The sequence below is a fragment of the Balaenoptera borealis genome (genome assembly GCF_965194805.1).
Source record: "Balaenoptera borealis genome assembly, chromosome: X".
Taxonomy (NCBI): Eukaryota; Metazoa; Chordata; class Mammalia; order Artiodactyla; family Balaenopteridae; genus Balaenoptera; species Balaenoptera borealis.
In genome coordinates, this window is record NC_138881.1 from 39,024,702 (window position 1) to 39,168,880 (window position 144,179).

At 41.7% G+C, this 144,179-nt stretch overlaps 2 protein-coding genes, 1 long non-coding RNA gene and 1 pseudogene across 4 annotated transcripts in view; 3 read left to right on the forward strand and 1 right to left on the reverse strand.

Annotated features, from left to right (window-relative positions):
* The first annotated feature begins 32,834 nt into the window (after window positions 1-32,834).
* On the forward strand, window positions 32,835-33,864 carry LOC309621143 (large ribosomal subunit protein eL14 pseudogene; annotated as a pseudogene). The gene has a single exon. The product of its transcript is annotated as a large ribosomal subunit protein eL14 pseudogene (transcript).
* A 7,820-nt stretch (window positions 33,865-41,684) lies between these two features.
* LOC309621078 (amine oxidase [flavin-containing] A) lies at window positions 41,685-116,940 on the forward strand. The gene is made up of 15 exons (XM_082378109.1): window positions 41,685-43,033; window positions 60,622-60,716; window positions 70,402-70,539; window positions 89,376-89,480; window positions 90,171-90,262; window positions 96,567-96,708; window positions 100,023-100,172; window positions 100,604-100,763; window positions 101,641-101,737; window positions 105,157-105,210; window positions 109,386-109,443; window positions 110,961-111,058; window positions 113,233-113,344; window positions 113,550-113,612; window positions 113,799-116,940. The coding sequence occupies exons 1-15, from the start codon at window positions 41,785-41,787 to the stop codon at window positions 113,943-113,945; spliced, it is 2,760 nt and encodes a 919-aa protein (XP_082234235.1). The 5' UTR covers window positions 41,685-41,784; the 3' UTR covers window positions 113,946-116,940.
* LOC309621218 lies at window positions 75,339-84,486 on the forward strand. Its single transcript, XR_014239832.1, has 2 exons — window positions 75,339-76,804; window positions 76,865-84,486. It is a non-coding gene; the product is annotated as an uncharacterized lncRNA (long non-coding RNA).
* An 18,677-nt stretch (window positions 116,941-135,617) lies between the features above and the next one.
* Window positions 135,618-144,179, reverse strand: part of MAOB (monoamine oxidase B) — a 105,573-nt gene continuing 97,011 nt past the window's right edge. Inside the window, exons 12-15 of the mRNA XM_082378193.1 lie at window positions 143,433-143,530; window positions 138,279-138,390; window positions 137,650-137,712; window positions 135,618-136,613 (exon numbers count right to left, since the gene is read on the reverse strand). Coding sequence (XP_082234319.1) covers window positions 136,461-136,613; window positions 137,650-137,712; window positions 138,279-138,390; window positions 143,433-143,530 — 426 coding nt within the window. The 3' untranslated portion in view covers window positions 135,618-136,460. The remainder of the gene's footprint in view (window positions 136,614-137,649; window positions 137,713-138,278; window positions 138,391-143,432; window positions 143,531-144,179) is intronic.

A 144,179-nucleotide genomic window follows, 5' to 3' on the forward strand; every position in this document is an offset into this window, starting at 1 on the left:
CCAAGCTCTGAGTTTCTCTGGATTTTGTATGAATTCTCCCAAATGCTGTCGTGGCACTACCCTAGAGGGCATCTTCAAAGAAACGGCTTATTCCAGACTTAACACAGGTACCACAGTTACCCCAGCCACGACCACCTTGCTTAGTAAAACTTCACAATGTGTGGACTAAACCACTTGATTTTCAGCCCAAGCCACATTTAGAGGATAAGCTCAAGCCTCGTCAAGCGTGCACCTACAGCTCCTCTCCCATCACTCCCAGTGAATATGCCATTGCATTTCTCACACATAACGTGAATGCTGCACGTCTCCTGCTTCAGCCAGCAATTTCTCGCCCCCAGAACAATTCCACACAAACTACAGCTTCTATCCCTCTGGCACCGATCACTGAATGCTCATCAGATGGACAATACCTGGGGTACATCACTCCTCCCCAGTATCCTAGAAGTCCCCAGCTGCCACCAGTCATTTAGCTTACTCCCATCAATGGGCTCTGTTGCTCAGGACTTCCTGGGTTTTTTTTGGACTAGTTACCCTTTTAAACAGAATGGATTATCCTCTATCTGATTTGGCAACTTGACTTTTTAACTGGCCACTTGCCTTTAAGATTTCTTCCATCCATGTTTGACACAGCCTGCCGCACTGCTGCTTACTAGTCCATGTCCCTCTCTCTGCTTCCAAACGCATGTGGCCCCCTTGTGGGGCCACCCTCAGCTCCATATACAACCAGCCCGTCCACACCCCCAACTGTTATTCTGCCCCATAGGTCTCTTCTCTTCCTAGGGCTCCCCCCAATGGTTTTACTCCCCAAGGGCTATCACAACATGGCCACAGCTCAGCTGAGCCTCTGTCCTGAGGCAAAACTACTGTTAGGTTCAATGTTACCTGTGGGTGCCTGAAAGAGTAGTCTATGTGATGTCTAGAGAGATTCAAAGGCAACTGCAGCCACACAGCGCCCTCACATGGTAAGGAGTAGTGGTGCAGCTGGGCAAACCTCTGCAAAGCAAAACCCGACTCAGAGCCCTAGGGGCTTCTGGCAACCAAACAGGAAATTCTGCAAAATTCTTGAGTCCAACAGAGTTTATGGACATGGACTGAAACCACTTACCCTTTCACAGACTAGGAAACTGAGAAGGAAATAGACATGCGCAAGGTAAACAAAGAAAGTTAGAGGCAGAGTCAAGGTCCTTGCAGGTCAAGTCAAGCCCCTAACACCTTAAAGGATATGACCTGACTTAATGCCTTTAGGCTCAATTTTTCTCCACAGCTAGCTGCTTAGGTATTTTAGAATAACATATCTGAGTTTAAGATGTGGAAGAAGTCACTTGTGGGTAAAAAGTAAAGTCTGAATCAGAGACTTAATGGAGAATAAGAAAAGTAAGTAAATTTTCTAGTTTGTTTCCCTCACTTGCAGACCTAAGATGAGAAAAATAAGGTATAACAGAGATAGAAATCCGAAGGGATTACCAGCCATTAACTTTAGCTTTTTAACATTCACGGGAACAAGATGCAAGTGATGCCTGGCCAAGGAAAGATTGTTTAGTCTCAAGTCAGGCCAGGCTGCTTTTCGTAAGTGAAGTTGTCCCTACGAAGATGAACTCATTTGGTTACTGAAGATTCTCACCAGGTTGTAGCAAAGACTGAGAAGTTTGTTGAAGAATGCCATTCTCCAAGAGAAACTTCTGTCTAGAAGCCAGCATAAAGGTATCTGAATTTCTTCCTTATTCTCAACTGTAAGATCGAGCTGGTCGTGCAAGGGCAATAGGGGAGGGGGATTGGCTGCACACCAGGGGTAAAACTGCTTGCAGATGACACTGAGGCCCTGCTAAGCTACATTTTGGCCAAAATCTTGGCCATAAGCAACTTACAAAACAACCCCGAACAGCCAAAATCTGACAGGCTCAGTTCCCTTTCCTTCAGAAAGAGTCTTGCCCTGGTGCTTTTTGAGCGAACAATTTTTTCCTAGAAAACCAACCACCCACTGGCCATCTGTTTTAGTTCAATCAGCCTCAAAAGACCAGAGACAAACCTGTAGTCTGACAGAGTCAGGTTTGTTGACTCACTGCAATAAGTAAGAATGAACAACAAAGGAGTCATGGGGCATCTCCCACCAAAGGAAATGGTAGTTCTTGCAAGATTGGGGGAGTGGGGGAGTGGAACTTAGGTAAATGATGGGCTCCAAAGGAAAGCAGGGCCGTGTGTAAACACATCAACATCAGGTCTGCACTGCTATGTGGTCCCAAGCTCCTGTGTCCTTAGGGATAACAAAATTAATATAGATGTGGAATGTTGTATCCTGAAACCCCTTATCTGCACCTGGGTTGGAAATCCAGACTGCTTTGCTCTGTCGTAGAGACTCAGACATTCCAGGCAAGAGTGGGGAGTTTCACCTTACTGATCTAATTTCAAAAAGTTAAGTTTCTGATACTCTATGATTTTACAGAACAAAGTTTCTCATTGAGTAAGAAAGAAGTCATCAAAGAAGGAGATTTGGACTATATTTTATCAAATGCCTTTTTAGAACATGTTGTTAAAATCATATGATTATTTTTCCTTTAATTTGCTGCTTTAATAGATTGGGTTGATAGATTTCCTGATCTCAAGCCACACTGGTCCCTTAGTCATACTGTATCTTTCTTTTGATATGTTGCCGGAGCCTATTTTCAGTTGTGATATTGTTCTATAGCTTTATTTCTCCCTCTTTTCTCCCTCCCGCTCTCCCTTCTTTCCTTCCTTCTTTTCATATTATCATCATCAGGTTTTCATATTAATGGTACTGTCATAAAAGAAACTGGAGTAATGTCCATGTTTTGCTTTAAGAAAAAATAGCATGTTCTTATGATACTTTACAGCTCTGATGACCTGGAGAGAAATGTTTCCTGATAACTTACAATTTACTTAATCTGTTATCTCAACTTGATGAATGGCAAGGCAGATTTTTCCCTTCTCAATCTATGCTAATTTTTACTGTATCATATCCAAGCAGGGCCTATCCATCTCCCATGATTTGTCTGCCAAGTGTTTTCATGAAATTAAGTCTTTGTCCAACTCTGATTAGGTCTTAAAAGTTCTAATGGTATTACGAGCAGGAAAAGCTGAGGTCATAGTGCTTTGCAAATGAGGAAACCCAAGATAAAAAAGCTTTCTCTTGAGTCCTAACAATATTAGAAAGGCAAACTCATACATGAACAAAAGTTAGACCAGGGAAGAGTTATCAAGGCAAGAGTCTAGAATAGGCAAGGTCAGTAACACTAGAACAGAACTAGATTTTCTAGTTATTCTATAGCAGCAAAAACTTCCACTGGAAACAGCTAAAGTAATAAAAAGAGATAACCCCTGCTGACAATTTGAGAAAGCCCTTTATTATTGCCTCTCTTACGATTTGATTAAACAAAGAAAGCTCCATGTTATTAGATTAGTTTTGGTCAACTGATTTCAGAGCCAAAGACAAATTACATTTGAAAGTCACTGACATTTGAACATTATTGAAATTTGAGGCCACTTCTACTGTGAGAGAAGAGCAAGCACACAAACACTCCTGCAGCATGGAGGGCAGCACTACAGTGTCTAAGGTTTGTTTGGAGTTAAGACCAAGAATTTGCTTGGCCAGGAAAAAGAAATACACCTAGAGTCTCATCCCAACTCAGTCGCTTACTAACTCTGTATCCTTGGGCAACTACACATCCAAAGCTTCAGTTGTTTGAGTTATGAAGTACAGATGCCACTGAGATGCCTAAAGACAAAATGAGAACAAAAGTAGAAAAGCATTGTGAGCTGCAGAGCACTGCACAGTGTAAAGTTATTACTGCTGATGGGCCAAGACCCTGATTCATTTGAGGCAAGTCTTAATGCCAAGAAGAAAGTCTGGTAGTGCCAATTTCAAGATAAGTCCTACCGTGACAGGGATAATCCACACATAGTAATAAATCGGTTTTAGAATTTGTTGGAGGGTTTTCTGAGAAATCCTCTTGTTTAAACTCACAGCTCCAGCACTGAAAGTTAATTGTATTCAGAAGAGAATTTACATGTGAAGGAACAAAAAAGAGAGATGAACAAGAATCTAAAAGGTGTCTCAAATCACTGATCTATGGTTGTCCCATGCAGTGATGGTCTCTAAAAAACAAATTACCTCGAATCAAATTTTAATGTCTGGTTTCTTATCTGTCCCAAGCAATGAAGTATTAGGCTGAACTTTCTAGTTTAGAACTTAATGGCAGACACCAGATTTAAATGTAGAAACTTAATTTCATTTAAGAATAAGAAGTTTAGAGCTGGAAAAAAAAATCAAAAGTGCCTGGATTAAGTGCTGCCTCTATTAAATCATTCTATTAGCACTTACTTTCAGTTGTTTGCTACAATTCCCACACAGGGCTGCACTTAGAAATTTACATGTTTCATCTTAATCTAGGACAAAGTAAAATTGGCCCTCTGCTCTAATTCATTGTTAACAAACCACTTTGCTACTCACTTGGACCACTAATTCCCAAAGACCAGAGATTGACAGGAGAAGAAAACAGCAGAGAGAGTTAACTAGAGAAAGAGCTATAGTGCCTAAAGAAAAGACCAACATAATTAAGAAGGGAGAAGTATGTATCCTGACAACATTCAGAAAACTTAAATGATGCTTGGCTGCTCTCTTTATCTAGACTGGCTTCCTGACCCGCTAGTTGAATACCAACACCTGAGTCTCATTTTTGACTTTATCAAACATGTACTCCCTTTTATCTTTTTTTTTAATAAATTTATTTATTTTATTTATTTATTTTTGGCTGCATTGGGTCTTCGTTGCTGCATGTGGGCTTTCTCAAGTTGCAGCGAGCCGGGGCTACTCTTCGTTGTGGTGCGCGGGCTTCTCATTGTGGTGGCTTCTCTTGTTGCGGAGCACCGGCTCTAGGCACGCGGGCTTCAGTAGTTGTGGCTCTCAGGCTCTAGAATGCAGGCTCAGCAGTTGTGGTGCACGGGCTCAGTAGTTGCGGCATGTGGGCTTAGTTGCTCCGCGGCATGTGGGATCTTCCCGGACCAGGGCTCGAACCCGTGTCCCCTGCATTAGCAGGTGGATTCTTAACCACTGCGCCACCAGGGAAGCCCCCCTTTTATCTTTTGACTCAAAGGTATTCCTGTTAGGAAATCATAGCCATCAATAGCCTATTGTGGGAAAAACTGATGAAATCCTAATATTAAGTCTTTAGTTACTAGTATTATACCAATGTTGATTTCTTAGTTTTGATAACTATACATGGTTATGTAAGATGTTAACATTAGGGGTAGCGAGGCAAAGAGAATACAGGGACTCTCTGTATTATCTTCCAACTCTTCTCTAAATCTAAAATTATTTCAAAATTTAAAAAAATATTAACCAAAAAAGCCTTCTGTGTGCCAGCACTGTGCTCCACAAGGCTGTGGTGGGCACTGCCAACAGCTGGACATGCCCTTACTCTACAATCCAGGAACATAAGGGAGCATCCAACCCACCCTGCACGTGTGCTCTGGAAACTGACTCCTCTGATGAGGAGGAGGGATATTTCTAGGAGCAGAGTTCTGTCCACAGTGGGAGGCAACAAAGAATTCTGAGAGACTCGTCACTGCCTGTCTCACCCCCGCCCCCCTCCAGCATCAACTGGATTCTGGAGTTATCTAGAGGGTCTCAGAAGGAATGTGACTGCCACAGAAACCTTTACTACGGAACAGACTGTTACCACTTTCTCTCCTCTTACAAATGCTCCTTGAAGGAAAGCTCATCTGCTACTCCACTGGCACGTGGGACACACGCTGCCAGGTTGATCTGCAGGCAGAGCTCTCCACTGACACACGTTGGCAGTCTGTTTTGATGACTGGAGTTTCTGCTCAGGCAGACCTAGGGGATGCTTAGCAATATCCTTAGCACCCTTGTATTGAAACACTCCTGCTAAGGATTCATGATAATAATCTAATGAGACAAACCCTGTAAAAGACCTTAGTGGTGGGACTTCCCTGGCGGTCCAGGAGGCAGGAAAGGCTCCGCGCTTCCACTCCAGGGGGCACAGGTTCGATACCTGGTCGGGGAGCTAAGATCCCGCATGCCGTGCAGTGTGACCAAAAATTTTTTTTAATTTTTTTTAATTTTTAAAAAGACCTTAGTGGGTATTTTACTAGGTAGGGGTATTATGTGCTAGATGATTTTTTAGCTAATTACTTCCTTAAGACAATAGATTATTTACCCTCTCTTTGCCATAGGGTTCTTGACTCAAGTTTGGGATGTATTAAAGCTAACATTCTCTGCTCCCCTTCCTCAATATATCCTGTAGCCTTTCTTAATATTTAAAGGAGTTTTAAAGCCTCTTGGTTAAGCTGTATTTATTTGCAAGCTCCATTACTGAGCGGTCCAGGAGACTCAGTAAAAGCTTTTTACTGAAAAGGCAAATCACGCAGACTAAATCAATCAACTGTTTGTTCTCAATTTATCCAAAACTTTATATCATTCTTTATCCATCAGCTATAGATGGAAGGAAAGTAATATGAAGATTATTGAATAGTAAAAAAGGAGGGACAAGCTAATGTTTTGTATTATTCACCATAAGATGCAAGGAGCACTGGAAAAATAATGATGAATGAGACAAGCACCCTGCCTTCATGCAGCTTACATGCTTGCAGGGGAGAGAGATAAAAATTAATTAAACATAGACATCAGTAAAATAAGTCATCATAGATACTATGCAGGAGAGAAATAAGGGGCTGATATAGAAAAGAAGGTAGAAGGAAAGGGAAATCTACTTTGGAATGGACTGTCAGGGGAGGCTTCTCTGGGAAGATGACATCGGAGCTGAGACCTAAAGTAAGAAGGAAGCAGCTCCACAAAGATCAAAGATCAGAGGGGAAGGGCATGGCAGGAGCTTATGTAAATCCCTGGGGTGGGAAAGCCGGGCGTGTGGGAGCAAGTGAAAATGAGTGGGGCTGCAGCACATCAAGCAGGGGCAAGTGGCCTATGACTGGGTTGGAGAGATGAGCAGAGACAAGTGATGCAGGGCCTTGGAGGTCATGGGATGAAAGTCTGCTTTTGTTCCAGGTACAGAGAGAAGCCAAGGAAGAGCTTTGAGCTATGGGGTGACATGATTGGTTTCAGACTTTAAGATTACTTTTGCTGCTACTTGGAAGGAGGCACTAAAGCAGATCAAGAGTGGAAAAAGAAAGCCAGTTCGAGGCTGCTGCAGCGCTCCATACCTAGGGTGAGTGACTCAAGAGGGCAGATGCAGGATATATCTTGAAGAAAGTACTAGACTCTCCCGTGGATTAGATGTATGGGCTGAGAAAAGGAAGTATTATTGATATTATTAATAAAATAATAATACCTAAATCCATTAAATATCCCCTGAGAAACACTGCAGTAGGCACCATGAAATGTTCTGGAGCATGCATGGGTGGAAGGCATGGGTGATGGATGGCTCAGAGTGACGAATAAAGGTGGAAAAGGAAAGAGTGTCTACCATGTGACACATTGTTAGCATACATTACTTCACTGAGCCCTTACAAGACCACTGTGAGACTAAAATCCTTGTGTTCATTTTAGTGAGGAGGAAACCAAAGCTCAAGGACATTATGTACCGTGCCTGAGTCATGCTGCTAGTAAGCAGTAGAGCCAGAATTTAGGCCCACATCTGTCTGGTTCTAAAGCCTGTCTGTGCTTTCTTCTTTGTTCCACACAGCCCACAAGGAATTTAAAAACCTGTGAGGGCATTTGAAGCTTAGGACAAAAATGTATATGTATACTTATGCCACAAAGTTTTATAAGTACTATAAAATGTAGAAACAAATTTCTAAAACAATTCCAATTGTGTGGGTGTACTGGTACAGAAAATCAAGGCATACAGTTGTCTCTCAAGATTTTCCTGCTAATCCTTGATGGAAAGGTAAGACTGTAAAAGAGTTGCTAAAAGCCAAACTATTTCTGTCTCCCAACATTTTGGACCATTTATCAAGTCCACCAGAAAATAATAGACTTTGGCATGACCACAAGATAGACAGGCCATGGTAACAAGAAGTGCATAAACTCGACTGTGTTGTGAAGTAAATCTGCTGCAGGACTGCAAATCAGTTTTGCTGCAAGTACTGAATCTTCGAGGTTCCCTGCAGTTTGACTTAAGCCTAATACTAAATTAAGTAAACATATTTTTTCCATGGGGTAAGTCTGGGTTTTGACACATTAAATACAACTTTAGGTTAAATACAAATTTGAGGAGCAATGATAAGGCATGAAATCCACATGAGGTTTTTGCCTCTGATGAGGCATTGACTCCCTTAGAGAGGTCATTCATCATTCAAACACAGAAAGGGCAAAGAAAATTATTCCAAGTTTTTTAATATCATGAAGGTGGCACAGACTCATGAAAATTAAACAATTTTAAATGCAGAGTTTCCTGCAATTCTTTCCACAAAACCTTGAGATGTTGTTTTTCATTCTCTATAGATTGCTGGTTTCACTGCTCTCTGTGTGTCACAAGATAAAGTCAAAATTCTGGAAGGAAATAAAAGACACTTTTCCCATGAATATTCATATGTAAGAAGCCCTCACCCTCAGCTACCCATCAGAGTGGATTATTGCATTAGTTACCTATGGCTGAGTAACAACTTACCCCAAAATTTGCCTAAAACAACAAATATTTATCAAACACTTTCTGTGGGTCGAAAATTTGAGTGGCTTAGTGGGTGGTTCTGATTCAGGGTCTGCTGTGAGGTCATAATCAAAATGTTGGCCACGACCGAAGTCATCCTACACTCAAAGAGAAGGAAAGCCTGGGGCTGGGGGGATCCAACTCCAAGCTCACTCATGTGGCTGTTCGCCAGAGGCCTTAGTTCCTCACCAGATTGGTCATACCATAGGGCTGCTTGAGTGTCCTCAAAACATGGCAGTTGGTTTCCCTAAGAGGAAATGATCCAAGACAGAAAAAAGCAAGGAGGAAGCCACAGTGCGATTATGACTTAGTCTTGGAAATTATACAGCATCACTTTTGCCATATGCTATTCATTAGAAGTGAGTCTCTTAAATCTAGTGCACACTTCAAGAGAAGGAAATTAAACTCTACATCTTGTCTTGAAAGGAGAAACATCAAAGAATCTGTGAACTTATTTTAAAACCACCATAATCACTGAAGTAAAAAACTAATGTGCTTCCCCATGAAACAGAAGGAGTGGCTATTAAATATTAGTGGTGCTCTGTTGTGATTGCCTGTTAAGAGCGATGAGTTTCTTAGTAAGAAAACAAAATAATGGTGACCTACTGTATCATGTGGGAAATCCTTTTGATACAATGGTAGCCATCATCGATATCAGGCAAGCTATTCCAGAATCCCAGAGGTTACAGAACAGAAAGGTTCACAGGTCAAATCATGAAGCAAATAATAAACATACAGTTTATTAAATCTATTTGAAACACAATGAGAAGCAAGAAGGAGAAGATGGGATAGTTTAATACACTTAAGGTAAGAGAAGCAGGGTGGAAGAACCACACACCTGAATCTTTAGAATGTCCTCTCTCTCTCTCCTTCTCTGCGCCATCAGCCTTCGCCCACTGATGATGCAGTTAGAAAACTATGTATTGTGGGTTCCAGAGACAGGCACTCCTAGACACAGATGTAGCCTGTCAATAAGCCTGCAGAACAGCTATGAGATTCATTTCTTTTGTTTGGGAAGAGCACGTGTGAAGTCATAATTGTACCCTACAGGATGCCACCAATAGGTGGCCAGTTTAGGGGTGACATAACTGTCAACCAGAAGTAGCATCATCATGATTTGGTCTTGGTTTTTCCATTACTTTCTATCCATAAAAACACTCTTGTCTATTCTATTCTATACTCCATTTATTCTACCTATCTTTTAACATATCTTTTAGGTTACTAGCTTACTGTCTAAATTTAAAACCTCTTATATGTTCTGCCTGTCTCACAAGCTACATGCTTACTCATTATCTATACTTAACAGATCCTGTGAATTTTGCATATATCTTATGAGCTTCTAACATTACTTAACACTTCTCATGGCTTTCATCTGTCCCATTTAATTTTCTTTTCCATAGCAGAATTGAATTATTGAATTATAGCAGAAATATCAATGGTACCAGTTGTATTATTCTCAAAATAATACCAAAAAGAGAGACATATTACACTGTATCTAAAAGCAGAGACAGCTCTTTGCTAATTGAGGGAATATTTTTTCTCAATATGTATTTGGATTATATGATCTCTAAAAGAAATGAGTGATAGCATTTAAAAGACGTGAGTAGGTCACTGAGTTCTGGAGCTGCATAGCTGACAGCTCTCCTGGTCAGTAGTAGATCTCTACCCATACACACACCCTTCCCCCACCACTGCCTGCAGAACAACTGGTGACAAATATCAAGGTCTATCGGGCAAAATGCAGGAGATTTAGTGATGACTTCAGGAACCGGACAGGATCCAGAGAACCTCTTGCAGGTTGAGTTCTCTGGAAGCAGATGCTGTGATGGAGTCTGGGGTACAAGATGTTTATTAGAGATCAATATGTTTAAAAGAAAGGGGAGCAGAGGGAGAAGCTGAACTACAGCGCAGGCCCAATACAGCCTAGTTCAATCCAGTGAGGATCTCTGAAGATAGGATTGTTCATCAGAGTTGCCTCCTATCAGGACAAAACAGCAGGGCCTTTATACCACTGCCGCCCTTAGTCACTGGATATGGGCTGCCCTGGAAGGGCATGAGCTCCCACAAGGCTGCTTTCTGCAGATGAGGCAGACCCTGAAGGCAAATCCTTCCTTGAAGAAAGAGCTGGGTGGTGCAGCTCTGTGTTGAATACAGAGCCACACCAATCTTCTTCTGTGGGATGGGATGTGGTTCTCCTGACAGGGAGGAGAGACTATTCAGATTGAAAGATTTGAAAGATAGTATTCTTGGGAAGCAGAGGCCAAAACTAAGGACAGAAAAGCCAATTAGGAATTAGGGGGAGCTGGCGAAGGGTGGCCTTCTCCAAGGGAAGACCTATGTCTCCGGGTGCATCCCTTGGGAGATGGAAAAGAAACTCAAATGAAACAAGAACTTTGATTTATATCTCTACTCTCTGTTCCTCTTTTCTAAAAACACTTTATCCCTTTAGGGACAGGGTAGCCAGAGGGAATCCTCCATATCTCCGAGAGAACACTGTGGTGATTTCCGGCCCTGGAAAGTTTCCCGCAGTTAAGCCAAAGGTAGCAGAAAGCACCAAGCTCCTAAGAGAAATGTTCTGGAGAGAACATATGCAGAAAATAAGACCAAACCTTTTGGCTACGGTTATAGATAAGCAGATGACACCTCTTAAGAAAGAAGGGAGGGATCCCAGCAAACTCCTAGTTTACTTAGAAACTTCCAACGTTGTGGAGTAAAGTAGCTTTTTCTGAGATGTGTGCCTAGGAACCAGAATATAATTCTAATCTAAATTCTGAATTTTTCAGTTCAGTCACAGGTTCCTATCAAAGGTGGGTAGATTAGTCAGGAAACAATAACAAACCCTAAAAGCTCAGTGGCTTAACCCGACAAAAGATTACTTCTGACTCACATTATACAATCAATACAGTCAATGGGAGACTGTGCTATACACTCAGTCACCCAAGGTATAGAAGCTCCACCATCTTGAAGCTATGCCATTTAGAAAACATGTTCTCCACCCACTTCTACATGCCAACTCATTATCCAGAATCCAGTGTCGCGGCTACAACCTCAAGGCAATGGAATTTGGGAACTGTAACCGTCCTGTGTATCCAGACAGTAGAAAATGAAATGGCATTTGGTGAGCACATAGCATTGCCTCTTACGTAATGAGGAACAGATGGCAGTATGGTTCTGCAGAAAATCCTGATGAACCTTAAAACCCACTTCTCAGTTACTCTTACTTTCATCTGGCCTAAATAATCCCAGATTTGGCACTGCATACCAGCAATGCCAAACAACTGCTTTTGGGAAGAAGACATTAAATTATACTTTTGAAACAAATTGGCATCTAGGGACTATTGCCTTAGCTTATCTATAAACCTTGAAACTGCTGGGGTATAAAAATGATGAGTAGGAAAAACTATATAAATATGCTCAGGTTCAAATAATATTTTAGAAAAAATCTTCACAAACTTAAGAAAACCGGAATCAACAGAGGACTGGTGGTCTGTCAAAAACACCAAGGAGCAAGATAAGCATTCTTCTACACTCTTCCTCAGAAGATAAGATTAAGTAGCTCATTGAGGCTGTTTCTGTGGATCATTTCTTCCAAATATATGAATAAAGAGAATTTTTCCAGAACATTCATGCCATCTAAACTGATAGATAAATATGGCATCTGAATACCTTTTATTCATTCCATCTCTTTCTCAGTTTAATAAAACCATGATAGGTATCGTGGGATGCCTCCTTGAGATGAGTAGATGATTTATTTCCAAACATGTATTCAACATATATTATGTGTGAGGCAGTTTCTTCTGAAGACCTAACAGTGATCATACAGAAGAATTCTCTGCCCATTTAAAGCTTACATTCTAATGGATAAAGACAGACAAACAAATAATTCAGCAAGATAAATCGTGGGTCAAAATGTTGTAAGTGCTAGAGAGAAAAACAAAGCAAGGAAGACAAATGGGAGCTCAGATGGGAGCTGTCATGGGCTTCACGTCACTGTGAGATCATTCCTGGTGCTCTCAAGGCAGAAAGTGAAGGGGGAAGAGGGCTTGGACATGGAGGTTTTGCCAGAAACGTGCAGAGCTCTGGTCTCCTTTTCATTCCTGTCAATGGTGATATGGAGACTGAGGAATAGATTATTGTAACCAGAGAATGCAGAGTTCTGGAACTCCCTCTGAACTCTTGCTCTCCATTGATTTTTCTGTTTTTCCCATTGAACTGTGCATTCCTTAAAAGCAGGGACTGTACCTACTGGGATTCAATAAATATTGGATGACTAAGTAAATCTCTGTGAGATGCATTTTCAAGTGTTGTGGTATAATTGATTAGCTATCAATCTATAGGAATGGCTTGGTAATTGTGGTGGCTTTACAATGTGTCAGCTTGGCTAGGCTGAACTACATTTTCCAGAATTCCCTTTCTTGTATGTTTCCAGTTAGGGTCAGCGACAGGGGAGCGTCTTGGGAAATTTGGAGCACAGAAGGGAAGCAGCAGGCATTTTGTAGCTCATACATACTGTTGCTGATCTGCTGACTCACTCATTGGTGTGAGGCAGCAGCTGGACCTGCAACTGTTCTATCTTTCCCTGGATTCTCCTACAGCATCTCCAATTCCTGAGGCAGGTGTGTGTTTTACTCTTCGAGGAAGCATCACAGCCACACCCACTAAGGTCAGGGGCAACAAAAACTAACATGGATTTCAGTCTGTCCTTGTAGGGTTCTAGCCTGCCTTTTCTCTTCCTCACTTTACAGCCATCTTTCCTTCCTGATTGCCTGCCCTGTGGGCTTCACATTCTAACATCAGACACAAAGATTTACACACACACACACACACACACACACACACACACATCCTTGTGGCTCTGCCTCTCTAGTTGAACAGTAATGGATATAAATTTTTAATTATTAACGTCCCCAGGCAGTTAAGAGAAAATATGGCATCTGTGAAAAAACACTAGGATACTATAACAAAAGAACATTCAGAAAATAATCAGAGAGGAGCTTCAAGATGGCGGAAGAGTAAGACGCAGAGATCACCTTCCCCCCCACAAATACATCAGAAATACATCTACATGTGGAACAACTCCTACAGAACACCTACTGAACGCTGGCAGAAGACCTCAGACTTCCCAAAAGGCAAGAAACTCCCCACGTACCTGGGTAGGGCAAAAGAAAAAAGAGAAAACAGAGACAAAAGAATAGGGACGGGACCTGCACCAGTGGGAGGGAGCTGTGAAGGAGGAAAGGTTTCCACACACTAGGAAGCCCCTTCATGGGCGGAGACGGGGGTGGGCAGTGGGGTGAAGATAAAGCAGACTTTAAAATAAAGAATGTTACAAGAGACAAGGAAGGACACTACATAATGATCAAGGGATCAATCCAAGAAGAAGATATAACAATTGTAAATATTTATGCACCCAACATAGGAGCACCTCAATACATAAGGCAACTGCTAACAGCTTTAAAACAGGAAATCAACAGTAACACAATAACAGTGGGGGACTTTAACACCTCACTTACACCAATGGACAGATCATCCAAAATGAAAATAAATAAGGAAACACAAGCTTTAAATGACACATTAAACAAGATGGACTTAATTGATATTTATAGGACATTCCATCCAAAAACAACAGAAGACACATTCTTCTCAAATACTCATGGAACATTCTCCAGGATAGACCATAGCTTGGGTCACAAATCAAGCCTTGGTAAATTTAAGAAAATTGAAATCGTATCAAGTATCTTTTCCAACCACAACGCTGTGAGACTAGATATCAATTACAGGAAAAAATCTGTAAGAAATACAAACACACAGAGGCTAAACAACACACTACTTAATAACCAAGAGATCACTGAAGAAATCAAAGAGGAAATCAAAAAATACCTAGAAACAAATGACAATGAAAACACGACGACCCAAAACCTATGGGATGCAGCAAAAGCAGTTCTAAGAGGGAAGTTTATAGCAATACAACCCTACCTTAAGAAACAAGAAACATCTCAAATAAACAACCTAACCTTTCAACTAAAGCAATTAGAGAAAGAAAAGCAAAAGAACTCCAAAGTTAGCAGAAGGAAAGAAACCATAAATATCAGATCAGAAATAAATGAAAAAGAAATGAAGGAAACGATAGCACAGATCAATAAAACTAAAAGCTGGTTCTTTGAGAAGATAAACAAAATTGATAAACCACTGGCCAGACTTATCAAGAAAAAAAGGGAGAAGACTCAAATCAATAGAATTAGAAATGAAAAAGGAGAAGTAATAACTGACACTGCAGAAATACAAAGGATCATGAGAGATTACTACAAGCAACTACATGCCAATAAACTGGACAACCTGGAAGAAATGGACAAATTCTTAGAAATGCACAACCTTCCGAGACTGAACCAGGAAGAAATAGAAAATATGAACAGACCAATCACAAGCACTGATATTGAAACTGTGATTAAAAATCTTCCAACAAACAAAAGCCCAGGACCAGATGGCTTCACAGGCGAATTCTATCAAACATTTAGAGAAAAGCTAACACCTATCCTTCTCAAACTCTTCCAAAATATAGCAGAGGAAGGAACACTCCCAAACTCATTCTACAAGGCCACCATCACCCTGATACCAAAACCAGACAAAGATGTCACAAAGAAAGAAAACTACAGGCCAATATCACTGATGAAAATAGATGCAAAAATCCTCAACAAAATACTAGCAAACAGAATCCAACAGCACATTAAAAGGATCATACACTATGATCAAGTGAGGTTTCTCCCAGGAATGCAAGGATTCTTCAATATATGCAAATCAATCAATGTGATACACCATATTAACAAACTGAAGGAGAAATACCATATGATCATCTCAATAGATGCAGAAAAAGCTTTTGAGAAAATTCAACACCCATTTATGATAAAAACCCTCCAGAAAGTGGCATAGAGGGAACTTTCCTCAACATAAAAAAGGCCATATATGACAAATCCACAGCCAACATTGTCCTCAATGGTGAAAAACTGAAACCATTTCCACTAAGATCAGGAACAAGACAAGGTTGCCCACTCTCACCACTATTATTCAACATAGTTTTGGAAGTGTTAGCCACAGCAATCAGAGAAGAAAAAGAAATAAAAGGAATCCAAATCGGAAAAGAAGAAGTAAAGTTGTCACTGTTTGCAGATGACATGATACTATACATAGAGAATCCTAAATATGCTACCAGAAAACTACTAGAGCTAATCAGTGAATTTGGTAAAGTAGCAGGATACAAAATTAATGCACAGACATCTCTTGCATTCCTATACACTAATGATGAAAAATCTGAAAGTGAAATTAAGAAAACACTCCCATTTACCACTGCAACAAAAAGAATAAAATAGGAATAAACCTACCTAAGGAGACAAAAGACCTGTATACAGAAAATTATAAGACACTGATGAAAGAAATTAAAGTTGATACAAATAGATGGAGAGACATACCATGTTCTTGGATTGGAAGAATCAACATTGTGAAAATGACTCTACTACCCAAAGCAATCTACAGATTCAATGCAATCCCTATCAAACTACCACTGGCATTTTTCACAGAACTAGAACAAAAAATTTCACAATTTGTATGGAAACACAAAAGACCCCGAATAGCCAAAGCAATCTTGAGACAGAAAAACGGAGCTGGAGGAATCAGGCTCCCTGACTTCAGACTATACTACAAAGCTACAGTAATCAAGACAGTAAGGTACTGGCACAGAAACAGAAATATAGATCAATGGAACAGGATAGAAAGCCCAGAGATAAACCCACGCACACATGGTCACCTTATCTTTGATAAAGGAGGAAAGAATATACAGTGGAGAAAAGTCAGCCTCTTCAATAAGTGGTGCTGGGAAAACTGGACAGCTACATGTAAAAGAATGAAATTAGAACACTCCCTAACACTATACACAAAAATAAACTCAAAATGGATTAAAGACCTAAATGTAAGGCCGGACACCACCGAACTCTTAGAGGAAAACATAGGCAGAACACTCTATGACATAAATCACAGCAAGATCCTTTTTGACCCACCTCCTAGACAAATGGAAATAAAAACAAAAATAAACAAATGGGACCTAATGAAACTTAAAAGCTTTTGCACAGCAAAGGAAACCATAAACAAGACGAAAAGACAATCCTCAGAATGGGAGAAAATATTTGCAAATGAAGCAAATGACAAAGGGTTCATCTCCAAAATATACAAGCAGCTCATGCAGCTCAATATCAAAAAAACAAACAAACCAATCCAAAAATGGGCAGAAGACCTAAATAGACATTTCTCCAAAGAAGATATACAGATTGCCTACAGACACATGAAAGAATGCTCAACATCATTAATCATTAGAGAAATGTAAATCAAAACTACAATGAGATATCATCTCACACCAGTCAGAATGGCCATCATCAAAAAATCTACAAACAATAAATGCTGGAGAGGGTGTGGAGAAAAGAGAACCCTCTTGCACTGTTGGTGGGAATGTAAATTGATACAGCCACTATGGAGAACAGTATGGAGGTTCCTCAAAAAACTATAAATAGGACTACCATATGACCCAGCAATCCCAGTACTGGGCATATACCCTGAGAAAACCATAATTCAAAAAGAGTCATGTACCAAAATGTTCATTTCAGCTCTATTTACAATCGCCAGGACATGGAAGCAACCTAAGTGTCCATCAACAGATGAATGGATAAAGAAGATGTGGCACATATATACAATGGAATATTACTCAGCCATAAAAAGAAACGAAATTACGTTTTTTGTAGTGAGGTGGATGGACCTAGAGTCTGTCATACAGAGTGAAGTAAGTCAGAAAGAGAAAAACAAATACTGTATGCTAACACATATATATGGAATCTAAAAACAAAAATGGTCATGAAGAACCTAGGGGCAAGAGGGGAATGAAGACGCAGACCTACTAGAGAATGGACTTGAGGACATGGGGCGGGGGAAGGGTAAGGTGGGATGAAGTGAGAGAGTGGCATGGACATATATACACTACCAAATGTAAAATAGATAGCTAGTGGGAAGCAGCCACATAGCACAGGGAGATCAGCTCGGTGCTTTGTGACCACCTAGAGGGGTGGGATAGGGAGGGTGGGGGGGAGGGAGACGCAAGAAGGAAGAGATATGGGGACATATGTATAACTGATTCACTTCGTTATAAAGCAGAAACTAGCACACCATTTTAAAGTAATTATACTCCAATAAAGATGTTTTAAAAAAAAAGAAAACAATCAAAAGAAGTTATTAGAACTCAAAAACAAGATAGCAAAAATTTAAAAATTCAGTAGATGGTTTGGAAAATATAGATGAGGAAATCTCCCAGAAATTAGAGCAAAAAGATTGTGACTTCTGCCTTGCTCACTTTCTCTCTGGCTTTTCTTGCTTGCTTGCCCTGATGAAGCCAGCTGTCATGTTGTGAGCTGCTCTAAGGAGAGGCTCGCGTGACAGGAAACTGAGAATGGCCTCCAGGCAACAGCCAGGGAGGAACTGAGGCCCCCAGTCCAAACAGCCCACAAGGAACTGAATCCTGCCAACAACCACATGAATGAGGTGGGAAGTGGGTCCTCCTGCAGCTGAGCCTTGAGATGACTGTGGCCCCAGCCAAGGCCTTGATTGCAGTCTCGTGAGAGACCCTAAGCCAGAAGACCCAGCTAAGGAGCACCCAGATTCCTGACCCACAGAAACTGGGAGGTAATAAATGTTTGTTGCTTTCAGGTGCTAACTTCTGGGGTGATTTGTAATGCAGCATTACATAACTAATATACTACTGGTAGGTGATCATTAATCTAAAATTAGTTGATCTGTATTCAGATCTGTTGTAAGTAAAGCATAAGCACTTATTACAGACATATCCTAATTCAATCATATTCAGGTTAGGTGGAAAGCATTACAGTTTTGGAGTATAATAAATGGTGTAAACTTTGTTCTAGTCTCTCTCCCTGACTAACAGTACCATGGAGTAAACTTGGCAGTGAACAACACGTTCTCAGAAGAGAAAGACAGGTTTCCATGGGTCTAGGACTAACTCCAGAATTTGGCAAATCTGAGAATCCTGAAGTCAAAGGAAAACAAAAGATGGATTTGTTTGTCAGTGATTAGGCTTTCCTGGGAAGTTTTCATAAGTGAATAACTCATATCCTGATATACCAAGATACCTAACCCTAGATGAAATGTGCAATTATTAACGTTGTGTCATGCATGTGTGTATGCAGAACTGCCTTACTATAAGTTACAAATCACTGAGAAAGGCCAAGGTTATGTAACTTCAGGATTAGTCTTAAACCTGAGATTCTTTTCTTGCTCTATGTTTTTAAGGGACTATGTCGATATGCCAAGTTGCGATATATTTATAATGTCAAATATGTATGTTGGTCTCATTTTCCTCTTCCAGACATTTGCACAGTATGTGCACCCATCATGTGATTAATAATTGTTCTATATTTAGGAAATATATTCCATGAAAGCAGTGACAGCTGTGGTATTTAGATAATGGTGCAAGGATTTCTGTATGAAAAAAATGTGTGTTACATAAGAGCTGCTTTTGTAGCTTTTAAACAGAGATTTCATATTGCAATGAATCTTTCATACATGTTTAAAGATTTTAAAAATATAGAAAATGAAGAAGATGAAATGAAGCCTACATTGCTGAGCTCTAAAGGAATTAGTAGTCTTAGATTACAACGCTCCTCACGTGATAGTCCACCAATATTATGCAATGCTCACTTAGTATTGATTTTTTTAGTATTTATTTTCTCACTTCAACTGTATGACTTGCTAAGTGAGTAGGAAAAACTCACTTGTCTTGTCTCTTCTTTATTACTCACACAGAACACTTCACTTCTAGCCACCAAATGGGGGGGGGGTTTCCCCCACCAAGCAATTCTCTGAGACACTAGCTGGGTGTCCTATAATTCAATCCAATTTAATTTTGACACTATCTACCTAGAGTTAGCATCAGATCCTACAAGGTCAGAGTTCAGTCCCACAAGACTGCCCCACCCCAACTTCAGATGCCAATTACAAGTCCCAGGTTATCACCTATACTTCTGACCAACCGGCTATAAACTGAGTTCCCACAACCCCCTCCTTGGGTTGGATCATCTGCTAGAATGACACAGAACTCAGGGAAACACTACGTACCAGTTTATTATAAAAAGGATAAGATAAAGGGTACAGATGAGCATCCAGATAGAAGAGATGCATAGGGCAAGGTATGTAGGAAAGGGCACAGAGCTTCCAGGACCTCTCCCAGCACCTCCATGTGTTCATCAGCCTAGAAGCTCCCTGAGCCCCATACCACTGGAATTTTTATGGAGGCTTCATCATTTAGGCAAGATTCATCATTAACTCAATTTCCAGTCCACCTCCCCCTCCTGGAAGATGGGGGATGAGCCTGAACGTTCCAAGCTCCTAGTCATAGCTTGGTCTTTCTGGTGACCAGTCCCCATCCAGGAGCCCACCAAGCATTGCTTCATTAGAACAAAAGATGCTCCTAGTACTCTTATCACTTAGGAAATTACAAGGGTTTTACGAGCTCTGTGCCAGGAACTGGGGGCAGAGGCCAATATATATTTTTTCTATTACTTCACACTAAGAGACAGAAGCAAATAAAAATACATGTAAACAACTATAGGAAAATATCGTAATAAAAACTGACTTTAATAACTTAAAACTCTCTAAACACAGGAGGACTGTCAAATTCACTTTTGATTACGAGACTAGGTTTTGAAAATGGAAGAACTGGCTAGAACAATTAGCAGAATTGCTTATTAAAAGAACAGCATATTTTTCCACGAAATTTAGGTTGTCTATTTAATGCTTAACTACTTTGGTAGGCAGTGATGGTTTAAACCAGGATAGCATTTACTTGACTTCAGGCCTGGAACATTTTTTTTAATGAGTATCAGAGAAAGAGTGCTGAAGAAATGTCTAACAATACACAGGAAACATCTATGCCTTTTCTTCACCTTCCCTTTAATCACCTAAAAGAAAGTTCATGCACTAAATCCCATGTAACTTATTCATACTAGACAGCCCCAAACTATCATTCTGAGTTAATTCACCATTCTAACATATTTCATTCATTCATTAAACAAATATTGAACACCTACTATAGGTCAGCTCCTTATGCTAGTTGTTGGGATTATGACAACAAAATAGAAACAGTTCCTGCCCTCATGAATCTTGCATTGTATGGGGGGGGGTATAGATAATGCAACAAATGATTCTAATAAAATATGTAGTATTATAAAACAAATTTTAAAATGTAGTGTCATTATTGGAGGAGAATTAGGGGAACACGTGGCAGGGAGACCTAAACTACTGAAGGCAATCAGGGAAGGCTGACTTTCCAGCCAGGTAAAAGATGATGTCATTCATTAAGATAATAGAGGAGGGAGAGTAGTGATGGCAGGGGAAATGAAGAATTTTATTCTAGGCCTGTTGAGTGAGCTTACGATGCCTACACACAAGTTACGATATTTTGGTGGCAGTTGGATGAATCTTGTCTGGAGCTCACAAGAGACCTCTGACTTGGGAGTCTCCACCGTATGGCTGGTAAAGGAAGCCCCAGGGGTAAATGAGCTCACCCAGTCAGAGGACATGGAATGGAAGAGAGGATGCCTAGGGCAATATAATGAAAGACAAAAACATCCAGAAAGAGGTAGAAGAAAAAGAGTCGGAGAGAGAGCTACCAGAAAAGTAAATAGAAATCCAAGAGTGTACTGCTCCAGAAGGAAAGGGAAAAGAGTGCCTCAGGGAGAGAGGGAACATTGAGTGCCAAATAAAATGACAACTGGGGAATGTTAATTAGATTAGTGACAAAACACTTACTGATAAACTTGGCAAAACCAGTTTGAGCAGAGTGGTAGAGTCGGAATACAGATTGCTAGAGTGGGAGCTGAATTAGGAGAAACATCAAGTATAGACAATTCATTCTAGAAGTTTGGCTGTGCAAGGGAGTTGAGAGAGCTTGGACAGTGAGTGGGCAAGAAAATGAGAATGGATTGAATAAGCAATAGGTGAAGCAGATGAGACAAAAAGAAACTTTTCTGTCTTTCCCCCCCCCTCCCCTTTGGTAACCATAAGTTGTTTTCTATGTCTGTGAAACTAACACAGTATTGTAAATCAACTATACTTCAATTTTTAAAAAGAGAGAGCTTTTTTTCCTTTGTCTTTTGAATGGGAGCTATTTGCAGATTTACATTTTGATGGGAAAGAGTGTAGAAAAGAAAGGGTTAAAAATAAAAGTGGAGGAGGAAGATGGAGATGAAGAGGAAGAGAAGGAATGACAATGGCCAGAAATAATGAGAATACTAAGGAGAGAGAATTCAGAGCACAGTTTCTACTGCAACTGGAAGGAATGAGGAAAAGACTGGTGCGAATGCTGAGAAAGGTTTGTAGATGTAACTGCAGAAAGTTGAGAGGATTTTATTATCGGGTTTCCAGGCCGCCTAAGATTAAAAATAAGAAATTAAAAGATGTGAACTTATTAGGGGCAAGTACATTGACCATTATAAAAGTAACAGTTGATCTTAAAGGCTATTCAATTCATTTATTTAACAAACATTCACCTAGTACTATAATAGGTTTTATGAGAATACTTTGATGAAAAAAACATTGTCTTAATTTTACAAATTGGTGAAAAAAAACAAGCTTCCCCCCTCAGTAAATAGTGACCTCACCATTCCACCACTCATCTAGTTGCTTGGAGGAGAAACCCAGGAGTCAACATGAACTCCTTCCTTTCCTTCACCTACCCTCAGCGCATGCATACACACACACACACACACACACACACACACACACACCCACACACACACCCCCCCCCCCATATCCAACTCACTGGGAAGCCGTGTCAATTCTATTTCCAAAACAGATCTGGAATTTGACTGGTATTTCCATCTCCACTGCCTCAATCTTGATCCAAACCACTAGCATCTTTCAGCTAGACTATTGCAGTAGCCTCTATTAAAGAATAAAACTTTAACTAAATTTTTAAAATCTTATTGGCTTTATTCAGCAATTCATGAATTGGGCAGCATCCAACCCAGCAGGATAGAAAGGAGCTCTGAGGAGTCATACAAGGTAAGAGATTTTATTGACAGAAGGAAGCATAAACCAGGAAGTTGGACTAAGCAAAAAAGCAGATTGACTATTGCAAGATTACTTTCCTTTAGGGGATGGCAGGGGTTTATCAGTCAGATTACCTAACTAGTGCTGATCAGGAGATTCCTGATTGGCTGGTTTAAGATTCTATTACTGGGAGAGCCGAAACTGTAATTAAATTACATTTCAGTTTGGTAATGTGGGGCTTAGCATAAGCGACTCCATTTTGAGCCTTCTGTCTAGTCTTTAACACCTTCTAACTTGTCTCCTCCCGATATCCAGCAGCTAGAACGTAGATCAGATCATTATATTCGCCTGTGTAAAACCTTCTAATGGTTTCCAACTGCTCAGAAAATAAAATCCAAAATTGTCACCACGCCCTGAAAGACCTTACATGTTTTCCTGACCACCTTTCCACACTTCCCTCATTCAAAACACCTCCTCCAAAAAAAAGAAGTTATCAAAACCTTAAAAAAAAAAAAAAACCACCTCCTCCACACAGGGACAGGGACATAGGCCCCATCTTAGTTCCTAGAATATGCTAAATTCTTTTTCAACTTGGGGGCTTTGAACTTGCTGTTCCTCTGCCTAGAGCATGCTTCCCCTGGCTTTTGCATGACTGGCTCTTACTCAACCTCAGCGTCACTCCTGAAAAAGACCTTCCTTGATAATTTCACTAAAAGTGTTTCACTTTACCACCTATCATAGCACTTTAATGATTCCCATCATAACACTAAAGACAATCTGTAGTAATTTTATGTGTTTACTTTTGCTGTTTGTATTTCCCACTAGAATGTAAATTCCATGAGGGCAGGGACTATGTGTGTCTTGTCCCCAATTCCTAGAACAGTGCCTGGCATATAGCAAATATTCAAAAACGTACCTTGAATAAATGAATTGCTCAAAAACTAACCAATAAACAAGGCAGAATGAAAGTATACTGAATTACACATAAGATAAAATTTGTGAGAGCATATAAAGAAGAGATGATAAATTCTCCTTGTTAAATAAATATAATTACAGTGAGATAGTGTTTAAGACAAAACTAATCTATGCTACTAGAAGTCAGGATGATGCTTTCTCTTGGAGGGGTGCAGGTTCTGTTTCTTTATTTGAGTGCTAATTACCCAGTTGTGTTCAGTTTGTGCACTTTTCTGGATGTATACTATATTTCAAAAAAAAGTTAAAATTGAGGAAAAACAGCTTATATGGACCATATGACATCAAGGTACAACTGATGTTCATAATGGTGGCCTAAGTGATCAAAAAGATTAAGTTATGTTTATTGTGAACTACTTTCCAAAACTTCAAGTGTATAACATAGTTTTTAAAAGATTTCCGCTAAAAATAGTTAATATTATGCCACCGAGTTGAATCTATTATCTGAAAAAATTGACTTAAGTGGAACACCTTGTACTTCCATGATGCTCAAGAAATAAAGTATTAATACATTAATGCCATTAGAACAACCGCAAGAACCAGGCCAGGACTACTGCCCCCATTTTACAGAGGAGAACACTGAGGCTCAGGGTAGTTACCTGATTTCTTTATAGGCGCACATGCAGAAAGCCTAGAGTCAAGTTCCTCTGACTCCAGGAGCAGTAAATTATGCTTCTCACTACTCTTTGTATGAGTACATGGTAATCTGGAAGAGAAGAGGCAGAGCCAAAGGGGTTGGGCCATCTCAGGGAGAAGGGTCTGATAAGAAAATGCTCTGAGTGCTGCCAATCTTCAAGACTCCCCTTAACATCTCCCTTGACTCCTCCTCACCTGCTTTGAGTGGCAATGGCATTTTTTTGAGCAATGAAACTATGATTCTTCATTAGGCATTCACCGTGCCTTACCATAGATATAGCTAGGTTCTGAGCACAGCCATCTTTTATTTCTAGGGGCCTCTGCACATCTGTTCCCTAGTTGTAGATAGTAATATATATTTAAAGAGAAATGACCTTGCAAAATGAATATCCTCTTTTGGGGTATACAAATTTCACCTCAAAGCTGATTTAAGCATTCAAGCCAATGCCTGGGTAACCACTCTGTCAACATCTAAGTTCAAGACTGATTGATTTATGAACCAATCAAGGACTATCAAGTCCAGATTGAATGAGAATGTGGGACATTAGAGGAAAAGGAAGAAGTGAGACCCACTTTGGTACATAATGGTCTCAGGAAGTCCAGTTTTCCCAGAATCCTATCAGAGCTGGAGAGCTTGGTGCAGGCCTCTCCTTGGGCCAATAAGGTATGTGTAATTCAGATAAAACCCACATAGCCACACAGAAATGGCAGTTCTATGTCCCAGGAAGAGCATGAACTTGATCCAAAGTTCTAAGATAAAGCACTAGATAAGACCCAGAATTGATTGGACTTGAGACCAGATTAGGTTTAACAAAGCCATACTCAACTTCTCAGGCCTACAGAAGACCAGATATGTCAGAGAAGAAGTCAGTCGACCCAAAGAACTGCAAGTCTTGCCAGTGTTTTCAACCCTGTAGCAGATGCTGTGATCCATCAGCCCAAATTCCACCTTGAGGACTGAGACATTCATTATCCCCGTGGCCAGGAATTGCCAAAAGCCAAAAAAACAAAAAACAAAAAACAGCCAACTGCCACAAGGTCACACTCCCTCTCTAGGAGCAAACTTCATCCAATGACCAGTTAAGGTTGGGGTGGAAAGCCTAGTCCCATTATCTCAGGGCAGGATAACAACTCTGAAGGGCCAGCCCAGCTTCAGAGCTCCCTGGGAAATCAGCTGAGACCTTTGCTGTGTCTGCAGCACAGTATACCCCCACCTGGTCCTGCTTCCTTCACTTCCCCGCAGATTGTGATCACCTGAGAATGATCCTGAATTTACTTCCTATACAATAAGCTATACACTAAGCTCTGGCTCAGTCAGTTTTCTGGGAACAGGGTTCAAACAAACTGTTACAAAACACAGAAGGTATTATAAGTTTGGGAAACAGAAAGACCATGAGTGCAAACAGCTAAAATACGAACGCAGCGGAAAATATCTTCCTTGGAATATTTTTTTGGCAGCGGTAAACTGAGACACTATGAAAGGAGGTCAACGTGAAACCGTCACAAAGCCCATTAACAATGCCGGGGAAATACAAATAGAATCTGGGTAATAAAGTCTAACCTTTTTCTTTTCCTTTGTGCTTTGTCTAGTTCCGCTTGCTCAGACGGTGCCGCGTGCAGAGTCCTTGCACCCAGCACTTAAGACCGGAGCTCCTCGTGCGAAACAGCAACACCGACACGGGGATTCAAGATGGTGGCGGCGGGTCGTGCGCAGAGATGCTGCGCCCCGCCCCGCGATCTGGGCTGTGAGCAACACGCAGGCGCCGCCTCGCGAGAACTCCACCCCGCTCCCGCTATACAGATCTCGACAAAGCAGCCCCGCCCACAGCTTGGCCAGTAGCGGAGCGCATGTGCGAGCAACTCCTGCCCGTCTTTGTTCAAGAATAAAAGCTTCCTTTTGCTTCTGAGCTGAACTCTGTCTCCTTCCATTGGCTCCAAGGACGCCAGGCAGAAGGACCCTTGTTGGGGACCAACTCTGGAGGGTCGGTAACAAAACTGCAATTAAAAAAAAAGATTTAGCTTAGACTTAGTTTTAGTTTTAGGGATGTTTCAACCTACGGCTATTTTAGAACTGGAGACCCAGGCAGAGGTGCTGATTTTTCTTTTGTGGTAAATTGTGCATGGATAGACCAAGGGTTGATATTTTTAATGTCTAAGAAGCTCATATACATCAATAAATAAAAGCATGGACACTTAAAAAGATATAAATGTTTAATGGTATGAGTAGATAACTCAGAAGCAAGTATTAAGAACAAACAATCTCTAGTAATTTAAAATGCAATTAAAACAAAGCAATATTTTCTCTATTAAATTAGAATATATTAAAAAATTATAAAACGCCGAACCCTGGTGAGGTTTCAATGCAACAAGTTCTTACTGCCAGTGGGGTGCAAATTGGCACAATCTTTTTGGGAAGTACTTTAACATTTGATAGTAAAACTAAGAGATTAATATCCTTTGTTAAAGTAATTCCATTTCTTGGACTCTATCCTCAAGAAATATTTCCAAATATGGAAAAAGCTTTGTTCTACATACTTTTTTCATCACAACATTAATTCAATTTGCAAAAACATGAAAACAAATGACATTAAGACATTAAGACATTAAGTCTATATATACATCTGATGGGCTGTTAAGCAATCATAAATGATTACAAAGAGTTCATAAAAATTCGGAAAATGCCCATAACTTAATGCTAAGTGAAATTTAAAAAGATACATGCATTCTGTATTTCCTCTCTGCTCTTGAGTGGAAAATTTCTCTTCCACCTGATATCGCTTTTGAACAATTATATCCCTCATTTAAAATATTTTTTTCTCAACAACTTAAGATACTGAAAAGATATTGTGTATCTCAGTTTTACTTAATTTTAAGGTGATCCCTGTTGTCTTGGACATGGCGTCATTCACATCTGTCATCTCTAACAATCAGACAGAACGGTTCACTGAAACTTCGATTGGAACACAATACAATAGAAGGTTAAAACACTGTACCACTGTGGGATGACTTCAAGAATTTTAGGGTTTTTAAATAGTCCAAACCCTGGATCATTGCCCTAACTGTATTTGCTCTAGCAAATGCAGTGAAAAGATTTTATTTACTGAACTACCAAAGGGAATTTGCCTCAAGGTGACTCAACCCATAAAGCCATCAACAGCAGAGCCCAAGGACTTTCTAGCAGCAAGACTGCATCCTGCTGGTGTTAGCTCTGGCAGGAAGAGTTGCTTCATCATTAACTAGTTAGTCCCTGTGTTATTTGAGTGGTGTACAGCCAGAAGTGATAGTAATGGCTTTATGTTTTGTACAAACATTCCAGAGCAAAATCTACAGTGAGGGACTAGAAACACAGACAAACTTCTATTGCATTTGTCTGCATTTTTCAAACAATAATTCTTGAGGGAGGAAATGCTCATCAGATAGCTTGGTCTGTGACTTAATTCCTTAGCATCACGGCCCTGGATGAGTTTAATACATATAAGTCTATTCCTTTACCAGAGCAGTACTTGGCAAATCACTTATGTATTATCAAAAAAAAAGCGTTCATCATCAAACAATCTGACTGTTTAATTTTACATTTCAAACCCAAAAAATGTGATGAGAAATGTATCATCTATCCTCCTGCCATATAAATTAGCAAAAATTATTCCTAATATGTGTTAAAATACCTTGGCTATGAAATACGAAGTCAACGGTTTTCTTATTTTTTAATACTTGAATTTTATTGTCTTATTTCTTCTCAGTGGGATATGATTTTCTATAAGAAGGTAATAGGAACCTGGATTTTAAGAGCAGATAACATTTGTTATAACAGTATGATTATTTGTCTCAACCACAGATTTACATGCACTCCTATACCAAAAACGAAAACAAAGGGAATTCCCTAGTGGTCCAGTGGTTAGGACTCTGCATTTTCATTGCCAAGGAGGGTCTGGGTTCAGTCCCTGGTCAGGGAGGTGGGATCCCACAAGGTGCGCAGCACATCCAAAAAACAAAAAACAAAAAAAACCCTGACTTTCTCCTTAGGTATAATTAGAGCAAGTCCATTTTGTCAAGACAACACTCAGTATTCAACAGAATATAGCAAAGATGTGGAGGAACTGGAACTCTTGTACATTGCTGGTAGGGATGTAAGATAGTACAACCACTTGGAAAACTGTTTGACAGTTTCTTAAAAAGTTGAACATATTCCCACTGTACAATACAGCCATTCCACCTGAAGGTTTTATCCAAGAGAAATGAAAGTATAAAACTATACAAAGTCTTGCACATGAATGTTCATAGCAGCTCCATCTGTAATAACCAAAAACTAGAATCAACCCAAATGTCCATCAGGAGGTGGGTGGATAAGGAAATTGTGGTACATCTACAATTGTCCAATATCTACAGATACCCCCTATCAGCAATAAAGAATGAACTGTTGATATACATAATAACATGGATGGATTTCAAAATAATATGCTGAATGAAGCCAGATAAAAAAGAATACATTCTATTTTGAGTCCGTGTATCCAACATTCTAGAAAATGCAAACTAATGTACAGTGACAGAAGGCAGATCGATGGCTGCCTAGGAATTAGGAGTTGGCAGGGGCAGGAGAGAAGGATGGCAAAGTGGCTCAAGGAAACTTTGGGGGCTGATGGATATGTTCATTTTCTTAAGTGTGGTGATGGTTTCAGGTGTGTATACATATGTGAAAACGTATGAAATTATACTCTTTAAATCCGTGCAGTTTGTTGTATGTCAATAATACCTCAATAAAGCCCTTAAAAATTGGGAGTTCCCTGGTGGTCCAGTGGTTAGGACTTGGTGCTTCCACTGACGTGGCCCCAGATCCTGCAAGCAGCACAGTGCAGCCAAAAACAAATAAAAATAAATAAATAAATGAATAAATAATAAAAGGAATAATATTCAGTAGAACAAAGGTTGTAAAAAAACAATAAGATATGATGACTGAATTTCTTTAAAAAGGGATATAAAATTTATACATCCTGTCTTTTAAAGAATTGCTTGGAAAGCTACATTAGGACCAGCAGCAGAGCTGGAAGAATCTTCTGGAAGGGACAGTTACTTAGTGACTTTCTAGTCACTGGGTCATCAGCTATGTAATAATACCCCTGGGAGAGATAGAGATATTCTATTAAAATATCAACAATAACAATCTCTCCCTCAGAGGTTTGGGGAGAGCAAAGTAGAATACTGAGCAAATAAAATCCTGGCTCCAATATAATCTAAACTTCCTCCATCCAAGGGAGAGGGATATAAAAAATTAAAAGGCCCCTAGAACACACAGCAGGCACTCACCTAACAAATTGCAGCCTATTCTGTAGGCAAGGAAAGGTGGCTAGGAAGTGAATGTGAGGACACATATCATCCTGCAGAATCTCTTCTTTTCATAAAACTCCACCCATGGCCAATTTCCCCAAGCATCCATTAGTATTTAAAACTTAAACCCAATTGAAAGATTTTACATTTCACTTGGGTAAGAGCCAAGTAGAGAGAGAGAAAGAAAGAGAGAGAGTGATAGCAAAGAAAGGCCAGAAGCCTGGGGGTCTGCTATCCCTGATTGAATGTGCCAGCCAAGGAAGCAGATATCCTAAACAAGTTAGGAATATTGGATCTGTCTTCTTCCTCGAAGCAAGGGATTAATCCTACTGAATATATCTTCCCTCTGAGGCTGCTTTGGAACTGTTGTTTCACCCTAAATATTCTCTGGATCCTTTTGGAAAATGACTTTGAGATAACATGACGAGAATGAGCTTTGGATCTTGTTTATAATGACAAAACAGAAAGAATAGGTTCACAGCTAAAAGTTCTGACATGGACAGTGGCAAGCGTGAAACAGGCAAGAAGATGATGAGAAAGACAAACAATACAAAAAGAAATGAGAGGAAGGGAAGAAAAACCCTAAGTTTGATTATTTGGGGGTAGGGGAAAAGAAAGGAAACTGGATTGCTTAGAAAGGCAGACCCTTGAAGCAAATGGGACTCTACAACATTTATTGATAGATACAGCTTCATAAGGAGATAATGATTAATTCAGCCTAAAAGAACAAATGAGATCATCCAGGCAGAAATTTATACAGAGGGAGAATGGAGCCCAGGTTGCAGCACAAATAAAGGGGTGACATTATGAAACATTTTGCTGCTCTTGCTGGTACATAGAATGTATGTGTAGGAGGTGGAGAGTGGGGCAGGTGAGTGGAGGGCCAAACAGGAAATTGACATTGGCAATATGATTAACTAGACTACTGATCTTGCTTGGAATTCACCAAATACCAGTATTTTAAAAATTGAAGTGTTAACGTTTCAATAGTGATACGTATATAAGTCAAGGATGATTGCTAATGGCTTGCGTGGACTATCATTCAGAAATAACTTCAGTGATGATGGTGAGCATGTGCCAACCTATGTAAGTATAATTACTGGCATGAAACTCAGACAGCTCCTGTCATATGGAAGTATGCAATCCCCTTGGGAAGCTGAACAATGCAAATAGAAATGAATACACAATCTAAGTTGTTGATAAGAGTTCAAGGTGGAAGCAGTCCTGTTGGAACAACTGGAAACTTGCCTGCAGTGGTAACTCCATGTAGCCCAAAGATAATAGGGCAGAAAAAAATTTTAGTCTAAGTGTTCAAAGGGCTGCTTGCTGTTTCTGCTGGGGCATCAGGTATTTATAAGCAAACCATGACTTTGACCTATCAAACGTGGTAGTTTTGTCCTTTGCTCCTCGATTGCAGGCAAGTGAGGTTTCCAAAATGGTGTAGGGAAAGAAAAGACTCTTTTTCCTCTACCCATCTTGGGTTCTCCAGATGAGGCCCTATAAAATAGACTAAGACAGATGAATAAGAAAAAATAAGCAGAATTTATTAACATGTGCATCATGCATGCACATGGGAGCACTCAGCAATGAGAAACTCGAGGAGTGGTTAAAACTTGGGCTTATATAGTCCCTTAAGAACAGAACAATAAATTTGCAGAGATTTGACAAGACAAAGAAACAGGGTTTTAAGCTTCCCAGGGTAGCAAGCTGTTGGAAGGTAAATACAGGGCAGAAACTAATGGAAGGTAAGGGTTATTTGTGGGGGTTCCATTTTGGTGCTGACTTTCCATCTTCTTCATGACCATAAAACTCTCCTGGGAGAGGGGATTTATGGCAGTCCTCATTTCTCAGAAGTGTCTGCTTTTATTTAGATAGGGAAAGCTCTGGAAGGCTTCATTTTGCTTCTGTTGATTCCCATTTGCCTCCGGATCAAAATAATCTTTATGCCAAAGTGACATTTTGGTGTGGCATGTTCTGTTACCCTTTGATGGGAACAGGAAAAGTAATAGAGAATGGATTTCTCTGTCCCCAGGGACAGTGTTCCTGGGAGCATTATCCATGGAATTTACTCCCTCCTAGACTCAGCAGAAGCCAAACATCTGTTCTGATCATTCAAAAAATAATGACTGAGGGGCTTCCCTGGTGGCGTGGTGGTTAAGAATCCACCTGCCAATGCAGGGGACACGGGTTCAATCCCTGGTCTGGGAGGATCCCACATGCCACGGAGCAACTAAGCCCGTGCAGCACAACTACTGAGCCTGCGCAGCACAACTACTGAGCCTGCGCTCTAGAGCCCGTGCTCCGCAACAAGAGAAGCCACCGCAATGAGAAGCCCGCGCACAGCAACAAAGAGTAGCCCCCGCTCGCTGAAACTAGAGAAAGCCCGCGCACAGCAACAAAGACCCAACGCAGCCAAAAATAAATAAATTAACTAAATAAATTATTATAATAATCACCATTTCAGATTTTAGTTACCTCAGGAAATTTTTTTAATTTTTTAAAAATTTAAAATTAAAATTAAATTTTTTTTAAAAATTTATCTTAATGTATCACAGATGTAAACTGAAAGGATTTCCGTGGACACAGGTGCTCTGTACTTGTAGCAAGAGCTGTTAACTCCAGTTTTTTTTTTTAATTTGGAACATGAAGCAATTGAAAATAATGAGGCTGACTCATGCTCATACTTACCAATCCAAACTGTTCTAAAGAACTTTCACCTCCACACATAGGATCGTGGTGACTGATAACAGATATCAGGTCACACCTTCTCTTTTTAAACATTCCTTTCCAGCTCAGCAAATTTAGAATGGTATACTCACCATGCATATACACTGGGATTACAACCTCATTTTTGAAATATTTTAAGGCACTCGTTCACAAATAGAACACAGAAGTAAACATAGCTCCAAAGTCTCGCTTATCAGAGAGTCACTGATGCAGTTGACCATTAATCAGGATCCTGATCAGAAACACATGACAAATTCAGATGGGATTTTTGAATAGACTTTTTAAGAAGGGAGCATTTACAAAAGTATGAGCTGGATTAAGGGAACCAACAAGGAATGCTAAAGCACGCAGGGACTAGCAATGATGGAGAGCCATTACTTGGCTTGAATGGGCATGGGGAAGAAACAGTGTTAAGGGATCCCAGCTGAGAGCTGAAGCTGTGAAAGATGGCAGGACAGCTTTTCGCCGAACGCCGCCAATATGGTGTTCAGGTGCTTCGTGGAGGTTGGCTGGGTGGCCTACGTCTCCTTTGGGCCTCATGCCGGGAGGCTGGTTGCGATTGTAGATGTTATTGATCAGAACAGGGCTTTGGTGGATGGACCTTGCACTCAAGTAAGGAGACAGGCTATGCCTTTCAAATGCATGCAGCTCACTGACTTCATCCTCAGGTTCCCACACGGTGCCCGCCAGAAGTATGTCCGAGAAGCCTGGGAGAAGGCAGATATCAATGCAAAGTGCGCAGCCACAAGGTGGGCCAAGAAGATTGAAGCCAGAGAAAAGAAAGCCAAGATGACAGATTTTGATCGTTATAAAGTCATGAAGGCAAGGAAAATGAGGAACAGACTAATCAAGCTTCAAGTTAAGAAACTTCAAAAGGCAGCTCTCCTGAAGGCTTCTCCCAAGAAAGCACTTGCTGCTAAGGGGGCAGCTACGGCAGCTGCTGCGAAGGTTCCAGCAAAAAAGATGACCGCTACGGGTAAGAAGGCTCCAGCCCAGAAGGTTCCTGCCCAGAAAGCTGCAGGCCAGAAGGCAGCACCTCCTCCAAAGGCTCAGAAGGGTCAGAAAGCTCCAGCCCAGAAAGCACCTGCTCTAAAGGCATCTGGCAAGAAAGCATGAGAGCGTAAGACACTGTTATAAACAGAATAGAGGTTCTTTTTGACACGCTGGCAAATCTGTTTAATGTATGGATTAAAGTCTGTTACTGGGGCCGGGATTATGAGGCAGATTGATGGTAGGGTTGTTAATGTTGTCATTGGAGAATCAGTTCCTTAGTCCCACTCTGCCCAGACTCAAAGTCATCACACAAAGTCATAAGTAATGTTCTCATGGGAAATCATAATAATTAGACGACTGGGTTAATTTTTTTCCCTTGTACAAATATATTTCCCATAAATAAGTAAAATCCCAGCTGCTTTTGATGCTTGAGTTTAGTAAATTTTCTTATAAAAATAAACTAGGAAAACAAATACATTTTAAAAAAAAAGATGGCAGGACAGAAGGAGTTAGAGGGAGGCAACCATGGCCATGACCTCACACAACTTGCGGGGGGGGGGGTGGTGCGGGGGGTACGGGGGGGGGGCAGAGATGTTGATGTTGATGGAATAAACACCCTGAACTTTCTCTCCTGCCCTTCACTCTCTTGGCAACCCCCACTCCTATGGCCCAACCCAACCAGAAGCTAAAAGGCAGGGGTGCCCAGGCCATGTATTCCATGGGAATCAGAGCAGGGCAGAGAAGGGTGGAAAATCACAGTGGAGAAGGGAGAAATGGAGACTAACTAACCAGCACACGGCCTCAGCTTTTTTGAACAGTATTTATACAAAAGAACAAGTTGAGGAAATTGAAAGCAGTTATATGGTTTATAATTCAAGTCCCTCTTAAGATGATGCTTCTAAGGAACGTCTTGTTTGCCTGTCGTTCCACTTCCATATTGATCAAATTGTAGAGATAATTGTTTGTTTACCTTACCATTTTACATTGCCTTCCTGGTCCCAGTCAGTGGAAATGCCTGGAGCTGCATCTCTTAAGTGAGGCTGATTTGAGCTTAATTGTTCATCCGCTCAAAGGAGAGCACTGCCTGTTTGTTTGTTGTTGTTGTTGTTGTTTTAATCATCTTGTTCAAATTCTGTCTTGAAATATTGAAAGTTAAAGGAATGATTTAAAGAGCGTGGACTTCAAATTGCCTAGAGCCACGTGATTCAGAGGGTTCTCTGACTCTTCGTCTATTTAGGTGAAGGGAAGAGTAAACACGTTTATAAATGTCAGACACGGCCCCTCTAGGGGCTATTGATGCAGACAGCCAGAGACGGCATTAAAAAAATTATCCAAAGGGCTTGATTCAATATCATTGCTGACCAGAAGTCTGGGAAAGAACTGATGTTGATGTGCTTGGAAAGACTTACCTTTCCCTGATCTTCTGTCACTGCACACAAGAACCTCTTTAAAGGGGCCAGCAGCTCTTGTGGTCTGAGGATAGAAACTTAACTTCAGCCTTTGACCAGCTGAGATGACATAGTTAGTTCCTATCTCATGGCTCTACATTCAATGCCCCACTCTGAACTTAAGTCACCTGTCACTTATTAAGATACTCAACCACAAACGTTTCTATTTCTTCTTGTATGTGGTACACTCTTCTGAGAATTTCATTCGGTCCACATATGTCCTATCTCAGTGATACCGTCTCTGGTTATTACCATGATAATCAGTGTGGTTCCTTCCCACAGTGGGGCTATATCTCAAAGTATTATTCTGATTGTGTTCTATGATTTTCCCTGCCCCCTCTGCTCTCACTGATACACTCAGGGCCAATTTCACTCCTCCAGTCTACACTGTAGATGAAATAAAGATACATTAAGGGACTTCCCTGGTGGTCCAGTGGTACAGAATCCGCCTACCCATGCAGGGGACACGGGTTCGATTCCTGGTAGGGGAACTAAAATCCCACATGCCACGGGGCAACTAAGCCCACGCACCTCAACAAGAGAGCCCGTGTGCCACAAACTACAGAGCCCATGTGCTCTGGAGCCCGCACACCACAACTAGAGAGAGAAAAATCCACGTGCCACAACTAGAGAGAAGTTCGTGTGCTGCAATGAAAGATGCCTCAACCAAGATCCCCTGTGCCGCAACTAAGACCCGACACAGCCAAATAAATAAACAAAACAAAAAACAAAACAAAACAAAAAAAAGATACACTAAAACTATTCGGAACTTCCCTGGTTGTCCAGTGGTTAAGAATCCGCCTTCCAATGCAGGGGACATGGGTTTGATCCCTGGTCGGGGAACTAAGATCCCACATACCTTGGGGCAACTAAGCCCATGTGCCACAAACTACAGAGCCTATGCGTTCTGGAGCCCGCATGCCGCAACGAAGAGCCCGCCTGCCGAAAGAAGATCCCGAGTGATGCAACTAAGACCTGATGCAGCCAAAAATAAATAAATAAATAAAATATTTTTAAAACAATATTCAGAGAAACTTCTAACTTTTGTGTCAATGAAGAGTCTCAGAAATGTGTGTGCCAGCTTTTCCTCTCCCAGAGATTAGATGAGACAGAGTTTAGGCAAAGTGGAAAGAGATGGCAAAGTAGAGGCTCAAATGGAAGAAGGACTGAAGAATGGGAGGAATGAATTTTCTGCCACTATAACCAGAGTGCTAAGTAAAAGGGATCCTCCTCCCCCTCGCCTTCCAACTGATAACCTCCAGACAAACAACTTTCAACAATATTGGACGTTTATAAGTTTCCTTTTCCACCCCATCCTTGATCAAAAGGTGGGGATGGGAGGCAAGAAAGGAGAATCTTTGCCCCTGGTAAGGTGGACCTAAACAGAAACAGTTGGGAGTATCCTTTTTGAGCGGGGCAACAGTAGACACATATTTACTGTTCCGCATTCATTTAAAGAACTATATCAGAAGGATTAAACTCAGCTGCTTGTGACTGAAAACTCTAAATAATAATGGCTTAAACAAAAAGAAGTGTATCTCTCATGTAAAGAAGTCTGGAAGGGACTTCCCTGGTGGCGCAGTGGTTAAGAATCCTCCTGCCAATGCAGGGGACACGGGTTCAAGCCCTGGTCCAGGAAGATCCTACATGCTGTGGAGCAACTAAGCCCTTGCACCACAACTACTGAGCCTGTGCTCTAGAGCCCACAAGCCACAACTACTGAGCCCGTGTGCCACATCTACTGAAGCCCACACGCCTAGAGCCCATGCTCCGCAACAAGAGAAGCCACTGCCATGAGAAGCCCGTGCACCGCAATGAAGAGTAGCCCCCACTCGCCGCAACTAGAGAAAGCTCACGTGCAGCAACGAAGACCCAATGCAGCCAAAAATAAATAAAGTAAATTTATATTTTAAAAAAGTCTAGAAATGTACATACTCCTTACATCTTACTACTCTGCCAGCCTCCTTTTATCTCATGGTCCCAGATAACAATGTGAATTCCAGCCTTCATGTCTATATTCCAGGTAACAGGAAGGAAAGATGAGGGAACAATCCCTCCCTTTAAGAAAACGTCCTGGGAGTTTCACATGATATTTCCAATTATATCTATTTGCCAGAACTTAGTCACGCTTAGCTATAAGGGAGGCTGGGAAATTATAGTCTTTATTCTGGGCAGCAAAAACTGTGGATTCTATTTCTAAGGAAGAAATGGAAAACGGATATTGGGGGATAACTAACTGTCTCTTCCACAAAGATAATCACAGTGATCTTCTTTCATTTTGTTAAAAACAATACAACAAGTCCCAAATGGGATCACTTATGCTAAGCCCCACGTCATCATACTGAGACTTAATTACAATTTCAGCTCTCCTAGAAATGGAATCTTAAACTAGTCAATCAGAAATTACCTGATAAGGGCTTCCCTGGTGGCGCAGTGCATGAGAATCTGCCTGCCAATGCAGGAGACATGGGTTCGAGCCCTGGTCTGAGAAGATCCCACATCCCACATGCCGCGGAGTGACTAGGCCCGTGAGCCACAATTGCTGAGCCTGCGCGTCTGGAGCCTGTGCTCTGCAACAAGAGAGGCCACGATAGTGAGAGGCCTGCGCACCACGATGAAGAGTGGCCCCCACTTGCCGCAACTAGAGAAAGCCCTCGCACAGAAACGAAGACCCAACACAGCCACAAATAAATAAATAAATAAATAAATAAAATTTAAAAAAAAAAAACCCTGTGCCACCAGGGAAGTCCCACCAAAAGAGTTTTTAATTGATGAAATGATTCTAAAATTCATTTAAATATATAAGAATATATTAATAGAAAGAATATATAAGAATATAGTAAATAATTTGTAAGGAAGAGCATTGGGAAGGGATTAATCCTTCCTTCTGGTAAAACCTACTATAAAGCAACAATAAGTAAATCAATGTGGCATTGATGGCAATGTGGCAAAATAAGCAGGTCAATATAACAAAAGAAAGAGTTCAAAACCAGATCTCAGTATATGTGTTATATGAGGTAAAACAAATCAGTGGAGAAGGCAAGGATTCTTCAACAGATAGTTTTGTTATGATTGATTAACTATTTGTGTGTTTGGGGGAGGGAAGGGGTGTTATTTAGAACCTCACCTTACAGCACATAACAAAATACACACCAATAGATTAGGATTAAATAATTCAGTTTTAAAATATCAAACCGTCAAAAAACCAAAGAAAACATAGATTTTATCCCTTCAGCTCTCTAAGTTTAAAAGCAACAGAAGGGGGCTTCCCTGGTGGCGCAGTGGTTGAGAATCTGCCTGCCAATGCAGGGGACACGGGTTCGAGCCCTGGTCTGGGAAGATCCCACATGCCGCGGAGCAACTGGGCCCGTGAGCCACAACTACTGAGCCTGCGCGTCTGGAGCCTCTGCGCCGCAACAAGAGAGGCCGCGATAGTGAGAGGCCCGCGCACCGCGATGAAGAGTGGCCCCCACTCGCCGCAACTGGAGAAAGCCCTCACACAGAAACGAAGACCCAACACAGCCAAAAATAAAAATAATAAATAAATAATAAATTAAAAAAAAAAAAAGCAACGGAAGGGAGTTCCCTGGTGGTCTAGTGGTTAGCATTCGGCACTTTCCCTGTCATGGCCAGGGTTCAATTCCGGGTTGGGGAACTGAGATCCTGCAAGCCAGTGGTGTAGCCAAAAATAAATAAATAAATATAAATAAATAAATAAAATTTGTTTAAAAGCAATGGAAGAAGTCACTAAAGAATAGATAGACTCACATACATTTAAAATTTTTGCATATGTAAAATGCCATAAACAATACTAAAATATAAGTTGTAAAAGCTAGCTGCAGTGAAAATACCAAGCAAGTGGTTAATACGTTATTATATAAAGCACTTACAGAAATCAACTACAGAAAGACAGGAATTGATCATCTACTACAGAAGAAATTGAAATGGCTATTAAATATGTGAAGAAAGTGTTTTATTAATAACCAAAGAAACACTGATTAGAATAGCAATACCATGTTGACTTTCAGCTTTCAAGTTAGAGGTTAAAAAGTTAACTCGCTTAATGTTGGAGTTGAGGTGGTAAGAAGACAGCCATTCTTTGACATTGCTGATGAGGTATAAATCTGGACGATCTCTTGGGCAAGAAATTTGGTAATTTCAATCAAAGAGCTTTAAAGATGCCACCACTCTCTTACCCGTAATTCTACTTTTAGGATTCTATCTCAAGGAAATTCTAAGAAATATGTACAATATTTTATGCACAAAAATGTTCAACCCCATGTTATGTATTATATAAAAAATGGAAAGTACTAAATGCTTAATGTAAGAGGATAATGGTTAAGTAAATAACAGTCCGTGACATGAATATAGTGTAGTTTTTAGAAATTAAAATGTGGGTAAGTATTGAGTAATTATCCAAGTATTTTATATTCATTTGCTCATTGAAACCTCACTACAGAGATTCTCTTGGCCCTTCCAGGTGTACCCACCACTTTTCTCTAACCTGTTATGTTCCCTGAAGGCTGACCTGTCTGGACTGCATCAACAGGCTTCTTTGCCTTCTAGCTTCTGATTGGCTTGGGTCAATGGCGAGGACTAGCAGGAGATTGTTGGAGGGAGGGAGGAGAGGGAGGTTGGGTGTTATATGTCCTGGTTCCCTCTCTCTGGGTTTCCTGTGGACTGACTGCCTTTCTGAACTAAAGGCCACGGCTAGTGTCAGGTAGCCCTTTCTAAACACCTCTGCCACCAGGTTCTGATTACTGCTCTCTCCCCTTCTTGCTGTCACCAGCCTGCGGGTACTGCACGATTCCTTGTGGTTTCTCTCCATCTTCCCATATCTTTTTATTTTTATTTATTTATTTTTTGGCCACACTGTGCCACTTGTGGGATCTTAGTTCCCCAACCAGGGATTGAACCCGGGCCCTCGGCAGTGAAATCTCGGAGTCCTAACCACTGGACTGCAAGGGAATTCCCTTCCCACATCTTTTAAAATACTTCCTTTGTGCTAGTCTCTTCAAATGAGGTGTGCCATTTTCTGCTGGAACCTTGAATGATACAACAACTTAAGAGATTCTACAGTTGAGGAGATAGGCACAGAGAAGTTAAGTAATTTGCCCAAGGTCTCAAAGGGAGGAAATAATACTTGTAGGATATGTCACAATTATTTATATATCTATCTTAAAGTAACTTGTACTGTTTTTATTACAAAAGATAAAATATACAATACAAACAAGTAAAATGAAGAGAGAAAATACTCACATTTCTGCCCATCTATTCCATCCATTATTTATTTAATAAGAGTCCTACATTTTTATCTCTAGCTGAACTCCTACTGCTTTAGAATACAGACTGAGGATCTCACTTTGGCCCAGCTGATCTCAGCAGCTTTGCCTCCCGCGCTTGTCCCCTTGCCATAGCTCCATGGGTTGCCTTTCAGCTGCTCCAATGAACTATGTTTCTTTCTACCACAGGGCCTCCATCCACATTGTTCTCTCTTTCTAGGACATTTTTACATACCCCCCCTCCCAAAGTTAACTTCCAGAATGGTCTAGACGCCCGAACACTTTATCACTATGGACCTTTCCAAAATAATATTTATCAGAGTTTGAATTGACACACCAAGCAAGTGGTTTATTTCCTCTACAGCTCCTCTAGTAGGCTGTATGTCACTGAAGGTCTCCAGCTGTCTTGTGTCACATGTGTATCCCAAGTACCTTGCCCTGTGCCTAGCACGTAGTATGAAATCAAATATTTGAATGAAAATAAAGCAATGGGACTAATGAAAAAGTTGGACAGAATCACATTAGAAAGGGCTGAATTCTTTATTTCCTCTTTCTTTGCTTCAAAGTCTAAGACAATTTAGTCATAAGTCTCAACTCCTTTGCTAGAAAGTAAAAGCTATTAAAATTGGATAAAGAAAAAACTAAATCTGTATTTCTTTACAGTTTCTTCAACAAGATACTATTTGATACAAATGGAGGGGGGAGGTGGGCAGATGAGCAAGAGAAATGTTTGTAAGTGGGAATGGATACTAGTTAACTTCCTAGAGTTCTCAACACTTACTCTGAATTCATGTCAAAATTACATCTTTTTGAGGGCTCTAGTGATGACAAATTCAGCTCTAGGAGGATAAGGTGGAAATTTAAGGAAGGGATAAAACTAGCAAGACTAGAGGCTGACTGCACAATAAAATACACGCACTAAATAGTCCTCTTTTCAGTAGGATGGGAAAACACGTGTTTATTTGGTTCTGCACCTTAGTCATCCATTGACCTTCGCTTTTAAACTGCAGGTCCCACTTAATCTGTGATAGCTGAGTTCTTAATTTTCTCGCCTACTTGCTTCGATTTTGGTTAAGAACTTCAGCTTGAAAACCCCCATAGAGAACCAATAACTGCAAAGTCTCCCCCTGGGGGCAGTTCCCACCCCAACCCCCTCCCGAGGGAGGGAGTGCGACTGCGCAGACCTCACAGGCTCCTTGTGACGTCACAAAAGAGCCAAACCAGGTGGGGGGGGGAGGCCCTGCGACCACTTTTTCTAGGTCCGCTTCCTTCAGTACCCGCTTCCCTAAGCTCACCCCCCTACCCCCGCTCAGTCCTCCCCTTTTAGTTAAAGCGTAAGAATAAAAGCACCAGGTTGAAACCCCCATGTGGCCACGCCCACGCTCTCGCCAGGCCACACCCCCTATTTCGGTGGCGTCGCCAGGCCGCACCTGGCGGGAGGGTTCCCCGCGCGCGCGCGCGCGCCGCGTACAGGCGGGGAAAGCGGAGCCAGGCCGCTTCAGCGCCTCGTCTTCCCACCCCGCAGTGGGCCCGGCTTTCGGGGCGGGTCTCCGAGGGTGAGGATCCGGGCCAGTTTGGGCGGGAGAGACGCGCGCCCGTGAGGGAGGGGCGGAGGAGAGCAGAACATCGCCCCCCAGGCCCGCCCCCCGCGCGCGCTCCAGAACAATGAGCGCACACAACTCAGCGGCCTCCTTCAGCTGCGGCGGCGGTGGCGGCGGCGGGAGCGGGCGCGAGGCACAGCGCGCTCCCAGAGTCGAGGACCCCGCTGCGCCGATCTCGAACCCGGCCTCCGCCTTGTGCGCGGCCTCGTCCTCTACGCCCATGTGGAGCATCCATTCAGAGTGGCAGACCGTCTCCCGTCAGTTTTCCAACCCCCTGTCGAACGCGTCCGCAGCGGACGCGGGGTGCTCCCGGAGACACAGCGCGCCCTCCCAACTCAGCCACGCTCCTGGCCTAAGAACTGACACAGACACCGAGGTTGGCCTCTGGGGCTTTGGCGCCCGCCTCCAGACCGACCGGATCCCTATGCCTGCAACCCGCTCGACCACCTCGGACGGAGCCGTCCCAGCCTCTAACTCGGACACCAGCAACCCCCGGGCATCTATACAAGGATCTGTCCCGCCCTCAGTATCCCCCCGATTGTCCCGACGTCAGTCCGCCCCACCCTCAGTACCCGACTCCACCCGGGTATCAGTACCAGGAACTTCTACAACCAAGAACTCCCTCCGAGGGTCGGTACAAGAATCCATCTCGCCCTCGATGCCCAGCTTCCTCAAAATACGGGCACCTCCACAACCCAGTAACACTCCCCAAGTGTCACTACTTGGGTTCACCCCGCCCTCAGTATCCGGCTTCCCCTGGGGTTCGGTACAAGGACCTCCTACACCCAGTAGCTCCCCCCAACTGTCAGTACAAGAGTCCAGCCAGGTCTCCATGCCCGACTCCCTCCGGCTATCTGCACCAAGATCTGCCCTGCTCTTGGACTCTTCCCGAGAATCGGTACAAGGGTCTGCCCCGACCTCGGTTCTCAGCACCCCCGAGAGGTCGGTACGAGGATCTACCCCGCTTTCGGACTCCTCCCGAGTGTCGACACAAGAGTCCACCCAGCTCTCAGAGCTAGGTTACCCCCGAACATCGGTGGAAAAATCGGCTCCGCCCCCGGGTTCCCCGGGAGTACCAGTACCAGGGTCCGCTCCGCCCTCAGCGCCCGGCTCCGCCCGGGTATCGGTGGAGGAATCGGCTCCGCCCTCGGGCTCCCCCCTAGAGTCGGTAGAAAAGTCCGCTCCGCCCTTGGCCAGCCCCACTCCTCTACCCACGACCCGGGAGAGCCTCGACCAGAGCATGGAGAGTCAGGAGAAGGCGAATAGAGCGGGACACATGTTCGACGTAGTCGTGATAGGAGGCGGCATCTCAGGTCAGTGTGGACCGTAGCGCTAGCCTGAGGGACCCTGGCCGGCCTGGGGTGAGGGACTTGCAGCCGCAAGGTGGCGTTTGGTGGGGGTCTCCCTTGTGCATGCGAGAGTGCAACGGTGGCCGGGCCCGGGATCCTGCGAGGAGGGGGTGGGGTTGAGCCGGGTTTGCTGGTGGTGTGAACTGGGGGAGGCAGGCACAATAATTTTACTACTACTATGAAATACTAACATTTAATTAGCTCTTGCCGTGCAGTTATATTTAGCAGTTTACGTGGATTTTCTCAATCCTCAGCTGTCCTGTAAGGTGGGTACTTTATTCGTCCCTATTTTACAAAACCTAGAAACGGAGGTAACTCTGCAGATGTCAAATCACCTAACCGGGGAAGTGGCAATGATTTTCTCCCATTTAAGACCCTCACTCCTAATTCCTGAGGTAGCTGCTTTGCCTTACTGATTTCACGCCCTTTGCCCTAAACAGAACATCAGTCTACGGATTTTGGTAGTATTGAGTGTTATTCCCGTCCTGCTCTTCTCAAAGCGCTTTTCCTTAGAAAATTTGGTAACTGGAGAGGAAGGAGGAAGAATCTTTTAGGAAAAGGTTTTTTTAAAAAAAAACAAACAAACGTGGGGGCGGGGGGAGAGGGGTGGGCTCTTAGTTTTCACCTACTCCAGCCTTTTTTTTTTAGAACTTGCAGAAAGTGTAGGGCATTTATTATCCAAAGGGAATCTCTCTGTGAAGCAGGGGCTGAGGGCAGATAAGGGAATGTCCTGTTTGTGTCTTTCCCCACTGTCTGAATCTTGCCCTGTGATGAGCCAGCTGGCAAGCCTGGGTTCCTCTGGTCCTGGCTTGGGTTTGTAGCTGACCAGCTGAGTGATGCATAAGGCTTTCCCAGATCTTCCTGGAAACCTCATCATGACTGATATATTAAATTTGTCACTTATGTTGTCATAATTGGTAAAATGTCTGAAATTTAGGAATTGTGTTTCAGCTCTAGCTAGAGCCCCACACTAGTCTGTCCACAACCTGGGAGAATGTTAACCATTTCTGAAATATACCTGCAGGATCTAATTTAGAAAGAGGGAAAAATAAGGTGGGAGGGAGTAAGTAGAGTGCCCCAAAGTAGCCATTTTTATGTATAATCCTTTTGAGGAGACTCTTTTGGGTGAAGATAGCTTTTGACTTGGCCTGTTTTGGATAACGGTCTTAATCACCAGAGAAGAGATTGGCATGAGCTGTTGCTTTGACAACTCCAGCCAGTGCCAACAAAAACATGCATGTATGTGGGAGCATCAGGAAAGCAGATCCTGGTGGAGAGTACGAAAAAGAAGTATTTCTCTTGTTTCCCTTCATTCATTTATTAGCTTATTTATTCATTCAACAAACACTTGTTGACTGCCTGCAATGAAGTGGACTGGTGTTTCTAAAAGCCTAGTTCTTGTATGCGAACCTCCTAGAAGCAATGTGATTGTTCGTCACTGGAAAATAAACATGATGATAATGTGTTGTGTAAATTGATTAGGAGTTCTGTCTCTATTCCCATCTCTATACCATTCATATTTCACAATTCAAGGTTCTTTCTGGGATTTTATTCTTGTCTTTTTCTTATTCTGTGTTCCAGTATTCCTTAAGGAGCATTTTGTCTGTTACTTTTTCTCTGCCTGATGACTGGCTCTTTCTCCCTTTCCACACTTTCCTCCAAGTAGTTGGTCGTGAGCAGAATTGGATTTACCATGTAGCTGATGATGCTTATGCTATATGGCCTTACAACTGCAGGTCCCTTCTGGTTCTCATTCTAAATAAATAACCAGTTTCATACTGGATCTTGTATTTGTCTTTTTGCATTCTTTTTTTTTTTTTTCTTGAAGAGGGCACCCAAATTATATAAGCTTCAGGTTCCTCAAAACCTGGATCTTTCCACGGTCACTATTAATTATTAATTTGTTCATTTCCCCTTGGGGGAAGAAGAGAGCATTTCTTGCACGGTAGTTCACACTCCTATTCCAGAACCCAACTTCCACTTCATCAGTGGCAGTGGAAAAGGCACTGGGATTCCTTTAATATCATCTCTTATCAGTCAGATTTGATTTTAACACCCAAACTGACCAGAAACGTTGCTCCCTGGCTGTGGTGTCTTGCCAGATGGTTCACAACTAAAATGAAAGTAGATGCAAGTCTGGCTTAGGATAAACCCTGCACACAGACTGGGTGTTTCACGAGCAGGTGAGAGGCATTACTTCCCAAGGGTTCTCGAGCTCAGAAACACCTCATGTTTGTGTGTGCTTAGCGGTATCCCATGAATTACTTAATAGTCCCCATACCAGTTTTAAATGCTTTTGGATATTTCTTCTGTCAGAACTGGCACATTTTAATATGTTACCCACATGCTTATAATATATGGCCAATACTTTGCATCTGCAGTGTTATTCCTATTATATAACAAAATAGCTCCCAGAAGCGTACAAATCCTCAATTCCTCAAAAGCCGTCCATACGAACAGAATTATCTTTCATTTTTTTATAACTATCTCTGCACAAAGAATAGCAGCATCTTAATGTATCTCCCTTTTGTCATTAAAAATCATGGAACAGCATGTCTTACAGCCACGAAATCCCTTTTTCCTCCCACTCACCAATTAAGTAATTTTATGTACTCTATTAGTAATTGAGAAGGGAAGCCCCCACCCCGCACTCATTTGTAAGTAGTATAATGGTGTCTTCAACATGCTCTGGCCCTTATCCATCATCCATCATCTATCACCAAGTCCTTTTTGGAACTTCTTTCATGCCTTCTGTGACACTATTGGATCCTGAATTTTTATCCCACACTGATTGCTCCTTTTCTGTTCCTTTCATTGTGCCCATATTCTTGCGACCTTCTACTTTTGAAACGGCCTCGAGGTTCAGCTATTCATCACTTTGGGTCTCTTATGCACTCTCTCCCTCTCTTTTTCGTTCTAGGGCCTCACCTTTCCCTTTATCTATAGGAAGCTCTTAAATCTCTAGTTTGAATCCTTTACTTTCTCCCAACTCCTGTCCCATAGCTTATCTGCTCTTGGGTATTTCACACTTGACTGTCTTATTCTTACTTCATATTCAACATGTTCAAAAGCCTCCTTGCCCTCCAACCTAGCTTCTCTTCCTCACTTCCTTGACTCTGTTCTTGGTACCACCATCCTTTCCATCATTTTTGACACATCCTTCTGTTTTATCTTCTACATCCAATCAACAGATCCTTCTAACTCCTCCTTTGGGCTGTTTCCTCTCTTGTGTCTCCCCCATCCCCCGGACAGACCCTTAACCCCTTCAACTCACCAGGTTATGACCATCTTCCCAGTGGCCACACTTTGGGCTCTCCCTTCATGTCCATCCCAGACTTGATTTTTTTTAAATACTTCTCTCATCACCTTGTTCTGCTCAGGATGTTCAATAGTCTATTGCCAGCCTCTCAAGCTCCACCCACCCCTCCACATATCTAGTCCCACCTTGTTGGACCAGTAGCATTTCCCACCATCCCTAACATAGCTTTAGTCACACTGCTCTCTTGTCTTCAGTGCTACACCATGTTTATTTTGTCCCTCCATTCCTTCCCTGTTTTTGTTTTTTTCCTAACACAGAAGTGCTTCTCTCTGAACATTTACATCCTATCCATTCTTCAATACCCAGTTAACGCTCTTTTCCTTGATCGTTCTGGTTCTCTTGATTTTTCTCTCCTCTTGTGGAGCTTGTAATCTATATCTGACCATTTGAACTTATTTTATGTCCTGTTTCTTGATGTTATTTTAAATATAGCAGTTGAGTCACTGACTTTACATGCTACTTCTTACTCATAAGCTGATACAGATACAACAAGTGACAGAAACCCAGTGGTATAAGATTTTAAAATCTGCTCCTAACTGAGAATTTCTGAATTAGCTCTCTTTAGGGAGAGAGGATAAAAGGAAAAGAGGGGGGGAAAACGCCCACCTCCGGGGGACAGTGCATACTTCAGAGTCTTTGGGCAAAAGGAGTTTTTAAAAGACAGTCTAGTCCAATCACGTAAGATTTTAGTCCTCTCGACGGCATCTCCTTAGTAATTATCTGGCTGTAGCTTTGAACACATCTAGGGAAAGGGAATTCTGTACCCCTCAAAGCAGCTCATTATGGGTAGGGGTGGCCCTGGGGCCTGGACTCGTTCAAGCATTTTGGGAGCCTCTACCGTATGCCAGGCAGTAGCTAGATCACGGGGCAAGAGGTATATAATGAGGAGTAAGAAGTGTCCTTGCCCACAAGGTGCCCCATCCTCTTGCAAGAAGTAATCAAGTGAGAAAATAATTGACATGCATAGAATGAGAGAAATATTAATATTATGAATCTGAAGAAAATGCCAGGACCTTGAGAGATAAGTATGATTTTAACAGGTAGAGATAAGAGAGTGGAAAAAAGACACACCGAACAAGAGAGTATGGAGGAGCACAGATACGGAGTCAGGAGGCCCTAAGCCATACATGAGTAGTGTTTAATTTAAACCCATGACAAGAGTTCTACTGGAGGAAAACAGTTGCCTACTGTGCCTCTAGCGATGTGATCCTGGTAGTTAACTGAGATTACCCCAGTGTGCCACATCTGCCCCACAGTTAGCCAGGGCACAGTGAAAACACTTTCATCATAACACTGGATAGTCCTGGGTGATTAGAATTTTTCCACGTTTTTTTGAAATTAAATTCCAAGTGTCTTGGAGAGAGAGCTTTTTCCAAATAGTGACTAAGCAATAGAACCTCCCTATATTTGTATCCACGAGCTGAGCTCCACTAAAAGAACTGAGAGCATAGCCGCCCAGAACACTGTGCTGTGTAAGAGCAGCTGGGATGGAATCTTTCTCATCATCGGAGACAGAAAAGTCATTTCGCAAGAAGATTGACTAATGTTCTGAATCCTGCCAGCGAGTCCACAACATACCACAGTTTCCCTTTTTGCTGAAATACATCACCCTGAAGAATCATTTCTGCTAGGAGTGTTTTAGGCATTTTAACTCAGAACTTGGCAACACATACTGTACAGTTTTGTAGTGATTAAGGAAAGCTTACATTAAAAAATATGCCACTTAGTTTCAGTGCCTTGGTTATTTAGGTACTCTGAGGTTCACTGCCAGCTAAGCATGAATTTTCTGTCTTTCAGAACACTTCTTGGCCCTAATTTTGTTTTCTCAAAAATAAGCGAGGATTCTTTTACTTTATTAACTTTTAATGTTGAAGAAAGAATACAAGAATTACATTTATTTGGGTTCTGATTCTTTGATGTCTTCATAGTTGAATGAGCTTTGGGGTTTATCTGACATTTAATGGGCAGTTTTAACATTTGGCCAATACTAATTGATATGAATCTATCTATACATAATACTCAGCTAATGTGAAAAATATATTTAACAATAGATCTAGGGACTTCTCTGGCAGTCCAGTGGTTAAGACTCCGTGCTTCCGCTGCAGGAGGCATGGGTTCTATCCCTGGTCAGGGAACTAAGATCCCGCAGGCCACGTGGTGCAGCCAAAAAAGGAAAAAAAACAAAACCCAATAGATCTAAGTATAGTATAATTATGTAAGTATAATATAACTATAGTATAATTGGATCATAGAGACCAATAATTAAGAAAAGGAAATGTGGAAGTCTGTTATTGGCAAATATTGGGTCATACGATCTTTGTACATGTGTGACATACACATATTTTACATATGATAAATCTTGCCAGTATTTGGATGCAGGTATACCCAAAAAGACTGAGGTGATATTGTAGTTTCATGTCACATACAGGGGTTTGCAAGAGTGTAGACATCCAATGAGCACTGGTTTGAAGACTACATTTGCATGTATGAGATAGATTTCATAATGACAGTTACTTTTCATCTTAAATTTGAGTGATTAGAACTGCACAAAATAAATCAAAAGAAGTCATTATATTTTTAAATGTTGTAAGTGTTTGAGACAAGTTGATTGTTAGGACTGCTTTCTCCTTTTATTTGAAAAATGTTTTACAGTTTACCAGCAATTTGTGTTTTCCTTTGGATAATCTGTTCTTTATTATGTTGTCATCTAGTCTTATGAATTAAGGCAGCTTCAAATCTTTGGACCACAGTTCTGTCATCTGTAAAATTAGAGGTTGGATTAAGTTATGTATGATATATCGTCCAGTATCTTTTTCAGTATAGTTGGCTTCCTAAAGGTCTATCTCTTCAGCTTTCTCTTTTGGACCCTCTCCCCAACACTTTTTCCTTCCATGTTGTATTCTGGAAATGGTTTTCGTCATCCATCATACTGACATCCTACACTAACTTAAATCAGAATCTGGGTCTGCCTTACAGGTGCTCATTCACACCTTTTCCATGGCTCCTCTGAGCCTTAGTTTAAAAGCCCTTTTCTAGTTGTTGCCAGGCCAAAGGAAAGAAATCCCACTTTACAGCAATATTCAGTTGATTTATTAGGTAAGACTGTCAATAAGAACATAAAAACCAGGTGATAAGCTTTGAGAGTTGAGTTAATTACATATTCACCATGTTCAAGGGTCACAGAATTGCAGCTTATAATAGCTCAAAGGAACCAAAACGGAGGCTCAGGAGGGTCAAATGCAAATGCCACAAAATTCTTAGTGGCAGAACTTGACCTTGGAATATACCCCGCCTCACTTAGGCTTGCTTTATAGGCTCATTCATAGAACTGCAGTAAACTTTTATTATTGTTTTACTTTGAGGCTTGATGCTCTAAAAACTAGTGGCTGTTGTTTCACAGTAATTCATATTTTAGACTATATTACATCGCATGTTACTGCTTCATGAACATTTTTTTTTTTTTTTTTTGGCCGCCCGGCTTGCAGAACCTTAGTTCCCCGACCAGGGATAGAACCTGTGACCCTGCAGTGGAAGCTCAGAGTCCTAACCACTGGACCACCAGGAAATTCCCCTGCTTCATGAACATTTAAATTTAAAAATATTAGGCACCCTATTAGGATGGATGACTTTTATATGAAGGATTTATTTCCTTTTAGAAAAGTCCATTCCTGGTGTTTTTAGGACAATGTATAGCAATTATTTGAATAGTTTAGATCAGTGGTTCTTAACCTTTTGGAGCAAATGTCCCTTTGAATATCTGATGAAAGCTATTGGACCTTTTCACCAAAAATCAAAGCATATTTTTATGCATAGACTTTTTTTTCCCTGCACCAGGCCAACATCTGATATTATGGAAATCTCTTAATTGTCACTGTTCCTATAATATAAAGATTTAGGGCTGATACTGAGACTCACAGAAGTGGTGAAAAATAAGAATTCAAAGGATTTATTAGGTCATTAGACAGTTACCAGTAATGAATATGTAAATAGACAATAATAAAAACAGTCAAGACATCTAGGCTGAAAAATAAGGCACCTGCATTTCCTACCTTAAGACCATGATAAATATAACAGTGAACCTGCCATATTTTGAAAAGAAAGAATTTGGGGAGACAATATTGGTGAAGAAAACGGAAGGCTGTGGTGGTTGACGTGAGTTTTAAATAGTTTTCTAAGATTGGTGTTTACAGATTTTACGTATTGAATTGAAGCCATCGATATTAAATACACATTTCAATTTAATATGCATTTGTAATTACTTTATAAAGGTCATTGGTCATTGAAGGCATCTGACAAAGTTCAGACCCAAATGGAGGAGTTAAGTTCTCTTAATTTATGTTAGTCCATTTGTCTCTCCAGTGACCGTGTGAGGCATAGGACCCCTCTATGTAGCAGGGGTTACAACCATGAACCTGAAGTGCCCTTGGTGTTTGAGGTTGGTTCAGGGCTTCAGTGGTGGCACAAAAAGGGAGAAGGAAATGACAGACAGGAAAGGGTTTCATGGAGGAAATAATGCTTGAATCCACAGAAGTGGATTCCACAGAAGTGCTGTGGATTTTGGATAAATTCTGAAATGTAACAAGGATGACCTTTCAGGTGACTTTTTTTTTTTCAGATTAAATGAGTTAGCTGTGAGCTGTGGCTTAAGTGAAAGACTTTTTTCTTGCATGTCTGCATGTATTCTTCATTCATTCATTTATTTATTCATTCAATAAATATTGATCGAGCACTCATTATGTGATTTGAGCAAAATTTATGGGTTTTGCTTTTTCCCTTCTTTGGGAACATTGCTTCTAAAACTTTAGTATGAACCGTTGTTTGACTGTACTTTTTATTTTCCTTGGAGTATTCAGTCCAATAGTCCAAATGTGCAGTTATGTAAGAATTCTGTTGGTCAGAGATCACTTCACTGAATAATAGAAAATTAACTTAAAATATTTAATATGTGATGTACAGTATACACATTCATAGGTGGTGATGAACGTCAAAGTTGAAGAAAAATACCACTTTAAGAAATAAACAGGAAGAACTAGGAGAGCCAGCAGAACATAAGCCATAGCTACACTAAAGCTTTGCTTCAACACTTAGCTTGTGCTCTAGGCATTGTTCACTTGGGACCCTGCCCAGGTGAGTTTATTACTGTAAATATTTGACAGTATTTTAAGGGCTGAAACAAGCTTTCCCAAAGTGTATTTTTTGAGATGTAATTTTTTTTAAGGCAAAAGGTGGAGAAGTGCTAAGTTAAACGAATCTCTTCACTGCAGGACTTATCAGAGCCTTTAATATGCCAGTGTGCACCATAAACGTCCCAGAAGGGGAAACAGCATATGTCCCAACTTCCATGAACATTGATACTTTTCCCCAGAGCATCTTGAGGACTAGTATTCCATAAAACATTTTGGAAATTGCTTCCTAACCACAGTGCATCCTAGTGTGCAGCACCTGAGGATAGCAGTGTGGAGTGCCCTTGGTGTATTTTCAGTTTCAGTGAAAGAATGGGGCAAATAATGAATTAAGGAGTAATTGCATTCCCTAAGTTGTGTGAGATCCATTTATCTAAAGTGAAGATGAATGCTGAACAATAATCAAATAAATTAGGACTGTCTAGACAACGAGTCTGTTGAATTCAGGGCAAATTGAAGTTAATTGTTAGCTTTTATCTATTTATCATTTGAGACAGTTCTGTCTTTTTAGCTTATCAAAGGGATCAGAAGATTTGGCATTTTCAAAAGCAGGTAATTATTTCTCTGAAAGGAAGCACAAAATACAGATGGATATAGATATAGGTAGGTAGATAGACAGATGATAGATAATAAGAATGGCTGTATTGTATGTATGTATGTATCGGGGACAAGTTTGTGTGCACATTGATATTCTCCATTCTCTTTTGCTAAAAAAGCGTAATACTGGTTCAAAGACCAGAAAATGTACTAGTAGTATTAAGAATCTGCGAATTTACTTGGGCATAAAGGTTTAAATGACCAGGCACCCTGTCCTTGTCAGTCTTTCTTAGTTGCTTGAGATAAATATAATCTAAGTAGCATTAGAAACTTCCCCGTTGCCCTCATCCAGGTGAGCATGGTTTTCTTTTCTTGGTATGTGGTTCCTCTGTTCATTGCAATGAGTGAGCACCTGCAGCACGGTAGGCTCTATTCTAAGGATGCAAAGGTGTCTAACACATATAACACACTAGTTAAGAGGCAGATCTCTGGGCAAGCGGTCATGTTGCCTTGGACAAGGGCAAAAGGCCACAATGGTTTGGACAAGAGTGGCTAAGATTGCAGTGGTTGGAAGGAGCAGATGTATATAGAGTGCCAGGTGGTGATGTGTGCTAAGAAGAAAAATACAGCAGCTTGTGACAGATGATTATATCACTTGTCTGTATTGAAAGTGGGGTCACTGGACATTTCTCATGAGGAATATGCTACATTTCAAGGTTTGTTCTAATCATTTGTTGTAGAAGGAAAATCAATAATTGAACTGGAAAGGGTAGCACGAGTCAAGTGGACAAATTTCTCTTTTTTCATAATGTGAATGTACTTGAAGAAGTAAGGTAAAGGAAAGAGCCCTTGGTGAGGTAGAGAAGGCAGGGGTACAGATTTATAGCCCAGGAAGCAAAGCACCATTTCGTCAAAGCCTTCGTTGCTGATATTAATTCCTTCTCCAGGTGTGCTGTGTGGCTTAAATCATTTCCTATCCCATTTCTGTGGGGTTGTAACCATCTCAGGACATTGGAAGCACTGCAGAATCTGTGGAAACACAGTTTCCATGGGCAGTGGCTTTAAGAAGCTGGAGCTTGGTTTGAGGTTGCCGTGGCAACAGCACTGCTGGCTGGATACATCATCTCACCCAGGCTCTCCTGATCTAATAACCAGGATTAACAATTGCCTGAACTCTCATATGAGGTGTGCTTTTAGCAGACTTGGTTTTTTTTTTTTTAAGCCTCTCTAATAAATCCATTAACCTATTTTATGTTGGTTTCTCTAAAACCCAAATGGCTGAAGAGAGAGAAACCAGAAGAGGAATTATATTGTTGTTTTTTTTTAATAAATTTATTTATTTTATTTATTTATTTTTGGCTGCATTGGGTCTTTGTTGCTGGGTGTGGGCTTTCTCTAGTTGCAGAGAGCGGGGGCTACTCTTTGTTGCGGTGTGCGGGCTTCTCATTCTGTTGGCTTCTCTTGTTGCAGAGCACAGGCTCTAGGCACGGGCTTCAGTAGTTGTGGCTCGCAGGATCTCGAGTGCAGGCTCAGTAGTTGTGGCGCACAGGATTAGTGGCTCCGCGGCATGTGGGATCTTCCCAGACCAGGGCTTGAACCCGTGTCCCCTGCACTGACAGGCGGATTCTTAACCACTGCGCCACCAGGGAAGCCCATATTGTTTTAAACTCATCATCCCTATTTAAAATACTTAATTGCAAAGCGATTAAAGTTTCTCTTGTGCCATAATCTGCTATTTTCCCTTTTTCAGGTTTTTGCATTTTGAAAGTGATCAGATCCTTATATACATAATAGGGCTTTAACAAACTCTGTGCATTTAGCTTCTCCAGGCTCTCTACTGTCACAGAAAACCACAGGACATTTGGGAATTCGGGGCTCTTTTCCTCCTAATGGGCTCAGTTTGCCATGATTTGGGAGAGGAAGAGCTCTTGGTGCAGGTGCAGGGATATTTTGCCAGTGCCCGCTTAGACCTCTTCCTTCAAACACACCCATGGGAGATTCACAGGCTAGACACTAGGACACTTGAGAGTCTAGGACACCAATGAATCTCATACACTTGCTGATCTAATAGACTCTCTCCCAGACTTGTTTACCCTTCCCCTCTCTGACCTGAGGCCAGGAGTCTATAGGTCTGACAGTGTGTGTTGGAGCCAGCTTCTACTGTCATGAAAGGACTGATCCTGACTGAACACTTCTCTTCCCAGTTTTGCGGTCAATGATATCACATTGGTAGTAATCACACTGGTGATTTTGAATCAGCCAAATGCTGCAAATCGGGAGTCCCCTCGATCCCCTGAGGCCAGGGATGGTTGTCAACCACTTACCTGTGCTAAACCCTTTCCCTGTCTTGGAGGTGGGGAGGGGTGCCAAGAGAGGTGGGTGGGAAGCAGGCTTCATCTATTGTCCTAGATTCTATGTGGCCATTAAATGATAGAAAATGAATGACAGGAAGAGCTATAATGCACAATGCTCTCAGCTTTGGCTAACCTATATTTCTTTGGAACAAGATGAAATAGGTTTAATATGAGATTTTCTCTTTTCATAACAAATATTTGATTTGAAAGTAAAAAAATATTTGATTATAAAATCTGTTTTTTAGTAGCTACATTGTATTTGGTGACTTACCTTCAGACTTAAAAACCTTTTCTTTTCTAACAATTTTATCCCATTTACCAAAAAAAAAAAAAAGACAGGCTTTTATTTATTTATTTTGAAATTTATGTCAAAAGCCCTTAAACTAATCTGTGGAGTTGACATACGATTTTTTTTCTATAAGTGATTACTGAATTTTGTAGTGAGGGGAGGGTAGAATGCATAGTGATACACAGAATAATAACAAAAAAGAATTGAGGAATATAATTCAAGATGCCTGCTTCAAGATGTAAGCAGACATTATCTTAGTTTTTTTTTTTCCTTTCGAATCAACAGACAGCCACAGTCGATATATTAGAAAAAGCCATTCTGGACTGCAAGTGTTTGCCTGTGCTTTATTTATGACTTACTGAGTTATTTATTCAAAATTAGTTATTAGTTATTATTCAAAAATAACTTTTTCTAATGGCATCTTGATTGTATTTCCATATTCTGTATTTTCTAGCTTTAAGTTATCATGGAAGTTCCTTATCAGTCTTCTTCACAATAAACATGCAAACTGAAACATTAGCCCCCCCCAATTTATTCAGCATCTTAGAAAAAGTATTTTTCTAAATGACTTAAACCTTCCCCCTTCAAATTCCAAGACCATTTGGAAACCATTTTTCTGGAATCCCTTTTAAATGTTTTAAACATGTTCCTTATTTCTCAAACTAAGAGCTTAAACTTTCCTTGCCAAGATAGGGCCAATCATTTTCCTGTAATGCAGAGACAACCATTTTTTTCAGCTTTTTTTGTTTGTTTGTTATTTTGGGAAATTTTTTTTTAATGGGAATTATTTATTTATTTATTTATTTATTTATTTTTGGCTGTGTTGGGTCTTCGTTTCCGTGCAAGGACTTACTCTAGTTGCGGCAAGCGGGGGCCACTCTTCATCGCGGTGCGCGGGCCTCTCACTATCGCGGCCTCTCTTGTTGCGGAGCACAGGCTCCAGACGCGCAGGCTCAGTAATTGTGGCTCATGGGCCTAGTTGCTCCGCGACATGTGGGATCTTCCCAGACCAGGGCTCGAACCCGTGTCCCCTGCATTGACAGGCAGATTCTCAACCACTGCGCCACCAGGGAAGCCCCTATTTTGGGAATTTTTTTTTCAACATCTTTATTGGAGTGTAATTGCTTTACAATGGTGTGTTAGTTTCTGCTGTATAACAAAGTGAATCAGTTATACATATACATATATCCCCATATCCCCTCACTCTTGCGTCTCCCTCCCACCCTCCCTCTCCCACCCCTCTAGGTGGTCACAAAGCACCGAGCTGATCTCCCTGTGCTATGCGGCTGCTTCCCACTAGCTATCTATTTTACATTTGGTAGTGTATATATGTCCATGCCACTCTCTCACTTTGTCCCAGCTTACCCTTCCCCCTCCCCGTGTCCTCAAGTCCATTCTCTAGTAGGTCTGTGTCTTTATTCCTGTCCTGCCCCTAGGTTCTTCAGAACCTTTTTTTTTTTTTTAGATTCCATATATATGTGTTAGCATACAGTATTTGTTTTTCTCTTTCTGACTTACTTCACTCTGTATGACAGACTCTAGGTCCACCCACCTTTTTAATTTTGTTTATATCCTTAAATGCCAAAGTGTGAAATGACCTTTGTCACTGGTGTGCTCATTTGTCCTGGCTCAGCTAGCCCTGCTTCCCTCCCCTCCTTTAGCCTCTGGAGTAGTGTTGATTTACTATTGGCACTGAACCCCACTCACCAAACTTGTTTAGAATTACACATTAGATTCAATTTTATTAAGGCTGCAGCCTTATAAGCGAAGGTGTAAGAAGTAAAAATGTTCACTTTTCAGGAGACTTTGTTGTGGGCATATCAGGCACTTGGTATCCTTATCTGGAATATGGGGTAATGAAATCTGTTCTGAAGAATGGTTGTGAGAGGCAACAGGAAAGACACCTGAAATTGATCTGTAGGATGTAAAGTGCTAAACCAACTGCCAGGCTGCCTCCGGGGGCTGGACAGCTGCAGGTCCCACTGCTGCTGGAATTCAGAGCCACCTCTGCTTCTCTTTAGAAGAGGAGCTACTCGAGTAATTCTAGCAAACCCAAGGGTGTTTTTATCTATCTGATTGGTTTATGGTTAGATTGAGTAAGGGGAACTGGGAAGAAATTCAACTTTTTGCATCTTGAGTTTCTCTGCTTTTATATATAGAGTGGTGCTTTGAGCCTAAAAATTATTCATATCTTTTGACCTAGTAATCTCCGTTCTAAGACTTAATCCTACAGAAATAGTCAGACATAACAACAAAGATTTATGCATAAACATGTTTTTCATCACACCTTCATCCTTTTTTTTTATGATGGTCAGCAGAATAAGCCTTTGGCTCTGTCCCAGAAAACACATTGCACCAAGGTTTGCAGACATTAGTTTGCATTTATTTAAACTGTCACGGGATGCCTTTCTTTGTAAGCAAATTCCAAATATTCGTTGCACACCTAAATCTTGGGTGGATGTCAGCAATGTAAGGGTACACTGTACTTGAAGGAGTCAAAAATGCATACAAACGTTAGCAGACAGCAGTGCTGGATATTATGGTTTAGCCTCCCTGCATTTTAGATCTTACAGACCCAAACTCACCCTTGACTCTGGCTACGTATATTTCATACCATTCTGTGTATGAACAAAATACTGTTGTCAGTCTGGCTCCTCTGAGAGCAGACATCAAGACATAACTAGCCATGTAAGAGGTTTATTGTAGGAAAAGCTGGTGAAGGATAAAGGGGAGAGAGAGCAGGAGGAGGCAAGTTGTTTTTAAAAAACAAACAAACAGAAAAACCCAGGGTACTCCTGTATAATTTCCTATAATCTAGATTTTGTTGATTGCATCCCAGTGGTATTATTTAACATGTTTTTCTGGCCCCTAAGTATCAGATCTAGAGGCTGGATCACATTAGAATTTAGTTTGTTTGTTCCTTCCCTTTCTCCCCACCCTCCCTCCCTTCCTTCCTTCCTTCCTCCTTTCTAACTACTTCATACATGGTGGTATGTGCTTCCATTAAGAGGCAGGTAACATCTGGTTATCTCTTTTTTTTTTTTTTTGGTCATGTTAGCAGCTGTTGACAATCATTGCACCAGATCTATTAATTCATTAGGGGTTGCAAAATGCTGATGTTCTAATTATTCCTGTCTTCACTTATTAGCTAGCATACTTTTATACAGCGAAACCTCCCTTTGTTAGCTATTTGGTTGCTTCAAGGTTTGGTGCAAATAAGGAGGGTAGGATGAATGCCAAATTCTTTTTTGTTTTTTTAATGATAAGTTGGTTCCTTAGCATTCTCCAAAGGTGACCAATGAGAGGTTTTGTTTGTTTGTTTAGTATTATTATGAGTGGATTTAAGCCATTGCCTTTGTTATTTTTTATTTATTTATTTATTTATTTTTGGCTGCGTTTGGTCTTCCTTGCTGCGCGCGGGCTTTCTCTAGTTGCAGCCAGTGGGGGCTACTCTTTGTTGCGGTGCACGGGCTTCTCATTGCGGTGGCTTCTCTTGCTGCGGAGCACGGACTCTAGGCACATGGGCTTCAGTAGCTGTGGCACGCGGGCTCAGTAGTTGTGGCTCGTGGGCTCTAGAGTGCAGGCTCAGGAGTTGTGGCACACAGGCTTAGTTGCTTGGCGGCATGTGGGATCTTCCCGGACCAGGGCTCAAACCCGAGTCCCCTGCATTGGTAGGCGGATTCTTAACCACTGTGCCAACAGGGAAGCCCCTGTTATTTTTACTTGATACTCAAATTGTTCCATCTCTAGCCAGTGGGAGTTCACCTAGGTAGGTTTCTGAGGCTTTTTGTCACACTCCTCGTGGTCTCTGTTAGCCTCCTTGCTTTCTGGTGACTTGAGGTTCCAGACCCATCTTGTACATTTCCTGCCCTAAATTTGCACTTTATTTCATTGTTCTTTCATCTAAATTTCCTGATCTCCAGGCCCAAAACCCTGGATCTCAGTGACAGCAGCCTGATTACTCATTTGCTTTATTCCGCATTACATACATAATGGCCTCAAAATAATAGTTCTAATCCTAGCACCCACAAAATGATTACTGAACAAAATGTTTGCAGCTCTTTTTTGTATTTAGGATATATACCATTAGAACTGTCAAGTTACTGAGTTTTAAAATCACTAAGAATAGTTCCTCTCCTCAACCACTGGTATACATATTTAGGTATCATTTGTATCACTTTACTAATCTTATCCCTGGTGTCATTCTTCTTTCTCTTTCACCCTAATATTCTAACATTTTTTTTTCTCCTTGAAGTATGTTTATCTGTGTAGTCTGCTTCGTATTTTTTGTAATAGGAGGATAAAGATAACTAGGTATAAGATAGCATTTGAAGTGCAAAAATGTATTGATAGATTTAAAAATGTGTATACAGACATTTATTTCCTTACTCTGTGAGCTGAGCAGTCCCAGAAGCAATGATAGCCCAGCAGTGATGGGCACACCTAGAGCCCAGATCTTGATTTCTAATACTGTCTCCAATAAGAGGAACCAAGGCTCACTGAAGAAATAGCTGATTGTAGGGCTGGGCAGAAAAAGACAAGATGAGCCTGGAACATCTCTTAATGCCAGAAAGTAAGGAAGTGCTCAAACACACGCATACACACAAAATGATGAAGGCACGTTAAAGGGACACAAGAGCCTCCCAGTGACCAAAGCTGAAACAATTTGAGCAACAAAATAAATAACATAGTATTGAACTATAACCCAAAGTATAAAACAACTATGTATGACTCCATAGGGATATAAGTCAGTGGTTAAGTAAATAAATAAATGGGAGAGAAGAGGCAAATCTCCTGTGCAGGTGAATTTCAAATCATTTATGTCAATACTCCACCCTCAAGGAAGTAGGACATACCTCCCTACTTCTTAAGTGCAGGCTGTACATAGACTTCCTTCCAAAGAGTATAGCATGGAAGGGGAAACAAAGAATAACTTTACAGTGGAGAAACCTGGCCAAGATTACCTCAGCCAGGTGAACAAGATTAACATCAGTGATAAGTCATGTTGATAGCAGGCACCCTTGATATAATGTTAATCCACAACATTTTCCTCTACTTTTCTGGTATTACTATACTTTTTTTTGTTTGTTTTTTGCTTTTTTGGGGGCTGTACCGTGTGGCTTGCGGGATCTTAGTTCCCTGACCAGGGATTGAACCAGGGCCACGGCAGTGAAAGAACCAAGTCCTAACCACTGGACTGCCAGGGGATTCCCTTACTATACTGGGTTTAAAAGTCTATCTTTTATGAAGGTTTTTGTTGATGAGTGAAAGCCTGTACTCAGCTTTGAGCCAATAAATAAAGTATGAAACATGGTTCCTGCCTTTGGTAACTTTTAATCTAGTGGGGAAAACATGATCTAGCAAGCATGTAATCCAGGTATAAATGATAGGAGGTCATTATAGGGGGGTTTTAAATTGAGAAAAGCACAGAGATACTGGGGGCTGGTGTAAGCCAGGGGGAATTTCCAGGAAAACATACTTCTGTTTATACAATCAGGATTTCTAGAAGAGTGATGTGATAAGGGTTGATTTAGGGGTTCAACAAATTCCCTTACATATGATTATCACCAAAACCCCCAAAATATATTTTTTAAATTATTACATTTTTTCAGCCAACCTTATGATAGATAATAAAATTAACTTATGATAGATAATGTAATATATGCTAGATTATAAAATTGGTGGCTCAGTTCATCACAGTGTGCTCAGAATTTATTAGATAGCACAGTCAATGAATTGTGTCTGATACCTTGTGTCTGATAATTGTGTCTGATGCATTTATATTATATGTAGACCTGTTTAAATGTTGAATGTTTCACATGTAGGTATTAATATGTTCCTTGACTTTGTTTTCCTTTTTTTCCTTTTAGGATTATCTGCCGCCAAACTCTTAGCAGAACATGAAGTTAATGTTTTGGTTTTAGAAGCCCGGGACAGAGTTGGAGGAAGAACATACACAGTGAGGGTAAATGATTTTAATACTTACATATAAAATCTCACACAAACTAGAGATGGGGGTCACTGGAAGTCACAGAGCTGGAGGAAATCTCAAGAGTTTCTGCAGTTAAGCCATTGGTCTTCCATAACCCTAAACTACTGCATTAAATAAGTATCTGTTCTTTTCAACAAGCACCCACCAAAGAGTGACAGCTTCTGACCTTCAGTAGCTTACATTCTAGTGAAGAAAACAAACGTGAACAAATAACTTCAATACAGCGTCATCATTTCCATACTAGAGACCTAAATAGAGTAGATAGCGTCTCAGGTGAGGTTACGGTTTGGCTGAACTTGAAGTGACTGTACATTCACCACACACACACACACACACACACACACACAGAGAGAGACATTCACACACAGTATAGGTTCCTTATTTATTTATCCAAGAATACACAACTTAAAAGAAGTGTGACCACAGTAAGCAGAGGCAAATGTAGCATATTTCTGTGTAGCTTTTTCCTTAGTCCTTGTTCCCTAAGAGGTGTGCTTCTCAGGTGGGGTCAGCTAGACATGAGAAGGAAGCCCAGTTTTTGCTACATCACTGCCTTTTTGTGCTTGGGCTTACATCACCATTTTGGAAAAATGCATGCTAACTGGTGTTTACTACTATTTGAAGAAATGGTTGCAGGATGTTGAAATCTGGAACTGATACACAGGGAAGGATGTAAGGTAGAAAGGAAATACGGACAAAGATGGAAGTTTGGGGAACATGCAGATTTAAAGGGAGTGCAGAGGCAGAGGAGCCAGAGAGAAGCAGTGGAGGCTGGGGAGGAAGACCAGATTAGGACAGTGCCATGAAAATCAGCAGAGGAAAGAGAAGGGATGATAAATGGAATCAGATGCCAGGGGCATTTGACACAGGATGAAGGCTGAGTAGGGGCCCTTGTGTTTGGCATTTAGAAGGTCACTAATGAGCCCCTTTGCTAGAGCACAGAAACAGAGCGTTAAAGGCTGGGGATTGGCAGTAAGGACAAAACCAGACTGTTGAAGTGACTGGAAGGAGAGGAAGCATCTATCTAATTAGAAGATGTGTCAGATTTATAACAGAATGGCTTATGCAGTGATAATAACAATGGGTTAAGCAATACAAACATTCAGTTATTTTACATAAGAAGAAGTCTGGTGGTAGGTAGTCCAGGCTGGTGCAGGGGTTCAGCTTTGTCATCGAATCTTTAGGCTCTTTCTGTCTTTCTGCTCAGCCATTCTTTTCCTGTTGGCTTATTGCCTAATGGTAACCAGATGGCTGCAGCATCTGTCAGCATCAAGTCCTCATTCAAGGCAGGAAAGAGCGTGAAGAGGCGGCCCCAGTCTTATCTGCAACAAAGCCTTTGTTTTACCAGAAGACCCCAGCAGACATTTGCTTTAGTCTCATTGGCTAGGTTTGGGACACACAGCTACCCTGAGCTGCTAGGGAACCTGGGAAAGCAAGTCTTTAACATTTCCGGGCTGCATAATAGAAGCAGGCATGGGAAAGGGGGAATATAAATGGATATGAAATAGCCAACCAACATCTGAACTAAGATATTGTACCAGCCGTTTCAGTCACACCAAGCCAAGCTCCCCTTCTGTCATTCACTTTCTGCCTTTTTAGATGTACAGGGATGTATCATAAGCCTATTTTTACCTTACTCAGCTCTAAGAGTACCCTACGGCCTTGCTACTCAAAGTAACCTGTGGGCCAGCAGCCTCGGAATCACCCTGGAACTTGATAGAAATGCAGAATCTCAGGCCCTGCCCCAGACCTGCTGGATCTGACTCTGCATTTTGATAAGATCCGTAGGGGATGCTACAGAAGTGCTGCTCTTTGGTGGATGCTCGCTTGCTTTAAATTAATGTGAATCCAGATTAATTGCATTTGGAGAATTTGAGTACCTCCTCAGATGTAGTCCTCTGGGAGGCTATTGGTCTGGGAGTGAGGAGACTGGGATTCTGGCCCCTGTACTGGCCCGACATGCTGTCATACCTTGGGTAAGTACTCTTAGCACTTTACATGTCACTTTTCTCATCTGGGCAGTGAGATATAATCTAAATGTACTTGAAGCTCCCCCCAACTTCAAGTTCTAATGGAAGGCAATGCGTTGTAGTGCAAAAGAAAGATTGCATATTCTGCCTGTACCAGCTTGTTAGATATGATTCTCCTGTCATTTTCTGAAAAACATTCCTTATGTTGGAGATAGGTATTAAGTTGTCCCTTTGCCCTACTTTTCTTATCTCTAAAACCTTTTGGTTATTAAATAGGAGCATCTGTCGTGTTGCGGATTTTTCAGTTAAGAACAAGTCTCTTTGTACAAGGGAAATGAGAATTCCAACATGCTTATCCCCATCTATGCTATTGTCCCAGGCTGCTTTTTCATGCTACATCATTTATATATGTCAGCACCATACAGGAACTATTGCGTATTAGGCATCATATTAAAATTCCCTTTAGGTATGTGAGAGAGGAACTCTGAAATGCTTAGAAAGTAGGACTTGACATCTATAAGATTTCAAATAAATAGAAGGGAAAAAGCGGGGAGTGCTTTACAAAGCAGGGACAGAAATGGTATTTAATCAGAAACTGAATTTAATATTGTTACAGTTGCTTCTACTAGCATAATCAATTAGGATTTGGGGAGGAGATGCCATAAAAATTACTCTGGATCTTTAAATATCGAAATGTCAAATTTGATATTGTCACTTGGCAACTGTTCAAATAGATCTTCTATTTGTTCAGAACTTCCCAATTTTTTCCTAGTGTGATTCCCCCATAATTCTTCAGGACCAAATTAATTAAGTTGAAATGCCTGCAGGGCTACCACAGGGTTGGTGTATTTGTTTCCTAATATAGTTGCGTGTTTGTGGCCTCTTCAAAGGCTGAATAATGAGATCAAACGCAAGATCCTAAAGTCTGAGGGGCAACATAGCAGAATATGGTATTACAGTTCCAGTATCTTCATGCTGAATCTGGGGCACCTCCTTTCAAATGTTTCGACTTTGTAAAGAAGCATTCTGTAAAATGCCTCACGCTTTTTACTACTTCACTTAGGATTATTTACTTTAAATAGTGTCTGTGTTCTAAAGACATCTTTTTTGGAAACTTCCAAGAATTCTATTACTGTCTTTGTTAAATTTTATTGGAATACTGACTTCAGTTTTGTGCTTCCTGTCTTGAAAAGGATGTTGGAGGCTAGAGAAGGTTTGGAGCACAACACCAATAGTTAGTAAAAGGGAAAGTTAGGATTATATGAGGGACAGATGAAAGAAGTCAAAGGAACACATCACTTCTGGTATCATGGCAGAGTGGAAGCCTGATTGACTCTCCCTCTTAAAATAAAATGCTGAATAAAATATACTGTGCTGCCCTGAAGTTGGAAGTTTGCAGATCTCCTGGATGTTGAACAGACATCTGAGACTTCACACATCCAAACTGAATTTCTTTTCTTCTTCATCAAGAACACTATTCTAGGGACTTCCCTGGTGGTCCAGTGGTTAAGACTCTGCACTTCCACTGCAGGGGGCACGGGTTCGATCCCTGGTTGGGGAACTAAGATCCCGCATGTCGTGTGGCATGGCCTAAATAAATAAATAAATAAATAAATAAAATAAAAATTAAAAGCTTATCCCCAGCACAAGAAACCATGAACAAAATGAAAGGCAGCCAACCAGTATGGTAGATAATATTTGGAAACCATCTATCTGATAAGGGGTTAATAACAAATTATAAGGAACTCATACAACTCAATAGCAAAATAAAACAAAAGAAACAGGGGCTTCCCTGGTGGCGCAGTGGTTAAGAATCTGCCTGCCAATGTAGGGAACATGGGTTTGAGCCCTGGCCCGGGAAGATCCCACATGCCGCGCAGAGCAACTATGCCTGTGTGCCACAACTACTGAGCCTGCGCTCTAGAGCTTGCGAGCCACAACTACTGAGCCTGCATGCCTAGAGCCCGTGTTCTGCAACAAGAGAAGCCACCGCAATGAGAAGCCTGCGCACTACAACGAAGAGTAGCCCCCACTCTCCACAACTAGAGAAAGCCCGCGTGCAGCAACGAAGACCCAACACAGCCAAAACTAAACAAACAAATAAATAAATAAATTTATATTTAAAAAAAGAAACAAACAAAACCAATAAACTGATTAAAAAAAAAAAAAGAACACTGTTCCAGCAGCCTTCCCCATAAAGGAGGATGGCAACTCCCAAAAAAACTGGGAGTCATGTTCAACACTGTGAGACCCCACATTCATTATGTCAGGAAATTCTTTTGGCTCTGCCTTCAAAATATACCCAGAATTCAACCCTTCCCTCCGCTTCCGTGGTGCCCACCTGTGGGAGCCACCATGACCTCTAGGGCAGATTATTGCAATAGCCTGTTAAGTAATTTCCCTGCTTTTTACCCTTGCCCCTTATAATCTAAGTGTGACAGCCAGAATGAGCCTTTCAAAACTAAGTCAGATCTTGGCATTTCTGTGCTCAAAACCTTCTAAAGGCTGCCCTTCTCGCTCAGAGTAAAAGCCAGTGTCCTTTCAATGTCTTGTGACACGTACCATGATCTGCCCCCTTCCCCCCCACCCCCGCCCTGCAACTTCTCTACTCTCATCTCCAGTTCTCTTTTCCTTGCTCACTCTGTTCCAGACACATTGGCCTGTGTTTTTTGAACACACCAGGCAGATTTCTCCCTTAGAATCTTTGCAGTGGCTCTTTCTTCTGCCAGGAATGCTCTTGTCCCAAATATGCACATGGATAACTCCCACACCTCCTTCAAGCCTTTTACGCAAATATCACCTTTTCTCAGAGGCCTATATGTCCCTTGTATTTGAAGCTGAAATCTTTCCTTCTTTCCTCTGCAGTTTCAATCTGCCTTGTCCTTCTCTAGTTGTTTTTTTTTCCTTTTTCACTGTCGTTATCAACTTCTAAGATATTTATTATGTTTGTGGTTCATTTTCTGTCTCTTCCTACTAAATGAAAGCCCCTTGAGAGCAGGGATTTTTATTTTGTTCACTGATGTAACAGAAGTTTCTTGAACAGTACCTGGCACCTTGTAGGCACTCAAGATATAGTTGTTGAATGAACTAACGAATCCCCAAAGCAAAGTAAAAACATGAAGCCTAGGGATTAAATGAGCTCAAAATTTGACTTTCACCTTGGATGTCTACTGAACCCTGAAGACTCTGCAATTCCACTGTGATGGCTGTATGGCAAGGAACAGGAAATAAAATCCAGAACCTGTTGAAGGTAGGGAATTTAATAGGAAATACTCCAAACTGGAATCCCGTGTGCTATACTCTGTACATGAAAGTGAAAGAGAAATAAACCTTACCATTCTAAAAGGGAGAAAAATAAAGCTTGCCTTCATCCATGGCTTCAATCTAAATTTACACTACCTATATGGTGTGAAAAACCTTGGACAGAACATTTAAAGTGCCAAGGTGGCTGGCAGAAATAGACTCAAATCGTTTCCACCCAGGCCTCAAATAACTTACACAGAAAAAGTTCTAAGGAAAATCAGCAACTCATAGTCAAAAGTGACAGCATACAAGGAAACAAGGCACTGGAGGAAAATAAATAGAAAAAATGATCCAGAAAGATTTTGCAATAGTTGAAGTATACACAGAAAAAAAAATTACCGTAGCATGTTTTAAAGAAAAGACATGCTTAAAATTAGCAACAGGGAAAAGAAACTTGAAAAAAAATGATCAAGTAGTTTAAAAATAATTTCTAGAAATGAAAATGTACTGATTAAAATGAAAAAACTCGGACAGATTAAACAGTGTATTAGACACAGCTGAAGTGAATGAGTGAACTAGATCAGAAGGAATTATCTATAATGCAGTTCAGAGATAAAGATTGGAAAATACGTTATGTGGGGCAATGGCAGGAGCAGCTAACACATGAAAGATAGTGTTATGATGGTATGAAAAAATAATGGCTGAAGATTTTCCAGCATTGTTGGAAGATACCAGGAAACCTAACAGGTCCACAGCATGAAAAAGGAAAAGAAATTCTCACCCGGACACAGAAGCTGCAGTATACCAAAGAAAAGAGATCTTAAAAAAATTATTTTAAGTCTAAAAGTAATTTTTTTTAGAAAAGAGAAAGACAAATTATGCATACTCTGAAAAAAATCAATAATTAGACTTATGAGTGACCCTTCAACAGCAAAAATAGATGCCAGAAGATAAACAATATCTTCACTGTTCTGAGAGAGAGAGAAAGAGAAAATAACCAGAATTTGTTGCTTGCTAGAACTATCTTTTTATCAGACTGACAAAAATAGAGAACTTAGGACCCAGATTAGAGGAAATTATAAAGGCTGTGTTTTAAGAAGAAGGAAAATGATAACAAATAAAAGGTCTGAAATTTAAGAGGAGACAATGAGCAAAGATACTGGTAAATATTTAAATAAAATTCAGCAACATCAACAGAATAAAACAAAATATTGTCAAATTTGTTGGGAGACAAATAAACCTGAAGCAAGGTACTTTTATGGTTTACAGATTAGAAGAAGGGTGATCACAGTTGATGCATGAAGGTTTTGTATTTTTCAGTAGAAAGATAATATATTGATAAGCTTTAGAATATATTAAGTATGCATGTTAATATAGCTAGAAAAAAAATAGGCCTGACAGTATAACTTCCAAACAAGTAAAAGAAAAACTTAAAACAAAAGGAAGAAAACCCTTAACCCAAAAGAAGAAAAGAAATCAGGCAGGAAACTGTTAAAGTGGGACAAATGGAAAGCCATAATAAAATAAGTAAAGTTAAGACATTTTAAAAGAAATAATAATATAAATGGGCTAAACTTCTCAGTTAAAAGGGGGGAAATGTCAGAATAAAGAAAGCTCTAACTGAAAGATGGAGAAAGAGATAGTATACAAATACTAATCTAAGCTATTTTAACTATATTAATGTCAGACAAAATAAGGTTTAAACAAAAAAATGTTTCATTGGATTAAGTTTCAATACATAGTGATAAAAGACCCAGAAGACCGAACAATTCTGAACTTGTGTATACTGAATAATGTAGCCTCAAAATATAAAGCAAAAATTGACAGGAATCAAAGCTAAATGCCCAATAGTGTAGGGGGGGTTTAACATACTTTTCTAAGTTAATAATAAATGAAGCAAACAAAGGCTGAGCACAATTAATCTTTTTCTAATGGACATGTATAAAACATGCATATTACTTAACAGAAGACTATGTTCTTTTCATGCAGAAATGGAAAATCTTTGAAAATCAACCATGTGCTAGGTCTTAAAGTAAGCCTCAAGGATTGATATCATATAATCCATATTCTTTGACCACAATGCAGTTATGACAGAAAGATAACTAAAAAAATTCCAGTTGTAGAAATTAAAACATGACAAAACTTTTAGAAACATAGATCTAGACAGAAATTGTAATGGAAATTTGAAAATACTTAAAACCGCACAATAATGGAAATACTAAAATAAAGTTGTGGGTGTAGCTAAAAACCATATTAGAGGAAGATTCATAGCCTAAATTTTTCCATTAGAAAAGAACAAAAGGCTCAATATGAATAAGCTAAGCATGCAAGGAATTAGAAAATTAAGAGTATAAAAAATCCAAAAAAGAGGAAAAAAGAGCATAAATCAATGGTATAGAAAATACTCAATGAAGATGATCAATGAAACAAAGGTTGATTCTTTAAAGAGTCCTATTAAAACTAGACAAGTGTCTGATAAGATTTTTCAAGGAAAAGGAAAAAGAGACATCTCTAAACAATAAAAGGGATGAAAATGAAGATATAACTACTGATACAATAAACAATAAATAAGTGAAAAGAAGAGGTCATGAACTTTAAAGCAATAGTTTTGAAACATATGCAATGTACATATGATGAGAAAATATAATTTATAAAAAATAACACTGATTTAAGAAATAGAAAATGTGAGTAGTGCTTTAACCGCAAAATAAATTGAATCTGTAATTTAAAATTTTCCCACAATGAAAACACTAAGCCTAGATAGCTCTACAGGTGTGTTCTACCTAATGTTCAAAGAAGAGATTATTCTATTTATATACAAATGCCTTCTAGAGAATAGAAGAAAGTATGATTTCTAACTCATGAGACTAACAGTACTGTAATACAAGAAAACAGACAAGGGCTGGAGAAGGAAGGAGAATCATGGGGCAATCTCAGTCTCACTTATAAACACAGATATAAAAATTCTAAACAAAATGTTAGCAAAGCATATCTTGCAATGGAAAGATAATATCAGGTTATATTACCCCAGGAAGGGCAAGGTTGCATAATTGTAGACAATCGATTTTTTGGAAATAACAGATTAGGTAAATTATCCCAACCCTCCCACTACATATAAGGAGACTAGACAAATTGCACTGTGTATACACGCACACACACACACACACACACACACACACCTTCAAAGCATCAAGAGAGCTAACAAGATAGTGAAGAATCACTAGACCAACATCCAGAAAACACTGACCTGCTTTTTCCCCTGGGGGTGGAGAGGTGGGAGTTTGCTGACCACTGAAGAAGCAAGTGAGGGACTGAGAAGTACTTTTCAAAAGTCTTACAAAGCTAGGGCAACTGAAGGTCAGGTCCAGAGCCCACCAAAGTGTGTGTATATGGAGGGATGTGTTGGTAAACTTGTGCTTCGGGTTGGACTGCATCCTAGCGCTAAGGGTGAACAGCAAAGGGACTAGGTCACGTTGCATTTCAACCTGCCTTCAAATTGTCTCAGGCACACAAAATGCAATAAAGTTATCTAGTATTGTTAGCGTCCCCAGGTGCTGGGCAGAAGGAGACATAAATCCTCTCTGAGAAAGATATAATCCTCTCAGGATTCAGATAATTTCTATATTTTCTCAAATTCAATCAGTGGGACGCAATAAAAAATAATCAGGCAAACAAGGAGAAACGGCAACGCGAATTAGAACTGGTATAAACAACAAAATAGAAACAGACCCATAAGAAGTTATTACAAACACATGGAGGAATTATTACTCATCAATGCACAATTTTATTTTATTTTATTTTATTTTTTTTTTTACAATTTATTGATTAAATCATGGGGAAATGTGTTACTAAAAAAGCTGGGGAAAATGGAAAAGTGCATTTAAGAAGAGGAAAGTAAATTTCGGTTTATGGAGGAAGGTTTGCATATTTATAAAATATTTTTTAGGTATATGAATCTTTTCATACCTTTTGGTACTCTTTTCCTATGATGCATTCTTCCCTGCAAGTGTTTTAAAATAGGATCAGGAGCCCACCAGTGTGGGCTGATTGAAGATTTCATCTGCTGGAAATCAGAGAATTAGGCCTAATAAAACTCTGGGTGACCCCTCCAGCAACAACCCCAAAGAAAAGCATAGATAATAAAGCTAAATGCTTTGAAAAGGATCTAGATCGGCAGGGCGTACTACAGTGTTCTTTATTCTTTATGCGTGTTATTGCTGAATCAGCCTCACCAATAACTCGACAAATGGGATTGCTTAATGATGAGTGTACTATAGGGTTGGAGTAGAGGAGAAAGATTTGCTATTTTCAGTGGCACTTTATAAGAGAGATGTAAGGCACATTTAAATTGTAAAAAATAAACAGGGTTATTTTTTATAAGACATAGAAACATTTGTTTTAGAGTTCTAACTAAAGTCTTCTGGACACTTTTTCTGTTTCTACAGAACCAACATGTTGATTACGTAGACGTTGGCGGGGCTTATGTGGGACCAACGCAGAACAGGATCTTACGGTTATCTAAGGAACTGGGTTTAGAAACTTACAAAGTGAACGTAAATGAGCGTCTTGTTCAATATGTCAAGGTAAGCCTGATGTTTTACTCAACTGACCAATAGGGGAGCATTTTATTTGGGAAAGCATTTGGTTTTGTTTTTAAGAACAAGAAGAAAAGAAAGGCAGAGTACTGGGGGAGGCACCAGAAATAGACACACACACACACACACACACACACACACACACACACACACACACACACACACACACACACACAGAGCCCAGGCAGCCCCTGAGGCACCTATGAGGCAGTTCTAAGGCCCCAAGGAACACAGCAGTTTGAGGCCACTTCTTAAGACTTTGAATGGGTCATTCATCCTCATCCTTTGCATCCATTTCTTTGCACACTTTGGTAATTTTCTCTGCACCTAGCCATGACTCTTGGGAAGTCTAGCTCAGTTGTGCAGTTTCCTACTATTTAAACAAGAGATTGTTTAAACTCTAAGTTCTGATATCCACTCAAGAAACAGCAGCTGTTGCCCGTGTTATTCTTTCTTACTGAAGCCAAACGTGGAGCAGCTGGAGTCTGGAAATGTGCCTTGAGAAATCAAGTTTCCGATCTGACATTGTAGCCCATTTCCTGGAACTAGAGTCGTCAGGACTGGGGTTATTTACTCATTCTAATGCCAGGATTCCCACACCAGTAACCACATCACTTCTCAACAGACACATTTAAGCCTCCACTCCACCCCAGCAATCATGTGGGTCTGGCATCTTCAGGGCCTTTCAGAGCAGGGAATGAAGGATACTTGAAGTATATGCACACCGATGTGCAATCAGGGAGGTCAGGAATCTTGGGAAACTCTGATAGCTGGTCTGGGTTGGATTGGGATGCTTGGGAGAGTCTGGCAGTGAGATACGTGAAAAAACAAACCAGCAGCCTTTAGAAAAACGAGGTCCAGAGGTCAAGGGAGAAATGAAGAAACTACAAAAGAATTATACAAAGTGTTTATGAATGCTGGCTTCAATAGGCCATGATCGAGAAGGAAAAACTCCTTTGCTTCCCCACTTTGTCATCTCTGCACGGCATGTTGTTTACCCGGACTAGTAAGTGATAACAAAGGTAAGAGTAATAGCAACTAACCTTTATGGAGCACTTTTACCTGTATTATCATATTTAATGTAGGGAGAGAAACCAAATCCTTTGCACTCAACTGCTAATTAAACAGTCGTATAAATTCACTGTCTAGTCCAACTGGGAAGCATATGAGTCTGATGATTATCCTGGAATCTGAGCAAACTTATGCTCTACTTTACAGAGGAGAAAACTGAGGTTCAGTGAGGTAAAGTGACTTGAACAAAGGTATAAAACTAGTAATGGTCTGCCTACCCCCCCTGAGCATATGCTCTTCATGAATTTTAGGATTTACTTACAAATAAGCACATATTTAAGATGCTAAACACTGTTCTTTTCATTTAAGACAATCTCAGCTAATAAAAAGATGGAGAATAGAAATACTATTAGGGAATTCCCTGGCGGTCCAGTGGTTAGGACTTGGTGGTTTCACTGCCGTGGCCCAGGTTGGATCCCTGGTTGCAGAACTAAAATCCCGCAAGCCGCGCAGCACAGCAAATAAATAAATACTTACCATTAAACCGTCCTCTCACATACTTTACCCTGCCAAGGAACACATATTTTCACCCAAGGTAGATAGCAAAGTTAAGGTAAAAAACTAGTGCATCAGTTAGAGGTTAATTTATTTTATCTGAATAAGTGCCTTTCTGCTAGTGTTTCTAATAAATCATATCATTTCTGCAATGAGAAATACTCAGGGTAGTGGATGTTTTTATAATGACCAGGAAACTAGAAAGTGAGGAGGCCAGATTAGGGAAAAAGCAGAAAGATATTCATCTAACTATTCCAGGTAAGACTGATAATAAACTGTATAGCAAAAAATAATTCCACTTATTTAAGAATATATCAACTCTCACTGTTCTGTTCGCTTCTAGGGAAAAAATGGACTTTTCCCCCCCGACATGATAGTAGATCGGGTTAATAATGCAAATTGTCTTTGTGACACTTTCTGCATCAGCTCTCGTGACAACCCCAGCTTCTGTAATCTAATACAGTGTATTCTTTTCTGTAAATAACACTGAAATGAAGTGGGTGAATCACTGGAAGATTGCCACTGTCTAGTTACACCAAGCCATATTCTTTATGATCCAGATTGCTTCAGCTCTTAAATTTTCCTGATGTACAGCCTTAAAGAATGCCTCCATTGTTTCTTCTGTCAGCAGACTGTAGTGCATCCAGTTTCAACCTACTCTAGGATGACTTTTAGTGTTCACCAGAGAACTATTCTTGACCTTTGCTAGATTGTGTTTACAGTGCAAGTTTTGACATGACTATGTGGAGTTCCAAGCCTGAGCCTCAGAAGCACTGGGGACAGATGTTAGGTGGTAGTTTCCAACCTGTCCCTTCCCCCAGAGACTAAGTCTATCTGCTTTATTTTTAGAAGGTTCATATGGTTATGCTAAATTCATTCACTGTTTCAGTAAGTCGTTACTGGACAATCAACTCTGTACCAGATATTGTTGTAGGCTGGAAATACAGTGGTGGATACATGATCCAAGTTTCTGCTCACATGGAGCTTGCCATCTCAAGGGAGGAGATAAGTAAATAAATAATATTCGCTAACATTTCTGCCTTTAACCTTCATGGATCTTGTGAATAGAATCTCTATTCTAATTCTGGTTTAGTAGATCCTGATTCTCATGTAATAGGGTTCTTGACTGGTTCCTACGGTGAGCAGGTTTTATGAATGTTGTGAATTCAATACAGCTTTATTTCGGAGACTACATCTGATTTGTGAAATTAATATAAATTAATCATATCTTTAACCTAAAAGGTGGCTTTGAAGTGGTGTCAGCTAGATATGTTTAAAATGTTCTCTATGGATTCTTTTCTTTTGGAAGGTGTAAAGGAAGCAGGTGGACTTGAATGCCTCTTGGATCGATTGATTGATTACTTGCATTAGTAAAGAAGATGCACCATCATTACGATCGTTTTATGAGTTAGTTTCATTGAGTTGTGGAGACTGTTAAATTTAGCAGTGCCAGGTCTTGGAGAAGAAGAAAGAAACACTTGATTCCGCTTTTTTTTTTTTTTCTTTCCATGGGTTCCTCCAGATCATAATAATGCAAGTAGGGTGTCAAGAGGGAGAACACTGCCAGAGATGGAGCAAGGCATTTTGCAGGAACTACTTTAAAGGAGATACTGACATTTTCATGCATTCTCACTTTCTCCCTGCTTTTCACATCCTCTCTAAATAAAAATCAAGACTATAAATATAGACCACACATTTGTTTTTAGAGAACGGTGTGATAAAGATTTATTTAAAACAACATAGGCTTTCCTGATAGTAACAGCTTAGCAAGCAATTTTTCCGAGTATTGGTTCTGTTCTTCCCACAGCCATTTACTCCATGTTTCTATGCCAACGACTGAAACCACAGGCTTTTCAGAACGTGTGTGTTCTGGAATACTAAGTAATTTTTTTTGTTGTTGCTAAGAGGTGAACTTTGTTTTAGCCAGTAGGCTGTATTGAAAGCAGAGGATGTATTTTTTATCAGTTTGTCTTAATGCTTGCCAGATATAACTGCGTCTTTGACCTCTTGCTTCTAATCGGGTGTTTCCTTTGGATTGGGGACAATATATTTTTAAGCTGCTTTTAACACCTTTCCATACCAACTCATAGAACTCTTTTCTTTTGTCAAAGAAAATTATACTTTCACTTTCAACCCGTCTCAGTAGGAAACTCAAGAAGCCAAAGGTGTTAGGCTCTTGTAGGGATGTTGATTGTCGTGTCTTTCTTTTAATCACCTAAATTCATCCCTCCTCGCTCTATGCATTGGTGTTGTCTTCCATCTGTAATGTGCCTATACCTGTGTTACCTCATTTGAGCTTCCCAATGATCCTTTGAGGTAATAAGCATTATTTCTCCCATCTTACAAATGAGAAAACTGAGTCTCAGAGAGATCAGGAGCCAACGTGAGGCTTTCCATCTCTTGAGCCCAGGTTCTGTGAGTTACATCACATTGTTCCTTATTCTGTGAGCAGAGTTAACTTGTGAACCCCTTTAATAAACTGCTCCAAGATATGACAAAAATCACCTTACCCCAACAGGCTTTGGAGTCCTAAGATGCCACTTTGGCTGTAAGGGCTCCTGTGGACTCCAGCGGTTGGAGGGGAGTGGGTGTGCCTAGGAGTCATATGTGGTACTGTTCACCAGAGTGGCCTCTTCTCTTGTATCCTGAGCCATAGATCTGGTCCCCCTCTGGGCTTCAGTGAGCACTTGACTCCTGAGAAACCCCGAGGCCAGCCCAGTTAGGCTCAGCAGGCTGAAGAAGACGGATTCTATTACTGTGTTAAAATACTAAGGCTAGAGGTCTGGGGCATGGCTTGGAATTGTTGGCTGTATATTCTTTTTCATAAGTGACTTATGTAAACTTAATAATCAAAGTATGATCTAGATAAGAGTATTTTATTTTATGCCATTATATTCTGCCTGGTTTAAAAAAGAAAAAAGAGGATTTAAAGTAATTTGTGTAAGTCAGAGTAGAAGATGAAGAAAGACAATTAGGTAAGGACAGCCAAGTGGTAATGGGCCTGTGTTCATGATAAAAAATTCTTTGTTGATCATAGAAATGAAGTAATACAAAAGGGATTTTTTTCCTCTAAACTATAATTATACCTAGGATTTTAAAAGCAGAGAGACTCAAAATGTTTACATATTTTCACTCTAATCTATCAAGTATTCAGTATAAAGATATATAGACATAGCTTGTAAAAAACAGTTGCTAGTAACTTCCATTCTTTTTTTCCTCTCCATTTTTAAAAGACTTCATTTACTTCCTGTGGATCATAGGAAAGCTTAATGACGAATTACTCTTAAAGCCTTGTACTGTTTAGAAAGCTAGGTCAGCATTAGCCATTTTCTCTCAAAGGCTCCTTTCTTTTTCCTATAAACTTTCAGGAGTAAATCTCAGATTTAGTTTCTAGAGAATGAAGTTTCTACTCAGTTGAAGTGACAGCCCTATATATAGCAAAGTCAGGTTAATGATTCAATTTTCCCCTTTCATTTGTTTTTTTTTTTAAATTGTGATAAAATAGACATAAAAGTTACCATCTTAACCATACTTAGTGGACAATTCAGCGACATTAAGTACATTCATATTGTTGTGCTACCATCCACAGAATGCTTTTCATCTTCCTTTCATTCATTTTTAATAGGAAGTAATTTACTACAGAAGGCATTTTCTAGCCATTCATTGAGAAGTAGTCTAAAGTCACCCTCCTGCCTTGGACTGGCCATCACTGGCAGCATAGAAAGGGGATTAGGTCAGACACAAAGCATTTCTCTCACTGAGGCTGTGGAACTTTTCGATCACCTCCTCAAGTGGGGCCCTAGCATTTTGGTTAATGGCTAAAAGAACCTTGTGAATAGAATGAAACATAAAAGCAGCTTCCTCAAGAGAAACTGCTCTAGTCTCTGTGATTACACAACTCCTAGAGGTTCTGACCTTTCAGGTTAGAATGTAGTTGCCAGTTTGAGGTTCATATCTCCCCCAGCCTCCCCCGTCCTTGCTTTCTACTTCCTCCCTCTGTAGCCCCTACTCCCACCTCAGAGCACACACCCAAATACCCCAACCAAAAGGCTTAATCATAAACTTTTGCAGAGTAGCCTTCTAATAGTTGAAACCTTTAAAAACGCCCTAATGTCCTATGAATCTGTTACCAAACACAAGTTCCAGGGCCCAATGCACGGTGAGGCCAAACAAACTGAAACGTCGGAGTTTGGGGCAGAGAAAGGTTGATGGCAGGGCCAAACAAGGAGAACGGTGGCTCATGCTCAAAAATCCCGAACTCCCCAATGGTTTTCGGGTAGAAGCTTTTATAGGCAAAGTTTAGAGTGAGGGCTGCAGGGTGTGTGACTTCCTCCTGATTGGTGGGTGGTGAGGTAACAGGGCGGTGCTCCAGGAATCTTGTGCTCAGCCTGAAACTACCATCCTCCACCTGGGTGGGGACCTTAGTTCCTGCAGAAGCACTCAAAGATATTGTTATGTATATTCCTTGAGCAGGAACCAGGACCCTGCTTTCATCGCTGCACTATTGTTTCTTTTTTTTTTAACATATATATAATTTATTTATTCATTTATTTTATTTTTGGCTGCGTTGGGTCTTTGTTGCTGCATGCGGGCTTTCTCTAGTTGCAGCATGCGGGGGCTACTCTTCGTTGTGGTGCGCAGTCTTCTCATTGCGGTGGCTTCTCTTGTTGTGGAGCACGGGCTCTAGGTGCACAGGCTTCAGTAGTTGTGGCACACAGGCTCAGTAGTTGTGGCTCGCGGGCTCTAGAGCACAGGCTCAGTATGCACTATTGTTTCTTGACTGCTCCTCCTTTGTTTCTGCATCCCCCTTCCTTCCCTCATTAGCAACTGTTTGAATCTGCCCTTTGGAACTTAGGGAAGGTCTAGGAGGCTGAATGAAGCCTATTTCCTATGAAGTAGAAATGGGTCCATGGAAAGGATCTGTTACAGGGAGGACCCCCACAGGGTCCTGCTCAGTTTCAAATCCCATATCTTGTCCATTCTGGGCCTCCTGAAGAAGGAAAGTCCTCTTGTCCCACTGACCCTGCCAGAAAGTCTTTCCTGTCATTGCCCTGTCCTGCCACTTAACAAGATCGATGCTACTATATAGCCTTCTGTCTCAGGTGTGGACGCCAAGCTTTTTCACTTGTGTATCAAACTCAATGAACGAATACCTTTTGAAAACCTAGTGGATCTCAGAGTTTTAGTAAGTGACAGTTATTCTTACTTTAGAGATAGGAGAAAGTTGTAAGAATGCAAGTATTTTGTTCAAGGCCCTACAGAAGTGAGTGAGAAAAGAGAGACAGACAGACAGACGACAGACAGATGTGAAAGCCTAGTTGATAATTAACCTTAGCAGACACAGAACTTGGAACTGAAAAGAGACAAATAATGGAAATAATGTTGATACTTTATATCTGAACAGCCCAGTATTGTTTTCATAGCACTTCATTTTATTTTTTGCCTTGTGCTTGGGTTTAGTGCAACTAGAAGAAGAAAATTCTAGGTGGAATCACAGAAAATTTGAGTGTTAATTATAGTTAAATGTAATCAACACTTTGATCCCAAAAGCTGTTGAACTGGGTCCTTTTCATTTAAAAGACTTTGCTCATATCAGGTTTTTCACACAAAGAAAATAATTACCGAACTATTAGTCCATTTGCTTTCATTCCCATAGCTCTCATGTAATTTGTCAGACTCAAACGATACACAGTGAACCTCAGGCTGAGATTTAATTTTGTGTGTTTGCCAAAGTACCCAGTGGCCTAGTTTCCACAGCCATATCCAACAGATAAATGTCTCTGAAAAAAACATCAGGCTTTAGACACATGGGAGGAAATCACTACTGGCTCGTACTTCCTGACCAGCAGCGGGTGATAAAAGGAAACCCTGAGACACAGACATGGGTGCAGTCACTCGCTAATCTACATAATTATTTGGGCACCCACCCAAGAAGTCCTGAGTATCTGTGACTTTCCCCCAATCTGTAGCGTATTAAAAAATACTTTTCTGATGTCCAAATGTTGGGAAGATTGTGCTAAGAATCTTATGGTCCACCCTCCCTCCCAGCGCAAGCCCTTATCACATCTCTACCATCGTGATCGCATGAGCCATCACTGAGGTAACTCCATCCAGTAGAGGGGCAGGGCTGCATCTACCCGGTCACTGGGATACACAAAGTGAATGCTCTCAGTTAACAGCCTCTCTGGCAAGAATTTCTGCTTTGCCCTGGACCCTCTCCACCTGCTCTGATGTACTTTTCCTCTGTACTGCCCTGTTCCAAGGGGGCAGAGCCCAGACCTGAGACTCAGCACAAAGCACTTGCAGTTTTAGCTAGATGTACAAGTGATTTTGTTGCAGGAAGGGGGACCCCTTCCAGGGCCCGAGAGTGAGCTCTTGTCTAACACTCGGAAATGAATTGTCCAAGGAGACACACGTGCTGACAAAGCAAGAGACTTTATTGGGAAGGGGCTCCTGGAAGGAGAGCAGCAGGGTAAGGGAACCCAGGAGAACTGCTCTGCCACGTGGCTCGCAGTCTCGGGTTTTATGGTAATGGGGTTAGCTTCCGGTTGTCTCTGGCTAATCATTCTGACTCAGGGTCCTTCCTGGTGGCGCGTGCATCGCTCAGCCAAGATGGATTCCAGCGAGAAGGATTCTGGGAAGATGGTAGACCATGCGGACTGGCATTTCCTCTCTCCTTTTGACCTTTCCCGAATTCTTCTAGTTGGTGGTAGCTTGTTAGTTCTGCATTCCTTACCAGGACCTCCTGCTGTAAGATAACTCATGCAAGTGGTTACTATGGTGCCTGGCCAGGGCGGGCGGTTTCGGTCAGTGGTTCCCCTAACAACTTCATTTGATTTCTGCTATTTGACTCAGTATTGTGGGATGGTGTACCCTTTTGTGCAGGAGAGGTATGTGTGAGAATTTACTCCTATTTGTAGCATTTGGAAAATATTCTGGTTATTGTAGGTCTTCTTTCTAACCCATGTTTTCCTGTGTTCTCTCAGGCCCCTACCAGTGCTAGCCAGAATATGAAGAAAGCATGCCTAAGGGAATATTTTCCAAGCAATATTAATCCCAAAAGTGCTTTGCAAAAGAGGAGGTTTGTTGGTCAGATAAATTTTGGAAGTGCTCCATATTCTAACCCTATCTTTGAGAGCCAAGATGTCCATTAGCAAATTAGGAGTCTTATGAGGACCAGCAATTAAAAAAAAAAGCTGTTTAACTATAAACCAGGATTCCCCAGATTTATGACCATGGAACTCATTTTCATATAGCACCCAGAAAGATCAGAGTGAGAAATGCAAACATAGAAAATGGTTTTAGGGATTTAGGTTCCCTAAGAAAGTGAGTCTCCCATCTTTCTCTTCCCTTCACACCTTACACATAGTGCATTCTAGTAAATTTGATGGTAATATTGATTATGGCTATTTTAGAAAAGGTATGCCTGTGAATTGATAAGGAAAAATCAGTGCAAAATTGGCATTCATTCGAAGGTCTTGTCTGAGGCGGGAAAAGAGGGGGTCATTTGTGTAGAAAGAGAGTGGACTCTTTCTGGGGCCTGGGGGAACTAGATGTGATACGAGATGGGCTATAAAAAAGCAAGAATTCCACTCTTCTTCTTATTCCTTCATTTAATAAGCATTTCTTAGAACCTTGGTATTTACAAGGCAGTGTAGGAAATGAGGCGTAGTCCTTCTCAGGTGTGTTGAGACTAGTCCAGAAGGCAAGACATGTACTTAATTCCGTTTAATACATTGTAGAAAACGGCAAAGTGCCATGAGCAATGAACAAAGTGCTCTAGTGCATCAGAGGAAGCTGAAGTGGTTTCCGACGTAGGCAGCGAGGTGAGATCTTTGGGACCATGTCTCTCTCAGATCAATATTCACTCATGCCTACAACCTCCAGGCCTAGAAGCACATCCTAATAGGCTCTCGATGGAGGATCCAGCTCAGTGGCACTGCAGGTCCAATCTTTCTAACATGGAGACTGAGGCACAGAGGTAGGGGCCGGGGGAGCCTGAACCAAAAGCATGGAGACATGAACTCTGCCTCTGCCAGGTACCAGCTGGGTTTAAACAAATTATACACACACACACACACACACAGGCATACCTCAGAGATATTGCGGGTTCGGTTCTAGACCACCTCAACAAAGTGAATATCACAATAAAGTGAGCCACACAAATTTGCTTCCCAGTGCATATAAGAGTTATGTTTACACTATACTGTAGTCTATTAAGTGTGCAAGAACATTATGTATAAAAAAAAGTACGTACTTTAATTTAAAAATATTTTTTTGCTAAAAAGTGCTAACCATCATCTGACAACACAGGATTGCCATAAACCTTCAATTTGTAAAAAACAAAACAAAAAAAAAAACACACAGCATCTGTGAAGTGCAGTAAAGTGAAGCATAATAAAACAAAGGTATGCCTACTGTACACCTACATATATATTAAAAACTTAATACATATATAATGTGGACCTCTGAATATCTTCAAAGACATAGTGAACTTGCTAAATTTATCAAAAGCTGTCCAAATGTACCACCCTGTGATGCATCTCACTTATTATGATCACAAGATTTTACCTTGGAGCAGTAAAAAGCAAGAGAAATCAGACATGGAATCCAGGCATAGTAAAATCAAAAATGTAAGGAAGAAGAGTAAATGATTTTTTAAGAAAAAGATTCAAGAGGAAATAAATATTAATGAAGAAAATGGACAACCATAACAGAAATATCATTTCCTTTAGTCTTTTTTTTTTAAGTTTTTAAAAAAAATTTATTTATTTATTTGGCTGCGCTGTGTCTTAGTTGCGGCATGTGGGCTCCTTTAGTTGCGGCATGTGGGCTCCGTTAGTTGCGGCATGTGGGCTCTGTTAGTTGCAGCATGCAGGCTGTAGTCCCCTGACCAGGGACTGAACCCGGGCCCCCTGCATTGGGAGTGCGGTGTCTTAACCACTGGACCATCAGGGAAGTCCCCATTTCCTTTAGTCTTTTTTGAAGTTTAATAAAGATAAGGATTAAAAAGAAATGGCGTAGGTATTTTTATTTTTACTTTTCTTCATTCAAATAATTTGACAACATGCATAGCTAAATGAATAAGAGGAATTCTATACAAACACTATAACGTGATAAGACCCAAGCTTTAGTGAACATTAGGATTACCTGGGATTTGTTAAAAACAGAGATTGCCTGGCCACACACCCCTAATTTAGTAGGCCTGGCGGCAGGATCCCTATACCCTGCACCCTGAGTTATTCCGAGGCAACTTCTGCTACAAATCCAGGAATCTTGCAAATGGAAAGGGTTGGATTCCAGAAAAGTTAGTGATACTCACTCACATTTATATGTTACTCTACAGCAGGGTTTCTCAACCAGGGCACTATTGACTTTTGGAACTGGATAATTCTTTGTCGTAATGGGGCCGTCCTGTGCATTGTAGGATATCTAGCAGCATCCCCCATCCAGTTGTGACAACCCAAACTTTCTCCAGGCATTGCCAAATGGGAGCAAAATCACTCCTGGTTGAGAACCACTACTCTACTGGGACCAAAGCCCCTTCATTCTCACTAGAGATAGTGATACTGATCTTTCTAGATCAAATCTGGTAACAGTGAAGAGTACCTTTCCCTAAAAACTCTAGGTCCCCAAAGAAAAAGCTCTCAAAAGGGTCTGTCCACCTATCCTCTAATGTCTCAGCTATTCCACTCAAGTACTAGACACATCAAACACCAATATCAACTTATGTAGACTTCGGTATAAGACACATTTCCCCCCAGACTCTCTATAGGAGTGTATATCACTCAGAATATCCGAGGGATCTCAATATAGCACTTTACCAACCTCCAGATATAGCGCCTGAAGACAGTGTTATAGGAGGGAAGGGAATAAATGCCAATAAAGGGTTAATGAGTTGTTAGAGCTGTGGGCAACTGAGGCTCGATTCCCCCTAGTTCTCCCTGAGGAACTGTGTGGAATGTGCCAAAGAATTGCCCCATGAAGAACAGAGAAGCTGAGATAATTTATCCATGTCCCTCACTGGCTGGGGTTGCCCTTGTGTCCCATGTTGAATGCTGACCATTGGGCATCTGCTGCAGAGTAAGCTTTAGTAATCAGGTGCAAGATGATCCATCCTTAGGATAATCAGTCAAAGTTCAGTGAGATAAGCAAAACTATTAAAGGATTTATTATGGGGATTTGGCCTTACCTAATTGTGGGAGTCTTTGTAAGGCTCTTGTCTTTGCATCTGATGCTGGAGCTTGAAGGGCAGGCAGTCAGGAAGGGAAGATAGATGTATGATGGAGGAAAGCAAGAACAAGCTGGAACCCACAAGCATGAGCTGGAGTCCAGATCAGTCTTTGTTGCCTCTGATCTTGACACTGTGATGTCTTGCAGAAGCCAGGACCCTTCATCATAGAGCTAAATACATATACCAGGCCTAGGAGTTGTAGAAGCTGAAGGAAGATCCCAGAAGGGTGGAGTAGTTGCAGGCCCAGACGCTATCTCATGCCATGAAAATCAGCAATAATGTGTGTGAACTACAAAATGAGTGGCTGCTTCACTTTTACTCTCTAAATTTCCCATAAGAATCTCTCTTGTGACCCTAACCGGAAATATATAGGAAAGAAAACTCTGGGAAATCCAGTTCAGCCTGAACAAGTTGACACAGTACAAAGCCATCACACCATCTCTTTCCACTATCACTTGCTCAGTGGGCCCACATACAAAGTGGCCATGGTATCAAGGTCGGAGACAATGTATGGGCTCAACAATATGACCTTCCACTCACCAAGCTAGGTTTGACTTTTGGCTATCATTAGTCATCAGGGAAATGCAAGTCCAAACCACAATGAGATACCACTTTGCGTCCACCAGGATGACTGGAATCAGAAAGACAGACAATAACAAGTGTCGACAAGGATATGGAGAGATTGGAACCTTCATGCATTGCTGGTGGGAATGTAAAAGGGTGGCAGCTGCTTTGCAAAATAGTTTGGCAGTTCTTCAAAATGGGGTAGGAGAGAATGGAGAGTGACTTTTAACGAGTAGGGGTTCCTTCTTGGGGTGATGAAAATGTTCTAAAATTAGCTGTGGTGATGGTTTCACAACTCTGTGAATATACTAAAAAGCATTGCATTGTACACTTCAAATGGATGGATTATAGAGTATGTGAATGATATCTTAATAAAGCTGTTAAAGAAAAACAGCCGCTCATCCTCACAGTGTAATATTTTCATCTTTTTTCTAACTGCCTAGTTCTGAGTTAATGGCATTTGTGAAAGAGGAAAAATATTTTTTTCAATGCCCTCTTTACTTACCCAAGAGCATCCAGAAGAACTCATATTATTTCTATATTAAATGGTTTGTTTGTAATGTCTGTATATACCTAGAGTCCCTTGGGAAAGATGGCATAACAATGCATTTGAAACCTTTTATTCTTGATGTTATGGCATTATTTATACCTGAGTGTAATGGTTCTCTTTTTCCAGGGATGAGATTGCACAACTCAAGTGCCCGTTGTTTTAGCTGTACAAGTCCTAAGAGAGGGGACTGAGCGTAAGATGAAAATCAGGTCATGAACTTAGGAATGTGCTGCTAGACCTTGAAGTTGTGTGAGAGGTAGAGGGAGCAGAGGCATGAAAAATGCAAACCATGAGACTGTGCAAATATAATAATAATAAATCCAGACGATGGATGAGTTCCCCAGGGAAATGGGTGGGCCAAGGGAGGCTGAGGATCAGACCCCGGGAGAGTCAGTAGATGAGAGAAGAAAGGGTCTTGCAAAGAAGAACAGAGGAACCAGATGGCCGCTTGGGAGAACCAATACATTAAGATAGGATACGGGAATTCCCTGGCAGTCCAGTGGTTAGGACTCTGGCACTCTCACTGCAGAGGGCCCAGGTTCAATCCCTGGTCCCTGGGGAACTAAGATCCCACAAGCCTCGTGACATGGCCAAAAAAAAAAGAAAAAAAGATAGGATAGATGTTTCCATGTCGATTATGATGGCTTTTTCTGGGTAAAGTAGCACTATGTATAATGTTTGAAAAGAGTTTGTCTACCTGCATATGGAAGGAGGAAGAAGATGATTTTTTTAACTACTGATACAACACGATCTTATTTAATGGGTCTCTTTTTAGATGATTCCTTTATTTAAAGCATTGTTATGAACTATAGAAAATAAACCACCAAAAGATTTCTCTTACAGGCCTGTCACAAAACAGTGGGACGAGAATGGTGCCAAGGAATTCATATGGGTTGGGCAGACATGTTCCTAAATCAATGCAGAACATATCTGTTTATTTTCAAGATGATTAAAGAAAAATATTTGGCAGCTTTCCTCCCTGGCCTATGATATTCTTTAATACCACTCATTTCCTTTTTTTTTAATGAATTTATTTATTTATTTATTTATTTTTGGCTGCGTTGTGTCTTCGTTGCTGCGCGTGGGCTTTCTCTAGTTGCGGCGAGCGGGGGCTACTTTTCGTTGCGGTGCTCGGGCTTCTCATTGCGGTGGCTTCTCTTGTTGCAGAGCACGGTCTCTAGGCCCACGGGCTTCAGTAGTTGTGGCACGCGGGCTCTAGAGTGCAGGCTCAGTAGTTGTGGCACGTGGGCTTCGTTGCTCCACGGCATGTGGGATCTTCCCGGACCAGGGCTTGAACCTGTGTCCCCTGCATTGGCAGGCGGATTCTTAACCACTGCGCCACCAGGGAAGCCCCAATGCTCATTTCCTTTTGTTTAACTAAACTATAAAAGTACAGAGAGCTGAAATTCTCCAACATGCCAATCGGTAAATGCTACTTGCTGGCTTATCTTATAGGACCAACAATAAAGGATGATGTGGGAGCCACAAACTGTCCTCTATTTTTGAGCTTTATATAAATGGACTCATACTATATGTATTCTTTGACTTGCTTCTTTCACCAACATTTTTTTTTTTTTTGCCACGCTGCTCGCCTTGTGGGATCTTAGTCCCCAACCAGGGATTGAACCTGGGGCCCCGGCAGTGACAGCGCCGAGTCCTAACCACTGGACCACCAGGGAATTCCCGCACCAACATATTTTAAAGATATCAATACATCCATGTTGATTGGTGTTGTTCACAGTTCATTCATTTTCACTGCTCCACAATGGACATTAGTGTGTGTCTTAGTCCGTTTATATAAAGCTCAAAAATAGGCAAAACAAAACAGTGTATCATCTATGTATGTATACAGGGCAGATGGAAGAAAAGAAAAGGAATGGTAAACACAAAATTCACTACAGTGGCTCTGTCTTGGGCAGAGGGAGCTGGACGTGATGGGGAGAAGCACATGGTGTACTTCTAAACTTCTGGTGATATCACGCTTCTCAAATTGGATGGTGTGCACATGGTTGTTCATTTCTATTATTCCTCTTTAAGCTATCTATTTTTATCATATATGGCATATTTCTTAATAAAATGTTAATAACATAAAATAGCTTGCTCAGTACCATCAGTGTGTTAAGAACGCCCTCCCCCGCCCTAATTGGGCGAGCATCCAAGAAATAAAAAAAATTAAATTAAAAAAAAAAACTGTCCTCTCCTGGCAATAGTCTCCCTTTATTATGAACACTGGTAGATTGAAGGTGTGGTTTCTCAAAGGAACTTAAGTATTTGGGGCACAATTCCAGGGACACTGTATTCTACTCGACATCAACTTCTGCTGTGTCAGAGACATTTTAGAGATTAAAGGCCACTTAGTAAGGGTAGGAAGGTTTCATAGTATAGGCACAAAATGGAACTTGACTTTTACCCAAGATTTTTTTTAATTTTAATTTTTCAAGAGCAGTAGCCATGTAGAAGTATTCCAGGAGATCCTGCCTCACACTCTTAGGTCTTAAAGGCATTTCTTGCTGAGAAGTGGTTTAGGATTGCGAAACAGCTGACACTTTTGTGGGGAAACTATAGAATCACATTTAAGATACTGAGAAGGTCTGTTTGCAAGCAGTTCTCACCCAACCAAGAGCCGTCTCCAGGCCCTCCCATTGCCCTACTTTAGAGATTTACACATGCAAAAAGTAGTCTTGAGTTGTTTAGTTTAGACGCAGGCCATGGAGGAAATAAGCCTTCCAGGGGCTTGTGAGAAAGGAAGAGGTACGTGCCTGTTCCCACATACATGCATTTCTTTAGCAAATTTAGATTTTTCTGTGGATTAAGAGTAGAGAAGCCAGGGCTTCCCTGGTGGTGCAGTGGTTAAGAATCCGCCTGCCAATGCAGGGAACACGGGCTTGAGCCCTGGTCCGGGAAGATCCCACATGCCGCGGAGCAACTAAGCCCGTGCTCCACAACTACTGAGCCTGCGCTCTAGAGCCTGCGAGCCACAACTACTGAGCCCATGCGCCTAGAGCCCGTGCTCCTCAACAAGAGAAGCCACCGCAGTGAGAAGCCCGTGCACCTCAACGAAGAGTAGCCCCCGCTCGCCGCAACTAGAGAAAGCCCGCACGCAGCAACAAAGACCCAAAGTAGCCCCCCCCCAAAAAAGAGAAAAGCCAAAAACTGCTAAGAGTGAAACACTCATGAAATCCTTCTATCAACTTGGTGCCTCTGTCAACAGGATAAAAATTAATGTCATGGTGGGCCTTTATGATCTTCTTTTAAAATATTCCATGGCTCCCATTTCTAAAAATGATTGCCAGGCTAGACCCTTCTCTTTCCCTGAACTCTTCACCTCTCCTGCCACCTCCCTTTGTTTATCAAAGCTCAGATCATGGGGTCTTTAGGACCTTGTGTGAAATCATATTCTGGTTGGTATCATCCCGTGAAGAAGTTCATTGGGAATGTGGGACACATTTTGTTGAATTTTATTTATAGTACTTAATGTCCCCAGATGATTAAGCATATTGAAGGTTTTTTTAAGACAATTTTTTTTCAAAGTGAAGATCAGTTTGGTATGAGACTATTACTTGAACATAAGGAACATATAGATTTTTCCCGATTTCAATTAAGGGAAGAATTATAACAAGAACCAACTGTTCTGAAAGCTGCCCGTGATCTATTACTTAACCCAGTCTCTCTCCTCTCCATAGTTATTTTTGTGTCTGCCTGTTTCTCTCAGAACATGCTTCTGCATTTTCCAAAGTTGACCCTGTTACCCCAGAGCTTCTTAGTTTCCTTGTTTATTCCTTAGAAACATAAAAGATGTGTGGAAGATTTATAAGTTTCACATTTCAAAGTTCTCTTTCTTTTAAACAGGAAGTTTAAGATGTCTCTAGGACAAAACTATCTCAACATTCCATCAACCATATAGGAAGCTGGAAATCTCAAGGTTTATAAACAAGGGTTTTGGGAGCAGGAAATTTCTGTCCCACTGTTTTCTAGCTAATATCCCTGGGCTTTAGTTTCCTCATTTATAAAATGGGAATATTAATAGTTCTTGCCTCCAGAGAGTTGGGGTGAGCATTACATGAGATAACGCACATGAAGAGCTTAGGCCAGTACCAGGCATGGAAAAAGATCTCAATAAATGTTAGTAATAATGGCGGTGATGGTGGTAGTGATGATGATAAAGGATTTGGAGTCTTAAAAAGTTATATTGGAGCACTGCAGCATAGCATTTTCAGATAAGAAATCAGGTCACATAATCTGCCAAGGTTATTTGAATTTGCTACTGTGGAAGGGAAAATTACTTCTTTGTCACTTAGTATCTGCCATATATTCTTACTCAGTTGGAGTGTGTGTGTATGAGTGTGCACACATGAATGCAAATGCTCTGATGTCTCATGTCTCTGCCTTGATGGTCAGGAGTTTTGCTTTAGCCCTTTGTAAAAAATCCAGCTCTTAATATTGTTCAGTGCACACAGTAGGCTTTCTACAAATATTGAATATGTTTCTATTTGATACAATCAAAATCTTGTGCAAAATTGTATTAATAGACAATGTTTTCACCTTATGAAGGTTTACAAGATGTTTTAAAGAAAAAGGAATTAAATTAGGAAATAAAGGGAATTCCCTAGCGGTCCAGTGGTTAGGACTCTGTGCTTCCATTGCAGAGGGCACAGGTTCAATCCCTGGTCGGAGAGCTAAGATCCTGCAAGCTGTGCAGTGCGACCAAAAAAAAAAAAAAAAGGAAATAAAGTCTCAGAAACTATCTAGACATGCTCTGTTTTCCTAAGGATTCACCCTCCCCTCACAGTAGCACAGTGCCTGTCACACAACTGAAATGAAGTAAATGGCGGCTAATAATTAGCTGTCTTTGTGTTGGAGGTTTTGGTACCAAGCAATAGAAACCAACTCAGGCTCACAAGAGAGGATTTACTGAAAGGATATCAGAGGGCCCACAAAATCAATGGGAGGCTAAAGGGCCACACTTAAGAATGGGCAGAGACCAAGGAAACTCTAGCAATTTGGGGGCAGGAACCACAACCATGGTCTTTATAGCAGGAAGCATCTGCTCAGCATGCTGCCATGGGGAAGGAGAACCCAGAGTCAACTTTCCTCTGTCCTTGGGTGACCCATTGCAGGGTCAGAGTCCTCTGAGAGTGTGTGATTGGCCAAACTCATATCACAGACTCACAGCCTGGCCGAGGCAGGAGAAAGAATCTAAACCATCACCTTCTGTAATGGGAGATGGTACCCAGGACTGTCCTTTCTACACATCTACTCACAGAGGAGAAGATGCAGTTTCCCAAGAAGAAACCAAAGTGCTTACTAGGAAAGGGGAACAGACGCTGGACAACCCAAAATGGCAAATGCCCATTATTCCATATTTCTAATATTTTGATTCTTGACTTTGGGCATGGTCCATAGTCTAGTCAGTCTTTATTTAGCCTGTGTGAACCTTAAGGCATAGTTTGAGATATTCCACTTCGTTATTCCAGTCCTGTATGTGGTCCAGAGACAGTCCTCCATGTGGTCCAAAGACAGTCCTCCATGTGATCATCCTGCTCTCATCTGAGTGGGAACATCCTTTCAAAGAGATTAGATAGGAACTCAGGAGCTGAGGATATTGTGGCATCAATATGAGCTACCTTTATTTATTTGTTTGTTTGTTTATTCTATGTAAGTAGAAACAAGTTCAAGGCTATTATTTCCTGTAAATTAAAAATGGGTAATATAACACCGGGGAAATCTTGCTAATCTAGTTGAAATTTGGGGCCTGTATAGGTCAAATATATTTACTGTCCATCAAAGGTGATGTTTCTGACACAGTAGAGGATCCTGTTTCCTTGAAAATGGCTCTTAGGCTGGTTGGTTTGGGATTTTTTGAATGTCATCCTAATTTAAGGTATTATCCTTTGCTTTTAAATGTTACAGGGGAGAACTTATCCATTTCGGGGTGCCTTCCCTCCAGTGTGGAATCCCATTGCCTATCTGGATTACAACAATCTGTGGCGGACAATGGATAACATGGGAAAGGAGGTAAAGTGTGTGTGCAGCTTGCACGTGGCCTGTTACTGAAATATCAATAGCAAATGTTTAGTATCCATCCTTCCACAGTGCAGGGAACATTGCTCTGGACGTTGATGCATATCATTTCCAGTGTACCCAACAACTCTGCCAAGCTGGTAGTATTTCTACTTTACAAATGAAGAAAATCAGTGCCAAGGGGTTACATAATTTCCCCAAGACCACACAACAAGGGACAGGATTCGAACCCACATGTCTCTGATACTAATGTGTGTGCCTGTGTTTTCAACCTATGCCACTGAGAATTTATGTGACATATTTTTGCCAGGAGTCCTACTTATAGTGATCTTATCCATATGTCATGCCACTTGAGATAGTAAAGGAGAGAAAGATTTGTTTCCCCAAAGTTTTAAAATGGGTGTTAGCTTTCAATAATAATTATGATGTTGACCATCATAATTACATATTAATTTATACATATATTTATGTATTATTATTATTATTTTGGCAACAGCATTAAGGCATAGAATCCAAAGAGCTATCCATCCCAAACCCACCACTATCTATACATAGAATTCTATGCCAATCACACAGTCCAACATAGACAGAGAAACCAGTTTTCAGAGGTTCTCCTGAGGGCCTCTTGGCAGGGCAGTGGGCAGTAACCATCAGACCTAAATGTGGGCCCTTCTTTCTCTGCAGATTCCAGCTGATGCACCGTGGGAGGCACCACATGCGGAGGAATGGGATAAGATGACCATGAAAGATCTCATCGAAAAAATCTGCTGGACAAAGTAACCTTGACTATTTAAAACATTTTCTTTTATCTTCCCTTCAGATCGTTCCTATCCTATCTTGAACTGCAGTGTTTTTCTTCATAAGTTATAGGAAAAAAGTTAAGAGGAAACTTAATGACCTTTCCATCAGTAGCAACTTTGGGGGCCCTTTAGACACTCAGAGCAGGACTGAACATAAAATGAATCTAAAACGTAAGAAGAAAAGTAGGTGAAGGAAGCTGAACTTTTTTTTAATGAAACGGTTGTGTGCTTTGCAATAAAAGAAGTAATTGTGTTTTCAGATAATATAGAGGTCAGCTACAGAAGCAATTTGGAAAGATATTAAAGTAATTTCATATAAATATAGAAGAACTGGAGGGAAGCTAGTCTATATTAATGAAAGATATAAACTATATGTTTTCACTGAGAATCTGTGTTATTAGCTGAGTTACTTACAGATCATTCAGCCAGCATTTTGGGGCTGCTATGTGAAGGCACAGTATGAAGCACTGAGGAATGGTGGTGAACTTGTTAGGCATGGCCCCTAACCTCATGGAGTTGATATATTTTTAGCAGGAGAGACTGTCATTATACACATATTATATAATTCTAGGAGAGACTGAAACTGGGAACCTGACCTGTCTGATGGCAAAGGACAGATTCCTTGTTGAAGCAATCTTTAAACAGAAACCAAGGAGTTAGTACATCAACTAAGAATGAACCACAGAGGATGGGAAGGGACAGGGAAAGATGGATGGTGTCGGGGCAAGGAATCTTCCAGGAATGCGCCCTAATGGATGTGGAAAACAGGAAAGATAGATGGTGTGAGAGGATGGTATCTTCCATGAATGAGCCATAACAGATGGGGGGAGACAGGAAGGGTGGATGCTGTGGGAATTAAGAATCTTCATGGAAGGTGCCATAGTGGATGGGGGAAGACAGGAAGGGTGTTTAGTGTGGGGAAGTGTTATCTTGCAGGATGAGTAACAGTGGATGGGGGAGTTGGATGGTGTGCAGAGTGGTATATTCCAGGAATGATCTAGTAGATGAGGGAAACAAGAAAATGGATGTTGTGAGGGGATGGTATCTTTCAGGAATGAGCCACAGTGGATGGAAGGAGACAAGAAAGATGGGTGGTGTGTGCAGATGGTATCTTCCAAGAATGAGCCAGCTGATGGGAAAGAAAGGAAGAGTGGATGGTGTGAGGTGATGGTATCTTCAGGAATGAGCAACAGTGGATGGGGAGATAGGAGGGTGGACGGGTCGGATTGTATCTTCCAGGAATGAGCTATAGTGCATGAGGGAAGACAGAAAGGATGTATAGTGCAGTAGGATGATATCTTCCAGGAGTGAGCCATTAACCATGGAGGGGGACAGGAAGGGTGGATAGTGTGTGGGGTTGGTACATTCAGGAATAAACCATATTGTATGCAGGGGACAGGAACGGTGGATGGTGTGGCAGAATGGTTTCTTCTGAGAGTGAGCCACTGTTGACAGGGGAAACAGGAAAGATGGATGGTGTGGGAAGATGGTATGTGCCAGGAATGAGCCATAGTGCGTGGGTAGAGACAGGAGGATAGATGGTGTGGTGGGATGGTGTCTTCCAGGATAAGCCACAGTAGATGGGGGGAGGGTGTGTGGTGTGGGGATAGTATCTTTGGGGAATGCACCAGTTGGTGGAGGATATAAGAGATATATTATGTGAGATGATGGTATCTTTCAGGAATGAGTCACAGAGAATGGGGGGAGAGAGGAAAGAGGGATGGTATGTGTAGATGGTAACTTCCAAGAATAAGTCGGTTGATGGAGGACACAGGAAGAGTGGATGCTGTGGGGAGATGATATCTTCCACGAATAAAGTCAGCTGATGGGTGAGACAGGAAGAGTATGGTGTGAGGAGATGGTATCATCAAGGAATGAGCAACAGTGGATGGTGGAGAAAGTAAGGATGGATGATGTGAATGATGATATCTTTCTGGAATAAGCCACAGTGGATGGGCATAGATGGAGAAAGGTGGATGATGTGACAGGATGGTATCTTCCAGAAATAAGCCATAGTACATAAGGGAGACAGTAAGGATGGTTTGTTTGGTGGGATGGTGTCACCAGGAATGAACCACAGTGCATGGGGGAAAGGGAAAGGATGGACAGTGTGGTGTTATGGTATCTTCCAGGAATGAGCCAGTTGATGGGAGAGAAAGGAGGAGTGGGTGGTGTGAGAGGATGGTGTCTTCCAGGAATAAGCCACAGTGCATGGAGGGAGACATGAAAGATGGATGGTTTGGTGGAATGATATCTTCCAGGAAAGAGCCATAGTGCAAGGGGAGAGACAGGAAGGATGGATCCTGTGGGGGATGTTATTGTTACCAAGTCCAAGCTCTCTTTGCTCGCCACACGACAGGCCAGTGAATCGGAGACAAGATGTTGAGGCAAGGAATATGACTTTATTCAGAAAGCCGGCAGACAGAGAAGATGACAGACTAGTGTCTCTGAAAAACCATCTTCTCGGAGTCTGGATGCCAGTTTCTTTTATAGAATCCGAGAGGGAGAGGCGGTGAGGAAGTAAAGTAAAAGGGCCATCAGTCTTGCAAAACATCTCCTGGAATGACCAGCCTCTGTGAGGGGATGCGTTAGTTTCTTCTTTCTTGCAGCCCTTCACAGGTGGGCGGGGTCAGATTGTCTCCCTGTGAGCTGAACAGCAGAGGGGCAAGGTTCCCTGAGGCAGGCCATTATGTATGATTAGAATAACAAAAGCAACGAAAAGCAAAGGTTAAAGTCAAAGAAACAGGTCCAACGTGGAGTCCGATTTAGCTCTTCCCTGTTACATTATGTTCCAGGATTAACCCATAGTTGATGGTGGGGACAGGATGAGTGTATGGTATCTATCAAGAATGAGCCACTGTGGATGTGGGAGACAGAAAAGATGGATGGTGTGGGAGGATGGTTGTTCTAGGAGTGAGACATAGAGGATGGGGGTTGGGGAGGAAGGGTGCATGGTGTGGAGGAATGGTATATTCCAGGAATGAGCCACAGAGCATAGGGGGAGATGGTAAGGATGGATGAGATAGGGGGATTTATGTTCCTGGAATGAGATGCAATTAATGGGGGCAGACAGCAAGGGTAGATGGTGTGGGAAGATGTTGTCTTCCAGTAATGAGTCAGTTTTGGGGAGAGACTAGAAGTTTCCATGGTATCTTCTAGCAATGAAGGAGAGTGAGTTTGGGGGGGGGGGCAGGGGCCAACAGGAAAGCTAGATGGTTTGAGGGGAGAGTATCTTTCAGGAATGAGCTACAGTGACTGTAGGGGGAAACAGGAAGGGTGGATGAGGTGGGGGCAAGGTATCTTCTAGAACTGAGACAAGTGTTGGGGGAGATAGGAATGATGCGTGGTGTGAGAGACTCCATCTTCCAAGAATGAGCCACAGTGGATTGTGGTTATATGGGAAAATATATGGTGTGGGAGGATGGTATCTTCCAGGAATGAACCACAGTGGATAGGGGAAGACAGTAAGGGGGTAGATGGTGTGAGGGGATGGTATATGCCAGGATTAAACCATAGTGGATGGTGGGTTACAGGAAGGATGGATGGTGTGGGAAGATGGTATCTACCAGGAATGTCTGACTGTGGATGTGGGAAACAGAAAAGATGGATGGTGTGGGAGGATGGTATGTTCCAGGAGTCAGCCATAGTTGATGGCGGTGGGGGGCGGGCAAAAAGGTGGATGGTGTGAGAACATGGTATCTTCCAGGTATGAGCCATTGTGAATGGGAAAGACAGGAAAAGTGAATGCTGTAAGTGGATGGTGTCATCCAGGAATGAGTGACAATGACTGAGGTGGGGGGAGAGGAAGGGTGGATGATGTGGGAGCATGATATCTTCCAGGAATGAGACAAGTGATGGGGGAAGACAGGAATGATGGATGGTGTGAGATGCCATCTTCCAAGAATGAGTCACAGTAGATGGCAGTAGACAGGAAAAAGTGCATGGTGTGGGAGGATGGTATCTTCCACGAATGAACCACAGTGAGTGGGGGAGATAGGATGTGTGTGGTTGGATGGGAATTTCCAGGAATGAGCCATAGTGGATTGGGGGGGAGGGATACAGGAAGGGTGCACGGTATAGGGGAATGGTATGTTCCAGGAACTGTAGATGGGGAAGACAGGAAAGATGGATGATGTTTGGATGGTATGTGCCTGGAATGAGCCATAGCATGTGGGGGGGAGACTGGAAGAGTGATGGTGTGAGGAGATGGTGTGGTCCAGGAATAAACCATAATAAAATGGGGGGAAACAGAAGGGTTGATTATATGTTGAGATGATATCTTTCAAGAATGGGCCAGTTGATGGGAGAGACAGGAATAGTGGATGGAGTGAGGATATGGTATCTCCCAGGAATGAACCACAGTGCATGAGGGGAGACAAGAATGATGAATGGTGTGTGTTTGGGGGGGAAGGGTGGCATCTTCCAGGAATGCACCAGTTATGTCGGGGGGGGTTGTCTACAGGAAGATTAGATGGTATGGTTGTGTGAGGAGATGGTATCTTCCAGGAATGAGCCACAATGATGGGGGATATAGCAGGAGTAATATAGTGAGGGAACTGGTATCTTCCAAGATAAGATACAGTGGTTAGGAGGAGACAGGAAGCCATTGGAGTGATGGCATCTTCCAGGAAGGAACCACAGTGCTTGTTGGGAGAATGCTACAGGAAGAGTGGATGGTGTGAAAGGGTGGTATCATGAGGCATGAACCACAGTGATTTTAAGGGGAGACAGGTAGGGTGAATGTTCTGGGTGCAAGGTATCAGGAAGGGATGAGCCATACTGGATGGGCTGTACACACGATAGATGAGTGATGTGGGGGATGGTATCTTTCAGGAATGAGCCACTGTGGATGGGGGTGGGGGACAGGTTGGTGCATGCTGGGTGTGAAGAATGGTATCTTCCAGGAATGAATCACAGTGTATGGGGGATACAGGAAAGATGGATGATGTAGGAGGATGGTATCTTCCAGGAATGACCTGCAATTAATGGTGGGGGACTGTCAGGAAGGATAGATGGTGAGGGGGATGCTTTCCTCCAATGATGTATCAGTTATTGAGAGAGACAGGAAGAGTGAATGGTATCTTAAAGGAATGAGCCAATTGATGGGGGATACAGGACTGAAGGATGGATGGTGTTGGGGGTTGATATATCTTCCACAAATGAGCACAGTGGATGAGTGGAGATCAGACATGTGGGTATGGGGAGGATATATGTTCCAGAAATGAGTCACAATGAATTGGATAAAACAGGACCAATAGATGGTGTGGGGTGTTGGTATCTCACAGGAGTGAGCCACAGTGATGGGGGAAGACAGGAAAGATGGATGATGTAGTGAATGGTATCTTTCAGGAATAAGCCATAGTGGATGGAGGAGACAGGAGATATGGTTAGTGAGGGGGATGATGTTCCAGTAGCAAGCCTTAGTAGATGGGGAAAAATAATGAAGGGGAGAGATGGTTTCTTTCAGGAATGAATCATAGTGGATGGGATGGATGGAAGGATAAATGGTTGAGGCATGGTATTTTCCAGTTATTAGCCATAAATAATGGCGGGAAATGTGAAGGTTGGATAGTGTAGGAAATGCTCCCCCCCCCCCAGTATAGGGAACAGGGAACAGCTTATGAAGGCCCTGAGATGGGGAGATTGACATGTTTTAGCAACGAGTGGACAGTATACCTGGACCATAAAGATGCCATGAGGAAATGATGGAATGAGAGTTTGGAGAAGTTGTTGACAGGCTGATGGTGCAAGATATATTGGCCATATTCAAGACTTTTGCCTTTTGCTGTGAATGTCATTGAAGGATTTTAAGCAGAGTGGGGTTTTTTGTTTGTTTGTTTTTTTAAGTTTTGGACTGTTAAAAGACTTAATTGGCTGTAATGTAGAGAAGGATCATGAGGGGCTGTAGTCATATGACTAGGTAGGGACAGTGGTAGCCTGGACCAGGGTGGGGGCAGGGGGGGTGTTAAGGAGAGAAAGTTTGTTCAAATAAATGCAAACAATATCCTTAATGAACTCTGACAAGCATATTAACCCTTTAGATTGCATTGGGATTAGCATGTTTGGACTAACCCATAATTTCCTAAAAGTAAGGGAAAAGTTTATTTTCCCCAAGGGTTAAAATCTGCATTCCTTCAGAAATTGAGTCCATGAGGTTTTTTTTTTTTTTCAAAAGCAATAGAACTGTTTTCTAGCCATGCTAAATTGTGTTTTAAAAAGATAATGTCCTGTGAAGCATGTACGTATTTACTCCTGACTTCCGCTCTTGTTCTGTGACCAGGACTGCTAGGCAGTTTGCATCTCTCTTTGTGAATATCAATGTGACCTCTGAACCCCACGAGGTGTCTGCCCTGTGGTTCTTGTGGTATGTGAAGCAGTGTGGAGGCACCACTCGGATATTCTCCATTACCAATGGGGGCCAGGTATGGAGTGTCCATTCTCACACTAAACTTCATTTGTGATTTTGCCCTCATCGAGTGCAGTAGCTTAATACTTGCTTCTATATTTTGAAACATGAGTGAATTTGAAACATGGATTTTTGAAACGATCTCCAAAAAACTTTTCTGAAAACAAAATTTCTCATTTCCTTTTCTCGTTCCTGAAAATAAGTTCACAACTAAAGCATGTTTCATTTTGAATTAATTAGGTTTGAGGAATTCAGTTTCTTCCTTTTGGAAGTAGGTAAAATTAGACTATTTATGTAGGAGGAGCTAAATTACTAAAATCAACTAATTAACAAAAATTTCTAGTACTTGTAAAATTGTACTTAAAGTCATCTCTGTTCCAGACATGAGGCTTTTTTGTCCCATTCTGTGTCTCGGAGTTATTATTTTATGTTAACTGTTATAGAATGGAAGTGATTTACTGGTCACTCTTTCAATAGTAGATTCTACATTTTGGCTTCTAAATTTTTGCTGCCCACTAGCATTTGCCCAGCTTCCATACTACTTCCATTACTGATGAATGAACTCATTTGACTCATTGGCTGGACACACAGCAAACCAGTGGTGAAACCAGAATCTTAATTCCCTGATTTTCCAGATTCTGAGATTCTTTGTTTCAAGGCTATCCTTTATCGGAAGAAAACGGATATCTCTTTTCTAGGAATGTTATGCCTCGATGGGATAAGGTTTAATTAGGATCAGTTTACTTCTAACTTATGTTCTGTTTCATAGTGTGAGGTGTAGAGTCCTTGTCAACTGAGTGAAATGTTCCTCTCCTTGGGAGATCTCCAGAAGTCCCCAAGTTGTTCTTGTGGTCCCAAGAGTTATTGCCCATTTGACCCTTAGCTTTAGCAAACTTAAGGCAGTTGCATTTTTTAAGTGTCTTTACACAGAAATCCCACATTACTCTTTTTAACCTATATCTTACTTTCGGAGATATCGTGACTCGTATTTTATATTTATATCCCTCATTCAGAGGAGCCAAGATACTTCTAGGCAAACTCCACATGACCTTTTGGAGGGCACAGTTCACATGATGAATCTCAGACCATTATCCCAGTATCTTTACAAAGAACTTAGACTTATCCTTTAATAGCTTAGTTCAAGAAATACTAGACGTGAAGGAGTGGGTAGTGAACACAAATGGAAATAGTTCATGGTCTTTCCACTATACTAACATTCAAAGTAACTCTTGGAAAACAGAAGTCAAATTATAAATTAAATGGTCCCAGTTTTGTGAGGAAGGACGGATCATGAATTTAGGGCTAAACTGCTGTGGGAATATTTTTATAAAGAACTGTGGTTGTGTCATTAGAACAACAACCAGTTATTCAAGTGTAAGAATCATTCTGTGGCTGCTGACACAGGCTTTCTGGAAGAAGGTGATTGTCAAATGTTGGGCTGTTCTTCAGTCTACCTACATGTATTTCTAACCATTCAATGAATCTTCTACAGCAGGCTAAAAACATTCCCCCTGCTTCTTACAAAATGCACTGTATTAAGGACTGACCTTAGATTAAGCTGGAAGCATGACCATGGTGAGTGTAGCAGATGGCGGTAGGGCAGAGCACCTGTGGTCTTACAGAGCTGCTCAGGGGAACTATTTCACAGTGTCTGGAGGAATAGGCAGATGCTTAGCCTTCACCCTTCGGCCCCCGCAGTGAAACTTCCAGGCATTTTGGCAAAAAGTTCTCAAGAGCTGAGGTTTGGATTCTTAGAACATCATTTGGTGATGACCAGGTGATCCTTGTGAGCACCAGAGCCTGTTCTGCCTAGAGAACCCTGGGCTGGGACTTTAAGAAACCGAGGGGAGTTAGAAACCGCATCCCCATCTCAGTGAAACTAGAAAAAAATAATTAATTTAAAAAAAAAAGAAACCTGGGACTTCCCTGGTGGCGCAGTGGTTAAGAATCCACCTGCCAACGCAGGGAACACGGGTTCGAGCCCTGGTCCGGGAAGATCCCACATGCCGCGGAGCAACTAAGCCCGTGCGCCACAACTACTGAGCCTGTGCTCTAGAGCCCACGAGCCACAACTACTGAGCCTGCATGCCACAGTTACTGAAGCCCGCGCGCCTAGAGCCCGTGCTCTGCAACAACAGAAGCCACCGCAATGAGAAGCCCGTGCGCAACGAAGAGTAGCCCCCGCTCGCCACAACTAGAGAAAAACCCGCTCACAGCAACAAAGACCCAACGCAGCCAAAAGTAAATAAATAAAATAAATTAAAAAAAAAAAAGAAACCTTCTGAAAGTTTAGATTCCCATACAGACTATGAAGCCAAGGCCCCCCTACCCATCGGCTGCTGGGTCACATGTGGGCCTTTTTGGTTCCAAAATCACGCAACTTCATGTCTGCTGTATTGTTTGTGTCTTCTAATGAGCCTAATGCCAGGGCCTTGCCCATTGAAGGAGATCAATCAAGTGTTGTTGTCTTGAGTTGAACAGTTTTTAGCAAAGAGAAGGTCATTATCGTTTGTGTTTATACTTGGAACATAAAGAATAAAGACAAAAGCTTCACACATAATCTCACCCCGTCTACTGTTAACATTTTAATGTATTTCCTCATTAAGATTATACCATATAAGTGGTTTATATATTTTACTTTTCCACTATTAAGTGATTAAAAATATCAAAAAAAGAAAGAAAGAAAGACAGAAACCGCATCCCCTGGGAGAAGCACAGCACCCTCCCCGTCCCAGGGTTCCCTCCATGCACTGCACTCCTGGGCCCTTGAAGCCCACGGAGTTGCTGTTATTTGCATTCGGTCAAGGTGCCAGTGGTATAGGGGAACCTTCCTTCTGATTCTGTGATTTTATTTTAAATTTTTATTGGGGTATAGTTGACTTGCAATGTTGTGTTAGTTTCCGGTGTACAGCAAAGTGAATCAGTTATACATATGCATATGTCCACTCTTTTTTAGGTTCTTTTCCCACATAGGCCATTGCAGAGTATTGAGTAGAGTTCCCTGTGCTATACAGTAGGTCCTTATTAGTTATCTATTTTATATATAGTAGTGTGTATGTGTCAATCCCAATCTCCCAATTTATCCCTCCCCCGCCATTCTGTGATTTTATAAGCTGGTAACAGCTTTTCGTCACCAGACGCTGTGTAGAGCATGATGATTGAGGTATCTTGGTAGACTGCCTCTGTCCTAATGAGTTCTTCCAATAGTTAAGGGTGCAGAGGGTGGGGATATGGCCTGTGACTTTCTGGAGGTTTCTGATCAGTGGTAAATATGATCTTCCTTCCTTGGGATTTTATAACATTTCATTTCCTGCCTGCCTTCTCCTGTAGGAACGGAAGTTTGTAGGTGGATCTGGTCAAGTAAGCGAGCGGATAATGCACCTCCTCGGGGACAGAGTGAAGCTGAGGTGTCCTGTCACCTATGTTGACCAGTCAGGTGACAACATCATGATAGAGACGTTGAATCATCAACTTTATGAGGTAATCCAGTTTCGTCAAAAAAGAGCGTATATTATGGGACTTCCCTGGTGGTCCATTGGTTAGGACTACCCGCTTGCACAGCAGGGCGCACAGGTTCGATCCCTGGTGGGGGAACTAAGATCCTACATGCCGCACATCAAGGCCAAAAAAAAAAAAGAGACGCTTATATTAAATAGGTCTCCTGTCTTCTGCAGCTTCTAACCAAATATAATCCAAGCAGTGGCGTAATTAATGCTGGTGTATTTCTGACTCAGTCTTCCAAATTACCAGCCTTGGTTGACTGCCTTATTCTGTTTTGTTGCCTCACAGTGGCCTCATACTGTACACTGTTACCGCTCACTGTCATTCAAAATGGTAAATGTGATGTTTCACGCTCCCTGCAAAGATTGCGACTCACGTTTGAGATGGTATCTTGTGTCTGTGTGTTTTAGTGCCGATACGTAATTAGTGCCGTCCCTCCAACTTTGACTGCCAAGATACACTTCAGACCAGAGCTTCCTTCAGAGAGAAACCAGTTAATTCAGCGTCTTCCAATGGGGGCTATCATTAAGTGCATGATGTATTACAAGGAGGCCTTTTGGAAGAAAAAGGGTAGGTTGCACTTATTCATGTTTAAATTGTATTAAGCGAAGACCATGTTCTTTTAGGAACATTTTATACTACACACTGAACAGAAAAAACGATAAGTGTTTCCAGTTGGTAGAGAAAGGATCAGAAATCTCAGTCTGTCCACTCCTCATAGCCCCGGGCAACACAAAATGACCCCAAGAGCGCTTGCTGGCAGTGAGGGGGAAGGAAGAGGTCCCTCTGGTCGCAGGGCCACATTGCCCAGACCCCTGGCATATGTCTCGCCACTTACTCTTCATGAGCAGAGACAAAGGAGCACCATGGAAAGAGCACTCCTTTGAAGTTACACATCCCTGGGCTCCACTTGCTTACTAGCTGTGTGGCCTCAAGTGACACTTCGCCTCTCTCAGCCTCAGCCTCTGTGTAAAATGGTAACAATGAGACCTGCTGTTGGGGTGTTGTGAGGATAAAATGAGGCAGAGTCTGGGCAGATATGGTGCCTGTTGTTGCTAAGCCTTCAGCTCATACTCAGGAAGGAAAGGATTCCTTCCTGCCACTTCTTCCATGGTTTCACAGGGGTGATTCCCTCTAACACACCCCCCTCCTTCCCATGTGTTCCAGGACTCCAGGGCCATCTCCATTTTACTCATGCACTGATCATACCTGACCTTTATGTAAAGGTCATTGAGATGGGTCATTTTCTAATGTGCCTGGGTAACCGACCAAACATCCTTGTATAGTCAGTGTGCGTGTTTAATAGGAAATAACTTCTAGAGTTGGGGCAAAGACCAATAGTTTAAGATTTGCCTTCCTCTTAGCAAAAGAGTTATATATATATAAATATCCCTCTTAAATCTCTGGTGAGGTTACTCAATCTCCTATTGATTTTCTTCTGGTTAAGATTACTGTGGCTGTATGATCATCGAAGATGAGGAAGCTCCCATTTCAATAACCCTGGATGACACCAAGCCAGATGGATCGCTGCCCGCCATCATGGGGTAAGTTAGAGCTGGGTGTTCTGCATTTTTCAAACTCTGTTGGTGTATTGGTGTGTGTGCTGGCAGAACATGTTGTTTTGGACCAGAGCTCAAGCAATGCTAAATAACCCTACAGACAATTTATGTCATGTTTCCATGTATGAAAATATTAGAGTAATAGAGTATGTGGCACAAGAACACTGAGAAACTGTACTAAAATTAACAGCACTTTGAACTTGTGCCCGTATGTTTCTTTCCCCCGTAAACTTACATGTGGAGGACAGAGTGAAAAACGCAGCTAGACAGGCGGGATGGTAGACCACCTTGCCTACAGGATGTTGACAACCATTCTGGAATGAGAACTGTTTTATCCTGTAAAACCTTCCAAAGTTATGTTTTCTGGGCTTTATTCCTTTCTCCATTCTAGACATCACTACATAGCAAATGTCAATATGTTAATTGTTGGAATTCCCTGGTGGTCCAGTGGTTAGGACTCCGCACTTTCGCCGCCGAGGGCCCAGATTCGATCCTTGGTCGAGGAACTAAGATCCCACAAGCTGTGTGGCACAGCCAAAAAAAAAAAAAAGAAAGTGAAGAAAAATATGTTAATTGTTACCCTGGGAGATAAGATGGATGACTAATGAGGAAGTGCAGTTCAAAGGAGAGCCGGGCCTTGAGTGTAGGGCACTTTATCCAGTAGGTCACTCCATGGCTACTTCACCACAGATGGTCCAGGGCAAGGTTCTGTGTCTGGAAGAGGAGAGCTCTTTTTCTCTCCTACCATCCCCTCACACAGCTGCTCTGCCCTCTGGAGACTACGGTTCCAGAGAGGGAATCGGAGCTCCCACAAAGAAATTTCTAAGGAGTGCCGTAGCCTCCCAGTTGCCATGTCTTTTAGTCCTCCTCAAAGCAATATGAACAAAAGGGCTATTTATTCTACCACATTGCAATAAAAGAGCACAGCTTCTATAGCAGTCAGTGACTTTTAGAAACCAGTGGTTTTCCCCTTCACCCCGAGGAGAGTTAGCTCATGTGCATTGCATCACTGAAGGGAAATTACAAAATCAAAAGGAGCAGACCCATGACCCTAGGGACTTAGAAAAAGGCTATGCTACTGGACTGCTAACAAGACATTTTATAACCACTTCTCTGGCTGTAAAATATAAGAAATAGCACCAGCCTCCCTGGTAAAGGCAGGTGCTCACAATGTAAAGACTATAGGAACATTGCACCCTGTTCACCTCTGACCCCCCTGGGCAAGAAAACACATAGATTGTTTGGGCAGTTTGCCATCGCCTTCTATGTGCCAAAGAAATGCAGGAGGTTGAGGTAGAGGTTTCAGGAGACTTGTCGGTCAAGATCAATCCAACTGTAGATGAAAGAATATTGATGTTCTTCTTGCCCTGGGTATTAAATGTTGCAGCATCTGCTCTTCTGGGGTTTCTTTACGTTTATTAACAAGGACATGTATTGCAGAAGCCTTCTAGATGGTAATGGGCTTATTTAGGCAGTTCCTAGAAAGTGATACTCTGATCTGTTTTATCTGGACAATTGCTTCCACCCTGTTCTTGCCTTGAAGCTATATTGCCTCTACCCTGCTCTTTGCTCTAGGCAATGAAAGCCTTGAAGACAGGGGTGGTATAATTGCCCAGCACTGTTTGTGATAACTAGTGCCTTTTGGAAACTAGAAAGGACCTTGTACTTTAGAGCTGTGAAATGTTCCCAGCCCAAAGCCAGGATGTTTAATTTCCCCAATAAAACACCAAAGAAAGTTCAATGATAATTGTCCATTGTTACAATTAGATCAAAGAGGTTATTTCATTCATGACTTGAGATTTGACAGATATAGCCAACCCTAACTGCCCTTTAGAAAAGAAACTGTAAAAAGCACCCAAGATCTAAAAGGGTTTTCAGATAAATCATTTAATCTTTTATCAGATGTTGGTGATTTTCATTGAAATACTGCATAAGTCTAAAATGACTGATTCTTGCAGAAACCTAAAATTTAACTAAAATCATTACCAGCAAGCCACAACATAAAGTGTTAGTTAAATCAACCAAAATCATGACTATGTCCCCAGAAGTTCAATGGTTCAAATTTCTTAAACAGTCCACAGCTTTGTATCTTTGCTTCCCAGAATGATCTCGATAACAACTCTAAACGAATTGCCAATCAAATTGAGGAACAGTTTAATTGGGAGGGGGGCTTGAGGGAGAGGATGAAATACCTGTTTTCAGCCCTCGCATTTTCAGTCTTGATCTACTTGTCTTTTCGGTCTAGGACAAAAAAATACAATTTTAAAACTTTTTTTAAATGGAGAAATAATTTCATTGTCCTTTAGCTCATTTGGATTTTTTGAAAGCTTTCTAATAATAGTATAACTAAGGATTTCTTGTCACAATTCAATTCTTTAAAATATACATGCAATTAGTAATATCAGTATAATAAATAGAATCTATTTGATTAAAGGGAAGCAGAGAGATTATAACTGAGTTTTACTGAGTCACTGAATTTGAGGACTGTGCTAGGCCAATTTTCCAGGAAGCCAACTCGGAGATGGAGATTTGGGTGCAGGAGGTTCTTCAGGAACTGCTATGGGGAGCGCTACCTGGGGGGAAGGGAAGGAATCGGGATTGCGCAGAGGGAGAGGCTGGGCTCCAGTGTTGCCCCAACAGAGGCCAAAGCCATCCCTTGGGAAGCTCTGGAGCGGGGATGGCCCTTCAGAGGTGTCTGCACTGAGGCGAAGGGCTGGGTTTTGGTACCCACCGCACTCCGGAGCCAGTCATTCTGGGAAGGGATGGGACCTTGCGCCAGGCAGTTCTCTGCTACAGAGTGCAATTGCTAGGGAGGGGTTGGTTGTAAGCTGAGGGTAATGAGCATTTGGTCCTGAAGAGGGATCTGGGTGGCCCACCATGGCAGCCACTACAGGCACTTTTTTTGGGGGGGCCACGCCTCACGGCATACGGGGTCTTATTGCTCCCCGACCAAGGATCGAACCCATGCCCCCTGCAGTGGAGGCACAGAGTCCTAACCACTGGACCGCCAGGGAAGTCCCAACAAGCACTTATTGATATTTGTTTTTCCAGCTTTTATCAAGTACTTGGCAGACAGCAACAGTCATTGCCAGGATAATCATTTAACGCAACATTAATTCATCTAACAGTCGATTTCCTACTGTATGCCAAGGACTGTGCTAAACTTTAGGGGTAAAATACTGAGTAGGAGGTGACCTGTCGTTTAGGATCCCACAGCCTAGCAGGGGTTTTGGACAGAGAGGCAGATGAAGACAGTCTGGCATTTGCTCTAGTAGAGGGAAATAATGGGAGGGTGTGGGAGAGTTTATTAATGCTGAGTAGGTGGAGGCAAGAACACTTTCAAGAGACAACTCTTAAGATAAACCACTGTCGCCTAATCGTTCAAATGTAACCTCTCTCTCCAGCTTCATCCTTGCTCGAAAAGCTGACCGCCTTGCTAAAGTCCATAAAGAACTAAGGTAAGAATTTACACCTGAAACGTATAAAAGGTTAGCTTTATATTGTGCTTGTTGCACTAACAACAGGATAACAGCATTATGAAAAATGCAATAATTCATTCATCTCAAAATCCCAACAAATCAACCTTTTTGTATTTCGCTACGCCCCCTTGACTCAGTCCTTGCCCATATGTGTATATCAATTTAGTTTCACATCTTTGTGTTCATTTTACAGTGGTTGAGAGGTAGGCTTTCCCAGTAAATGGATGGAGAAAAATCATAAAAAAGTTAGCTGTGAATAAAGCTTAAGAGGCCAAGTCCCAATCACCTTGCCAGACCATTAGCCCTTCTCCAAGTTTCTCTGACAGGTACTTTTTCTGAAAAGCAAATCCATACATAGGTCTTCCAACCTATTCCAACTTGTATACATAAAAGTATGCTCCTTTGATTATCTGGGATACAGCTCTGATGTTCCCTTCTCCCAAGAGCTTCCTAGTAGAAAACAATTATTTTAGGACAATGGCTTTTTTCTTTTTTTCTCCCTTTCTCTCTTTCTGTTTTGTTGTATTTGTTTTGCTTTGTTTTACACTGGAATCCTTTGTTCAAGTAAAATCTTACCTGGAACTCTTACCTGGAAACACTCATTAGGCTGTTGGGGGGCTGCCTCTGGACATTTCTGGGCTTCCCTTCTTTAGGGTAACCCTAAATCCTTTGTTAGCTTTTGAAGAGGGCCAATACGCATGCAAATGTATACTTCTCTCTGCATTTGATTTAAAAATTAAGCAGCAAATCCACTAGCGGCCCTTGCTTTGAGAGTTACTTTGATGACTTTGCAAGTCAGGGAAAGGCCGCAGAAGTTCCCGTATTTGCACACGGATTTGTTTATTTGAGCAGCCATGAGATTTGATGTCAGGAAGGGAACTATTTTATTGTTCACCTACTCACTCAATAGAAGAAGAATTTGGGGGTCCAGTGATGGGGAATGATTTGTTCTAGGCTCCACAGCTAGCTTCTGACAAAGTCAGAAATAGCATCTAATATGTACTTTTTTTCATTACGTCACACTAAGCTTGACATTTTCTTTTGGATTTCCTGCTTTCCCTCCTTATTAATAGTAAAATAAATACCAGCCTGGATGTAGACATTTGGTTATGATTCCACATAGTGGCTAAACTTCTCAAAATTTTTATAAGGCAAAAACCCTTAGAACTTCGAGTGTCATTGACTAAAGTAATGGTTCTCAGGACCAACTGCATCAACATTTCCCAAAGAATGTTTGGAAAATTTTTCTGAGGCTGATAGATTATGATTTGGTAGGTTAGGGGTGGGGCCCGAGTACTTGTATTTTTTAACAAGCCTTTTGAGTGATTATGATGAGCAGCCAGATTTAGAAACCAGTGGGTAAATTCAACTTGCACAGTGACCTCTTTTGGCCATCATTTAAAGTACGTTCTGTTGGGACTTCCCTGGTGGCGCGGTGCTTAAGAATCTGCCTGCCAATGCAGGGGACACGGGTTCAAGCCCTGGTCTGGGAAGATCCCACATGCCGCAGAGCAACTAAGCCCGTGCGCCACAACTACTGAGCCTGCGCTCTAGAGCCCACAAGTCACAACTACTGAGCCCATGCGCCACAACTACTGAAGCCCGTGCGCCTGGAGCCTGTGCTCTACAACAAGAGAAGCCACCGCAATGAGAAGCCCGTGCACTGCAACGAAGAGTAGCCCCTGCTCGCTGCACCTAGAGAAAGCCCACGCGCAGCAACGAAGACCCAGTGCAGCCAAAAATTAATTAATTAATTAATTTCAAAAAAATAGTAAAGTATGTTGTGTTATTTTTAGAGTCCAGCTAATCAATCAATGCATTGCTCCAACATCCTTACCTTATATAACTTTTCTAAAAAATGTTTATATTAATGAGAGGAAGGGATGGAGAAGATAATTTCCTGATGTGTTTGTATGAACTAATCCTTGACTCATTTAATAATGTGAAGTATAGTAAATAATGACTTATATTTCTATTATTACTAGTTTATTGTTCATGAATGAAAAATTGCCTACGAAGTAGGTTGATTAGATTTTAAGGTTCACTCTGTTGTAACAAAGATTTTATTATTTTTTATGTACTGAAAATAAGTTAAGCATTATTAAGTTTTTCAGAATGATTGTCAATACTTTTGTTTTCTAATTGACTCAAAATGTCAGAATTATTTCTTGTAACACTCATGTGAAGTAGGTAAGAATCAGTCACCTACCTTATCATAGCATAGGAAAGAGGGTACCGTACTTGGCTGAGGATGGATTTTGATTCAGTAAATTTTTATTGAGCACTCACTATAGGAGGGATGCTCAGGAGAGTAGACCCTCGACCCTGCCATTAATTGGCTGAGTGATGTTGAGCCAGTCTCTTCAGTGCACTGAGCCTCAGCCTCCTCACGTCCGAAATGAGGGGCTTGGGTTAGACAGAGAGAGACGGTCAGGTGGACAGTAGTCTTGAGACTTCTTCCAGTTCTGCCTTTCCTTTATCATTATTGATCTGTAGTATGAACAGCTCCTTGAAGGAGCTGTGTAAATGGTGTAAGTGTGAGCATTTGGATAAATCTATAAAGTTACATTTTGTCCCACATTATTCAGAGAGATTGGGGACACATATAAAAAATATTTTCTAATGTAACTTGGCAACATTAAATTGGCGTCTTTTTTTTTTTTTTTTTGGCTGTGCTGCATGGCTTGCGGGATCTTAGTTCCCCGACCAGGGATCAAACCCGGGCCACCTGCAGTGAAAGTGCAGAGTCCTAACCACTGGACCGCCAGGGAATTCCGAAATTGGCGTCTTTTAAAATCTGTTTATTACTAATAACTATAACCTTCCCTTCCCCCCTTTCTTCCCGGCTCAACATTGTTTTACCGTTTGTCTCTTTGGCTTATAATGCTTGTCTTACAGATTTGAATTAAACCCTTTGCCATATTTTTTTACAGTTGCTTATTAGCCTGTAAAAAATATTTTGGAGCACTTTTAAAAATGTTTTATTGGGGTATAGTTGATTTACAATGTTGTGTTAGTTTCAGGTGTATATCCACTCTTTTTTAGATTCTTTTCCCATATAGGTCATTACAGACTTTTGGGTAGAGTTCCCTGTGCTATACAGTAGCTCCTTATTATGTTGGAGTACTTTCAGTATTTAAACTATATAAAGACTAAAGAAGGTAAACACCTAAAGTATATAACTGGGTCAGTGGGAACCTGTTCAAACAATTCCCGAAATAGAACCATTCATTTCTAAAATGGGTGATTTTAGTAAATTAGAACTTTTTAATTTCACCAAGAGTGGTTGTGAGTTTAAAATGTATCTGTTTCAAGAAGTGCTTAGATAAATTAAGCTACTGATTTTTAATATATAAGATGTGCCTTGTTCTGTGCTGGTCATTTACATAATGAATTATGCGGGTGACCAAAGACTGTTTGAGGTAACATCACATAGCGCATCATGCCCAACCCCCGCCCCAGATGCCCTTTGGACCCAGTACTGTGTCCACAGACCATTCTGTCAAGTGACAGGTTATTAGCTTGGAATAACCGTAGGCCTTTCCTGATATAGTATATTTTATGTTATGTTTAAAAGATTAAATGGGGACTTCCCTGGCGGTCCAGTGGTTAAGACTCTGCGCTTCCACTGCAGGGGGTGCGGTTCGATCCCTGGTTGGGGAACTAAGATCCCACGTGCCATGCGGTGCCGCAAAAAAAAAAAAAAAAAGATTAAATGAGCTTTATATGTTCATAGATCTTTAAAACATAAATATAGGATAGTTAAAAGACACCATCATACTTACTATAGACTTGTAAAAGAGATTATTTTAGAATTTTACATATTCCAGAAAAGTGACTTAGAATCAATTCCTAAAACTGAATTTAATCTCATTTTCCCCATTTTAACTGAATAGATATGGTATTAGGTAGTGAAAGAGGCAAAAATGTAAAAGAGAAGAAAAATTCTGTTGCATCTTCAAAGCACATGACTCTATTCAGGAAAAGAGTTAATCTGAGTGCAGAGATTCATGGAACTGTTCATACAGAAGGCCATTGATTTTAATTTTTCCCTTAATAAATCTAGTTCATTGGCAAGAGCCCTAGAACACATTGTGTTTATTCTATACTCATCAGTCATTACTTCCTTAACATTTTTTGGTTCTTTTTTATAGGAAGAGGAAAATCTGTGAGCTGTACGCCAAAGTGCTAGGATCCCAAGAAGCTTTACAAGTAAGAAATCCCCAGCTTTAATCCCTAGCAGGTTCTGCTCTGTTTGCTCTAAGTGGTAAAGCAAAGCAGATTCTGGTTTCCTGACAGTCTTATGAAGAGAAGGAATATGCTTACTGGAGGTTTAACTTCAGCAATCACAAAACACCATTAAAAGCTGCTGTCAGTGTATGCAATTTCTGATGCAGCAGTTTCCTGGGCTGTTTAAATGTTCACTGGATAACTGGCAGCCAGTTGTAATGAGAGGCAGGAGCTATAGGTATTATCTCCAGGGTGATTGAGATCAGTTCCAAGAACAGAGGTCCTGCCCTCTTGTCAATGTCAAATGACTGCTGCAAAATAAAATCCCAGCTGTATCGTCATTTGTTGGTGAAGACACAGTAGTATATACTTGATAAGATAGACTGAATCTGGACTCTCTGCCCAGGTCAAAGTCATACTAATTTGTTTTTCTATCTGCAGACTCAATTCACACTTCATTTAGAAATTTCAGTGCTTTCAATCCACCATTGAAAGCAATTATGAGAATGAAATTCTTTTTAAAGGCCCTACCAGATAGCTGGGGGCTCTTTCAGGGGATTATCTCTGAACTGTTCAAAGAATAAACTTGCAAAATGTGTTAGGGAAATCAGAGAAGGTTCTCTCATGTCCCTTGGGAAACATTTTTCATCTTTAATTGTTCCCTTTTTAGCAGGATTCCCATCATTCACGTTTCCAGCTGAGAGAAGGGGTTCTGAAAAAAGCCTTTTTCTTAGGCACTGTGCTTTTCTTCTACCTTCTCCCTCCCACCCTTTTTTTTTCGGCAGTAATGCCTTGGTAGATGGGGAAGTAAAGTCTGTTATTTAGAGAATGCGGAGATTGGAGCAGACCTTTCCAGAACCTGATTGTTGATGGGGTCCTAAAGACTTCAGAATGTGCATGGAGATGCCCTGTCTTCCAGATACTGGAATACTTCACGTCCCTCCTGGGCAAGAGGTTGAGAAAGTCAGAGTATACACGTTTTGTCAGTTGGTACCTCACAAAAGGCCATTACTTGGTACTGTCATGTTTCCCCTTAAGTTAGAAAAACAGCGCTGCTTTTTTTTTTTTTTTTTTGGTACAGACTATAATTTTATTTCTAACGGAACACTTAAAATCTTCATCCTCATGGATTTTAATCATCTGTAGCTATCCAACATCTTTGAATACTTTCCTTATATTTTATTAACTTCCCACATTTAAAGTCCCTCTTTCTTGACGTAGAGAAGATTCATCTCTCAAGATTCCTAAGCAGTGCAGATTCTAACAAGGAGACATACACACGCCTTGAATCTGTAAATGAGAGACAGGAAGAGGTGGCTGTGAGAAGGGGACTAAATATTCTAACACACGTGGTCGCAGAGCCCAGGAGCAGAAACAGTGCTGCTTTTTTTTTTCATGTAAACTTTTTGTTAAAGTAAAGCACATAAGAGCCTTTATTGTTGACTGGTAGCATTTCAGCTTTGTCTTCCCTTTGAAATTTTCTCCCCATTTAACTGCAGCCGGTGCACTATGAAGAGAAGAACTGGTGCGAGGAGCAGTACTCCGGGGGCTGCTACACGGCCTACTTCCCCCCTGGGATCATGACTCAGTACGGAAGGTACTACCCAGACCCTATACCACTTGATACAAGGCGTGAGCCAAACGTAAAGATAGACAAGCAAAGCTCAATGGGAATTTAAAAAAATAGGAATCAGCATTCTTATTTCTAATGTCCCAGATAGTTTGTATATTTCTGGATGTCCATAGGAAAAGAAGTATGTCCGTACATAGGACAGTAGCCGACAGCACATAAAATAATCGCAGGACACTGGTGAGGATTTCAGATGTCAGCGCTACGTGTGAGAATTCTGCAAGCTGCAGTGTCCTCCAAGGGGCCTTCTTGAGCTCAACTAAACATTTAGTCTCGCACAGCTACTCTAGGCTCCTGGACACCAGTCTACATAGAAGGACATGGGCTACACATGTCTTGCCGGCAGAGCAGCATCAGACATTCCTCTTCACAGGGAAGCATGCTCACTCACGGGGAGTTGACATGTGTGCAAGATGGGAGAGTTCACCTTAGCTTAGAAGCCCCATGCATCACAGGAGCCATGGTCTCTTATAACAGCCTCGTAGGCAGTGTCCAGGGTCCCCGCAAGGGACATGCCCAGTTACAAGATGTACCACACTCAAGAGAGCCCAAAGTTATAGACTCTTCCCAGATATTTACAATTCATGACAGTTTTCCCATCCCAGATACAATTTACCAATGTGGGGATGCAAGAGGGCCATTTTTACCACAAGCAGTGCTGCCTGGCAACATATATGGCATTATACCTTCATCAGGTTTCTAGAGGAACAGAACTAGAAAGTTAACTCAAGGTCACGTGTGTCCACAGAGGAGGAAGAAGGGTTTGTTAACCCTTACCTTACATGAGCTTTTTGTTTGTTTTTTCTTGATTGAATTATTAAATAAGCAATGATTTTAGTTCAATTTTAGGTTTGTGCCAGAATCAATCATTTTAGACTTGTGCAGTATTTCAGTGAAAGTCATCAATATCTGATAAAAGATTAAATGATTCATGGGAAAATCTACTTAGGTCTTGGGTGCTTTTTACAATTCCTTTTCCAAAGGGCAGTTAGTGTTGGCTATTTGTGTCAAATCTCAAGCTGAGAATGAATAGCCTTTGTTAGTGATAACTGTACTGATGAACTGGAGTGCTTCTGGAGTCTAGAAGGTGGGACTAGGATCAGGAATAGATGAAGCTAGGAATTCCTGAGTTGGAAAAAGGCGTGACAGTGGGTTGAGGTGAAGGCCTTTGGGGTGGAGGTAGCGGTTTAGGAGATTTCATGAAAGTGGCTGCAGACGTGGCAGGAGTCAAAGCTGACAAGGTAGGAGGGGACAGTTGCTCATTCAGCCCAACCTTTCCGTGGGTCTCTTCACTAGGACCTCTTCATAAGAGAAGGTCCATTTTGCTACCCTCAGGCAGTCTCTAGATAAATCCATAGAAACTAACTGTACAGAAGGGTTTTTTTAAATTGAAGTATAATTGATTTACAATGTTGTGTTAATTTCTGCTGTACAGCAAAGTGACTCAGTTATGCACTTATACACATTCTTTTTTATATTCTTTTCCATTATGGTTTATCCCAGGACATTGAATATACTGTAGTTCCCTGTGCTCTACAGTAGGACCTTGTCGTCCATCCATTCTATATGTAATAGTTTGCATCTACTAACCCCAAACTCCCAGAGGTTGTTTTTTAAGGAGATAGACATATAATCCTTCGGACATATAATCCTTCGGGTCTCTCCTTTGCTACAAATCAGTTTCTCTCCCTGTCTTCCCACTCGCCACCATGGTTCCTCCCGGCACCCTGGGAGTATCTGCATGGCTGGGGTCTGCAGTCAGATGTGATCTCATGAAGAACTCACCCCTTACTGTAGGTAGCAGAATGGACTGCAAACAGGAAACATGCAGCACATCGATCTGAGTGTGGTCTTAATGCACATTCTTATATTTCTAATTCTGGCTGGCTAGAAAAAGGTCATCATCACCTTTAGTGATTGATGAACTGACAGCCTGATTCTCCCTGGCTTGAAAGCTCAGATCCTTCGGTGCAGGCCCAGGAAACAAGGAGGAACCTTTCACCTTTGGCTGAGTTGCATGGGAGTTTTGGAAACAATCTGAGTCTCCTTGTCTTCTGCGGGGTAGATGAGGGCAGTGATTGGCTCATTGATCCTCAGCACCTTCGCAGGTAACTCTGTGTGACCTCTCTGTTCCCTTGAAGGGTGATCCGCCAGCCCGTGGGCAGGATTTACTTTGCTGGCACGGAGACGGCCACACAGTGGAGCGGTTACATGGAAGGGGCAGTAGAGGCCGGAGAACGGGCAGCTAGAGAGGTAAGACAGGAAGCCGAGTCGCTCTCCTTCCCGAGTCCAGCAACATAGCTGGCATCTGGTCTTTCCAGATCTTACCACTGATGGTCTATATGTCCACTTCCCTGCCCCTCACTCCACACACGAGGCTCAGCTGTGGCCAGCAGGGCCTTGAATCTGTCGAAGCTACAGAACCTCACTTCATAATACCATGGCCACTTTCTTTCAGGTCTTGAATGCTTTGGGGAAGGTGGCAAAGAATGACATATGGGTCCAAGAACCTGAATCAGAGGTAAGTTTGGCAGCTCCGTCTCCATAGACCAGGAATTGCATGTAAAAATCTCTCATCTTCTAGCCTCTGATGTCATTGTAGATGCCACTCTCCAGGGCAGATCCACGCCCTGATTTTACTGATATGTTTTGCCCCTCCTTGTCCGTGTAAGAGTTTTCTGCTAAAGATCTATGTTCATTCATCCAGGATGTTCCAGCTGTAGAAATCACCCACACCTTCTGGGAGAGGAACCTGCCTTCCGTGACAGGCCTGCTGAAGATCATCGGATTTTCCACATCGATAAGTGCCCTGTGGTTTGCGGTGTGCAAATTCAGGCTGCTGACCCGATGCTGAAGTTTCAGCTTCATGCTTTCTGCTTACTCTTTCCCAGCATCATCTAAAGCAAAATGTTGACAAATTGAAAGGCTGTGTCATCGGATCATCTTTAAGTGCACTGATTTAACCCCTCAGTTTAATCTCAGTGTATCACCTCCTTAATTTCCGTAAGATCAAACTCCATCTTGTGATTTGTCTGTAGACCAGCTCGTATTGATTGGTAGAAAATAACCTTGTGATCAATTTCTTAATTTCAAGAAGTTAAAGTTGACATGCTCATAAGAAACAGTTTCTGTGTCCTGTTTTTCTCCCCTTTAACACAAAACGTCTGATGAACGCAGAAATGAAGCATTTAACTTTCTCTCTGTAGAGGCCGAGTAGGTTAAGGCCCAGCCTGTGACTGTCCTTTGAAGTCCTTAGCAAAGGGTGAAGCGTAGGCCTAAAGCCCAGAGACTCACAGCTTCCTGGGGTGAGCAGCTCCCACTTTGGATGAGGGAAAGCAGTGGAGGTAGGATTCAGGCCCTCAGACCAGTGAGGGGACAACATTTTGTGGGCGGCTGCCTCAGGAATCTTCTAATTTCTGTGAAGTTTCTAGACATCTAGCCTTCGTGCTGGTTTGTTTGTATTTTTCCTCTTTTTCTTCTTAAAAAGGACAGTGTTTACCAAGGTAGAATGCATAAACTGACTTGCTGTGACTTGTCTGTAGCTCCCCAGGTGAGCAGAGTCAAATAGTGGCAAGAGTGTCCCCCAGGAGGCCTCCCTGATTCGCTCTGCGTGAAACTGACTGCAATAGGCTCCTTCTCGTCCTCCTGGAAGGTGGCTAGACGTCACTTGGCTTGTTGTCGATAACATTCTCTGCCAATTCCAGGGAAGCAGTAGTTTCCTTTTTTCAGGTACACCCTGGCCTTCTGAAGGCCCCTAGTGGCATATATCTTTTCTTTTTTCCTACAGCCATAGTAAAATTAGGCAGATCTGTTAACTTAAATATATCTTTGACATGGTTACCTTTGAGTAAATACCATCATGCCAATTTCTCTCAAATAAGTACTGAAATACAAATTTCTGATTGTTATTTCTTTCTTTTTTTTTTTTCGGGCCTGCTTTGAACACTCTAATTTTTTCAAAGTAAACGCTTTGGGCTCCGCGGGACACTCAGCTAAGAGCATCGAGGGGGCGCCGAGAGTGATTGTTATTTCTCGAGACTATCAAATACAGAAAGGAAATGAGGGCTCTTACTATAACCCCACTTGCCTTAGTTATTAAGATTTATAAAAGACATGAAATTGAGTGATTTTATATATGAAGACTAAGTTCTCTGTCTTAGGAGAAATGTGGGCTCAGAACAGTGCTCACCTCTTGTCTTTCCCATTTTAAAAACTGTCAGGGGAGTTCCCTGGCAGTCCCGTGCTTAGGACTCGGTGCTTTCACTGCCGGGGGCCCTGGGTTCGATCCCTGGTCGGGGAACTAAGATCCCGCAAGTCCTGAGGTGCAGCCAAAAAAAAAAAAGACTGTCAGATTTTTAAAAACCCCTTCCAAAGGTTTCAGCCATAAAGTATCTTTTTTTTAATATAAATATCTGAGAAAAATCAACACAGATGTGATCAAATAAAGCCGTTGAGAAGATTCTGTGGACTCAGCTACCCAGGTGGTAGATACCCAGTAATACCTTATCCTGCATCTTTGATGAATGAGGCCTTTCATTTTAAATGAAGTTTCTAGCTAGCTGAAGCTTATTCTTTATGTGCCAAAATTTTTAAATCAATTAAAATTTTGATGGACCTGCTTCCACACATTTATTATATAAGCTAGATTCAAATTCCTTTTTTAAAATTAATCAGGTCAATTATTCTGCATCTTGATTATTTTATACTTTTATAATAGAGTATACCGTTTATAGTAGAATGATACCATTTTTAATAGTGATACCCTTGTCTTTGCCCCTGTACTAAATGTCACACAGTTGTTTTATAGCTGGTGAGTCTACTGCTTCTATCTTCTCCCATATTCAGTATTTTGTTTCATATCCTTTTTATCTCCATTATCTCCCCATAATGCAATCTAATCCGCTGGCTATTTTTTATTGACTGGGAATTAAACATTGCCAGAGGAACCAACCCAAGTTTATTACATAATTAACCTTATTGTAAATCCAAAATTACGTCCTCAAAGCAAAGTGGAGGATTTTTCTGCCACTCTTTACCTTGCAATTGAAAAGTGTTTTAGCTAACTTGGGAGTTATGGTATTGTCTTGGATATGCTCCAATACATAAGGACTTGCTGCATTTTATACCAAACTGCTTTGAGAAATCACATCCCTGATCTATTTCAGTTGTTTCTGTTTGCTTACTGATTAACTCGGTTCTGACACACCTTTTGGGAAATGCTGACTTCAACTTAACTGGCAATTGTTTTAACAGTCATCAGCTTGTTAACATATCTAAGTCTCGAATGTTGAAGGACTCCAGAGTATGTGATTTACCCTCTTCTCAAACTTTTTAGCAAACCAATTAATTCCTCCTAATTAGATCAGCGCCATTAAGCTACAGATTATCAAAAATAAATGCCAGCCCAGGTGTGCCTAGGCATGAAATTGGAGCTGAGAACTCCCAACATACATGAGGTGGTCCAGCACCAAGATGCCATAGGTCTTCTCTTCCACCCAGAGATACTCAAGTCAGTTTAGGCAGCTGATCGAGCCTGGCCCTGTTAAGTCAGCTGCTTCACAGTTCTGAAGGCTGAGTCAGCCTCACTCCATAGTAAGGTTGAGAATGAGATTTGAAAAGTTAACCTTTTTGTCACAGCTGTTAAATAAGGACTTATATTAGCCTGAAGACAAAATATCGAAGGATTGTGAACTGTGTTTAGTTTGTGAACTTGGCGCCTAATGTTCTGTCTGAAACGTGCCCCAGTGCTACACGTGGGAGTACACATGTGTGTATGTGTTGCCACTGAAGTACGATTTCGCCTGTGTGGTACTGTTTTGTTTGTTAATAAAGCGCACTATCACCTCTGATTCAGACCTGGCTCCTCTATTTGGGTGATGATTTGAAGGTTAAATGGCTTCATATAGCAGGAGGTCACAATGAGACGTTGTCCATGGAGGATGGGCTTAAAAAGCCACCTGGTAGTGACTCCAAATTCTCAAAGTTCAGTTTGACTTGTATTTTTTTCAAGGTTTCCTGGGAGCTGATTAAATGCTAGAATATTGTCTGCCCGACTAGGCCACAGAAAGTGTGGAGTTTGATCAGAGCTTTCTCACCTAATTAGCTTATGATTCCTTGAACAAATGCTTTGGTTCTCTGCCTCAGTCTCCCTGTCTGGAAAAGGGTGGGCTGCCTTTGATAGCTTCCAAGGATTCTTTTCACGACAACGTTATGTGATTTATGCATTTGTTGCCAGAATTCTATCTATGTTTGCCTATCAGTATGGCAGGGGCAAGTCACTCAGCCTTTCTGTATCTCGGTTCACTGCTTGTCTTAGGTTGGGTTTTCTAGAAACAGACTCTGACATGCAGTCAGGTTAGAAAGTTTATTGGGGATGGCTCTCAGGAAATACACATAAGGGGGTGAGGAAGGCAGGATTGGGCAGGAGTTGACCTACAAAGCAGTTGCAGCCGGGGCCTCAGCAGATCCTAAAGGGGAGCTGGGGAGGCCCTTCAGAATCGTCTCCCATTGAGGCAAAGGGGTCTGGCCTCTGTATCTCTTCATTAGCCACCCTCTAGGAAGGGGTGTTACCTTGGGTGAGGAACTGCAGCTGTGAACTGAGCTCCGCCTGGAATCCCTGCAGCTGGGGAATCCAGAGAGGGGCACCCACAGTATCCACTTTACACCCTCCAAAAATATAGAGAGTTGCCCTTTGTCAGGTAAGAGATATTGTGGACTTGAGCTTTGATTTTACAGATAGAATGGAGCTCTCTCTGTGAACCTACCCCTATTAGGTAAGAGAGTTGCATTTAGAAGATTGTATTTCTGCACTATTTTTGTACTTTAGGAGATTGTATTCTGCACTATTTATGTGGAAGAAAAATCAAAAATCAAAATTGGAAGGTAGGGGCTTCCCTGGTGGCACAGTGGTTGAGAGTCTGCCTGCCAATGCAGGGGACACGGGTTCGAGCCCTGGTCTGGGAGGATCCCACATGCCGCGGAGCGACTGGGCCCGTGAGCCACAGCTACTGAGCCTGCGCGTCTGGAGCCTGTGCTCCGCAACAAGCGAGGCCGCAATAGTGAGAGGCCCGCGCACCGCGATGAAGAGTGGCCCCCACTCGCCGCAACTAGAGAAAGCCCTCGCACAGAGACGAAGACCCAACACAGCCATAAATTAATTAATTAATTAATTAAAATAAATTGGAATGTACTCTGGAAATGATTCAAACTCTGTCTCAACGAAGGAGCCCCCTCTACAGGTTACTAATAGAAAGATTAAAGGTGGAGGTGTGGGGAATGTGCATTTATAAGCAGGAGTCCAAAATCCAATGTCTTCAGGAGTCAGGCAGCTAACAATGAACAGCAGCAGGCATGAGACATTAGGGAGTAGTAGGGACTGTGGTTGACCTGGGAAGTATCTGCCCCTCAGAAGAACGCTTATACTCAAATTCCTTTAAAAGATTCCTAACCGAGCAAAACATATGAAGGCTTTACTCAGAGGTCCAAATTGTTCTCAGGTCTCTAATAAAAAAATGCAAGGTTTGGTTTTTACATCATGTGAATGACAAATTCTTTTTGGATGCCTTTGATTTTCTGAAAAATGAGTACCAAGACCAGCAACCATTTTGTAAAACTACTGGGAATGGGTAAGAAAGGCCTGGTTAAGGGCAAAAAGATAGGGGCGAAAAAGTTAGAAAAAAGCCCTCTTAGACCAGAAATTCCCCTCAAGAAATAATCCTTCCAGCAGCCCATCCCAAGACAATTCTTATCTTCTGCTGTGTCAATGCCATGATGATAAGAGCAGTGCCAAAGTTTATTAGAAAAACTGCACCCTCACTATATAAGATAGAAATCGTAGCTCTTTTGTCAGCATTTAATGTCTGCTGACTATGATATCATTCTAGTAAGCAGCACATCAATATTGAATGGATTAACTTTTTAAAACCACACTGTCTGCTTTACACCGAGATTGTGGTAAAAATGCAAGACATAGCCCTTAGCCAGGAGAAGCTGGCTGAGACATTGGAGGACCAGGATTGAAACAAAGGAAGGTGTTGGGTAACAGTAAGAATTTCTTCTCCTCTATCAGAACTTAGGGCTCTGTTCCCTGACTCAGCAGTGAACAAGACAGATAGAGCCTACCTCATGGAGAACATAGCCTACTGTAGACACCAACACATTCACTGTGGCTATGGCAGGAAAGCCTGAGATACTCTGAATGCAGGGGGAGTTTCCAGAAGGACATGAGATTTCAGGGGAGGTTTTGAGGATCTGTCCTCAAACCTCTATAAGCATCACTGTGGAGGAAGTCAGTAAGAACACTACATAGGGCAGAGAAAGGAAATAAAAAATAATGAGATGGTATCTTAGTCTGTTGGGGCTGCTATAACAAAAATGTCATAAACTGGGTGGCTTTTAAACAGCAATAATTTATTTCTCACAGTTCTGGAGGCTGGGAAGTCCAAGATCAAGGCACTGGCAGATTCGACGTCTGAGAAGGGCCTGCTTTCTGGTTCATAGACTTCTAGCTGTGTCCTCACATGGTGGAAGGGGCAAAGGATCTCTGCTGGGCCTCTTTGTAAGAGCACTAATCCCGTTCATGAAGGTTCTACCCTCATGACCTAATCACCTCCCAAAGGCCCCAGCTCCGAATACCATCGACTTCGGGGTTAGAATTTCAACATGAATTTTGGGAGGATACAAACATTCAGACCACAGCAGATGGCACGGCTAAATGTTAAAGAAAACCACAACAAGCATCAGTAAGTGCTGAATGTTAAATCCCTTTTGCTCCACTGACTATTTTTCACCCCTACAGTCATCTGTTCCTTTCTACCTGGCCCTTCTCTGCACTCTGAGATCTTTATCAACTATGACTCACTGTCTCCCAACCCCCTGTGCTAAAGGGCTGCCTAAATTTGTTTTAAAAGAGTGCCATCTTCTGGCCAAACACTGCTGTTTCCTTCCAACGGAAAACCTAAAGTGTTCAAGACAATTTCATCCTTCGCTAAACTAAAGAGGTGTCACCTCCAGAATTTCCTCCAAACACATCTACCTGTGGTTCTCTTACTTTCCGGTTGCGACATGGATCAAAGATATTAATGTCTAGTATCTACAGCCTTTCCACTGCCCTAATCTCCCAGTAAGATTTTTTTGTTAGAACTGCTTGGTTCTTCAGCCTCTGTTGTGTCCATCTCAGTAATGGGTAAGGAAGAACATTGGTGTGAGCTGAGAGAGGTGGAATGGCTTTTACCTTAAATCGGGTAGGGAACTAATCTGGAAAAAGCAAGAGAAGGGAAGTGGGGAGAAGAAGAGAAATTTTCAGAAAATCAACTTGGGGCTATGGAGTGCAGGTGGAGAGAAGGAGGGGTTTTCAAAAGCTGCCTTGACAGCCTAGCGAGACAGAATGTAAGGAGGGTTTTCAGGAAGTTTGACTTGGAGTCGTTTGGTGCAATAAACGTCTGCAACTACGCTTTAAGCACTGGGAGTCAAAATTGTGATTACACATTATATTGTACTGGGATTAACTTGGAGGTCCCCCAAACAGCCTATATTATTCTGGGCTATATGAATTCAAAAAATATATGGTTAATAGTGCCTGACATGTTGAATGATGCCTAAGAGTTCTGTAGGTTCCGTTTATGGGATCTCAGTGGAGCTAAACATAAAGCACCTCAGCCACTCTACCCTGAAAAGACCGACATCTAAGCTGGTAAACCGTGCACCCCAGACTAAATAGACACCAAATAGGTCTAGCAGTGAATTCGATTTTATTAAGAAAATGAGTAAAGGAGTTCTGCTTGCCCTGTAAGTGTCTTCAGCCAGCTCCCGTGGGTCAATGTGTCAGCATCAACCAGGGAACACAGGAGATGCACGCAGATGGGGGCCCATCTGCTGGTGTTGAACTGTGCAGAGCAGGCCATAATGTGCATCCTGAAGTCAAGTTCACTGGGAAGTGGGCCAAAGGGAGTGAGAGCAGATCAGCTTCTCTCACAATCATCATGAATACCTTTGCTATGTCAGCCATTCAATTTTATGGGCTGCATTAGTTTCCTATTGCTCTTGCAGCAAATTACCACAAACTTAGTGGCTTAAAACAACACAAATGTATTATCTTACAGTTCTAGAGGTCAAACGTTTGAAATGGGTCTTGCAGGGCTAAAATCAAGGTGTCAACAAAGCTGGTTCCTTCTGGAGGCTCCAGAGGAGAATCCAATCCTTGCCTCTTCCAGCTTCTAGAGGTTGCCAGCATTCCTTAGCTCATGGCCACATCACCCCAATCTCTTGCTACCATGAACGCATCACCTCCTCTTCACTTTGACCCTCCTGCCTCCCTCTTATGGGACACTTATGACTACACTGGGCCCACTTGGATAACCCAGAATAATCTCCCTATTTTACTATCCTTAACTTACCACATCTGCAAAATCCCTTTTCCCACATAAGGTTCTGGGGTTAGGGTGTGAACATCTTTGTCAGGGCCATTATTCAGCCTACCACGTGGGCCTTGATGTTCTTGAAAACGGAGAGTTAAATGCCAGTATTGGCCTGTCCTCAAATTCCTGCTATTTCAGGCACCTGAATTTGGAGCATTAAGTAGAACTTTGAATGATTTAAAACCACATGGGCTGTCCTCTGCTCCCACCAATGCCCCATCCCCTGCCCCACCACACTCCTGAATATAGCCATTTCCCAGTTTTGCTTTTTAGATACAAAAAGATCGGAATCTGTGGTCCTGAGAAGTGTATTTGTCTTACATAAGCACGAAACTAGACTCCAATTTTGCACCTTTAATAAACTAGAGAACAGAAATTTCTATTCTCCAATCCAAATAAATTTCTGTTCTCTAATCCAAATTCTTTCAGATTCTGCACACAACTGAATACTGTGCTCTTATGAGAACCTTCTTCTCAGGTCTCCCTTTAGGTAACAGAGCTTCCTACCAGACACTTGTCAACCGTTGACCTCCCAAAAGACCACCAGGAAACATGTCGATCAAGCAAAGCTAAGTTTATTCGACTCACTGCTGTAAGGGCGAATATCACATTGACAGGGTCTTAGCAGTGTCTCAAAGTGGAGTAATTAGGGCAGGGTTTATAGGTTTATAGAGTTTATAGGTTTATAGGGTTTATAAGTTTCAGTTTGGGGTGGGTGATTTTTAAGGCCAGTCTTGAAAGGCAGAAAACTGGTTTGGATTGGCAGAGTCTATGACATAATAGCTTAGGATTGGTAGGCATACTGAAGCGGGGGTCTTGAAGTGAGTCTTGGTGAACAAGCTGTTCATCTCAATAAATAGTCTATTTTTGTTGGTTCAAAGTTTTGTATACAAGGAGCAAGTACTTCCTGGGACAAGTAGCCAAGTTATTTTTGATTAGTTCTCATATTGTTTAGCTCAGGGACAGGAAAGTATGTTGGTTTCAGTTCTTAGATTTGACACAGAACTGAGAATACTTATTATTCTTACATGTACATTTTGATTTGTTGGCCCTAAGAATTTTCTTTGGAAACAGATTCTTGGTTAAATCCTTGGTAGGAGAGCATAAGTGTGAGGAGCTCAGGTTTCTGGAGCCAGCTAGGCCTGGGTTTGAATCTTGGTATTGAGTGTAGATTTTCTCACCTGTTACGTGGAGCTCTTCACTTGTTCTGAGCATTGAATAGGATAAGGCAGGTGAAGCTGTTAGTAAGAGTATATGATAGCCTCAAAAACAAAAATGAATGGGTGGGAGGAATAAATTAGGAGTTTGGGATGAACATATACACACCACTATATATAAAGTAGATAACCAACAAGGACCTACTGTATAGCACAGGGAACCCTACTCAATACTCTGTAATAACCTATATGGGAAAAGAATCTGAAAAAGAATGGATATATGTATATGTATAACTGAATCACTTAGCTGTACACATGAAACTAACACAACATTGTAAATCAACTATTCTCCAATATAAAATAAAAATTAATTTAAAAAAATGAAGATGCAATAGCAGTTTGTGGTCTGTTATTACTACTACTTCTAAAAATACATCTTGAAGTACTTCTCTCCTCTACTATCATGTCTCCCGTTAGTCTTCTATCAAAATGCCCTGGTTTCCTTCTTTTCTTTTTTTTTTTTTTAAACCACACCACTCAGTAGCCTGAGTGATCTCTTTAAAAGTGCAAATCTGATCCTCAGTCAGAGACGATATCCCTTCAATAGCTGTTGTTGCACTTTGGATGTGACGGATCATGGTTCCCAAGGCCTCGCCTGCTCTATCCCCTGCCTGCTTCCCTGTCCTCACCTATCCTTCCTCTCTCCCTCAGAACCTTCTAGCCATCTAGTTCTGCTTATAAATCCTCAGACATAGCCAGTCCTTTTCTGTCTCAGTTGCCTCTCTCTGGAAGGTTCTTTTCTCCATTCTTCACTTGGCTAAATCCTTCAGGTCACCGATGACATATCACTTCCTCAGAGATGCCTTTCCTGACAATCCCTTCCTCACAATTAATTCACCATCATAATTCCTTATCTTTACTTTCCCTCCATAAAGATTTTAAATTACATATTTGTTTAAATGATGTTTGATGTCTCCCCAGATGATAAGTCCCACCCCAAATGGGTTATACGTGTGCAGAGATCTGGAGGCCATCAGCCCTCTGGGCACAGGGATGTTGTCTCGCGAGCCTGGAGCCCTCAAGCTCCTCACTTCCAGGCATGGAGTAACCTTATCCATTTACAAAATATGCCATACAAATACAGTCATTTTTTTTCCTATGTGATTTGATGTGAAAAAGTTTGGAAAGCACTGCCTTAAAGCTAGTATTTTGGGTACACATAGAGATATAAGCAAGTAAGAATCAAGGATCACCGTTAATATTCAGATTTTACTATGAAACATCATTTGCAGGAGAAAAATTAAAACTGACTGTTGTTTCCCTGGACCACAATTTCATATGGTGCCCAGTATCAGAATGGTAATGACAGAGCTTCAAACGTATCCAACCACAAATTCAAGTTTGCTGCTCTTTAATTATTTTACTTCCATTGTAACATGTCCTCAAAAGAAGGAATTTAAATGAGCCAATTAGTAACCGGAGGTTAGTCTGGAAGAAATAATTGACAAGACCAGTCCTCAGATCTCACCAGGGCTCCCTGGATTTAAATTGGAATCCAAGAGAGAAGCATTTATTCATTATTTATTTCACTCAATCATTTATGACATGCCCAGTCTTGAGGGGAAGCTGGGGATCTGGCTGAAATACAAAATTAACAAATTAAAATTAACACGCACAGAAAGGAACAAATCCAGTCTCACCTCAGCTCACTTCAAGGGCTAGGACTGACAAAGGGCACACCCGGGAAGGGCAGCCCCTGGCTTCTCAAAGTCAGGCCAACCTTCTTTTCCACCATCTGCACCCCCAGACCCAGGCACACACATGAATTTGTCCGAAGTAGATATTCCTAGTTAGGTAAAGCGAGAAGACAGTACTGGGACAATATGAGGGTTGTTTAGCATCAGGTGGGTGCTTTCAAGCGCTTGGCAGATAACATCCTTCATGGATCAATGTCTAGGAAAACTGGATCTGCATGGCCAGTCCCCCTGAGACAGAAAGAAGGATCCTGTGCCTGGCACAATTCCATCTCCTGAGGCAGAGGCAACATAGGGGCATGGCCAGGGTAAGCAAAGGGAAACGACAGTCTTGGTGGTCAGGGACCGTTCAGGGGAAAAGATGGGCTTGCCATGCAAGTGTCCAGCCATCCTCAGTCTAGGTTTCTCGGGAGGTTGGCAGAGAATAACAGCAGCAAATCTTAATCCAGGGCAAGGCACACTTTCAAGTTCAGGCAGGAGGACCCCCCCCCCCCCCACACACACACAAGAAGCAGAGGCTGGGCCTCCCACAGAATTCCCAGGGGACTGCTGATGGCTACTGGGCATGGATCCTCTGTCTTGTCCCCTCAGGCAGACCCTTTGTGAGAATATGGGGCCTGAGAGCCAGTCCTAGGCCAGTGGTCTGCACTGTGCACCTTAACTACCATGTCCTCACCATGTCTCCCTAGGAAGCAGGGATAAAGCTGGAACCCAGGCACCGCCCATCTCCTACCCTCCCCACCCCCCTGCTGAATATGACTTTTCATACCCCTGCTGAGGTCTGGGCCCCTGAATCCACCTGCACTAGTCTCCATGGAACCTCGACTAAATCACCTGCCTGCCCGACCTGGGATCCTGCGCTCTGTCCCGCTCACCTGTCTGGGTCACCCTACCAAGCCAGGTGTTCTGGTGTGATTGGCACTGAGAGCCTTGATGGGTTGCCTCTGGGGGGAAAACCCTCACTGGACCCAGATGACTCTCCTCTCCTTGGCTTCCTGAAGAAAGATATTCTGGAGCTGAGTGGCTGAAGACAAAATGTAGAATTTCTCCAGGCTGACAATAGGGAAGGATGTCCAAGGGAAAGGAAATAGTACTGCCCACAGGTACAAGTCCCAGGGGAAGGTTCTCAGGTCACAGTCAGCTGGGTAGACAAAAAGCCAATCAAACTCATTGCAGCCCTCCCCCCCCCTCACCTATCTTTATTTTAGTTCTCTTACCCATCCACTTTTTCATGTAACTCTTTCAAATAGGGAACCCATCTTTCTTTCTTTTTTTTTTTGGGGGGAACCCATCTCTCTGAGGCCGAGCCATGAAGTATCTTTTAGCGTCCCCCTGCTGGCCCCTGGGAAGCACCAGACGCACATGGGACCCTCTTCCCTCCATCAGCAGGATCTTGGTGCAATTTATGTCAAAGCGTGTCCTTCCTATGTTTTCCTCTAGGAGTTTTATAGTATCCGGTCTTACATCTAGGTCTTTAATCCATTTGGAGTTTATTTTTGTGTATGGCATTAGAGAATGTTCTAATTTCATTCTTTTACATGGAGTTGTCCAGTTTTCCCAGCACCACTTACTGAAGAGACGGTCTTTTCTCCATCGTATATTCTTGCCAACCTTGCTGTAGATTAGTTGACCATGGGTGCGTGGGCTTATTTCTGGGCATCAGCAGGATCTTGGGAAAGGAGGAGGTCACCAACTGAAAGGGCTCCAGGAGGAGGCCAAGGAGAGACACGAGGAAAAGCTGACATGGAGGAGAAGGGCAGAAAGAGGAGCCCAGGAAGTCATGGGGAAGGAGGAATCATTGGGTCTCCCAACATCCTGCAGTCACCTTGGGCTGACGTTGCCCAGAAATTCATTTTCAGAGTAGATTTTATTCCTGGCTGACTACAATTTGAGGAAGCTTATTCACACTAGGGTGAGATGTGCCAGGAATCCACTTGGTGAGTTGAATGTGCATTTTGAGAAACCCCAATCCAACAGGATTTCTGATGTAATATTTCACCAGTGCGACAAAATGAAATAGTTACATTTCAGGCCTGGGTCAACGTGTCCCTGCTAAGTTCCTCAGATTCCCCACCTACGTAGCAGTTGGCCTTCCCCGTGTCCAGTTGTTCATCCACATTCTCCTCATCCATTTACTGCCCACCTACCATCTCCTTTTGGCATGAGCTTTGATTTTCTGTTTTTGTTTTATTAACTTTATATTTACATGTACTGGATGTTGTCTCAAATTCTTTGGGAGGCAGCAGGCAATAAATACCTAAATATAGCAGCAGATTGTTTAACCAGGTGTGTGAACTCCAGAAATATATAACAGAGATGCTGAAAGGAGACATTTCTCTATACTCAATCCCATGGCTCCCCAAATTATATCACCAGCCCCAACCTCTCCCCTAAACTGTAACAGATATAGTGAACAGACTACCCAACATTGCCACTTGGATGTCCACGGATATCTAATAGATATCTTCAGTCTACTACACTAGACCAAGCCACCAGAGTCTCTGGCTTGGACAACTGCCCTGGCCTCTGAACTAGCCTCCTGCTTCCCCTCTTCCTGTACATTACTCCACATTGCAAAGTGTGTCACAGACCGGATTCCCCAAGAAGCCAACACTGAGATGGAGATTTGCATGCACGAAGTTTATTGGAGGGTGCCCTTGGGATCAACACCTGGGAGGGAGTGAAGGAAGCAAAACGGGGCAGAAAGTGAAGTTGAACTCTGATGCATTTGCAACAGAGGCGTCAGCTGATCCCATGGAAGCTGTGAAGCTGGGATGGTCCTTTGTACTCATGGGCCAGTCATTGGATGTGGGCCCCCCCTAGGAAGGGGCATATCTTTGGGCCTGGGGGCTTTCTTCAGCCCACAGAAAGGGACACAGCCATGAGCTGTCAGCCTCCCAGCTTCCAGCAGCTGGGAGAATGAGGGCGGCAGCAGTCCTGAAGGTAGGATGTGGGCAGTGCACCACAGTATCCACGACAGAGTGATTCTAGTAAACATCTGTCAGACCCACTCCCCTACTAGAAATCCCCCAGTGGATTGTCTTCACAGTTAGAATAAAAGCCAAAGCCTTTACTGTGTATAGCCTAAGACTCCCTACCTGATCTGGCCCCTATCTAACTCTCCAACCTCACTTCCTGCCACTAGTTTTCTGCTACTGTTCCTCCTGTCACCCTGGCCCCTTTTCTCTTCCTTTATTACTCCAACCATCCCCTCTCCCTTCTGGGCCTTGTGCTTCCTGTTTCTCCTGCCTGGAATGCTCTTCTTCCAAACAGCACCATGCTTCATTCCCTTCATTTAGATCACCGTTTAAAAGTCACTTTCTCAGTGAAGCCTAAGCTGACCACCAAACTTCCTATAGCCATCCCTCACTGCCACATCACTCTCTGCCCACCCCCTCACCTTGCTTACATTTTCTTGCTAACACGTCTCTCCACTGACAATATATGACAGCATTTATTTATTTACTTACTTACTTATTTACTGTCTACCTATTAGATTTTACATTCCATGAGGAAAGAGTCTTTCCCACTTTGGTTCACGACTCTATTCCCAGCACCTAGAAAAATACCTGGAATAGAGAGAGTATTCAGTATATATTTGCTGAGTTATTGTTGAATGATTTTCATTCTTTGATCCACATCGTGGAAAAGGCAAAAGAACATTATCAAGAAGATGTTGGGACTAGATTGGGTGGTAAGAGAGCAAGAAAAAGCTCTTTCGAAAATAAAAATGTCTAAGCTTTGGAAATACTAGTGATTCAAAAAGGTCAGGTCCTCTAACACATATATATGGAATCTAAAAAAAAAAAAAAGGTTCTGAAGAACCTAGGGGCAGGACAGGCATAAAGACGCAGATGTAGAGAATGGACTTGAGGACACGGGGAGGGGGAAGGGTAAGCTGGGACGAGTGAGAGAGTGACATGGACATATATACACTACCAAACGTAAAATAGATAGCTAGTGGGAAGCAGCCGCATAGCACAGGGAGATCAGCTCGGTGCTTTGTCACCACCTAGAGGGGTGGGATAGGGAGGGTGGGAGGGAGATGCAAGAGGGAGGAGATATGGGGATATATGTATACGTATAGCTGATTCACTTTGTTGTACAGCAGAAACTGACACACCATTGTAAAGCAATTATACTCCAATAAAGATATTTTTTTAAAAAGATATATGCAAAAAAAAAAAAAAAAAGCTCAGGCCCTAAGTATTCCGGATAAGTGATCCTATAAGGCTGGCTCAGGGAGTGTAGACAGGGAAGAAAACACTCATAGGTTAAGAACAATTCCCAGGTAGGTTTGAAGCCACGTCCACTACTTACTGATTATGAGACCTTAGCCTCATAGGATCTCTCAGACTCAGACTCCTCATCTGTCAAATGTAGGTGGGGGTGATTTCATGATAAAATGAGATAATATACAGTGTCTTGTATATAATACATGTTTAATGAAAGGAGCTGTTATTATAATTAACAATAAGCATGATTATTATCCAAAGATAGCCTTAGAAGAAGGTATTAATTTTTGTCAAGTCAGGTGTATCTTTTAGGATGCTTCGGACTGTAAGTACCAGAAAATCTGTATGCAAACTTGTTGAATTTATTTCTCATATGACCAGCACTCCCGAGACAGGGTAGGCTGTAAGCAGGGTGCATCAGGGCTACAACTCGGTTTTTTTGTGACTCTTTTGGCCCTGACCTTTTCTGTGTGTGGGCCTCATCCTTAGCTTGAAAGTTAGATGGCTGCAGCCGTTACAAGTGTCACATCCAGACACTTATGATGTCCAGAGAAAGGATGGGATGGGACTTTTTCTTTCATGGGTCTGTTTTTAAGAGTGACGGACTCTTTTCCAGAAGCTCCAGCCCACTCCCCCCAACACCCCCCAAGAAGACTTCTTTTTTGCCCTTAGCCAGAATTACATAACATACCCAGGCTTAAGGTAACCATTGACAAAGGAAACAGGCCCACCACGATCAGCTTAGACTAACCAATGCCCATCTTTTGGGACTGAGGATGTGGCCAGCCTGCTTACCCTGAGGCATAGTGGTGGGTGAATAGCTAAGCAAAATCAAGATTCTATTAGGAAGGAAGTGGAAGGATGAATATTGAGTAAGTCTATACCCAACCTTCTGTCCTAACTTGTGGCTCAAAAAGAGATGGCCATTGGGGAATGACCAGTAATGCCTAGAGCTCCCTCTGTGAACCTTGCCCTTATACTGCTCCTTTCTATGCCGGGTTTCATCGCCTACATTGTCCTTTGCTTAAGTAGCGCCTGTGGCATTGGGCACCTAAAACAAAGGAAGCTCAAGGATGCAGGGAGTTGGCAGGGAGGCTCTTTAATTTCTGAAAGACACATAACGTATTTCCTGGTTTTAACATTCCAAGCAGTTCTTAATTTATTTATGTATTCATTTATTTATTTAATTTTATTTTGGCCATGCCACACGGCTTGCAGGATCTCAGTTCCCCAACCAGGGATTGAACCTGGGCCATGGCAGTGAAAGCACCGAATCCTAACCACTAGACCACCAGGGAACTCCCTCCAAGCAACTTTTAGAGGACGTTATTTTGAAGATAAATTCTGTCCTTGGAGTGCTCCCAAAATATAGGGATGCATAGTCCAAAGGGCCAACATCATCACTGAGTTTCGAGCTCCAGAAGGAGTTATATTTATCCAAACCCAGGCTTGACCAGTGGACTAAGGGCCTGAGCGTTTGACAGCACGGGAGCTCAAACAGCAGAAGAGGAGAAGGGCAGGTAGAGGACAACACGAGACCAGAAAGGAGGGATCGACCATGGGAATGAGGGGCTTAGGGCCCAGGCCAGCTCTAAGTCTTTTCTGAAACAGCTGGTGGTCTCCTTCTCACTGCTCCCACATAACTCCAGAACCTTCTGCTTGATTTTCTAAAACCCAGGGAAGATTCCGGTATTAAAAAGATTTTGACAGCAGGTTAGGGAAAAGAAACTATAATACAGTGAAATGGCCTAGAGGTAAAACAGATATGTCAAACTCAAGAACAAAAGCTCAGTGCCACTCAGCGTTTTGCCTTGCAGGGAAATGGATTTTCAAGGAGAATAAACTGAGCCAGAATGCTTACGGAAGAAATGGTGGAGGATTAGAGATGTAAAGAAAGGTGAAAGAAGTGGTCAAAGTGATCATGGATGGAGGCCAGAGGCTGGAATGTCTTTCTGCCGGAGTGGTGTATGACTTGTCAGTGACTCATTGCGTGATCTCAGCAGAAATGCCAAGAACAATCACATCAGAAAGTAGCAGCCCAGGCTAAGTGCAGGGTCTGATTAGATCAGCTATTTCTAATACAGGAGCTCGGTTTCTAGTGTCCACAGGCTGAGATGTCATTAAGATCACTCCCCAGGAGAATTTTCAACTCAGATGAGTCTTCCTCAGCACTTAAAAGACAAACTAACAGGAAACAAACAACAAACCCACCACCACATCACACCAAGTTGCCTGTACATTCTCCTAGAGTACACAGCATTCTAGACTATTCTCTTTGGTTACAAGATGTAATTTATTGTGGAAATGAGAACTTGTCCTTCTTAGTTTGGAGCCGAGGTTAAGATGGAAGTTAAGGGATCCTAACAGATGGTCCAGGAGACAAGATCCTAAAAGGTGTACAGTGACAGAGGACCAGGTCGCAGGGGACAAGCAGAAGTTGAAGTTCGAGAGGAAGCAGATAGGAGGGAGGTGAATGTTGGCAGAGGTAAGACATCTCTGTTAAATACACTCAGTTTCCAGAGAAAAACTAGAGGAAGTGAAGAAGTAGGGGAGATCAGGCCACTGGGGCTCAGTCAAGTCTTCTGATGTCCTGGAACATCGGTCATTGCTGTTGAGATGCATCGATAGGTCAGGTGACACAACGGCCACTCTACTGTCACTCCCTCAGGATCGGCCATCATTACCCCATTCCTGTGCCTTAGTCTGCCCCCTCCTTGTGTCCACTTCATCTTCACCACTGCCACAGAAAGACTTTGGGCCAGGCCAATTCATGGGCCACTGGCTACTCATAGAGTTCTGTCTTTGACTCAGGAAATCAACCCTAGTCCAATCGGTTGCGGCCAGAGTAGTAGGATCACAAAAGCAGGTGACTGGTATGCAAAGATCCACTTCTGACCACTTTTTTAAAAGGAGACCACAGGCATGGCAAACAGTGTTTCGTCGATCTCTTTCTTGCATGGGATCTTATCAGTAGATGGGATTGACCCCCAGTCGTGCAGCCTTGAAGATCTCAAATTGGGATGTATTCTTTTAAAACTAAAATATCCATAAGAGTGTCACATAAACAGATGTTTTTTTCCCCCAAGATTCAGAATCTCTCCCTTGGACAAAACCAAAACAAACAAACAAACAAAAACATACTGGGCTTCTTTTAACTTGTCTTTTAAGTTGTATACTGGGCCCTATATATAGGACATCTCTTGGGCATCACCACATACTCTCAGCCTATTTTTTCACTCCAGCCATTGCTGCAGCAGCAACCAGATGTGCAAGTTACTGATAGCACCTTCTTCACTGGCGATTCTGATACATGGACAAAACTGGAAGGGAGTTAACAGTTCAAGGAAAACTTAAACCAGTGGGAGATAAATGCACCCTTCTTTGGTTCCCTCGGGTGATCTCTTCTAAGGTACATCCTGCATAGCTCCTCAGAGGGTCCCTGGCCGCACTGAGCCCCAGTAGCCCACAGCAGTGACCAGTTCAATAACTCACCCTTGGATTGGCTTTCCCTCCTGCCCGGTTTCACTCTTCCTAATCCCATTTCTGCTCCCTGAGATCACTTCCAAAAGTGAACTATCTGCATACAAGCCCTTGTTTGAGGTTCTACTTTTTGGGGAGGACCCAGCCTAAGACAACCACGCCTTCCAATCAAGATAGATAGCCTTTCTCTGGTCAAGCAGTTTTTGGTTTTTGTTTTTGGCCATGCCGCGCGGCTTGTGGGATCTTAGGATCTTAGTTCCCCGACCAGGGATCGAACCAGTGTCCTCGGCAGTGAAAGCTTGGAGTCCTAACCACTGGACCGCCAGGGAATTCCCAGTCAAGCAGTTCTTATGATCCAGGGAACATGTCTCACTCTTTAACATGTCGAATTAATGCTTAACTTTCATAGAGGAACACTGTTTCCTTTTTTTTTTAATATTTATTATTTATGTATTTGGTTGCGCTGAGTCTTAGTTGCGGCAGGGAGGCTCCTTAGTTGTGGCAGACGGGCTCCAGGTTGTGGCTTGAGGGCTCCTTAGTTGTGGCATGCGAACTTTTAGTTGCAGCATGTGTGTGGGATCTAGTTCTCTGAGCAGGGATCAAACCTGGGCCCCCTGCATTGGGAGCATGGAGTCTTAACCACTGCGCCACCAGGGAAGTCCCACTGTTTCCTTTTATTCCAAGTATCTTATAAACATCTTCTTTTCACATTGATGTAACAGAGGATGGAGACAGAGCAGCAGGCCTCTGAGAAAAGCTCAACTCCGTATGCCCAAGCCCTATTGTACCTTTGAACTTGCGATTCTTAGCCCTTGGCTAAGACCTTCACAGAGAAGATCTATGAAGACACTTGTCTTCTTCCCAACCTGCTAAATTAAACTCTCCATGTAAAGCTTAGACATGTGGGTCTTTCCGAAGGACCCCAGTAATTCTGATGTGTACCCTCAGCTGAGAATCACTGCTTGAGACTCATCACCTACCCAAGAGAAAACCAGATCCAACCAGTTATTAGAGCTACCTCAACTAAAATATAGTCAAGAAGGCAGTTGAAGCTTTGAAAATGAGTATGAAGAAAAATGAAAATTAGCTCTCTGCAAACGAGGGCACAGATACATGGTTTTTAAAAAGAGTAGGTAATATAGGATTGTCTGGTTAGTCAATTTTGATCTCCATTCAGCTTCTGTTTTCTGGCAGTCTTAGCATTCCCTCACTCTCAAGTCAGAAGCATCTTGAACAGAAGCCAAGGCTTTAGATTCCTCTGGGGTGTCTCAAGCTCTCGAAGGGGTCTTCTTGAAGCCCCTCTCTTAAGACTTCGGATGAGAAAGTAAAACCCTGGCCCTCCCTTTTGGGGTGGGTTGGACTCAAAGCACGGCAGCTCTCTCTAAAGAGACTTCTTCACGAGTCTACCCCTTCAAAACCCCCTCCCTGTGCTATACAGTAAGTCCTTATTGGTTATCTACTTTATATATAGTAGTGTGTATATTTTAATTCCAAACTCCTAATTTATCCCTCCCCCCCTTTCCCCTTTAGTAACCATAAGTTTGTGTTCTACGTCTGTGAGTCTATTTCTGTTTTGTAAAATAGTTCATTTGTATCATTATTTAGATTTGACATATACTCAATATCTTGTAATAACCTATAATGGAAGAGAATGTAAAAAAAGAATATATATATACATATACATGTATAACTGAATCACTTTGCTGTACATCTGAAACTAACACAACATTGTAAATCAACTATATTTAAATAAAATTTTTTTTAAACCCTCCTCACTCTTTTCATACACTCAAAACTGGTGAGGGGTTTCATCAGACAAGAAAATGGTTTTTAGGTCTTTCATTTAAAGTTTCCCATTTTTGTCTATCATCTCAGGATTTACCCTGGTAACTAATATCGAATGTAACTTGGCACCTCAAATCACGTAATTTAACAAGCTGGCGCAATTGCAATATCATAGGGTAAGTAAGTGCAAGACAAGAGGTCTAGGCATGTAACACTGGGAGAACACTGAGCATTCTCCACTGGCCCAGCTGGAGGATGAATGGTCCAGGAGATTCCTGGAGAAGGTAATTCCTTATTTGACTCTTTCTTAATGTATGTGCTGGAGTTAGTAGTATGACGACTCTCAGGGTGGGTGGGGCTGTTTCCAAGGGGAGCATTCTCAAGAAGACGCTCCTAGACCAAATACATTATATTTCTAGACAGATCCCCAAACCAAAATGATTACAGAAGTCTTAGTGGGTTCTTTAATCTCCTCATTTAGTCTCTAAAGTTCCTACAAATTCACGAAGCTAAATGTCACTGTAAAAATTGGAAACTATACTATTATTGATTAATCCTGGGAGATTTCTTAAATTTCATTTATGCTAAGAAAAACAACCTTCATTTTCTAAAGGAGCATGTGAGAATGGTCATTTATGGATTTAAAATATATCCTGATAAAGAAGATGTGGCACATATATACAATGGAATATTACTCAGCCAAAAAAAGAAACGAAACTCAGTTATTTGTAGTGAGGTGGATGGACCTAGAGACTGTCATACAGAGTGAAGTAAGTCAGAAAGAGAAAAACAAATACCATATGCTAACACATATATATGGAATCTAAAAAAAAAAAAAGGTTCTGATGAACCTAGGGGCAGGACAGGAATAAAGACGCAGACGTAGAGAATGGACTTGAGGACGCAGGGAGGGGGAAGGGTAAGCTGGGACGAAGTGAGAGAGTGGCATGGACATATATACACTACCAAATGTAAAATAGATAGCTAGTGGGAAGCAGCCACATAGCACAGGGAGATCAGCTCGGTGCTCTGTGACCACCTAGAGGGGTGGGAGAGGGAGGGTGGGAGGGAGGGAGATGCAAGAGGGAAGAGATATGGGGATATATGTATATGTATAGCTGATTCACTTTGTTATAAAGCAGAAACTAACATAACAATGTAAAGCAATTATACTCCAATAAAGATGTTAAAAAATATATATATATCCTGATAAAAACTGATCTTGGGAGTTGAGAGGTATGAATACTTTGAAATGATGATCTCATTTAAAAAGTAGTTCAAATAGGATTTAATGGACTGTGGAACTATGGTTTTAAATTAATGAGTGTACCTAGTAAAAAGCTTTGCACTGATAAGGAATATGAAAGGTCAACTGAAATATTATAATTGTCTTCATAGTTAAAGCATCTTACTTATTAACATGTCAATTATTTTGACAGCCTTTTTTCGGGGGCGGAGGGGGTGAAAGCAAGGAGCTGTGTCTTTTAGCAGCCTTATGATATCATTATAAACCATTTACCAAGTGCTCACATAGACACCACCCATGATGGATCACACAATCCAAATGCATGCATCATCTGAGCTTCAAGGAAATTTTGACTCAATGCTTTTAAGCCACAATTATATACCTAATACTGGATCTTGATTTGATTTGTCAAAACCCTTGAAAGTCATTACCCAAAAAGAAAAGGCAACAGACATCTGGTCAATCAACTTTATTTTTAATTACCCAAATGTGTACTAACCTTCATATCCAGATACAAGGGAGGATACAAGAGGAAGAAAAGACAAGACTTCTACCCTCAAAAAAATTAAAATGAGCTGAAGACACACGGCCCAAGACAGTAAGACTTAAGGAAATATACTGAGCAGCACAAAACAACTTAGTACAGAGTAAACCCACACAAGGGGACACAATCAGCGACCATGGCAGGGAGTAGAGAGGGTGATTGGGAAATTCATCCTGGGAAATGGGATAAAGCAATGGACCTGTGTTCTAGTCAACAAAATATCAGTGGCTTATTGTGGACCTTGGGCAATGAAGTCCCACCTCTCTTGGCTTCAGTTTGCTCAACTCTAAAATAGCAAGTAAGGACAAGGTGGTGTCTAAGTTCTTCCAGCTGTAACAATACAGCATTCTAAGGACAAATGCAGAGATCTTGGAAGATGTGGACCTTACAGGTAAGAGGAAGGAGAAGCACAAAACCACAGAGGTAGGAAAAAGCTAGTTTTTTGTGCCTGGGCAATGTATACTGTAGGATAGCAAGGACCTTTAACAAGCCTGTTTAACTACTGTAAAGATTCTGAGACCAGTGAACTTGGAAATGGGTGAGACAGAGTGCTAAGCTAGGTACTAGACAATACACAGGGATCAAAATGGAGAAAGAGATATTGTTTTCCTGTGGTCGGAAGTCTGACTTATCGTCATGCTCCCCACTTCACTCTACATTCTTTGTGTCTTCATGGAACTTTGTTACAACTCCTTCCCCAAACCCACACACCAAATAGAAGCAGAAGAGGGTGTGCTTACAGATGCCCTCTCTTTAGACCCGCACAAGTAGCCCCCTTTTGTGGGCCAGGTAGCCAAGAGCAGTTGCTGACAAGATGGTGGTCAATCCAATCAGCCTCAGCAGGCCGGGCACGGAGGGCAAATGTCTCTCCAAGAAGGTGGTGGTAATGGGCTTCGCAGGGACATCCTGGGTTCAGAGGATATTTGGTGTCAGCACAGGGTTTATGCACTTCGCTCCAGAAAGTCTGTATTTCTTTCAGTTCTCTGAACGTGACTCACACTTGCCAACCTCTAGGCCATGAAACACCACATTCCCTTTGCTCAGAACATTCATTCCCCGTTCCCCACCGGGCCCTTTACTTAACTAATTCTGACCACTAACTTCAAGTCTCAGTTTATACCTCACTTCCTTCGGGAGCCTTTCCAGTGTCCCCAAACTAAGATGACTCCCTCTTTTTACATTCTCAGCGTGTCATCTTCATGGCACGTGGGCTTTTTTGTTATCTTCTGTTCTCCCCACCACATGCTGAGCTCTGAAAGCGCTGCTGTACCATTATCCCAGTGGCTGATGCAAAGCAGGTGCACAATAAATATTTGCTGAGTGGATGCATCTGTGGTCCACTCAGTCCTCAATCCCATCTCTGACAGAAGCACTAAGCGAATGACTTTGGAGTGGCCAGGCTACTGTTTTTAACCTTACACTTGACAGACGAATAACTTTGACCTTTTGGACCCTTGTCCTCTATGATGTGTGTACTTCCTTCCAGGCAGGAAAATTTCCTGGGGTTTTATTACAAAATGATAAGTATATTGAAAATGCATTTTTAACCTAAATCTGTTCCATTTCATTCCACTCCTTTGTCCCCAGACAGGGGATACTGACATATCTTCCTTTCATTTCCTCCCCCCGATCACCAGGTTAGAGATTTATTCAACAGACATTTATTGAGTTCTTAATAAGTCTAGAACTCTCTGAGTAATATCTCATCCGACCAAAAAATAATTAATTTTTTCCTAATAATCTGCAAGGCATGTGGCAGCTGCAAATTTATCAAAGTTCTTCTAAATCCCTCACCTCTGCCCTAACCCGTGGCATCTCTTTAAACATTCATGGGTTGAATCACTTAGGGGAAGGTCTGTGAATATATACAAGTGTGTTCTATTCGCAAGTAATTATTTTTAGAGGAAAGAGATTGAAATTCATGATATAAAATATAACCTACCACAGACTCTGGTTCGGGCTGCCAGATTTCATCCTCTGGGATCTTTCCCATGGCATGCAGGATCTGAAAAGAAAGTGCATCTTGGTGAATAACAAAAATGACACCATCTTTCTCCTAATCTGCTCTTTAAATAAAGGACTAACAATGTCTTTTGGGATATCCATTAAAAACACGAGGGCAAAAGCCAGTGTAGTCCACTGAACCTTTGAAAAGATCCAAAAGGTCTTCCATCTGTAGCATAAGAAGGTCCAACCATTAGACTCACCATAAATTTTAATAGCCGTGAACACGCCTTAATAGGGATGAGATCAGAGAAACTGTCGGAAAATATATAAATGAATTCTGAATCCTAGTGTAAACATGTTTGGTTCTATAATATTAGACCTAGGTTATCTCTCAAGTATAGCCATGGTGATCTTTTGCCCCATGGACTCTTTTTACCTTGGACTCATTGTTACTTTTGGGTTAAGGTATTCATTTCACCTGAGACTACTGTTAAAAAGGTGTTTCATTGTCCTTCAGATGGGGGGTTCATGGGGAATTGGCTCCCAGGATCTCAGACATATTTAACCTGTTTGTCAGGCCCATGAGTTGCTTCCTTCCCCACAGCCCGTGACCCCAGGCCTTACCTCTCGGGCTGCTCTCTCCCCGGCCTCCACAGCCCCCTCCATGTAACCACTCCAGTGTGTAGCAGTCTCCGTGCCTGCGAAGTAAATCCTGCCCACGGGCTGGCGTAGAACCCTTGAAAGCAAAGCAAAGAGATAAAAGTGGTCAGTCTCAGAGAGCCAGAGGAGAGCCTTCCCACAAAGACCAAGGCTGGTCCGTTTCCTCAGACTCTAAATGTCAGGAAGTCCATTGGCAATTTTGGAATAATGTTCATGAGTTCCTCCAGTTCTTACACGATCTTTGTCACAGACAAAATGGAATAAAAGCCAAAGTTCACTCCTGCACCAAGAGCTTACAGGTAAAGGGACTGACATCAATGGAGGTAAAATAAGTATTTGCTTCACATATGTAAAGTGAGGGACTGTATATGCCCGGTCATGGATAGCTGGTTCACCAACTTTGAGCGAGGGGACACGTGCCCCCAGTTTCCCACCTGGTCGTTCCACCAATGAACTTGGCAAATCACTTCCTCTCACTGAGCTCTGGCTTCCCCATCTCCTAAGGGGCATGATCCAATAATTTTTAAAACCTTTTCTATTAGTAACATTTAACAAATCTGTGAGTATGACTATGACTCCAAAACCACCATTCCTTGAGCATTTAGCTCTACCAGTGTGAAGAGTTTCACTGCATTAAATTATAACAGTTAACATTTGGGGGGGGGGGCGCCAAACACTCTTCTAAGTGCAGTAATCTTTACCACAACCATATGAGGTCAGTACGATTATAACCCCCATTTTGCAGGTGAGAATATGGAGGTACAGAGGCTGTGGTGGACACTGTGGTGCCCTGCCTAGACCTCCCTTCAAAAATGAAGGACCTTGCTGTTCCTCCCTGCTCTTGGCCCATTCCAGGCCCCCCTCCCCAGTCAACCACTGATCTGCTTTCTGTCTCTATAGATTAGTGTGCATTTTCGAGTATTTTATATAAATGGAATCATACAGTAAAAACAAAAAAACATGAAGGACTTATTCCCAGGTGCTGGAAGTGCTGCAGGAAGATGGCCTTCTGATGTCAGCCCTCTTTGGCAATTGCCTCCACTAAAGAAAATTGCCTGGTTCAAGGTCATGCCTCCTTCCAGCAGCAATTGCATCCAGTGACTGATCATCACAGGGCTATAAAAACCTGACCCCTCGCCCCAACTTGGGACATTTCTGAAGGGCCATCTTAGTCCTAGAGCTCCCTGAAGGGTCAGCTGAGGTCTTCACTGGAACTTCACTGGGAGAAACCCAACTTCTCTGTCTGCCCACTCCTGCTTCCTTCCTCTCCCTTCCACAGATGTTGATGCCTAGGCTCTCCCTAGTACATATCCTATATGCTCATCTTTGCTTCAGAGTCTGCTTTGCTGGGGAATCTAACCAGCAACAAAGACAAAGTAATTTACTCTAGGTCATAGCTAGTAAGTAGCAGAGCCGGTATTTGAATCCAGGTCATCTGACTCCAGAGCCCACAGTCTTAACCACTTGGTTATACATCCTCCCTCTATTGAATTATTTTTTAAATCTTTTTAAAGAACTCCATGGCATAGCTACAATTATCCATTATCCCATTTTACACATGAGGAAACTGAGGCTTAGAGAAATGTGTACTGACTTGCCAAGACCCACTTGCTAGAAAATTGCAGAGCTAGGATTTGAACTAGGTCGACCAGATGTCAAAGTCTCTGTCTTTATGCTATATATTTTTCCTAGTGTATCATCATCATCACTAGTTAACAAAGAGTGCCCATATGCTACACAAAAGGACAGAGTGTCACAGCACTTAGTTTCTACGAGGGGCCGTTTGTTGTTACCCTGACAAAAATACCATAAGGGAAGCGCCATCAACATGTCATTATTCATCCTATTCCAGGTTTCCATTATATTCCAGATAATGGATGTGGATGTCCAGAGCTAACATCCAGGCTCTGTCTTAGTCAACACTGTATACCACTGGGCCTTTTACAGAAAACCAAATAAGCTGGCTTGAATTGGTGGGTTTTCCTTCACCTACCCTTATTGTTGCCATCAAGCAAAAAAAGGGGAGGAGACTAGAAGATACTGTAGAATACTAGAATGCCGATAATAATACATAGCATAATCTGGAATTATTCATAGCCAGCATGGGCTGGACAGCCCAAGCGTATTCAGGAAGGGTTCTCGGCAAGAGAAGGTAATTTTGCTTTTTCCATGTTCATTAAGCAGTGCTGCTTCCACCACGTGGATCACTGTTTTCAAACAGACGGAACCCAAATTGGAAACCTCTGGGAGGCCTGGCCAAATCCTAGAATTAAATATTAGAAGAGAGAATAAAGGCTTAGAGAATTAATCATGCTGACTACTGGAATGTAAAAATGTAAAAACCAAGAATTTATTTCAAACAGGCAAAGATATCTTCCCTCCACTTGTCATGTGGAAATCTTCTTCCTTTGGGGAAAAAGAAAGCCCCAAAACTGGGGAAGAAAAATCCCTGCCATTTCTCGTGCAGGTGAGGGAATAGACACTATAGGATATTTCCATGTATACTTCTTGTGGCTGGGTGGAGTAAAATATTTCCTTATGTGTTTTACCACTTAATCACTAAAGTATTGGGTTGACCAAAAAGTTCATTCGGGTTTTCATAACATCTTACAGAAAAATCCAACCCAATATTTGTCTAAGAAATAAACACACATTTCTTAAAGTAAAAAACCTTAAGAAATGTGAGTTTATTTTTTTACTAGAGTTGTACTGTCAATACTGTCCTCTGTCTTCCATTTGGAAGCAGAACATTTACTGTGTACTTTCTAGGCCATGAAGATAAAATTCCTTGCAGTATCCCAAACGTCATGGACCTGAAAGGTCAAGGGAATCCCTGCGGGCCAGTTGTCCTTGCTTGGATTCAGAGGTACGTCACTAAGATATGCTCTGCCTCAGTTTCTACCCTACAAATTGAAGCTAGTCACATGAAGCCTGAAACATGGCCCTGAGAAGGAATAAAGATGAAGGAGGGTGCTGCCATGTCACCACAAATGCCTGATATGATGGGGTTTATCTTGCTTCTTTCATGTGGTCAGAGTCAGGCTAGTGCAGGTGAGTGCCCTTCCCCCCCCGCCCCACCCCCCACTGACCCCATGGCTCCAAAGGCATTTTCCTGACACTCCTTATGGGATTGAGCATGAAACTAGCTACCCCGTGGTCAGAAATCTAATCACATCACAAAACTGATGGTCTTTCTCTGTTGAGAGGTTAAGTTTTGTATTCCTAAATGTGTTTTATGAAGCAAAGGATCCTATCTGCCTTTCTTACTCTCTATTCTATCCTCAAAATCACCCATAGGGCCCAGCCGTGTAACTTTTCCCCAGACATTCCAAGAACTTGTTAGATGCCTGTAGGAAGCGTTTGCTCATATATGGTTCTGTCTGCCTAGAATACATTCCCCAGTAGCCTTTCTCTGCCTTCTACAATTCTCAGGTGGTATGTGTATTATGAAGCCTTCTCAGCTTTCTCTAGGTAAGACTAGCCCATCCCTCCCTGGGTCCCCATAGCATTTTCATGCCCCTCTATTCTTAGAGTACTTACCATAGTATGTTTGAGTCAATGTTTGATATTCTCTCCTCTCCCCATCCCTACCCTACCTCCTAACACCGTCAGCTCCTTTACAGCAGGGAGGGCTTATCTTGGTACAGGCAAACTTTGTTTTGTTGTGCTTTGCTTTATTGCGCTTCGCAAATATTGCATTTTTTTTTCACGAATTGAAGGTTTGTGGCAACCCTGCCTTGTCAGATGATGCTTAGCATTTCTTAGCAACAAAGTATTTTTAAATTAAGATATGTACATTTTTTTAGACATAATGCTCTTGCACACTCAATAGACTACAGTATAATGTAAACATAACTTTTATACGCACTGGGCAACCAAAAAGAAAATAATTTTGTGTGACTCGCTTTATTGCAGTAGTCTGGAACCGAACTCAAAATATCTTCAAGGTCTGCCTATATATTGAAGTTTTCAGCAGAGTGCTTGGCAAATAGTTGGCACTTGGCCAATAAGTGCTGACTGAAACAATTACTATTGACATATTCTACAATCAGCATATCCAAAAATTAACTTAATGACCAGTAGCTAATCAGGTGGCACCCTCTGAATGATCTCATAGATGGTATTTTGCCATCTTCAGGAAGATGAGGAAAGTGATCACCAAAGCCATTATGTATCCTCTCACAAGCAGGTTTTAATCCTTCTTTGACTGGTTTTCACAAACAGATTGATTAGCCATTTACATTTACTAACACCCTTTTTTTGTTGCATACTCAGCCTTACTCATTACTCTACATTTCCTATTTTGTTTAGATTGAGCTCTTGGCATTAAATGATTGCTTCGTTTAGTATTACTTTCATGGTCATAATAATTACTACTACATTATTAATTCATACCTTGTTGTTGTCATCAAATACAATAAACTAAACACCAATGAGTCATACTTGGCTGCACAACACTGTAAATGCTAGAAACCATTGAATTATGCACTTCGAATGGGTGAATTGTATGGTATGTGAATTATATCTCAATGAAGATGTTAAAAATAACTTATGCTCTTATTAACATACTGATTCTTGTCTACTGTATGCCATCTTGTGCTTTCTCATACACCTGCTAAGGAAAGTGAGGTCCAGAGAGGAGAAGTGACCTGTCCAGGATGAAAAAGTTGGTTATTGGTAGAATCAGGGGGTGGAACCCAAGTCCCTTTACCCCCAGTCTAGAACACGATTTGCTTTTATAATGCTGTACCCATGTTGGCACTTATACAGTGCCCACTGAGGAAGTTCCACCGAGCCCTAAACTCACTATAAAGACACTTCTTCTGACAATATAAGTGAACCCTCTATCTAAATTCCTGTTCTTATGCTGCCACCTTCTTTGGTTCTATTGATTGGGATTGCTCCTTCAGAGGAATTAAGAGTCAAGGGCACCACCACGATGCAGAATTATAATGACTTCATTAGTGAGATTCACAAGATCCAAAGGAAATTGGGGATTTGGGGATTTTTTTTTCAGCATTTACAAGGAACAGGGGAGAAGAGCTACACGAACCTTCTTAGAGTTATGGACTCAGATTCAGGGAATTTCAGTTAGAACTGAGCCCACTTTTACTCTACCTTCCATATTGAGTCATGATCCCAGGGGGGAAGTAGGTCGTGTAGCAGCCCCCGGAGTACTGCTCCTCGCACCAGTTCTTCTCTTCATAGTGCACCGGCTGCAAGGCAGAGTGACAAAAACTCAAAGGAGACTCAAAGGAAGCAATCTAGTCTCGAATCAATCAAACACAGTCCAGTAGACTTCATATTGGAGAATCAGTAATTGTCTGAAATAGAGCCTTATTATGCCGATGTTTTTAGAGATAGGACTTTGGGCAGGTAAATGTCCTTGGTAATAGACTTCTAAGAAATTCTGACTTAGAAAGTTTTCTCACTTGGTTCATTCATGTCCCAGGTACTGTTCATAAGCTGCAATTGTCTAGCTCTATGTTTAAATTGGCCTTACGTATTAAGACGTTTTTAGTGCCTAATGGTTTCAAGACAAGTTTAAAAAGCGATTTATGCTTACTGGAGTAAGGAGGATGAAGAAAGTAGAAAAGCATGCCTGTTAAGGAAAAAGAATGACCAGATTCATGTTCTTCATGCAAGTCAACTTTGTTAAGAGAAGCTAGAACAGACGAATTAATGTTTTCATGGGACGTAGGCACTTCTGTTGATGGCGATGCAGGCAACTATCGGTCTGAAAAATATGTTTTTGCCATGAACAGGCAAAACATTAGCTGAGATTTTGCAAAGTTCAAGCTCTTTATTACAATAGCTAAACATAAGTGTTATCATTAGGTATTATTTTGAAAAGATAAATCAACA

Bases quoted from the DNA above. Each gene is read 5' to 3' on its own strand.
- LOC309621078 (XM_082378109.1), top strand. From the start codon at position 41,785: ATGAGCGCACACAACTCAGCGGCCTCCTTCAGCTGCGGCGGCGGTGGC. The intron at 100,173-100,603 runs GTAATCCAGTTT...TGTGTGTTTTAG, and splicing joins TGAATCATCAACTTTATGAG to TGCCGATACGTAATTAGTGC. The intron at 105,211-109,385 runs GTAAGAATTTAC...TCTTTTTTATAG, and splicing joins AAAGTCCATAAAGAACTAAG to GAAGAGGAAAATCTGTGAGC.